Genomic DNA, 113,404 nt, shown 5'->3' on the forward strand with positions numbered 1-113,404 from the left:
AATCAGGACCCAGGATCTAAAAAAAAATTTTAAAAATTAAGTCTTGATTTTTTTCACAGTTGAAACTCAGTCACGGAGGTAAGGTCTTATGTGTTACATAAACTACATCAAAATTAAGAGAGGAATATAAGAAATTCTCGTATGATAATTACACAGGCAAAAATACAATTATTCATTTAATAATATCTTTCCCAAGCAACTATTTATTTAGACAGAAACAATCCGTAGATGTTGAATAGTGAAGGTCTCTCACAGTCACATTTCATGAAATGCAGGCCAGTTGCGAAAGCTGAGCATTCATCAAGCAAAACCAGCTGGTTTTGAATAAAGATCCAAATAGATAACAGTAGATTAAACCAAAACTAAGTTATGTGGAAATTTGCCAGTTTAGTGCACCTCTGCAGCTGACTTAGCGAAGCCATTTCACACTCGGCTGAAATGCCTGCATGGTCCCTACCAGCACAATGCAGTAGCTGAACACCTTCTAATCTTTACCGTGCAACACTGACATGACGAAGGCTGATGATACTCTCTGTTTTACAAGTGGGGAGGAGAGGTGCAGAGAAATGAAGGGCTTGATCCGCAAGAGCAGCTTGCATAGCTAATGCTGGGCTGTGCAACTCCCACCTACCAGGCACTGGGCGCTCAGTGCAACACCAGCACCGGTGGGAAGCTCCCAGCAGCTAGAGGTGAGACACAGGGGAAAGAGGCCAGGCCCGGTTGCCCAAGTGACTGATCCAGTCCACAGACAGTTACCTGCTAAAAACATAGAGCTACGCTCCATTTCTCCACCTGCAAAAGCCCACCACTGCTTTATATAAAAAAACCTACTCCTAAAACAAACAAACAAAAAATCTAAATACCTCACAACCTTGAATGAGCATTCAAACCATGAAGGTGAAGCACAAATCAAAACCCCACGCCACCAAAATATTGGTAAGTATAAAGTGTTTCTTTCCTGTTGAAACTCCTCTGCTTAATATAAGTAATATTCATAATGAGAAAAGACGCTTTATCTACAGCTCAGTATCTAGGATATTATCCTAAGATACCAGAGCCCCAAATTTAAATTCGTACTCCAAAGTAAAAAAACAAAACCAGAATTTTTCTCACTCTGGGTAAGCGTTCTGATCAGAACATCTCAGCACGCCATAGCTTCTCTGGTCTTGATTTCAGCTGCTGTGTGCATCAGCAGCGTTCAGCTGCTGTCAGCTCAGAAAGTGCCTCTGCGATTCAGCTTCACCGATCATCTTGCAGAGTTCTGGCTTCAAGTGAAGGCTTCAGACAAATGGTTGGCTACGAGGTATTCATAACTGGTGGAGGTAGCAGGGGCCGGATAATTTCAAAAACGTCATTGCCACTTAAAAGGCAAATCAAATACCTAAGGGCTTACGTGGTTGTTCAGGTACATTTGAGAATCTGAGCCCTAAGTTATCATCCAAAAGTCACGAAGAAAGTCTGAGCCTCCAAAAACCAAAGCACTTTAATCCCAACCTCTTCCTTTCCTTTAGCATATTGTATACATAAGCAGAAGGTGTATCTGTAATTTTAGAAAGACAGCAGAATTGAGTAGACCCCTCACCTTGTTATGTACTGCAGGGCTGAAGTCTACAGTGTTCCCTTAACTGGTTAACTTAACTGGTAGAATGTTCCCAGTAATGGAAAAAAAAAAAGTTTTAGGCTTGAGGGCACATCAAGTAAGTTAAACTGACCAAAATAGCTGCCGAAGAACATACAATAGAGGTTTTGTACCAGTTCTCCATGCAGGCACTCTACTCCCCAGTAACAGCTATTTTGTTTCAGAGGGATTAGGACAGTACCAAAAGGACAGGCGTACAGAATAAACCACTAATCCTGGAATGAAATGGTTCCATGAAAAGATAAACCCTTGCTTCTGAAAACCCTTATTATTCAACAGACAGTAAAATTAACATCAACCAACCAACCAAGGTTTCCCTTGCTTCAGCCAGCCTGAAAGGAAGAGAACAACCTTTTCTTCTTCTTCCACATTCTCCCTTCTTTTATAGCCCTGAACAGTCACATCAAGCAAGGTGCTCTCAGATTTGTCTGGACTGCAACATTTACACCGTATTGCTGATTTCCATTCCCAAACAGTGTCTGTGAATGTTGGGACGAGGGTCTGAAATCTGCTATCCAATCTCATCAGCATAGGAGGAATACACATGCTATAGGATACTGTAGTATTAAGCCCAAATGTTAAAATGTTAATTTAAGGCATCAAGCTGCCCTCAATATACACACAGTAATAAAATTAAAAAAAAATTAACATAAAAAAAAAGAGAGGTGGTAATTTGAAAATCATCAATTCTTCACAAGAAAAACAGAGGAAGTACAGAGGAAGCTTGACCCCATAAGAAGGGATGTGCAATGAATGGAGGCCATCCTTAAACAGCACTGTAATCTACATGAGGAATAGCTCTTGTCGATAATGCAACACGCACCACTTAAATAACAAAAACCTTCTTTTTTAACCTTGTATTTCACATTTGCTAGACTGGCAGAAGCACTTTAACCTAGAAGTCTTTGTATATAATCTTCATTTCTTGTCTGTCCTCTGTTGTTTTTATCTTACATTCTATGTGTATACAGCTGGTATATAAAGAACCTTAGCCTGAACAGAACTAAAAATCACCGAGAAATCCTCACTGAAAAAGAAATCACTGCATTATAGGATTAGTCTGTTGAAAAATGCCTTTTTTTTAAAGCTGCAAAAAATGTAGAAACTGACCATGTGTAAAGTCAAGGTTAGCTGCTGCATTCAGGAAAAAGACAAACCAGTTTGTGTCATCAAAGAAGAGATGATTAGTTTCTCAGTCCCAGAGTGTCAATTCACAAATCTTTGATAACGTCATCAGGTGAGATATCTCAAGTCAATTCATATTTCAAAGAAAAAGCCCTAAATAATTGCCTTACTAAAAGTAATAAGGATTATAAAAACTGGGAAGCTATGATTTTATCAAAACAAACATTAACATTTCTGAAAAAATTCTGGGTGCTCTCATGTATTTTAAAACTTTTCATCTACACATTTAACACCACATTGCACTTTTGCAAATGTCAAAAATCGCAAATAAGTCAGCTTTTCTTTCTAAACCTTTGCTTCCTTTAAGTTTGGGTACAAGTTCAGATCCAACTCCCACATAATTTTTTAAATTATGTAGAACACAAATTTATGTCAAACGACACAGTAGTCACATGCATTGTGATGTTGATTACCCGAACCTCAGTTATCCAAAATTCCTGCTAGCTGAAATAAGGTTGCATGCTGCTGTATCTAACTATCAGGGGAACTTATTTAACGTGATTAACTGAAACCCTGATCCTCTGAATTCATGTTCCCTCTGACATTTGGATTATTAAAGCTATAACTGTTCTGAAAAAGAAAAGGCTAAAATGAGCTAAGAGGCAAAGACTATTCTAATGACTTTGTTATTTTAAAAAGAACACCAGGTGCTTAGCCAGGGCAAGTAGAAGACAGAATCCCCCACTTTGAATGGCCTACGGTGTACTCAGACGCGATGCTTGAAGGCACAAAAAGGCCCGAGACGAAAGACTACAAGAGTTACAGTAATATGATTACACGGTTGCATAGTTAAGGAATGTGAAAATCTTGATGGTTCAGTTGCAAGTCTGCTGGTCATTTTGTGTGTGTAATTATTATTGATTTACTTCTTGATAGAATCTCAGAGAAAGCATGGAAAAAAATCTGAATGAGAAGATCCAGATGTAAATGCAGATTTTAAATGGTGTCTTCACTTGGCATTAACTATTTTAATAGTATTTTTAATTTTTTTTTCTAAGATATAATTTTTTTTTCTCTTGACTTCAAGTTATCACGTACTCTGCTTTAGCAAAGTGAAGCGATCGAGTGTGGAATGGGCACTGAAGGCAAAGACTCAATAAAAGAGCAGCTTGCTTTTCAATCTGGCCTTTTAAAACATCCGCTATCAGAGGGCTTTGGAGGTTTAAAGGATTAGATACCATGACACATCTGTCAGATTATTATGTAAGAAAACTCTCCTGCTGTTTTCTGTGGGTAGAATGTCTGCTGTGGAATATTTAAAAATAGTTTTAAAAACAAACACACACAAAACAGGCAATACTTCAGTTGCTTCAAAGTGTGTTTTCATGGGAAAAAAATGATAACTTATTTTTCCTGGCCTAAAAACAAGTTATATTTAGCGCTCTGACTGCAGGCTTGTATCTGAATACAGATTAGCAGAATACACATGCTTTTACTGTTCACAACAGAGATTATGCAAAAATATTAGGATTTGTAGGTTGGCCTAACTTAGCTATAATTCATAGAGCCAGGAATCACCAACAGCATGTAAAGAATAGCAATGAAATATGAAGTGATAATTCATGTTACATTTCAGTTATATGCTTAAAAGCATTTTAAATGACTGCTGATCTTAGGAGCTTTTCTGTATAAAACAAAAGCCAAAATAATTTCATTAAAAATACCTAATATCATCCTACTGCTCACATGCTTTGCTTCGGTAACACAGTTACATCTTGTCAGTGGTGTGGCAGCAGTGTCCACGTCCTGCTGCTGAGGGCACTGCAGAGCAACAACCAATCTCCAAATTCACATCATACGTGGCTGGAAAGCTGCAGCTTCATTAAAATTATTATGAGAAACAGAAGTCTGAAACCATCATCCTCCACCAGTTGGGTACTACAGAATTAAACAATTATTGTAAGTTCTGTATCAGTCAATTCTGATCTTCAGGTTCTGCAATTCTCAAGCCCCTGCTGTGCTCTTTCAGACATCTCACCCTTACAGCAGGGGACCAGGTGATGCAGGGCTGTTTAGGTGGTAAGAGCTACAGTACTGTGTTACACAAACAAATCACAGAAGCAAACACAGCAAGAGTTGAATTGGAAGTTTCTCCCATTCCGATAATTTCTCTCTCTCAGCAGCTGAAATCTACCTTTGCCAGAAATTCCATTACCAACTGCACAAAGCATTTTAGGCTCTGCTTTGCACAGACAGATGAGCAGAAAATAGTTGTCAATAGATGGCAACTAGAAAGAGGCAGACTAAAAGTCAGCAAAGATCTGGAACACCAGTATAGCTTTGGATCACTAATAAATAAGGCCAAAATATGGGTGAACAAATGGCAGAATTTTTTAAAATAAACTTGTGTGTGTGTATATATATATATATATAAAAAATTTCTCCCAAACCTGACCTTCACAGGAGCACAGTATGACCATGAAAAGTATTCCCTGCTCAGGGATCACCCCAACTGTTTTTTTATGCTGCCATTATCACAATCTGAAGCAACAGGGCTCCGGTCTTGAGCATTAGCCCATTACTCTCAAAGGGTGCAGGCTAAAGCAAGAAACTACTGTGCAGATGCAGTGTATATTACGGCACTTCCTGAGCACAAGAAGCTCTCAGCGTAGACACACTCATTTGCTTACCGCTTCAGAAACATCGTCCCACCTACACAGTAGCCCTCGTTTTTTAAAGTTTCCCCTACTTTCAGTGAGTGGGAACCTAAAGCCAGCTTGTTCTCAGCCACACAAACTCATTTCATCAAAACTTCCCAGAACTTTTGGTCTAGGACTGGTAGTTTCACTGTTTCACTGTTTGCATTCCTGCAAACCAGAGCATCACGAGTGGAAGGTTTCTACTGATAAAAGAACAGAGCAGCAACAGTCGTGAAAACTACAGACCTTGCTCTAAATAAGAATGGTTCAATAACAACATTGCAGATTATATAGACCAATACATAACTTGTTAGTAAAGGATAAGCACCTTTTATTCACAGGAATTGTACAAACTTTGTCTGGAAGCCTTGAGTCACATTTTGTCTCTATGTGTACCACTGGCATTCACACTGAAGTCAGTTTAATTCACATGGATAAGTTTACACAATTTGATAGTTAAATTACCATTCCTGGTTGACTGTGTACATACACAGACAACTAATATAGTGAGTCAAAAGAACTGTCAGTTCAACAAGTAAACATGTTTCAGAAAAAATAATTTCTAGGAAATATCCTTTTTCTTTTTCTAGAACTATGTACAAAAATGTAGATTCAGAAATCCATGAGGGTCTCTCGTTTAGATGCCCCTTGTGCAAATGTTCCTTCCTCAGCTGGGTTCCCTAGCCTGGGGATTCCCATGATGAATCTGATTAATCCAGAAAGAGGGAATACTCTTGTCGCATATTGGGAGTCAGCACTAGGAAAGCGAGTTCAGTCTATAAAACCAAGTGATCCATAAGGTCCAGCAGCCTTTCTGAATTGAGCTTTTTAAACAATGCTAAACACCTCTCATTTGGACAGAATTAGTGTACTCCCACTCTGCATAAAACTAGCCAAGATTATTTTGCAAGAACCCATACTTTTGAAACAGAAGTTTCAGAAATGCTCTATTTCAATCTCAGATGTGAAGCATCCAGAGTCCTAAGTCTTGAATGCTTTGGCAGCCTCAGAATTATTAGTCTATGCTTCTTTCAAATGCTTATTTAGTCTGAAAATATTTGGAAAAAGGATGATGTATTGGCTAGTAGTCAGTTAAACATGTTTTTATTGAACAATCTATTCTCCCAGAATTCTGGATTTAAGTATTTTGAGCAAAATTCATGTGTGTACATGCATGTAGATCTGTAAATATATACACATTTTGTCTTATTTACATGCAGTCCCTACATCTAGACTTTGGGCAGCTTATGCAGACATCTCTTCTAGTGGGAGTGAAAAACAGGTTCAATCCAACACTTATGCGCAGCTGGCAGAGAGATGCGAGTGGCTCTTCAGGGGCAGCGTCTGCCTGGCACACACAGGGTCACTCTCTGTGCACGGTGGTCTCAGATGAAGAGCTCCTTATTCCAACAGACCCACCACAACAAACACAGGCTCAAAGCCTCACGCACAGCCAGATCTTGCCATATCTTTGCTTAGCTCTCCAGAGCCCAAAATACTCTCACTCCCACACCGAGCATCTCTCAGAGCTACCCTTTTGTTCTTCACAGGGAACTTTCACAGAATACTGAACTCTGAAATTAACTATTTTTTATTTTTAAATAGAAGTAAATAGGGACACATACATTCAACATCCAGGCTACAGAAGAATTTCTTTCCAGTGACCCACACACGTAGCACTTCCTGGCTCCAGCAAGCCTTTCATGTGACGTTTCTAACTGTTAAAAAACATACTATCATTTGCATTGCCTCTGGCCCCATTTAGATTCAAACTCACTCCTTTTTTACATACATCTCACGTTTCGTTTCTGTTACTAAGCATCATCCACATTCCTAATAAACATGATGGGATGCTGGTTTTGCTACAGCAATTCTTCAGCATCTCCATTTTTCATGTTTTCCTGCTCTCTGACCTCCTCCATCCTTCCACGGGCCTGAAGATGTCCTTCAGCTGACATTTTTTTGGACCCCTTAAGCAAATCCTAGTAAAGCCCATTCAGACTACAGGATCTTTTCAAGAGTCTTTGCAGAGTTTGGGACTCGCCTGAGGGCATCCCTGCTGTTCAGCCACGCGTGGCCACTGGCACAAGCTGCGTATCAGACCTCGGGCACCACCACCGCCCAAGGACCCCAGTTCACAGTACGTCTTCCCAAACACAGGTCTCCTGTGTGCAGTCAGTGTACTGTACTGAAGAAATGTCTATTATTGGGACATCGGAAACAACTGGAAAGTTTACAGCACTTAGCTTCTACTGGCTAAGCAGAAAAATAGCTGCAACAAACTTGGATCTGTTTTATTGCAACCTCTGGACTACACAGGAAATAAAAAAAAAAGGAGAAAGGAGTTAAACCATTCGTTCTCTCCTGCATACAGGAGGGGGGAGAAAACTGCCCTTTTTAGCCTGGCACGGGACAGACTTTGTTGCTCATCTCCCCTTTCCCCTTTCCTGCTGCAGTAAGAGCTACCCTTGTTTCAGCCTATATAGATCCTAGGACAGGATCCAGCACTGCTCTAAGTGAGGTCACAAGACCATGCCCCCGATACATTTATGCCAGCTAAGGACCACAAGGTTTAGTAATACATAGACAATGTAAACAACCAACTTGCTAATAACCAATCCCAAATCTGAGTTACGAGAAGTGAGTCAGGTAGGTTTTGGACACTGCAGATAAGTACTTCTTGTCTGAAAACAACCTTGTGCATTACAAATCCCTTATTCTTTTATTCTGAGGATCGCTTATATCAAGTTTTGCTTTAAAAAAAATTCACAGTTACTAACTTAAGATGGACACAATATTTTAGGAAAGAGACTGCAAGGAACTTCCACATGCTTACCTAAATAAGTATCTTTACATATCTGAGTGCATTTATTAGCTTTGGGGCTAAAAGGATTATTCAGCAGAATGAAACTGAACGTAAAATAAAACAGTCTCTACACACTTAGGATGATGACAATCATTAATACTAAAAAAAATGCACATTTCTAGGCTTACAAGATTTTTTTTCCAAGTCAATCAAAAAATATAGCTGATATCATGCCAAAGCATTTAAGAAAACTAAAAACGTTAAGTACATTTTAATGACTTTAGCCAAAGAAAATTCATGAATGCAAAGTCTGCTGTTGAAAAAAGTTTCTAACAGGAAAAATGCAGCAATGTTTCAGCAAATGTATAAACATGTATCCTAAACACAATCATAATGAATGAGGAAACATATTATACACAAACATCTGAAAGACAAAAATATGATCCATAAAACATACATCATCAATAGCCATAAACCTAAGTAATAATTGCCCCATCCATCACATTCAGAGGCAGGTAAAATATAGACTCTAAAACAGAGGACAATATGTTCCTCCTTACAGTGTAAAATGGCCACTTGCCTTAAGCACGTACAGTGTGCCTATGTTGCTCTCTTTTGGTGAATATGCAGTACTGACACAAATTTCTCTGCACAACATTTCCAGCCCTTAAAAAATATTTATTCAACTTTAATTCCAAAACTGATCTTACAAATAAAGAACCTTACCTTCTGATTTTAAATACTTTTTAAAAGCTGATTATTTTTTCATCATTATTTCAGCTAAGAAATGGCTAATGATGCAAAAAGTTAGCTGCTTTTAGTCTAGCTCTTCATCAGGCTTAAGTCTTATATGCTACAGGCTACTTTACCAAAGTGATCGATATCATATCTACATGCATAAAAATATTAATCAAAAATATGTATGTTGAAAGGGAAGAATAATTTTGGAAAAAAGATTATGATAAGTTGTTTTGGTTCTTTCATATGGCAATGGCAGCCGTACTTTACTACTCTTGAGGTTAAGGCAGGAACAGCAAAGACCGGCAAACAGCAGAGCATTCACTGAAAGTTTCAGCGTAATAGAGTTATTTGTGCATAGTCGCAGAATAAACAGGATATGACAATTAAAACAAACTGATCCATTCACTTCATGCTCTAGCTCGTTGAGAGAACACCATCACTGTTCATACAGAAGAGACCTAGCACGGCATCCTGACACAGCCCTTCCCACTTTGTATACTCTCTTGAATCTCGCCCTCAGTGGGCCTTCCCACCCTCACAAACTACCCGGTTTAAATTCTTCCCTACCTGACACCCTCTCACCAGTGATATCTCTATATCCTTGTTTTCCTCAGCTGTTGTCCTATTTTGTCTCCTCTGTGTTAGACTGTTTGCATGTACATCTGTTGTGCTATAAAAATGTTTAATGATAATCCCTGTCCTTTCCACCTAGGCTGCATAGAACTGCAGTAATAATGTTTATAACCAATTCCATGTGGTAGTTATACAGGGCCAAGTAACCTTCAGGCTATTTCTCATTCAGGGCAAATAATCTAAATTAAAGAGATTAATCCTTAGGGTACACATGAGCTTACAAGTACTAAAGGAGGGCAAATACCTTTTCTCCATTTATTTTTGCGAGTAAGTCTAATCAACAAAGGACAATCTTCTCAAAATAAGCACCTAAAATAAAGCATTCAAACCTACATGTGTAAAAATAGATGAGAATTATTCCTTATTAGCATGGGAGAACACTTACAGTTTCTTGGATTTTAGTGGCGCAAAATGAAGTGCTTAACACCTTTAAATCCTTTCTCTTTTATTGAGATGTATTAATATGTCTTTGGCATACAATTTTAGCCACCACAGCTTGAAAGCTTTGTCCTTCTTTTTCTGTGAACAATAAATAAAGAAAAACAAAGATTTTGCATAATCGTACAAAAAAGTAGCTACTGACATTTAGAAGAATATAATCTTTCACTATCTTTCAAAAAGCTGTTTATTCTGCATGATCCAGATGTTATCACCTAATCTCTAAATCAATGGAAATCACACCAGGAGATGAGAGAGTTAAATCAGATGAGAGTTTCTGAGCATCTTTAAAACTTCCCTAAAAATCTGTGAGGGAAATTGTGTAGCCAAATTCTGCATCCGTACACAGAATAGAGTAATAGCAGGAGAATTGTTGTGACCACGCCATTTGATTTGTATTCCCGCTACAGTTGCTGCCCCAGGAGTAACTAGAAGATATTATACTTAATGCAGCTATCCCGATGAGTGAAATTTTAAACTAATTATTACATATAAATAGTGAAGAGAGATTAATGGAGCCATACTTCAGTCAAACAATTGTGCCAAAGTCATGAATGGTGAAAACATAAACTGAGTAATTCATAAACAGCACGACACCTCTGGAGCAGAAATTTAGCTGTTTTAACTAACTGCACTATGTGTATCTTAGCAACATACAACGAAATCAAAACAATAGTGTATTTCAGGGAAGGCATATCAGAGAAGCTGCAATAACAGAAACTGTTTGATATCAAGAGCACCACAATGAAAATCTGATGATATGAAAAACGGAGGTTATAACATTACAGAAGACAAAAGACGATCATTAGTGACACAGAGAAAGAGAAATTATCACAGTGCAAAGAACAATTTTAAAATAAGATCTAACTATTGTTTATTTAAAGTATTATCTGCATTAAATAAAAACAACAAAATCAATTACTGATAATTCCAGTTTGAATCAGATATCAAACAAGCACATCTAACACGAAACTTAAAACTGGCCCCAAATCAATAGATTTGAAGCGTTATGGGAGGACCCTGAGAAACGCTCTGCTGCAGCTCTTTTCGGCCCCCTCCTCCTGCAAGTGGTTTCAGAACTCTGTCCACGAGGATGCAGCTGTAGGACCACATCTTGGACAGCAAAACGTACAGAGGAAACATTCAGCTCAACCCTAGTATCGGATCGCTACTACTTCAGAGTACTCAGGGCAAAAACCAAGGAGGAGATACGTGGGCTCAGTGCAAGGAGATACTGTGGATCACAGCTGAAGCGGTTGGTCTCTACACTCACTGCTCTTATGCTTTCACTCTTGCAATTTGCTATACAGCCATAATTCTGTGTTCCTCACTTGAGTACTGTCTGCCAGCACCTCGACAGGGGTTGTGCAATCACTTTGAGTCAGGCAGAAGACAGCGCTGCTCTAAAGTATATGAATTTCCACAAACTAATTGCAGAACAAACATTTTTAGCTTTCTGCTACCCTCAGATACAGACTTGTCACTTGTGAGATCAACTACAACACAAGCAAAGACATTTTAAAACTGCACTGCAATGTGTAAGAGCTCGATCTTTCAAACACTTGGCACAAGTTTAGCTCTAATGCTTGCTAACATGGGAAGAGTCGCAGTGACGTCTACACATCCCGCCCCAAGTTTGGAAAATCACTTGTTCCACGGAACACCACCCACTGCTGCATCTCTCTGGAAACCAGCCCCGACAAACTGCAAGGCAGTTTTCAATTTTCTACTCAACACTATTAATTGTCTCTTCATCCCCCAGAAGGACCGCCCCGCACAGCTCAGCATCCCCCCCCTCTTCCATTTCTGCCACCCTGCAAGCCAGCTCTAGGGAGCGGGAGAGAAGCTGCCGCAGCCTGGAGACCAAGGGGAAGGGAAAATTAAGGCTCCGTTCACTCCTCCAGGTTGGAGCTCTCTGCAGCTGGCAGGATGCAGCCTGTTACATCCGTGACCCTTCACAGTTCAGGCCGGTTAATACACTGTTGCTGATCGGAACTACACCTTAACTGAAACAATTTCAGTTACGGTTGAGCCCAAACGTGAACAGAAGGCAGAAATTTGCTGGTTACAGTCCCTCAACAGAGCTGATAGATCCGAGAGCAACTTTCTACCACTGAGGTTTTATTAAGGGTCACACAGGTTATTTAGCTTTTTAATTTACAGTTTACAGAATAAATGCAAGGTTAAATACCAAATCCCAATAACCCATAGTAAGTGGGGAAAAAATATCCTGAAATACTGAGCTTTAAAAATTCAATTAAAAATATAAATAAATAAATAGCCAATCACTGTTTTTGTAATTATTTTAGCTTTGATCTTTAAAATCTGCAAGTTGACTTATATCCTATTGCTATGGAAATCAAATCATTTTTACAGTTGATAAACACTCAAGTTTACTAGTTAATTAAATCCTTTTTGGATTTTTTTTCTCTTTCAATTTTAACGGAGAAAAAGCTTAAGCTTTTAATAGCAAAATGGAGCAGCATTATATAATTCTTTTACTTGATGTTCTTAATTGCAATTACTGGTTTAAACTAGAGAACTCCTTTGGGGGGAGCTTGAGAAGAGTTTGGGTTTTTCTTCCTTAACTAGAGCAGTAATTAGAAAATACTTGGCTTTTCTATACGTCTGATAATCTGCCTTTTTCTCTTCCAAACAACTGCGAGTTTCCCATATCGCTAAGATTGCATGAATTAGGTTTACAAATTAATCCCCAAATTACCTATGACATACTTAGTTCACACAAGTTACACATTAGTGACATTTCAGACTCCTGGGCAACACTAATATTTTACGTTGCATTATAAAAAGATACTAAAAATCTAATTTTCATGGGATACCACACAACTCAAAATATGAAGGAAGAGCAAACTGCTTTTAAAAATGAATAAACTTAAGGATGCCACCTTTGATTTGTATTTTTGTGCATGACAATTATAGGCTTGATCCTGGAAGTATTTTTTACTAAGTGCCACTCGCCATGCTTTGAAAAGAAGCCCTCACATTAGCAACTACTCAGCCTGAGAAACATTACAACCCAGTGCAGTCTGACTGAACTCGATTCAAAGCATACGGTTTTCCAGAAACAATCATGACAGATTTCCTTGCAACCTCCCAGCCTAATATTGATAGCTTAAACCCGTTCACTCCTGCTGCCCGCGCCCGTCTCCTCAGCAGTTTGACGACCACGGCTCTCACGGCCTCCAGAGCCCCCGGGACGGGACAGCGGGGCAGCTGCAGAGCAGGGCTGGGTTTGCCTTTGGTTACCTACGGGGGCAGAGACACCGACCCTGAAGGGCTTGGTCTCGTAGTTCCTGTAAATGAATGCTTCTCAAACTACTGTCTGACAGTATCTGATTGCACAAATGCTGCTGGCCCTTATATTCCACCTGCTAAAATAACATAAGTTTAAAAAAAAAAAAAAAGATACTTACTTGATATTAATTTGTAGAAAACAACTGAGGAGCAATTCTTAAGATAACAGTAAAGTAGGGGTAGGGTCATTTGCACCATTTGATTGATAAGAAAGAGCGTCCGCACGACTTAAAGCTTCCGGAAGAAATTTTTCCCCATAACCAATAAATACCAGTACAAAAAGGCTGGGGTAATTATTTCTAGACTGCTCTCTCACTTGACCTTGGCAACAAGAAGTTAAGTTGGGAAAAATCTCCCTCCCTTCCCCAGCGCTTTTGCAGAAAACAGTAATAATAATAATAGTTAAGAAAAATCATCATCAGTAGTGCTGAAGTAATTCCTTTATTGCCATGGCACCACAAAACCTTAGTCCTTTGTGCTGAAGGGCTTGAGGTTGGAAATGGGTTATTTCACTGGTGTTTTGAACAAGCATATCCTGCAGGCTGAGACAGCTATCCCTTCTCAGAAAGGAGAACTATTTTTTATAAGCTTGCCCATGCAGACTTACAGAACCAAAATACAAACGAAGCCCAGCATTAGAGGGATGGGAGGAAGGGGACTTCCTGCAGATGACAAACTCTCCCTGACGCAGGCCCTGCTACAGTGTCTTTGCTATCGGAAACGCTGGCTACGGCATGCAGTGTAACTGGTGACATGACTGACATCTGCTGAGGACCGGAGGTGAGACAGAACACTGCGTGAGCAGTGTGACAGCACGCAATCTGCAGTACATTGGCGCTTTGTCGTATGGCTCAGTTGCTTTCAGACTTCCACATACGGTTCCCAGAACTAGAAATAATCTCAATGCTCAGTAGTCTAAGACCAACACAACCAACCTGTGAAACCACTTCTCCCCACAGAACAGCAAAACTTGGCATTAAATTTGATAGGGTACGGACAGAAGAAGGGAGCATTGCTAGACTCCAATTACTACACTATATTGAAGAGTGATGGTTCACCGGTAGATGTACAAGGAAAGCAAAGTTGCTTCTGAAAGATACGACGTTTTCTTTAAAAAGAGTAAAGCATAACTGCACAACACAGTAAAGTACAATTTATTGTTGACTAAATAATTACAGTTCTATAAGTGCTATACTTCCTGCTGAGACTCTGCAAGCTAAACTGCAACTCAGGTGAGATACAAATTCCTAAATAACAAAAATGCTGACATGACAATATGCATATTAGCGTTACTGGATGTTGTTATCATTGTTGATACAAAAAAGGATATACAATTGTCCTCCTAAAATTGTAGAACAGGTTATATGGCAGCCAACTAAAACAAAAGTGTATACCAATTTTATTTACTTGATTTGACTGTAAGAGCCAGTAAAGCTATCCCCACCGTGTTGTTGCAGTCTGTACAGAAGAAAAAAATTACTGTGAAATAGATCCCATCATTCCAAAAGCTCATCTGAGAGCCAAGCTTCTTCCAAGCGGGTGTTCCTTAAGTAAGAGTAGCCATCCAATTACTTCCGCTTTCTAATCCTAAGTAGGTTTTGTATACACTATATACGTGTATTTGTGTACTTGAACAAAGATACATAACAGGCAGAGATGTTACAAAGTATATTAATTGGATAGTGTTTGAGCAAATCAAATATTTTCTATAAAAATATTTGTATTCAAACACAGTTAAGAATGTATACTGGGATAGTTTGATTCACATTAGATGATCATTCATGTCGCCATTAAAGCTTTTTCCTCAAACCCAGATTTGTTAACATTTGGAAGTTACAAGACATACAATGCTTACTGCTTCCTCCACCTGAGCATGCTGGGGGTGGGGGAAAGGAAGGGAAGAAAAACTGCAAACTTCCACAGTTCAGGAAGAACGGTCTGCGTTAGCAGCGCCTTCCTCTACCACAGCAAACAGCCGCATTACTCTGACAGCTCTAACGATGTGCACAAGCAAGATACCAGCAGCTGGTAAGCTGGTAAGTATAAAACTACTGCACCGTACACTGCTTTTCCAAAAATTCTCTTGCTACCTATGTTCCCATTATTCACCAGTTGTGACCAGTACTGTCATACCCAGTGGCACACCTGTGGAGCAAAGCATTTAGCTTCTCGGTATGTCAAAAGGCATGTCACGGCTGAAGGAAGTTAGGGAGCTGTCTCTGGTTCACATCCCCTCTTTCAAAACAAAACCAGAGGATGTGGTGACAGGAGAGGAACGCACACTCTGAAACCACTGCAGACAAAAATAAAAGTACGCACAAACTCTATGCTTGGCACGCGACATAGTGAAGTTTAGTGCACCCTGAGTATAACCCAACCACACAGCTGTAGGCAATCATGCTGATGAATCTGGCAAATCATCCTGCAAATTAAGTAAATTAACGATTGGAAAGATGCTGTCAGGTCCAGCTTACCAATGCTGGTAGAAATTATTTTAAGTGCCAGAGGAACTTATTTTTCACTGTGCCAGTAAGCTTTCTCAATTGCTTCTGGTTGCTTAATGCATTAAACCAAAGCAACCAACAACCATGTGACTAAACTTAAACTGCCCTATAGCATATTTGTCTAGCACTATGTCATTTTGATGCAGGTACTTTATTCATTCTCTGAATCAGAATAAAAGAAAACAGGTGGCTTGAATCCTACACAATTGTGAAAAAAAGCTCACTCCCATGAACAGCACAAACCCTGCACGGGGAGGGAAGAGGCTGAGTGCCCGGTGACCTTACTCAGCAGAACGCCCGCAATCACCAAACAGGGCTGAACGGAAAAGAGTAGCTGGGCTGGGAGAAAGTCCAGCTCTTCCAAGCCTGACATATCTCCGAGATTGCTGACTAATTATCCACATGGTCAGTTACTAAAAATATGTTTACACTGCACAATGCCCCCTAATCCACTAGGTACCAGAGAAAGCACAGATCTCTTTGCACAGGACAAATTACCCTACTTCTCATTAGCAATCCTTAGTTGTTTGACTAATTTACTGCCTTTATAAGGGATGTTGCATATCAGTTATTTTACTAAACAAAAGCTTGTACTAATGAAACCTGCAATTGTATGTGGCACACAAGTCTCTGGCAGAGCAAGGAATGTCAGAGCTGCAAGGAAGCGACTTCAGTGAGAGCTGAGACCATTCGGCACTCAGCAGAGGTGCCTACGCACATGGGCTGCTTGGGGCGCGGGTGCACGCTCCTGAAATGCAAACACATACTGAGTGCTCACCTCTGTCTACTCTTGTGCCAGATGCACCGTTGCTGAGTATTGCTGAGTCCACTTGTGTGTCACTCAGAGCTGTATTTCTCTTCACAAAGTAAATTAATCCCATCTCTCTTGTGCAATGACAACTAGACTGCTTCCGATACCGGAGTCGGACCAAGAAAACTGCACTACGTAGAAGTTTGCAATAGAGGTATTGCATGACATTTTTTTTATCTTGAAATGGAAAGCTTCAATTTAGAAAACAGGGTCCTCTATGTCCTTCTGAGAAGCTTCTAAGGGAGACAGTGGATTGTGGGGAATTGCGGCAGGAACAACCAAGTGGGTATAATGCTATAGATGGTCAGAGAAACTATGCCACTCAGTTAAAAATCATACATAGCATTAAATGCAACAGTCTTTTGTTCTGCTGCAACAGAGCAAATCATTTCCACAAGAACAAGCACAAGCAAAACCTTTAACGCAAAACCTACTCCAGGATAATGCATTTTCTTACCAGATATCCTGACTTCTCATGGCCATTTTGGGCTCCGCTCTACTTCATGATTGCGACCCTCAGCCTTCAAAGCAAGTGAACTGCCTATGCCGCCAAACCCCGCTGCAGCAGCACGCTGTGTGACGACGCTCAGCAAAACTGCGTGACAGTAGCTGTGAGCAGCGGTTTGATCAGGACACAGCAGGAAAGGCAGGTATGGGTCACTTCCCTACGCTCTTCTACCCCTCGTGATGCTGCTGGTAACTCCTGACAGGGGCAGGCGCAGAGGGTGACCGACCACTGTGCGGCCACCGGAGCCAGCATGGCATACCGAGAAGATTCTGGGCGTCTGCGTCAGCCACCATTTCAGCCAGGTACAGGCTCCACTTGGCTTTGTGATGCTAAAGCAGGCAGGCCTGTTCTGAGGGTGCTTGGGGGCCACACACTGCAGTTTTTAACTGTATTATTTTATAGCATGAGTAATATCATGTGTGGTGAAAGGAGGGCAGTTCTAAGTTCAGTGTTAAGAGTTCTCGTTACTAAGTAAATGTTGCCTTTTGTTTTAAAAGAGAAAACGAGGATATATTTTAAAAAAAAAAAAAAACACAATCAAGAAAAACCCCAAGAATGTATCCGTCTTGCTCCCCCACAAGCGGAATCTTCTCCTGTTTCCATAAATGGAAAAATTACCCCTCGTTTTCTTAAGAGTCCCAACATGCTCCAGCTATTTACACACCAACGAAGACTCTCTACGTTAACAAGCGATTTCAACAATGTAGGGAACTGCACAGAGGTGGCTGGCAGAGAACAAAGAACACAGATGCAGAATAACAACTAATGCATGGGAATTTTACCACATACAGAAAAAATTACAAATGTTTTTAGCAAATGCTGGAGTGAAAGATTTTCCAACAAGTATATCATTTAACAGCAAATTATTTTCTCCTGAAAATGGGAATAAATGCAACAGCTTCGAGTTAACTGTTTTAACACTGCATGTAAAGCTAACTTGCAAATATTCACATTTGCTAACACCTAAATTATATGTTAGAACTGTCAATGCAATTCAGTCTTTTCACTTTAATATACAGGGAAAGTCAAAAACTGTAAACTTATGGTTTTACATTTAAAAGTGAATTTGTTCTAGAACTAGCCCAGCTAAGGAACCATTCAGATGCTGTTTTAAGAGCTGACAAATTTGTTTACTTTCCTGTACAGACAACCAATAATTAGAGACTAATTTTCCCATAACAAGGACAAGACATTCCTTTCTAGACAGGACATTAAAAGGCTGAGGTCTACCAAATGGGTATCCTTATGAGGTATTTTAAATAATGTTTCCTTTAACATCACTTCAGCAAAGCAATGCTTTTGAAGAAGTTTTTTCCTTGCTCTTCAGACTTTGTATTTGGACTGCCAAGCTTGTTACCAAGACCCAGAGAAGCACTTTCTTTCAGCAGAAAACTCCACGTCCTCAGGCACAGAACAGGTCCACACTGAGAAGACGGCAAGGTACAGATTTACACAGGTGAGGTGCAGATCTGCGCCTGCAGGATCCCGCTGTGGAGAGCGGCACCCTTTCTGGTCAGCCCTGGAAGCCCATTTCACAGCCCCAACGAGCACAACTCCTGCAGACTTCAGCAGGTATTTTTCTCCAGTAAAGACTAGAGGAGCAGATGCCATCAGGCCATGTTCTCACAGGATAAGAGCTTTTCACACCACAAAGAAAGCGTGAAGTCTTTGTAAGTTTTCATATTCGGCACCTCTGAGCCCATCCCTGCAGCTGCTCATCCTGCCCTGGCACTAGCGCAGTGTGAGAACTGGGGCACAAGGCAGTGAACCCGCACCCACATTGCGACGGTCACCCCAGAGCAGGCCCCTTCTGAACACCTACTCAACACGCGAGCGTGCCATAACTGCATTATCAACGTGAGTTTATTCCGAGACGGCAGACGCGGGGGACAGGCATCTTTTATGGCGATCGTGGTCACCCGCAGCCCCGCGCCTTGCCTTTTCGTGCTACCCAAGGCGCTGCGGTAGAAGTTGCCACCACACAGCGAAGCGCGGCGACCGAACCACCCGGAGCCTTACCGCCCCGCCCCGCCCCGCCCCGCCCCAGCCGCCCCTTACCTGCGGCCGCCTCCTCGCCGGCCTCCCTCGGCGGCGCCTGCAGGGAGGCCCAAGCTGCCTGCGCTTCCCGTCCGCGCTAAACGAAACAGCGCTAACATCAACGGAACGGCAAGCAAAAACCTCCGGTGGAGGGCAATGCTTTCGACCAAACGCCGGCGGGTTTCTGGAGGTCCAGTTGCACAAAACTCGGCCGGGACCCACCCGCGCCCCCGCTCCCCTCAGAGGCGCCGCCCGCAGACCGCCTCGCACCTCCGCGCCGGCCAGCCGCGCGTCCTGCCGCGCGCCGGGGGCGGGGCGGGGCTGCCGGCCCCAGGTGTGCGCGTGCTGCCGGCCCGTGCCGCCGGGGGGGCCCCACCGGCTTCTGGTAGCCTAAAACCACACAGCTCCTCCGTTAAAGCTGCGGAGCGCCTTATTTCTGTATTAGAGGGATTCTTTTTAAGTTACTAAGGCTACCATACACTCTTACGAAACGCATTACCTTATTTTATTCGTGTCTTAAACGGCTAAAGGTCAACCTATGGTAAACAGGTTGTCTATGTTCTTTTCCTTCTAATTACAACTCTCATACAACTTGGAAATACACTTGAGATGCTGTTGTACCATGAAAGGCATTTAGGAGGTTGGTCTCACCTCCACGTTTGATTAATTAGTTGCCTCCCGACTAAAGGTTTGATGGTGGGGCTAGGACGAGGGGTCAGCAGATCTGCTGGCCATCAGGCTGAAGATTCAGCCGCAGAGGTGCTTGCAAGAGCCCCAGGCCAGAACTAATTACTATTTAAAGGCTCATTTACTAGGACCACTTATCTGATCACGAAGGAAATGATGCTCTTTTGCAGAAGGGAGGGAGTAAATGCTTCCACCCAGGGCACTATCTGGAGTCGGACTGTAGGTGCAGCCCATAATTCACCCACAGGCCATACACACTTGTTCTGAGGGGCTGGCAGGGAAGTGTAGCATTACATTTATTGAAAGTATTGATTCACACATTATTAGGAACACAGTACCACTTTAAGAAAGGTTATCAGAAATATGAATATATTAAGTATCATCAGACATAAACCAACCATCTGGTCCACTTTGCCTGTACGTGCTAAATGTGTTGTTTTTTCTGGATCTGTGTCGTGGTTTAACCTGGCAGGCTCGCTCACTCCCCCCGCCCCCACACAGGTATGGTTAGTAGCCCTCGTTCTGCTGGCAGAGTATTCTACACAGATTGACCTGTCCCAGCACTGGTTTCCAAGAACAGAGATCATAACGTAGTTTAAAAGAAGAAAAAAAAGGAAGAAAAAAAGGCACGTGAACCTACCATCCTAAGACTCTGTTTGAGTCTGGCAAGCTAAGCTGGAAGCTGGTTTTATCCTTATGGCCAAAAGCAGAATACAATGGAAGCCTCCCCCAAGAAGAGAGAATTTACAACTTTTATTAGGTCTTACAGATAACCATAGTATGCTTTATCAGTAGTCACTGTATGGACCAAAAGAGATATACAATTAATGTGAACATACTATATTACTAAACTAGTATTACCACAAAAATGAAAAAGACTTCTCCAGACCAGAAGACTGCTTATACCTGGCTAATCTCAAGAGATGTTTTTAATTGTTTACAAATAGTCTCATTATCATGTATCCTGCAGTTTTAGAGCTGAGGCACTACAGCACAGGCATCAAAAATCTCACCCAAATTCCCAGTTTTATATATGCTATGACTAAAATTTTAAAAAATCATTTCCAGACAACTTCAGTCTCAAATCTCTTAAGTCTCTTAAATTTGTCTTAAATCTCTGGATATCAAAAACCTCTAACATACTTGCTCCTGAGGATAATTAGCCCCCAAATTATTTAAGTATACCTGAAATATATTGATAATTTACAAACATGTTTCAGGGTTATATGATTGGTGAGTAAACAAGTCTTTGGTAAATAACTACTACTCTGTTCTTTAGTCAGTTAAAAAACTTAGTTTATTTTAAAATCTAGATTAACTGATTTTTTTAATAATTATTTTTGTAATGAATAAGGCTCATACGGCACAATGCTGAATAGCGTGAATGGGTCTATGTAGCAAAACCTGAATGATGATTTCAGGTTACAAGTCCTGTTAACAGTAGGTTCCTGGCTCATTTTCTTTTTGTGCCCTTCAGCCAGGTCCAGGAAGCTGAATCTGAATAAGAGCTTTCTAATGAATTAGATTTCCAACTTTAAAGGTGTCAGCAATCTAGAAAATACTGTCCATTGCAAGGATACATTCTACAGTAGGTACTGGATTGTATGCTAAAAACTACAACAAACCAATTAGTTTAAGGTTGAAATAATACATTATAGGTGCAGTATTTCCTAAAAATGTCTGCTTTACCATTTGTGCAGTGAAACAGAAAAACTATGCACTATGCATGCTTGTGCAAGTTGGAGATGACTGCTTGCTCCCAAAGGAAACCTAAAGGCACAGGACATAGGTAATGTGAATGAAAATCTGGTAACAAACATTGGCTTCTGTTTTATTACAAGAATCCAATTAGAAACTGAATGCCTAAACTGATATTTTTACTATTTGTGTACTAGATGCCTTCACTTTCGCTAAAAGATACTATACCATGTCCTTTAAGAAAAATAGCAGCATTAAATAGATCTTGTAATTTCAGAGGAGAAATAAAAAGATGTCTGCTTTAGGTTTGGCTTACAGAGTTTTGGGGATTATTTTAAACATGTCCAAGAAATGATCAGATTATTTTCAATGACTGTTGCAATTTTACTGTTCTACTACAGTTTTTTAATCATCCTCCTTGTTAAAGGATCAATTACATTTGAGACAATAAATAGTATACTTTACAATAAATAATATTCAAGTCCAGGTATTGTAATTACAAAATAATATAACACTGTAATAGGATCTTCAAAATCAATTCCATTTTATATATTCTGCAGCAAAAATAACATTTCTAGTAGGAAGGAATTACTTATAAACCTAGCAAGATCTACACATTCACATGTATGTGTAAATAACTTTTATTATGTTTCCAGAAAAGCTATGCTTTTACAGTAGGTATTCAGCTAAATGTTATCATAATATGGTAGTAAATATATAACGGTGTTTATATTTAACTCCATCACAAATTTTAATTTGAAAAACAATGGAGTGCCGTTATTTACAAAGAAGAGCAACTTTCCTTTTGCTTCACAAGTGACTGTATCTGTGTGTGAACAAAATGTTAGGGCGAGGCATTCCAGATGAACTGCAGCTAAGGTTGGACGAGGATGATTTCATGATAAACAGTGAAGGTCCTGGCAATAAATACCTAGAAAGGATATGAAAAATATAGCAGAGTTTACAGGCAAAGTGACATTCAAGAGCAAAAGATTTAGCTGTTCATGCACCATACCTTAAAATCGTTGTATGCACGAAATTACGTACAATAAATACTATTTATTAAACATACAGGGCATTAGGCACTAGCTAACGCAGGAAAGAGACTAAACTCAGAGAAACTCTTAGCAAAATTTCAAGATGATGTAGGAGGATCAAACATCTTTCTAGTCCTTTGTATTTAAAGCAAGTGGATAAATAAAACAATGGCATCCTGTGTAATGCTACCACCAGAAATTAATACTTCTCCCATTGTTCTGTGTTATTATAGTACTATTTATTCAATTTAAACTGGGTAAAAACTGCAATTGATGTTAACCAGCTTATAAAAAATTAAGTTGTAAAAAAAAGTTGGTAAGGGAAAAACCAGGAATTTTCAGCTTTGGTTTCCAGCTCTAATTATCTAAAATTAGACATCACTACTCTAGTAAAGCAAGAAACAATAATGCTACAACCTAGAAAGTCACATCAGTGACTATTTACCTTTTAAATTCAGGCAACTATATAGCCTGTATTTTATGTAATACTACAAACAATAATTTATCATACGCCTAATATTAATTCTTAAATCTTTTCATGTTATCATTTCCTAATAGTTAATTGCAGAAGTCATTAGATGAGCACAGTAAGTGTGCAAAAATAACATCCACACTAAATCAGAACTTCATAATGAATTATGTCAGTGTTAGGATGGATTAACACAACACATTGTATAAATTATTGCTTAAAAACTGTTGCATCATTCTAGTGAATCATATTGATTAATGATGAATAAGTTAAAAGACTGATCCTACTAATCACATGGATAGAAGCAGCATCACACTGTCAATGGGAGACAATCTATATGAGAAAGTGTACACATTTGGTTTGTTTAAGCTTTGAGAAAAGCTGTTAATATAAAAATATTATCACCAATATATTTTTAAACAACTTACAAAAAAATAAAATCTGATTTGGTATGGGTTGGTGGTGAGCTTGACAGTTCACTACATCACTAGACTGAGTCCTACCTTTGCTTAACGATACAGTAAAAAACTCTACTGCTTCCCAGAGAACATGCCATGTAATAGATAAAATTATTTAGCAAGCTGTAAGGATCTAGCAGTAGATGGTATTTTTTTTTAATTTTGTAACACAGGTGAATTTATCAAAATATGAAAAGTCTGACTTTTTACACAGTTTGATTTTAGCTATTATTTTGAAGAGATTTTGGTATAGTTTTTGAGCTCTCCTATTGTTTTCTTTACACTTTTAATTTTGTGAGGAAAAAATGACGTTAATACACATTTACATTAATACTCCTATTCATTCTCTTCATGACATATTGTGGATTTACAGTTAGGAGATGGGACTGAGAACAAATTTGAAAAAGCAAAAAAGAACTCTGTGGCCGCTTTCCTTATCTTTTTCTCTCTCCCTGTACAAATAAATTTTCCCAGCTGAAGCGGTATCAATTTGTAATCTTTGAAAGCTTTAGTTTCACAAACATTTGTTTCATAAACACAAACAAACAAAAAAATTGGTTTGTGCTCAAAAACAACAAAGCCCTTCAAATCAGATTTTACGAAGTCTTGAAAAAATTGACTTCTTGTACATTTATTAAATTACACTCTGATCTCTTCTTGCACTTCACGCAATTTTACAGAGAGTCAAGAAAACTATTAGTAGTAGTGCAGATTCTTGTATCATTTAAAAACAGAAACCTAGATAAAAAGTGAAATAGTATTGTGGTTCTCCCACTTCTAGAATAATAGTTCATTACCTTACAATTGTGGGGCATAATGGGCAAGCGCATTTATTTCCATACGTATCTTTCATTTCACAAATTCAGAATATCATGGTTAGCTAGCATATTGCTGTCTCCACAGTATAGATGTAACATTTGTGGAGATTAATATAAAAACTGTAACTTTAATCAATCAGAGTTGGCATGACACTCCATTGCTGAAGACATACTGATATTTAGGATACAGGGGGCTTAGATTCCTCCAGCCTGTGAAATTCATGAATAAACTTCCATTCAGCATCCAAAGAAACACAGAAACTGAAGATGAGAAAGTTCTGTTGGACCATCCCTTTCACTGCTTTCTAAATGCAAGCCTGTTAGCTGCAGTACATTAGATATTAATCCGATCAGTTTGAATAGTTTGTGGTTGGTTATGATGAAAAATTTTCTGCAGTATTAACAGTAAAAGCAATAAAAACTTCAAGGTTGAAGATTTTCTAGTCCTAGCTGATCCAGATGACTTTACCATACTCCTGCTATAGCTCAGTAGATGTTAATATTGAATATGATTTTTTTTGTGGCTAACATACTTCTACTTTTGCTGTGACCAAACAAACTCAGTTTCTGGTTGGTTTTAAATTATGTTCGAGGCCTTAAGATCCATACGATGATAACCCATGGGTTCAGTGTATCAAATAACTAGTCTCAGATACAGCAAGTAAGCAATTAAGTGATAAAGTAAGTTTAACAGATAATATATCAAAGGTTTGTTTTTCACATAATATTTAACTCATAAAGCCCTTCTATGAAATAACGTCTGTAAGATGTTTTATATAAACAAAGCATTTGTAAGTTTATATACATAATAATTCAAATTGCCATTATGGATAGAATTTGGAACCTAAGTAATTTGAAACTTACACTTAACTCTCCACCTACGACTGTTAAATGGCAGATAGTTGACTCCCACAGTTGGAGCATTTTCAGTAATCCCTATGCTGACAATATTATAATCCCTCTTGTATCTGGTTGGAGAACTAAACCAGCCAATGGAGAATCAGGTAAGTGCCAAATAATTTTTTTACTATATGATGCTGTTTTGCAAGGTTTGAAAATATATTTATGCTCTGTAAGAAGAAATAATAAAACTTTCGATCGGTAGGTTTTGGAAATCAACGTTGCAAAACTGTGCAATACAGTAAATCAGATGGCACTTACCTGACCCTTGGCTGGAGCTGTGCCCCTACAGCATCCCACTGCGAATGTGAAGCCAGAAGTATCATACATGTTAGGATACCTCTAGGAATGCAAATCTGGAATCAGTGACTTTGAGGGATCTGAGAAGGGGAAGAAAGGAGATTTTCAGTTCACTTTATGGAAAGCCTTTGCTGCAGCTGCTTGGGCAGTAGGCAACCAAGACTTTAATAAGTGTAGTTTCACACAAAATGTGTATGTCCAGTCTTCTTTTAGTAGCACTTCATGAGTGGGCTAGAGAGATTAGAACAATAGAAACTCAGGATCAAGGGAAATGCTGGGAGTTTTGCCTTTGTTTTTTGTTTAAATACACAGCGAACTAGGCTTAAAGAGAAATGTAGTGGTAGGAACATAGACTGAAACCTGTTCCAATATTATCCTTTATACTTATAATTTAGGAAGAGAATATTGAAATGTATACCTTGTATCATCCCAGTGGGGGCTAATCCCAGTTGGGGATCCTCTTGAATCTGACGAATATTTGTAAACCACCAGCAGGCAGTGTTTACAAAGCTGTACTATTCGTTGGCAACACTGGAGTTGCTCAGGAGTCACCACCTCTGTGCTTTTACTGAATATGGTTTCCCAAGAGCTCCTGTTATGGAAAAAGACACGACTTCACATTTTCTGTCACAAGTTGCAATCTGAGAGCTTTACTGCTTTATATCAGATTTAACAATAGAGGAACAAGAGAAAAAGCATGACCTTGCCTGTTTACAGGAAAGGTCTATACTATTTAACACAAATGCTGGCAGATGCTGAGTCCAAAACTCAAATTAAGAAGTTAATCTTCATATGTGAAATGTCCACAGCCATTTTTCACTTGGTTTGTTCCCTAAAGCATTTATAGGGCCATTACTTAGGTTTAACACATAAAGATTTACTGTCACATAATTGTATATGTGTCTTACAACAGAATAACAGAAACACTTATTATTTTTAACAGGTGAATGTGATGTGATATTAAAGGAATTAATAAAAATAATAAATTATTTCTAAATGTCTACACAGCATAATAATACTCTTCTTGTAATTTAAGTACATGATACTAAGAAACAAATATGAAATTAATTTACAGGAGATTAGTACGTGCTCTGCTTCCTTATCCAAATAATCATATGAGGAGAGTTTTTCAGTTTAGTCATTCAAATACTACTTATTATTTCATCTGGTCATATGGGGTTGGTCTTCTACAATTAAGTGCAACTCGCAAAGTATATCTATAGAAGCATTCCTTTCTGAAATGCAGACCATTATACTTTTGTTTTCTTAAAAAGCCATTTCTCTTTCGAAAAAAAACCCAAACCCTACCATACCAAGGTAACCAGGTATGTTTTACCACAGAACATGACAATAGTTCTTTGCATACACCTCAACACTTCTGTTTGTGCAAAATTCTGACCAGATTTACAGATCATTACATCTGTTTTAAAGGCAACATGGTCCCTGTGAAGACCTTTTTTTAAGTCAAAATATTATCCGGTAGCACAGATGGTTTGTAAGCTTGAGGTTTTTTGTTTGTTTATGAAAGAAACACTTCATAGAGTGAGGAAAATTTGCTGTATCTGGCTTCAGCATAACATCCAGGATGATTTAGCCTTGTCCACCGAGAGCAGCCGTAGATTTCACATCCCTGGTGTAAGAACTTTGACCTTAAAACAACATCAAAGAATCTGCCTAGTGAGATTTTTAAAATTACGCTTTATTAGGATGGAATGATGAACATTAATGACTAAAAGATAAGCTGTATGTATAGCTAACTGACTTTTCAGCTTGGGTCCTCAGTCTAGATAATATGTTCCAGCTGAAAGTGTTCAGTCCTACAGAATTTCCACTGCACACATAATTTTCAAGTGATGTAAGCATTTCTCATTTATTATATATAATGAATTGTTTCAGAAATATTGTTTATAAGGCATTAAATTCTACTACTTGAAGAGCTACTATTTTCTTTAATATATTTTTCTCAATAGTTTCCTGTCTGGAAACTTTCCACACGTATATTTTTAGAGGGAAATTAATCTATTGTCTTCTTTCTTTCTTCATGAAGTCATGTGATGGTTGGTAGAAAGCAGCAAGATGAAGTTCTAAGTATTATATTCGTTCAACAGAGTCACAGTGCTACACATAATTATATTCTAATTCAACCCATAAATCTCAAAAATCTTGTGGAAGAAACTCTCCTGATGAATTCCTTAAGTTCTGGGCTTTGAGGTCTGTGATCACTTTCCTACAGTTATGAGGGATTTTATCAGTGAAAAATAATACGTGGCCTGCTATAACTCTGGCCGATTATGAACATAGTGGTATACAGTAATAACAAAGATTGAGATTTGGAAATATATATGTGAATTTTAATGAGCTTTCCTATAAATGTGCCTGTGCAACCTCCTCCATGTGCTACACAGATTCAGTTCATACTCCATGATACTGCAGTCAACAGGGATCACAGTACTGTTGCCTAAGGAAGCTTAATTTGTTATGCTGTAAACTTTAGTTTCCATACATTAACAAGAAATCATGGAGTCCTCACCAGATCCAGAAAAGAGTATTATGCTTGATTGTGCAATATTGTCAATTATGTGTTATTCTTTTTATAACCATCTGAAGTCAACTGGTTCTACCAGTTTTCTGTTATTAATTTTAATTTTTTATTATACAGTAAAACAAATGCAGCTTTATGAAACGATCTACATTGCAGTTATTTCACTGAGGTTTTCTTTGTTTCTTTATTCATTCTTTTTGCTAAAATAGCATATGCCTAGCAGAGATCTAAACATCAAGAGGAAACCTTAAGGCTATTAGCTCCGTTCTTCTCCCAAGACATATATCTTAGGAATAGTCAAAATACCATACTCGGTATATTTTCATATACTCGTGTTGTTTCTGAATTAGCACATTAATACCCCTTCTCAACATGTTTCCCCAAATTCTACACATGCCCTATGTTTATTCCAATCTGTTCTTTAAAATGGCACAATGAACTCTGAGGAAGAGTGATGAGAAGTTGGCCTCTCTGCTACAGAGGTGCTGTCATGACTTGTCTGTTGTGGCAAGAAGGATGCTTGTAACTGAATAAACAACATGCTGGGAAGGTACAAACAGCCTTTTTCTTTTCTTCTGTGGATTCTGTATTAAGTACATTACATGCAGAGTGATCTCTAGACATACTGGATATTTGTATATTACTTTTACAGTATTTTTAGAATCTTTTACATAGCAACTCCTCTTACAAGGAATTGGATCTTTGTCAAAGAATTTAGCTCCACTTTGGAGTCAGTGGAGTCTTGTTCTGCATGAATGAAACTATTGCTAGATGAGAAATCCTACTCTTCATTGAACTCTTCTGCTGGCTCAAAGACTCTTCTCCCGAGCCAAGTGAGCAGCAGAGTTGTTCAAAGGTTTTGAACAAAAACTATTCTTCGTAGAGAAAAAAAATCCAAAATGAAAATTTTCATGCATATTAGAAGATTTACACACTAAAAGTAAAATTCAAAATAATAACAGCATTATTAAAAGGGAAGGTAATTATTATATTTTATGACAACAAAAATTGAGCTTGGACTCAAAAGACTTCACACACCTCTGCTGGCATGAAGATGGGACCCTGCAGCTGCTGAGGATTGTACAAAAAAAATGTTTCAGATTGGAAACTCAGAAACCTTTTCTCACCCTGCTTTTAATTTTTGGAGTGTGCTGCATTCCCAATACCTACCTCTAGCAAGTCTTCAGGCTGCCATCTTCATGTTCCCACCGCCTGTCTCAGTGACAAAAAAGTGAAGACTCCTAACGGCTTGCACAACAACAACAAGCCTTCATCAGTGAGAAGATAATGGTAAAAAAGCCCAAAAAACTGATGACCTTTTGGATACTCTCAGATCCCTCTTCTTCTTGTTATCCATTTTGTTGGGAAACAATTAACAAGTGCATTACATGCATACCATGATATGACAAATGACTATATGTGAAGAACATACTGACCTGATTCCCTTGTACACACAATATCCATCAGCATACTATATGTGTTTTTTGTAGTTCCTTTTCAATAAATCTCTTGGAACACCTTACGCAAGCTAATCAAAACCCCTCCCATTCTTTATACATTGTACATACTTTCAGAGAAAATGTCTTTTTGTATGCAATATATTTCATATTTACACATTTGCATTCTTAGTTTATGAAGAAATTTGGTGGGTGGGAGCAGGGGAGAGGGAGATTATTTTATATCTATGATCTGATCCTCCAAACCTATCCTCACACGAATGCCTTTGATTTCAGGAATGTAGATTTTGAAGTGTAGGATATTGAACTTTTAATATGTTGCCTGATCTTTTTTTCCCCCCATAGAAAACTTGTATTTGCTACCCAAGGCAAAAAAATCTGCTTACCTCAGTGTGGACATTTCCTATTCTGCATATACTTAAGTTCCCAGCAGTGTGCGAAACAGTGAATGTAATCAAGCACAGAAATTTGAACTCATTATTTGTAAATCACAGAACTGACATTGCATTTGGCATGAGATGTCAGCTGCACTTGTGACTGAATTCTTCCCTTGTAAGTCTTGAGCTCAAATAGATATGACAATGATTTCTGTTGATGGCAAGTCCACATTTGAACTTACAGTGGTCTGGCCTCAAAATTGTGCACCATCCAATGAAAGAGTTGACCTAAAGCTCAGAAATTTTGAAAACTGGATTTTTTCCTTAGATTATTATCTTTGTAAATACATTACTAAATGTCTGATTCCATTACTGAAATGGTTGGCCTAGGTTATTAGATTTCTAATTATACTATATCTTTAGATAGTTTTAAAACAAGTTCAATGTATTACAGCATTCTCTTGAATGAAAATGAGAAACAAAGTATGCCAGCATTGATTGTAATTGTGAAGTCATGAAAAAGACTTAGATAAGAAAAATAGGCTTACCCTGAATTACAGAAACAGTTCCATAGACCTTGACCATGACTCCAAAGCAAGCGATTAAATACACGGTTAAAGAGACGGTACAGATGTAAATTTTCAATGTCTGGAGCCTTCCAGACTCGCTGTAGAACTGCACGAACATTTGTCTTGACTATATCCAAGACCTAGGAAAGAGTATTCCAAGCAAATCAAAGCAAAGGCATATTGCAAAACCTAAAACCAACTGTTTGCTGATTCACTGCACACACACAGACACGCACACACACAGAGATGACTGCATAGCTATAAATTCCCACAGATGTCTATGTTTCATTTCTGTGCATTCATCAGCAAACTTTTTTGATATGCTTTTTCTGTCAATAACATTTTGCAAAACCAAATCAAAATATTTTATTTTTATTACAGAAAAGTTCATTTTTACTTTTGTCAGTCTGTTCGATACTAGCTCATTTAAATGACAAAAAGAGTTTAAAAAGAAACAAAATGGACACAATTACAGACTAGAGGCAGCATAATTAACAACCCAAATATTATATACTTGAAGATTATCTCTTCCTTTCCCCCTCCCTTTTAAAATACCATCCATTTTATAAAGAACTAAAATGTCCTGAAAAGCTACAAGCTACTTTTGGTTTAATGTCTGTTGAATCTCAGTTTTACCCTAGATCAAGCCATTTTAGTTTACCTTTCATGCAGGAAACAGTGTAGTGAAATCAATAAGTAAGAAAATAACCAGCAAGATATTTAAAATAGCAATGTTTATAGAAATGCAATGGTTTTATTATATATGGACTACATTTAAATGCAAGTGTGTAAAGATGTGGGTGAACAAAATGCTAAGCTGCGTTCAGTATAGCACTGAGAATTTTACCCAGTAAGTCTTAGCTACTCATTGCACACACACACTTATAGGCAGTTGCACATCCAACTCATCAGAGTCCTCTTTGATGCGCCTTTCCACATCCCACTGAATTGGCAAATGGAAGGTGGGATTCATCTTGCCTGCTTTTAAACATCTGTACAATCTCGTAAGTCAGGCCTCTCGGTTCCCTCCATAATCACTGGAGAGAAGCAAGCGCCAGAATGCCCTGGCTTCTGTCTGTTTAGATACTTTCAGTACAACTGGGAATAGTTTTGTGACCGAAGTGGTATTTAGGCCTCACACTAGCGCTCTGAACAGTCTAAAATCTGTCCAAAAAAAAAAATTTATGGTGCATGTAACCTATTGACAAAAAAGTCAACATGATTTCCTGTAAAGAAGACACCCTTACTGTCTCTTTCGCAAAACAACATCTTCCAAAAAACCGATCAGACTCAAGTGGGTGGTGAACCGATGGAGGTATTCACTTATTTGGTATAAGGTGTTGCAAATTCTAAGATTTAGAGGGTACAATACTTGCCCAGGAAACTTTCAGATGCGCATGACAAACTGATTCACACGGTTAAACATCTGACTCTCAAAAGGTGAAGGGGATTTAGTAAAACAGTAAAGAGTGGAAGCATGGTGTCAAACTTCCGATTTTTTGGTCCTGCACAACAAACTGTTGTTTGTAATAGTCTGATTAGACATGATGAAGGAAACAAAGCATAAATAAACAAAATCCTTGCAATAGCACAATGGAGCTGTGTAGTCAAGAGAAATGCTTAATGGGCAGAAAATCTATAGATGCCTGATAATAACAACCTCGATTAAATATGTCATTTACATGTTATTTAAGCTCTTTTTTGAAGACCTACGATTAGTCTGCATGCATAGGTCTTGTGCTAATTCCATGCACATATGCACCCAGTGTGAATACAATGCTTTCCTCTCTGTTGGGAATCTTAATGAATGCTGGTGTCTAACACACTAAAACCACACCTGTGGTCTCTTTCTGCCAAAGAGTGAGATAAAAAGAGTAGTAAATTATAACCTAAGGATGGTGATCTTGTTTAGTGATTGCAGGAGCTAAACCCAGGTTTTGGACTGCCCCACGCTTGTGGAATGGGTCCAGATTTTCAGACATTCCTTTAGCAGTGTTAGCCTACTGTCTTAATGCTCCTCAAGCTTTTCCTTGTGTCTCGCCTGAGCAAGGCTTTCCCACACAAATGGCCAGTAGCTGCAATTGTATACATCCATTTGAACCAACTAAGTCCCTAAATTACATAAAGGACCAACCATACATTTCCTTCCAATGTTACACTGACTAATAGCAATTTATCTCCCTGTGTAAAACAGAACAATTCCACCCCATACAGATTCTCTCGCTAGTCCAAAAGACATGTACTAAGAACTATAATGCCCACGTGCAGCATTTTCTTTTACTTTAGCACCTGGAGTTGAAGAAAACTAAGGACTGAACCTTGCATCTTAGAGCAAGTTGCAGACTGCCAGGTACGCCGGAAAAAAGAAAACGTTCTTGCTGGTTTTACTGTGTTGATATTGCCAATATGCCAGAGGGGAAAACGTCCCAGTTAATTGTTCTTAATTTGCAAACATGGCCTCAATCATCCATTCAAGAAAAGAGACAAGGCATTGCTCAAGAGCTGGAACTTCATGAAACCTACATCCCCATTTTTCTAAGTTAATTTCCCTAGTTTGCCTTCATCTTTCTGTTTACATTAATCTACATTATTTACTTTAACATAACCAATTATCTAGGTGTAACAGAACAAGCTGTTATGAAAGAGCATATTCAAAACAAGATGTACAGACCCTCTGGTAACCACCAAAACACTTCTAAAGAAATTATGTCAAGTGATGCAACACAAAGCACTCACAACTCCTCCCACAGAAAAGTGTCTTTTTCCTAAAAGTCTTGGGAGACTGAATTTCATTTTAGCATGTATTGATTTCATCAGTTTACTCTCAACTTGCTTCTAAATGCCTCCTGTACCTCTGCTGTAATGCCAGAATATTAGACACTAAGAATATGAGCAGGAGTTTAATTTTTCTACATCATATTGAATAATTCTTAAGAAAATATACTTGTCAGAGATGAACATTGTGAAATCTAGTACATTGCCCAGGTATTTTTTTCTCGTGTTTTAGAACTTCCCAGTATGTATAGTGAAGGGGACTGAGTTTCTGGTTTGTATTTCAAAAGTTGCAGAAGGTACCTTTGAGACAGATTCCTTACTTGCATAAATATTCTCATCTTGAGCTTGCTTCTCCTTTACCCACCTCATTGGAATATAAAACATACTTCTTTCAAATCAACAAAACCTTACACATTTGGCAGTCCTCAGCTGCAATGTCATTGTCAAAGTTAATCCATTTTTATAAACTACCCTTCTAAGAATAACTATCTGATTGCTTGAAGGGATTGAGGTTAAAAGCAGTTTAAAAAAAAAAGGCAAATCATTTGCAGTGCAAGCAAAGATGAAGGGCCCACTAGTGCTTCAGGAATTATAAATCTCCTGAGTTGTAGAATATATCCTCACAAGAAAAGCAAAGAAATCCACATTTCTAATTGTGCAGTTTTCGCTAATAATGACCTGGAATATCAACCTGTATCATCCTGACTTTGTATGTGTGCCCTTGGTTTTATATGACTGTCAGTCAAAAAGGACAGAACCACCCTTCATTGTAGGCGTTCTGAAATAACGCTTAAAGGAGAAAATTCTGACTAGATTGAAAAGAAAGTAAAAAAAAAAAGCAGACAGACAGGTAAATTAAGCCAGATGGCCAAAAGAAGCTTAGGAAGGGCAACTGAAGAATGTAAACAGCCTCAGTCCCTCAAAGAGCAGATTTATCACTCTCCCTGTGGCAATTCCTTCCCATAGTTTTGGGGAATGACCTGTGGGGAAGGGTTGGAAGAGACACCTTCACCAGTCTTGTGTGAAAGCCCTCTATCTCAGTTGCAACGATGGGCCCAATCTGGTGACTTCTTTCCACACTTGTGGCATCATAGATTAAAGAAAGTAATTCCAGCAACACGTCCCCCACCAGTTCCAACTGTCCCAAAGATTCCTGCTGAGAAAATGAGATCTCCATTGCAGCAGCCTCATGAATTTTGGGCCCTTTTATCTATGTATGTATGTATGTATGTATCTATCTCTCCCTCCCTCCTAGCAGCTCTTCCTCCATATATCACCATTTTCTAGAAGCCCCCACTAAGACTCTCTCTGGTTTTGGGCAAAAGGCTACAACTTCCATATGCACACAACAGAAAAGACCTATGTGCATGTATATTGGGATTACAGGACTCTTTTCTGTAACTGAAAAGAAATATGAGATCATTTTAAGCAAAGGACTGTTCAGCAGAACAGCTGTAGATATTAAACAAAAAATGATGCTATTTCAGCCAATGAAGTTGGTTGCTCCACTGATTCCTGTCAATGGCACAAGAAATAATTCTGCTAAATTACAGATCTGTGCTGCCATTTGTCATGGTTTGAGAAGAATTTTGACTGAATTATAGCCTCCCACATTTCCAAGTTCTTCTTCAGTTTGTCATGTCTAATTTAGTTTTAGAAAGCTGTGTGGACACATATTCCATTTACTACCTGAACTTAACTTGAATAGTCAAATATATTTCTATCATATTACAACACATTAAATGGACATGTTCTCTCTGTGCAGTAGGAAAATACAAGCATTTAATGCAATATTCAATAAAACACAATTTGAAAGACTGAGGATCACACTGCTGATTTTATAAAAAGTAATTTGAGATGAGGATCTGAAATCGTTCTTCCATTCTTCTATAACAATCTACCAACCTGTACCAATTATAATATTTATCATGTATGCAGCATTTTGATTAAGTTGCTTTCTTTTATGGTCTATAAAAATAGATTGTGAAACTGAGACACACAGAGATTAAATGCCTGGAACTGATATGCTAATCCACATAATGTGTCAGTGACTGAGGCAGAGAAAGACCCAAAATACTGCTTTAGGGGTACCAAAGTATTAATAATAGATATAATTTCTGCTCCATTAAGGAAAATAAATATTACACTAGGAAGATGATTTTGACTGACATATGACATACAGATACGACTGACATACTATCGTATGTCAGGTCTTAAACAGATTAAAAACTCTTTAGATGCTATGCACAACAGTAGCTCCTAGATAGCAGATGAGTGAAAACAGAATGATAAACAAATATAATTAGTCCTTTGCAAGACTAAACCAGTTAGTTGAACATTATAACAATATCAATAAACTTTGCTTGGCAGGTCTATTTTTTATTCAACATGATCTGTTGTAATATTATGGGTCAAAGACTCAAATAACCAAGTGCAATATCACTAACTCTAATGGAGTTTTAATATGGCTGGTCTGAAACTGCTGACTGGTTTATCCCTTGTCAATCAAAACTGCTGAATCAATACACTTCTAAGAATGTTTGCTAAAAATTACGTAAGTAAGCACTAATCACTTCTTTGTTTGCTTTTCTTTCAGCAGACTAATTTTTTAAGAAATTGTTCTTGAAATTATATTCCAGGATAATTATGCTTGTCTAAATATGAAGCAACATAATTTCTTGCAATGGAATTAATTCATATATATGTTAGTATTAATAGCCAGTATTTTATCATCTCAAGTCACCCCCAGCTACTGCTAAACACCAGTGAAAACACTGCTATGTGTCTACTTCAGATGAACTTCAGAAAATGAAATGTCACTTACTTTCCGTTGCTTTACAGAATCCAGTTTTACCAACCAATAGGATGCCACTTTTGTTTTATGATACTTCCAATTATCCATAATCTGTAGTCATTGCAAAACACAAGATAAAAGACATACACATAAAAACAACTGAAATCTGGCATTTCATTCACAAGCATTCCTGATGCTAAAAAGTGTGAGCATCTAAAAGATCTCTGTGAAAAGAACTGTTCTCTAAAAGAAATAGAAGAATATTTGCATATTTTTTGGGGGAATGTTTGCAAAGACGTGCACAATCTTTCAGTTTAATTCTACCCTCTTTTCCACCTGATTCCGACAGTCGTACACTACAAAGCAGGTAGAAACTTGTCTTGACTGACTCAGCTCGGTTTCCTTGAACACAGCAATAAGTTCAATAAAGCATAACTGTTAATCTATATAAATAGTGAGGTTTTTTGCTGCATAAAGGACATTAGACATACCTTGAAAACATCCTTTCTATAAGTGATCATATATGAACTGCAATACTCTCCTTTTATGATGTCTAAGTGCTACCAAAATAGCCCAAGCTGTGAACATACACACAGTTATTTTATCTTTTTATTTTGTTCCAGACCTACAAGTTCTGCCTCACTGACAACTAATATACCATTACTTGTTTCCTTCCATGATGAAATATTGTTTCCCACCAGAAACTGCTTAAAGCCAGACAAATTTATAAAAGAATTCTGCAATGAAAAAGTGCATTTATAACCATGCTAACGTTGTATGAGAAAGCACCACTAGATGGAGTGCATACGCACACACGCTCCCATACGTACATAAATGCACACACACTCTCACATGTCCGAAGGAGAAAATTTGATGAATCATTTTATTTCTGATTCTAAGATGAGAAACTAAATATGCTAGTTATGAATTCTATCTTCCAGAATCAACCATCATTACAGGAGAATTCCTTTCCACTGTGATGTAGTTGCACAGATTACTAGAGACATAATCAACATTTTGAAAGCTCACAGAGCAAAGGACATTTCCAAGCAAAAAATGAATTAGATGAATTTTAACACACCGTGGGCTGTGCTTACCACATCAGAATACAGGTGTTAATTTAAATTACTAGATCCCTTGTGGTGGTGTATTCCTCCCCCCTCTTTTCCTCTGGGCTACGATACGATCTCAGAACCTTCTGTTAAGCTTTAGCCATTGTGTATGAGTTGGGCGGTTAAGCGTCCCTTGGCCGTACCAAGCGCTCTTGCATGGCTAAGGTGGGCAATGACTGATCGTACCAGGGACACTAGCTACATGAACAGAAACAAGAGATAATTCATCATCTCTGACGGCTCTGAAGCATTCCCTACCTGGATCATAGCTCAAGTGGAACAATTGTTACCACTGTTACTGTGAAACAATACCATAATTACTACCCTGGACCACTTCGGATAGTAGCCAAAATGGAAATTTACTGATGACTAAAGCCAATCATCTCACAAACCTATAAACAGCGGTACCAAGTGAGACCCTTTGAGCTCTCCTGGACCGCAGCGGGCTGCATCCAGAACCTCTCTCTGACTGGGACGCCTCTCAGAGTCCGCAAACTCGAATGTGCAATTCTCAGAGGAACACGGGGATTTGGGCTGAAACACTCCTCAGGGTCCAACCCTTCGCCCGTTGAGAAATGCCAAAGCATTTAATGTGAGTACTTCACAGGACTCAAGGGGAATTTTTAACAGGTATACCTTTATAAATTTAGCTAGCTTTAGGCCTTTCATTTAGCTTTGGTACCATATTCATATGCATATATATATGTATTGATTGATCTAGATCTTTTTGCGTGCTTATCTGTACAGTTACTAACAAGTATAATCTGTAGTTAAGTTGTTTTAGTATTTGTAGTAACTTGACTAATTCTTTGTAGAGCTGCCAAATTGATTAATGCTTAAGTATTGTTGAACTCTACGTTGCTGCTGAACACCCTTAACCCTTTAGTCATAAACCGTTGCCCAAGTCTGAGACTAAGGGTAGATCCAGCCACACCTAGGCTCCTCTCTGAGAAGGACTTTAGAAAGCAAGGGGGTCTACTCTGAACCTCATGACTCAACGGGAGGGTTTTCTTACCCCTTTTTGTATTAGACACAAACAGTTGTCCAAGTCTGAGACTAAGATTAGGTCCAGTCGGATCTTCTCTGAACCTCGTGACTCAATGGGAGGGTCCCCCTTACCCTTTTATCCTCAATCTCTATGCAAATCATTCCAACACAATTTTAACACGATTTTCCCCTATGTATACTTAATCCATGTAATAAGTAATAGAGTGAACCTTGCCATCAAATTCTGTTAAGTCACGTTTCTATAAATTTCTATTAAAATCACCCTTTGCCATTACTTTTGCTAGTGATTCTTTATGCGGCCTTAAAACCATTCATTCGTGACATCCTTCCATATCTCTGCTAGATGGAGAAAAAAACTTCTATCTTCATTTTTTTTTTCTTTTCCAAGCTGATGTTAGTTTCTTTGCGCTAGATATTTAAAGGTGATTTAGATACCATGTATTTTCTGCTTACATAACTGAATATTAGGTGTTGCTTTTTAATTACCCTTTAGATTGGGCATTGTTTCACAAGTCTTTGATACCAAACAATGAGGCTCAGGACAATGTTGGATGTAAGAAAGGGTAAGCTGGCAAACTAGAAGAGCCAAAAAAGAGTGTGACTGGTGTTCTTTATGACGAGCAGACTTCCAGTTTGCCTTGCAGCATACCATTCCGAGTTCTCTAGTATGCCTATTCAAAAGCAAGTTAAACATGTCAGGAGCTATACTAACAATACCAGATGAAATATAAACTGTTAATGAATTGTAACATTCTTTTTAGCTTACTTAAAAGTTTGAACTTTCTCCACAATGAAAAACTGAATTTTCCTAACCTTCCTGATTGTTTCTCATATATTTTATAAAGACATAGGAATGTTTTCAGTGCTGCTCTTTTAAGGTCAGAAAGCATGCAAAGCTCCAAGCTTTTGAATTCTTTTGAATTATTCTGAGTTATGGAAGTTTTAAGAGTACAGGAGCTCATGAATCATAAATTGAGCTTCCTGCTTTCCTTCATTTTAGTGGCCTAAACAGCGTCTAGCCTGTAATTCTTCTTTCTTATTTATAGATACTTACATCTTCTATAATTAATTCTGATTCTTCATCTGTTTTACCTGGGAACTTCATTCTCATGTCATTGATAACGAGAAGAGTCTCTTTTGTCAAAGCAACTTCTTGCTCTTTTGTTTTCTGTTGCAGCAAAGACTCACTCTAAAAACCAATATGAAGCAGAGGAAAAATTTCAGGCGTGTCATTAGATCACATTACAAAGATGTTTCCTTGACAAAAATAAATTCTAAATAGGGTGACATAAGATATATTATTAAAGTGGATAGACATAATATCTAATACATAACTAATTTACAAACATATGCCTCCTACACTAATGCATCAGCATTACTTACAGTTGTCAAGAAAAATTTATTTAAAATATTTAGATAATAGTCTTTGAGTTTAAATTCAACATAATGAAAAGAAATTATTAGTCATAAAAAACTTCCTTTCAGTTCTTCACTGCAACAATTTAACAGAAACTGCCAGTTATATGTCATTGTGCCAAGAATTCAGGAAGCATTAAAAAGTAAGGACACTTTGCTCCTACTCTGGTCAGTGGGGGTTCTGACAGCATCTTCGATTGTCCAGGATTTTGTTTAAAATATCAGTGCTTTTTATACCAACACCAGCTTGAACTCCTACAGTGCTAAGACTATCGCTGGCGGAGTTAGTTTAGGGTTTTCTTTAAATCTTAGACTCTAGTTAGAAGTATTTCTGGTCCTCTTTCTTTACTTTTGCATACTTTTGCATTTGCAAGATTAAATGGGCTTAATTTTATGTTTTTTTCAAGAGTGAAATGCAAAATTTTTCGACATTTCTAAATCTTTGTATTTTGTAAGAACTACACTACTTAAGGATATTTTTGCCTAAGTGAGTGATAAATATTTTCAAGCATAACAAAATATTTTGCTATACAATATATAATAATGTGGCTGAAATAAGATAGCAAATATTTCCAAATCCACTTTTGTGTATAACTGCTATAATAATGTGTCTGCAATTCCCAACTGTAAATGGCTTATTCTACAGTTAGTTTCTATACCTTTAGTACCTTTGGATCTCAGCAGCCTCCAAAAATGGCAATATACTGCCCAAAGGATAGATAAACTAATACTTTATCACGCATAAATGGTTTCTTCTTAGTAAGTTACAGTTTATCAATTTTAATTTTATTCTAGCAGTAATATATAGTATATTATTCTTAGTTGCAAAAATAATTATGAACAGAGTTCCATTCACAATACAGTGCTAAATTATGAGTAGTTCTTATCCATTCTGTAAGTAATTTTATTCACATTATTTAAGAAGCATGACCTAAGCTCTATCACCCAACATAATTGTTCTGCATATCAAGATCATTTCTGTGGTGGAGCTTTCTCAACGAAAAAGAGAGTATGGTTTCTTACTAATGTTAATTTAAGTGAGTAGCCCATTTTTAATGTCAGATGGTAAGAGACTGTTTTTAATCTTTCAGTAATTTGTATTTGATATAGAGTTAATGTGAATAGAAAAATCTATATTAGCCCTGTCTCATTAAACTCTCAGAGTACATCTTGATGATAAAAGGGTACTTTTTAAACTTGAGATAGCTAATGTGATAGAAAATACCTTTAACACGTTGTGGTGAAGACACAATCTTAATGTCTTTCCAAATCTATTAGCTGACTTTAAAGATGGAAAACCATGTTAAGGAGTATTTCACAAGATGTCAGCACACAATTTTAAAAGGATCCTTTTTCATCATTTAGACAAAGCCTCACAGGCAAAACAGACAATGAGCGTTCTACCGGATAAAAATGATGATTAGAGATAGTAAATACTATGAAGCAAGTTAATTAGCATTACAAAAGGATTTCGCACAATCAAAGCTCACCACAATAGAGAAAGGCTGCAAATATGGGTTAAAAGTGCCCATTTGTTTGCCTCATCTCCAGATGAATCATTTGGGTGATGAAAGATACAGGTCAGGCACCAAAGCATGAATGGAAATGCACTGGCACCAACACCCAGTACAATACTGAATGGGGTTGGAGACCGATCCCAGCAAACAGTGCCTTGGGATAAGTAGATATGTGGTCCACCATGCAAACACAAAAGAAGAAATGCCTGGATTGTGAAGGCGATACCAAAGAGGATGACAATCTGGTCACAAAAAGAAAAAGTGTATGGTTCAGAAGTACATTGTGAAATTACAACTAACCACACAAATTCTAAACAGCTAAAAGTGTTTAATCTGATCTATTTATTCTATTAATTATTTAGTTAGATCACCTGAGTCTAAATGCTTGTCTGTGTCAGAGACAGGCTTCAAAATAAAAGAAGTTTTATCTTCACTTTAAAAAAAAAAGATGGCTTCTGAGACATTTACTGCAGTGGCAAATCCTGAAGACGACAAGAACTATCTATAAATTTTAAATTGTTCCCTTTGGAAGCAGAGCTCTACTGCAGTGGTATAGTATATGTGAATTAAGTACAGTAGGTTGAAAATTAATTACACCTTCTTCTACAATGGACACCCATACAAAGTCTTACTAATGTTTTATCCTGGTACAATGTATTTACCCTTGGAGTATACTCTGGTTTTGAAATATTGATGTATTTTTGTTACTGTAAAGATTCTGAAGACAGGTACACCCTTATTTCAGAATCAGCAGTCCCCAAACAAATCACAGAAACTTTTCAGGGGAGGAAAAATTCTTTCTATCTTCAAAAAACTATTTAGGAGAGCAGGTTTCCCAGTCACAAAATCTCTAGAATTTCCATTCTCACAAAATGTCACATCTGTATTGCTGCACCAGAAACACTGAAACATCACAGCTAGCACTCACTGTAAGTCACATGCAGGTCTAGAGATCTTATATTCCTGAGTTTCTGTCAAAATAGCATTGACTATAGTACCTCAGGTTTTCTGACATTGTAAAAATTAGTAATGTATTGACTGAGTTTTAGAGAAAAGGAACATATTTTGAATGCAACTACTGTGTTAACTCACCCCCGAAGAGTTCATAGTTCCCAAGCTGGGTGTCTGAGAGACTCTGGCCGAAGATGGGCTGCGATTTAAAGAATGAGACCTATTCACTGAGGATGCATGCTGGATTTGCAGAGATGCTTTGGCTGAAAAGGGACGTTGCTCAGCTGCTTGTGACTGCATAGTCAATATTGATATTGAACGAGGGCAGCTTACTGAACGCCTTATTGGACCTGTGGATGATGTGGGGGATGAATATGATGGAGATTTTGTATTTTTAATCGAAGGTTTCCAGTTCATTCTACCTGCAGACAAATTAAATGAATGATGCAATTACTTATTCTTTTAACACCCATTTTTCAGTCTTTGTAACTAACAACATATATGACCAACGAGTGCACATATGCTGTACTATAATGTAAGTTGACTAACAACTATATATGCAGCAGCCAGTCATGTCAGATCCTCTATTAATACATACTTTACATACTCTATAAGAACATTTATTTCTTTCTCATAGTCAGCTTTATTCAGGTGAACTCCAGTCCTCTATAACATGCATCAGATTTATGACAGAGTGCATATGCCCTATAGGTCAAAAAGTATGTGGCCACTATGTGCGGCTTCCTGCCTGTAAGAATATGGAAGCAGGAGAGAAAATTTGGTTGATGGATCCCATATTTGCAGATCCGGTCTCCCTCATCTGCTCCTGCATAGCTGTTTTTTAATTCAGTCTTCTGCTAAATAAAGGATGCTGCTATGAAAAATAAAATTTTAGAAGCAGCGTTATGTGTGTGCAATCACATGATGAAATCCTCTGAGACTATAAACCGCTAAAACAAAAAATAACATGCTATATCTACCATGTTCAACAGAACACGCTTACACTAATGCTCTGCAGCAAGCAAGAAAACAACCACAAAAAAAAAAACCTGTGCAGGGATCTCATCTGGAATATATTACCTGCTATATGTCTCCAGATAAATTTCTTTATCCTTTCTATATTCCAGCAAATTCAAGCTTAATAAGACTACCCTTTACAGGGAAAAAAATGACAATCTGCTCAAAAAAAAAATCTCAGAGCAAAAAGGAACATTCACACCATTTCCAAGTGTAGCCCAGCTGTATTTTTCTCTTTAGCATTCTCAGCAAAAGAATATTCATTTTTTCCTTTTTTTAAAATTCATTTTCATTAATTTAGAAAATATTTTAAAGAAGACAAAACAAGCAAACCAGTGTTTAACCCTGAGTTACAAATGTTGATACGTTCTAAAATACTGAAGCATTTTATGTAATTCATCGTGAATGCCAGACTTAGTTGGAAAAGTGATCATTTAACTTACCTGATTGTTCTAAAGATTTATATTTATTTTCTTCAATATCATACGAAACTTTTTTCTCTTTTTTTTCATTGTGATCTTCCTTTTCAGTTTCTTCTCCTGATTCTGTCATGCTGCTACCGCTATCACAGCTACTATCACTATTGTAGTTCTTAAGTCTTCTTAAGGGCTGTGCACTTTCTGGCATTGAACACAAGGGCTAAAGCAAAAAAAAAACCAACAAAAAAACAGAAACAAACAAACAAACAAAAAAAAAACACCCAAGAAATTAAATTCTTCCATAATCCCAAAAGACACTTTACTATCACACTAGGTCCCTGATTCAGGCAAGTTCATTTGTACATATTTAAACCCTCCCAAATTAGATTGGAAGTTTGTCCTTAATTTTAAAATAAATGCTTAAATATTTCATTAAATTCACTACACAGTAATCCTAATCTTTCTCACATGAAGAGCAGTATAACATAGTAAGGGGGAAAAAAAATCATTTTATTTCAAGTATGACTTACACTACCAGACATGTTGAATTACAGTTTGAAATCATAAATCAAGTGATACAGAATACCATTTACAATCAGTTTCAATCCCTCACTGATATTTGCAATAACTGAAGCTATAGTTTAACAAAGGTCAATGTGAAGTAAAGAAATACATCAGGGAACTTTGGCTGGTACAGTTCTGAAAGGGAAAGTGATTAATCCACGTCCTGCAGAAAGCAGAAACTGGACGAATATAGCAAGCTATGCTAGGTGTATTTGGTGTCCCATATGCACATGGGATTCAGTGTCATTAGGTAATTAATCTTGTGCTATTACCAAGGATACTGCAAGACAAAAAGCAAAAAGTAGGAGACAGAGAAACTGATGCAAGAACATAAACTACAAATGAAAATTTTTCTTCTTCCATCTTCCATCAGGCAGACAAGAAAAATGCAATATCCTCCATTATATCTATTATCCTAAAAAAGCTCATGTGGTCACTTTTTTCCCCTACACATTTTCTTTCTTTCCAGTAACTCTCAGCTATAACAAGCTATGGTGATGGCCTCATCTTCCTAGTCATCTAATGGACTGCAATTAAAACTCGATCTGAAAAAAATTAATATCATAATTTCTGAACACATTTTGGGCCAGAGTGAAATAGAAGAACTCTCAGGATTAATTTAAATTGCCCTATTAGCATAATATAATGCACCAAGATTTATTGTGAAGGGCAATAGAACAAAACCCCAAAGATACTGTTCCTGCAAGATACACTTTATAACTAAACATATTCTACCTAAACTTCTGTTCCAGCCAAGGAAGGAAGGAGATTTCTGCCACTAACTTAAAAGCAACAGTAGGTTTATGCAAGCTCAAGCTATTAGACCAGATCAGGAAGAGCTGAAGAAGTATATTCCATTGAGGAGAGTCCTGGCAATTGTTCAGATCACATGAAGAATATTTTGATATCTATCTACCTGCAGAAGGACAAATTAAGGTGCCTCAACACTTACTGCTTTCTCAAAAATAGCTGTCCTAATCATGACATGCTGTGTATCATGGAGATATATTGATCAGACATTCCTGATGAGTTACACAAGGTATAATAAACATTTTCAATCAAAACTCACAGGGGCTTTAAGGTAAATCTCATTCCCACTTATCATATGCATGTTCCTCACACATTCTACCCTAAACAATTGTCATGGTTTAACCTGGCAGGCAGCCAAATACCACGCAGCCACTCACTCACTCCCTCCCCGCCCCCCAAGCGGGACCGGGAGAGAATCGAAGAACATCCTGACCAATTAACAAAGAAGAATAAAAAGAAAGGTCAAAGAAATTACAAAAAGCAATAATGACAAATAATAGCTAGATCTGGGTTTAAACTGACCTCTTAAAATAAGATATATTTGATTGCTTAGCAATTCTAATCACCTTGATTTTCCCCTTATGCTAACTGCATTTTTCTTTGATTAAACTCATCTGATTTTATATCAGAAGAATAAAAATAAAAGTAATTGCTCATTTCCTCTACAATATCTGTTATTTTATTTCCTTAGTTCTTTTTCCTGCACAAACAGGTGCAATGTAATAAACACGAGTAAACCTTACAGTGTGTAAGGATAAGGTGCCCTCTAGAGGCTACAAATAAACCAGACATTTCCAGAATGTATTTCTCAATCTAAGTAGAATCAGTAATATTTTAATGGCAGGCAAAAATGCCTTCATGCTGGGAAATTCTTGACTTGTTTTCTACTCTGAGGTCCTAATCACATTCAAATAAAAATAAGGCTGAAATTCCTAGCAAATATGGAATAGTTGTTACATGCAAAGCTTATTTATAGACACACACCCCTCTACCCCTCAGATATATACATGTATATATATGTTCCTACATACGGAGGAAGATGAGGAGGAAAACACCGCTCTCTCCTAACTATTCCAGCTGTTCTGGAATTTTCTGAGTCCTGATTATTCCTCTTCCCAAGGAAGAGAGTGTGCCCAAGGCAGAGCATCTGACTTCCTAACAGTAGCTTCTGTCAGCAGGCCAGCCACTGGCTTTTAAGGGAGGACAGGACTTTAAGACCTTCTGAAAGAACCTTTCACATTGAGTAACGTAACGTGAAAAGTACTGTTCCTTCGGGTTTGTTCTGTCTATCAGATCTTGCATAAGTTACTTTTTTGATACGCTAATGGATCTTTATTTGTAGGATTTTATGATTACAAGAAGATGAGTTTTACAGCCTTCCCTTTTGATTTCATCAATTTTATGGCAAAAAAGAAGAAGTGGGAATTTTGGTCATATGCAATTTTTAAATTCTCCTGTAAGTGCAAACAATATTGTACAGGTAGAGCAGCTTGTGAGCTATGGTATCCATTTGCCTGTTATAAAAGAAGACCACGTCATATAGTCTCACTCACAAATTGATCAAACTTCATCTTAAAACTAATTCTCAGTTTGGGCTCAGTACCCTATTAAATGCTTATGACCCCCAGCTTGGGAATGGCTTGTGTGCAACCAGTGTAGAGATAATATAGATCAAGTCTCTGTGCATACAGTCAACCAGAGAGATGCTCTCTGAGGGCTGCTGGGAAAAGACAGGCTTCTGGAAAAAGGAAAAACGTGACTGAGATGTTGAACTTGAATTCAAGTGACCCTCTGTTAAAGAACTGAAAACAAAACCTCAAGGAGAAGAATCCCTGAAGAATGTGGGCTGAGTGTGTTGCCAGGGTGGACTGGATTTTTTTTTTCTTCTTTAAACGAATCCACCACTGTTAAAGCACTAGCTCACAAAATCCGCATATTTGTAATGAGGTTCCTGCAAATCTATCTTAATATCAGATGAGGTATGCAGATCCTCTTTCCAGTATGCACGCTTGTAACAAGGTGTAGCTCTTTGGATTCTTGAACATATATAAAGTACTCCTGCAAGCTCAGGACAATTGTCAGCATTCATTTTGTACAGAAATTGCCAGATTTATACACCATGTTCTCAGAAACGTAAAATGCTTTAAAAAAATTTACATGCATCCATAAACAAATCCATCAGAGCTCAGGAACATAAATGTAGGCTCTTCTAAGCAGACTTCACCTAAAATGTTTGCAGGATATAAGACACGTGCTTATTTTAGCCAAGCCCAAACTATTTATCTTTACTGGCTTACAGAGATATGCAGTGTATTTAAGGCAAAGACTTGCATGAACTATGCACACAACCAGAAAGCATTAAGCTAAAAATAATATACATCCACTTTAAAAGCAGATTTTTGGATACGAAACAGGCTCCAAGGTATACTGTACAACCCTTTCAGCAAGTAAGCAAGCTACAGATACATCATAATCATAATTAATCCTTTGAGCTTCCATAGTGCCTCTTATCCCCTGATCTCAAAATTCCTTAGTGGCACTAATTGATTAAAGATGAAAGCATTCTTTTGAGATAGGCTATGGATATAAAAATCATTTCACACACTGAAATCAAACAATCTCTTGTACAACAGCTGTTGCCATGCACAATAATTCCTCAAAATAGCTTAGAGAAGAAAACAAGGATCTCATATCCAGTTAAAATTTTAATGGGATTTAGTTGGACAAATGGTAGTTATGCTTCTCTTCATACTTCAAAAAAAAAAAAACAGGCTAATGGCAGTCTGAGGAAGAAAACTTCTACCAGGATCAGCTAACTAAATTCCCCACTTAAAATTCTAAGATTACTTCTCTACAGAGTGAAATTAAAAATTGGTATCTAGAAGTCAAATACCTTAGGTCCTCGCTGCCTGGTGCATTTTCCCATCAGTTTTTCATCATCTATTTCACACTGCTCCAGAAGATCCAAAATGTCCTCCTCCTAGAAATGGGAATTTTGCTACAATTAATTCAAAGCAGGACATATCCTATCCTTCCAAAGCTCAAGCACCAACTGGTAGGAATTTGAAATTACTTTGATTACTAATTCCTGAAATAAAACTCTGAATCCCTCCACAGAGGATATAAAAGTATTTCTTCTGATGCATGCAACTCTGCTTGCAATCAACATGAAATTGACAGTTAAAATCAAGTCTCAACATTTATTAAAGATAAGTCTGAAGAAAGGGTTGAACAAAGATTCCTGTAGAACTGCTGGATGATGCCAACTACAAGATGGGAAATTATTTCTCAGATTTCAAATTAAATCACGTTAGTTGGTTATTTTAAATGTAGCCGTTTTCCTGCTGTTTATCTCTGACTACATAAGTAGGCAATCAGGCAGAGTTTTTGGATGCCTTAAACTAGTGGAGCTGGTTTTATGATATCTCTCATTCCAGTCCGTACAAGTGGATAAATAGGCTGGGGACATTACTGGAGGAAGAAGGAGGCAATTACCAGCTCAAAAGCAGTTTCTGCCAACCTCTGGTTTGGCCAGGGGTAAGGCTGAGGATCAGGGAAATGGTAAAGTAGCTTAAAGCCAGCTAGCCTGTCTCCACCCTGGGTCCACTGCAGTTCATCCAGATTCAAGGATCTGGCCCACAAGCTGCACAAAGAATAATAATAAAATGATGGAAATGTTATCAAATGCTATTTATTAGCCATCACACATGATTATCGTGAAACTAATCCACAAGGTCATGAATTCCAAGATAAATAACTCCTAAAGCCAATACTTCTTGTGCTTCAGTACCTTCATTCTTTTTAAAGGGTTATTCATTTCCCGCTGAAGTGAAGCTGCTCTCCCAGCAAGAAACGTCTGGAAAGCAGTGGCTAACAAACTCTCATACTTTTCAAGTAATGTCTTATCATCAGGAGGGTAAATTCGTCTAAAATAGGGGGGAAAAAAAAAAGAGTTTAAGATAGAAGCTGAGCTACTTATCACACTAGGAACAAAAGTAATGCAGCTAATTCACAGTGTCTTCTATAATGCATATGCAACCCATCTATAATAATTATATAATATCATATCATAAAACATATACTCTGAACATTGCTCTCTAAATCTGATTTTAACTCAGAGAATACATTCATGTTTAAACCAGCAATTAGCCAGTCAAAAGAAATACCATGCAGGTCATTCCAGAGATATACCAAAACTCAGTTTTGCAGTACTCTGAAATTTCAGTGGGTGCGAATGATGCATGCAGGTGTGAATGATTCATGAAATATTAACAATATATTGCATATAAAATTCAGAGCCACAAAATAATTTGTATTAGCAATAAAAGGACACAAAACAGTGAAAATTTGAATAATTGCTTTGAGTTAATGGGCATGATGTACTGCACTTGAATGCTAAACCCTCCAAAATAATGAACAGGAAGAAATAGATACTATTAAAAAAAAAAAATTTCTGGTACACGGATGTACAGGGTGACTTTGATTTTCCACTAGAGCAGCTATGTCATTATTCTCTAAAATTACAGGTAAGGAGATTATGACAATATGAGAAGCAGGACTTGGTGATTTATGCACGCTCATCAAGCTACAATGGGCTTTGAAGAAAACCACTCCAATCAATTTGTCATGAATGCCTGAAACACAGCCAGAAATTGTGAAAGTGGAAGACTAATTTCTAATGTATTGTAAGGAGTTAATTCTGCCTGCACTGTGCAAAGCATAGGCACCATTTATATATTGACTGGCATTATGTGACTCTTAATGTTTTTGTGGATCTTTTGTGAACTTTTTACAAGGTTCTTTCTCCTTCTTCCTTTTCAGTCTCTTCCTCCTTGAAAGGGTATCTTTCATGATGATTTTGTTGCAATGAAAAAAGGATGGTTATGATCCCATTAGACTCAGGGCAGTACTACAGCAAACTGAAGATGGTTCCAGTTTGCATAAAATACCTGTAGTTGCAGTCAACACCTTTTAATGGTGTTGATTCTACTGCTGAAAAAGTGCCATAGAACAATACTTCAAAGAAAGGATATTCATTTTAATATATGTAGAAATACACTGAAGCTAAAGGCCTTTTCAAAGTCATACACATTCTTTTCAGTTCTTCATGAATTCACAAATGCTTGAAAGCATGGCTTCTACTTCGACCACCCCTACTGGAATCAGTGGGCTAGTTGTGCTTGCAGACAGACACTTGACTAAGCCAACTGCTGAACTTGACATACATAGATTAAATTAAATCCTGCTGAGATTGATTAGGTTTCTCTGGATTTTTATTCAGAAAGCAATATTAATCCATGCAGCTATGCTAGCACCCAAAACTTCCATGATTCTATGGCAATGCCTGACAGAAGCTAGTCCTGCTCTGCAGGAGAACATCACAAGGAGAAAACACTGCATAATGCTCAGATAAAATTTCTCTGCATCTCTAGCCAAGATTCCTTTACTTCTCAGGCTCTGCTGATTCTTCAGCTTTTTTGCAAACACATGGTAATACAAAAACACAAAGCTGTTCTGCCCTTCCACATCTGCACATTCCTCATGAAATGGTACTTCACTTTTTCCTGAGGAAAAAAATACTTTTGTATTTTTATTGATTTACATTAACCAAAAAGCTAAATAAAGAGAACATTTGGCTCATTTTCAGTCAAGAACTGAATAAGTAACCTAAAATGCGATCAGTTAAAAAGTTAAGACTTTAAAGTTATCGAAAAAGCAAAATCTATTAAAGCATCATGATGCTTCTCTTTCTTATAGTCTACGTAGCATGAAAATAACTGCTTCATTGTGGGGTTTTTTTGATGTGCTAGTTCAGCTCCACATATGTCAAGAAAGGATGTAATTAAAACTGGGAATGTTACAAAGAAAGACTTTTTGTAAGCAAAATGTTAATTCATCAAAAATGAAAATTTCACAGAAACATCTATCTATTTACATGAGAACCTTACTGGGAAGTATAGAACATCTGCTCAAAAAAGCAGAGATGAAGAACAGCAGAAAAGGCATTCTGACTAATTCAGAATAAAAGATGTGAACCGAGACCTCCCATGTCCTGGATGAATGTTATAAAGAGTGGGCAAATGTTCCCATCATCTCTTCCTAGTCGTACTCCACTCCATTTTGCCAAATATTCATAGGCCTTGCTTTCACTTCTCATTGAAGCAAATATCAAGAAATAATAATAATAATAAAAACATCATAAAACAAAATTACTGTTTTCTGGCCAATGCCTGTTATAACCAACAAGTTAAAACTTCCTTTTGAACGTATTTTTCTAAGGAATCTGAAGATACTTACGTTTAAGCCTACTAAGAACCAAAATCAAAGTGCAGAAATATGAATATACTATTTATTTCAAATGCCATTCTATCAAAAATTATGGAAGGACCAATAAAGTTTCTGAATTTTTGGCAAGCTTCATAGATAACATTCAGATTTGATTTCTTATAAGGGAATATTCAGATTTGATATTTTTATAGGGGAATACTCACACCCCTATATTGCCTGCCCCCTCCCCGAGATAAGAATCATCATATGTGATTATAGAACAGGTCCATAATGACAGTCATGGCTCTTGGTATGCTGAATGTGAACAATCATGTCTTTCAAGCAAATGTCTTACACAAACACTAGAGTGATTGATGTCATATGAATTCCTAAGTGCATGCAAAAATTTGGAATCAAAAAAAGAACTATCTGAAAAAAAAACTTTACTACCTGGTGTACACATATGTATTTTCTATAAACGCCTACACATTTTTGGCAGAAAATTATCACCTACTATAAATACTTGTTTCTATTATTCCTAAAGAATGCATTGAATACTTCCTACTAATACAGTCAAAAATAGTTACCTGTAGTTCCCCATGTGTCTATTTTCATGCTCCTCTTTGGAAATCTGTTTACGTACTTGCGCAAGTCTTTCCTTCTACAAATCAAGAAAATAAGACAATTAAAACAAAGAGAGCATAAGCCATGGGCAACAAACAGCATATTTTTTCCTTCCTACCAGTTCTTCTTTTCTCCTTTCCAGTGTGTGGCGCTGCTTCTCCCAGTCTGAGGATCCTGGCAACAGTTTTTTCATTGAACCTTGACCATACAGTCTTTTTTGAGCCTCAGCCTTCTGTTGAGCTAAATTTCTCCTTTTATCACTTGTCCTGAAACACAGATGATATTAAGATATGTCAATCCAGTGCAGCTGAGATGAGATACACTTTCATCTCAAGTATATCATCTGTGTTTTTCAGTCAGTCATGTGCAGTTTATGATATAAAATTAGAATTTAAACACTCATTAAGAATTTTTTAAAAATATTAACTTTTATGGCTACAATATTTTCACATTTTAAGGTGTACTGTAATGACTCTGTACTATAACTTAATGTACAAACATGGTTGTATCTATTTTCCTGAAGTGTAGATTTTCTCCAACATATCCCAACTACAAGGTTTTCCTGTAGAGGGGTATGGCTTTTGACTGTGTGAGAAACTATCGCCAAAGCAAATTTCCTGTGTGGCCACATGCCCATGACTGCATTCATATCCCCACTTTGAGACCTGTTTGAAAAAATAATTTAAAAAAAAAAGTACAGAAGTTACTATTACCACTCATTTTTTGCAAGCACATGAGCCAGAAGAAAAATTAAATTTGGGTTAACGTCAATAGCAAAACTGACAGCAAGGGAAACATTTACATTTTGAAAATATGAAGGTGGAAAAAAAGATCTTCATTTTCTCCTAGTCCAGTTCAAATTAACAAAGAAAAAATTTTTAAAAAATAAATCAAAGCAACAGAAAGAGAGCCAGACTGAAGAAAAGAGGACAAGTTTACCGTATGTTGAGAAGCTTTAGTGCATTTAGCAGAACACCTTTTTTTACATCGTAGTCTATTTTTTGATCAGTTCCAAAGCTTGGGGCACGATTAATCTGAAAAAACGAGATACAGAAGACTCAGGAATATTCACCTTCACTAGGAACACATCTATTGTAACAGGCTTTGGAGAAACCATTCTTTCAAATATAGCAGAGATTAAGAGAATACATGTTGAAAAGCTCATTTCCATTTGTATTTTTTAAAAAAATAGAGCACTGAGTTATCACAGATACTGGGAGCCAGGTGATGTACCTTTCAGCCACCAAGTTATCCAGACACTTACAATGAACACCATTCAAGTACTGGCACTATATATCCAGTCTAATCTATTCTTGGTTGCTGCAACCAGAAAATTTACCATGCAAAGTGCTATTAAACACATTATAACAGACTATGTGCCATGCTACTGTAGTCCAACACAGGAAGAACTAAACTCTTTCCTAGTTCCCAGTCTGAAAGCAACTTTGAATACTTCTCTAAAAAGTAACGACTATATAAGGACAGAAAGGGGCTCTAATTCAAGGTCTTCTCGAGTATATTTAAATAACTATTCAGATACACTTTACAGCAACACCTAGAGATCCAAGTATTTAAATCAGTACATAGTGTGAAAACATAAAATAATTAACAGTCTCAGTAACAAAAAGCTTATAGGCTAAGTACAAGATAAGAGATTAAAAATGTTACTGTAAATATAGAGGAACAAGGGAAATGCAACTGGGAATCAGCGAGACTAAATCACACACTTAACAGCCAGGAGTCTCAACCAACCACCACTGCCAAGCTTTGGAGCCCTTGCAGAAGAACATTAACTTTTGGAAAGCTTTGATGAGGGATAATGAAGTAGCTGCATCAACATTTCTAGGAAGACCTTCCAGGCCGGTATAAAAATTTGTACATGAGCAATGGGTGTTAATGACAGGCAGGAATCTCACCTTGATAGTGAATGAGCAGTGCTGGTTACAGAAGGGACAGACACTAAAGAGCTTCAGAAGTGAAAACTAATACCTTGTGCCTCATGCAAATAAGAAGTGGGATACAGAGACAGTTAGTATGTTCAAAGCAGAGGGCAAAAGCAGTTCATTAAAATTGTGTTTTAACACTTCTATACATTAGAGCATCGTAGAGCCTCTACAGTTGTGGGACAAAGAACTATTCTGGCTGGTGAGCCACCACCTGTCCTGTTGCCGAGTCCCAGCTGCCCCATCACTTATGCTTATAGCTGTACCTTTTTGGTACCTTTTAGCTTTGAGAATCAGCTTGTTTGCTGGTTTTGCAGACAGACTGGCAAAGGAGCAGTGAGATCTGATGTTGAAAGACAGATCACGAAAATTCAGCAGAAGTAGTGAAAAACTGTATACATACTCTTTTTTGGAAGACTTTCATCCAAGTATTTAATTGACCAACCTCCTTAGACTGACCTGTTTGTCCGCTATCACATCACAAAGGCTAATTTTTTTTTCCTGTACTGTGATAATAAAAACATTTATTGACATTCTTTTTTTTAAAAATGTGAATGTTCCACTTTCAGCTAAGCAAACATATAAACATTCAGAGAAACGAACACAAGGATTAAAACCCAGTTCTCCAACATTTCATTAGAAAATACTGGCAGTTGACAAGACCACAGACACATTGCATCTCATTTTCAACATGAAGTTTAAACAAAACACTTTAACTAGAGCTGCATTGATTAAATACAGCTGATAATTGAAGTAAGTTGGAAATATTCTGATTTTGAAATATCATATTGTCTAATCCAGGAAGGATTTATGTATGTTTAAAAACATATGCATGAAGATCCAATATGGAGCCTTATGCTTCAGTCCAGCAAATAGCTAAGTACACAAAAAGCTCACTGGCCTGAAAACAGAGACATAAAATCAAGCCCCAACTCCTTATTCAGGAGAAATGTTAGGTATTGAACAAAATTATATTCCGTACCATGTATTGAATTTTTTTACTCCATATGAACATGTAGCAACTAACAATATTCTACTTTGAAATAATGTTTTCGCATGCATTAAAAACAGGTGAACAGACAGAAATATATTTATTAAAACTTCCAACAAATTAATTTCTAATTTTTTATGTACACCAAATCCTTAAATCCAGTGAGACTGCAGTTAGATACAAGGACTTATTTGGAACATGTAAAACGCTATGTTGGTCCAATACTGAATTCCTAGAGATGCAGAGACACATGCTTACACAGCACTGAAGCATCCCACTTGAGAGCATACAAAAGTGCACACTGTTGTATTTATATTCGGTTTAGGTACTCCCTAAATTTACAACAATTTGAAGTATAACATTGGGCATAAATTCTGCATTAATAAAGATGTTATAAATATGTGTTACTTATATGAGCACCAATAAGAATTAACACTATGAAAAGTGTAAAATAATTTCAGTAACAGTTTCTCTCCTACAGGGTGAATTTTGCCAAAAATCTACCTCTGGTACTTCTGAACAAACAAAACCATACTGACTGTGTTTATTAAGCAGAAAATTAAAGTGGGGGTAGGAAAGATGTAAGAAGGCATTTGAAATGCTATTATGAAGCAAAATGCTATTATGAGGCATTATACAATCACCCCACGCTAAGATTTCTGTCACTTTAATGCAGTCATTTAAGGGGCTGAAAAGCTATGGCATTCATAGTTAAAACTGGAGCACTGCTGTATCATCTGCATCCTCAACTTTTTGGATATACCATTCATGACTAACATTTGAGATCCCAATCCTACGGTGACCTCAATCCTGAAGAGTAACCAAAGGGGTAGTAAAAAGAGTGATCCAGTTCTGGATAGCTATTGCAAAAACAATATGTTTCAGGCAGCAGTAGATGTAAGCTCAGTACAAAGAAAATCTGAGCAACTGGGTACATCAGAAAGTTAATACATAGAAAGCAGGTGTGAATTTAAAGTTCATTAGCTGTTCCATACTAACTGTCTATGCCTATACTTCAACTGCCTCTTGATTTAGTATGCCTATGTGCAAGGATGCTTCACTAACAAACTTTTCTCTTTAACCCTCTTCATCTGTTCCATGCATCTCCCTTCTCACAACAGAAAGTTCAAGAGGCAGGCTTGACAGCTGACCTTAAATGTCAGCTAAAAAGTCTACTTATCACTAAGTGTAGGTGGAGTTATGGAAGGTATAAAAATGGGGAATATCTTCATCCAGCATTGCTACCCAGAGCTTCATAAGCCGAACCCACTGCGTAAGTCTGATGTGCAAAACCACCCATACTCTTGACATAAATATGCAAGAAATCATAATTAAGTCACAAAACAAAGGGTTTAATGCACAAATAACATTTTAGAGCAGAAAAACCCTCTTCAATGCCAGAAAAAAAACAAGCAGTAGATAATCTAATCTCCAGAACATACAGATAATATGCTCCGGGTAAAGAGCACAACTAACTAAACTGGCTACCACAACATTTTACAGTCTCACCACATAATACCTTTTCAAGGCTCTACTCATTTGTTCTCAGAGGTAACAAATACCTTTTTCCTTAAGTGTGTCTTCATATTATAGACCACCTGGGACCTCACTCGAAGGAATAAAATACCTACATGCTTGATCTAGCTGAATACTTTCCATGATCAGCACTATGCTTAAACTAGCAGCTATCTGGTTGAATCTACTCATGACGGATTTTATAACACTAATTCTGGAGCTATGGCAGTGTCCAGCATTAGGTTTCTTTGGATAAACTATCTTCAAAACTTCCAATTTTGTAATCTGTTGTATATAGCAATGCACAGAAAAGAAAAACTGCTTAATAAACAAATACAGTATTCCTCTATATAGACTCCTGGACATAATGTTTCTCACATCTATTATTTTTACAATATCACAGTTTTATCTCCCAACTATCTGCTTTACTGGTGATGATACTTTAGCTTCTTTACTTCCTATGACTTTTCAATAGCTATAGAACTGAATTGTGCACAGAAGTTTTTAATTCCTCCAACTGAAATCCTCAACGTTGGTTTAATAATTAAAATTTCACTGAATATAGCACATACAATTAATCAAACTGCTTGTAAGCATGGCAGTTATGTAGCTCAGTGTATTTCATAATTGCATACTTGTTAGTAGAGGACCTCATATCTGTAATGCTTAAATTAAGCAGCATAAGTTGAAGTACCTCCTGTGAAGGCTCCCATCCACAGTTACATTTGCAAAGGATTCTGATTTTACAAAAATTAAACTCTGTAAATGTGTACGATACACCATTTTCTTCTTCACCAAGACATGGGATAAATTTCAGCCTAGCATTTTTCCTCTTTACCAAGCCAAAGAGCATATTCTCATCACCCACTGCTGCAGCCTATTAATATGGAGTAGAAAAAGAAGTGTTCCACTATCTGTCATACATACCTATTGAAAAGACCTTTCAAATATAAAGAGAGATTACATGAATGACTTTATAACCTAAAATCAATTTAATAAAATATTACATCCTTTCAATAACACGGATTTAATCTCTGTTCAATCTGTAGGACAGCATGAATGTTTTGGAAGATATCTCATTCTTTGATAAAGTGATTGAAATTGCTAACAATAGAATTCAAAAAGCAAAAGAAATTTATAAGCCATAAAAATCCTATTACGCAGAATGCTGTTAGTGGCTATCATTGAACAGATCTTTGATTAGAGACAATCATTAAGTTCATTCTAATCACTCATTTCTAGACTTCACAAATAGCGAGAGTACTAACCTGTTTTCTTAGCTGAAGCAGAAGGCTGTTTTTCCGTGACATTTTAAACTAATACAAATCCAAGCTGTCATACTCTGCCTACTTCGTTGTCTTGGCACTGGGGTTCACAGAGAGTGAGGAAGCTGATCCCAATGATCCACATGAAGATTAACCTCACCAAAAATTATTTTTCGTTGGTCCTTGATCATCTCAGGAAGGAATCCTACAGGCACCAGTGCCATCACAGGGCAGGGGGCAGGGAGTATGCCTTCAACAAAGGACAGGAGGAAGGCAGAGATCTTGCAGCTGGCACATTGATCAGTTTAAGCACCACAGAACTGCCTCATACAGGTGCGGTTTCACATTTAACCTAGTCCGGTGCGACTGCAGGCTGCCAGAAAGGACTGGTGCTGCCCCTCTCTTAGTCCTGCCTTCATGTCACTTCCCTCTTCCCTGCACAGACCAAGTGTTGTGAAGTCCCTGCGTGAGGAAGTTCTGCAGGCTGATTTAGTGTAAAATTATGGTTTGCTTGGAATGGTAAAGGAGACATTCATCCAAACAGCAACCAGAAACACCTCATCCAATAGACGTGACCACTAGATAGAGGCAAGTTGCTAGACCAGCTCTCTGGGCAACTGCCCACAGTAACACCATATTATATGTTAAATCAGACTGCAGTCTTTTTCATTCTTTATTCACTGGAAAAATGGGAAGAGTAGGAGTTACTACTGAAGGCAAATATTGAGCCAGTTAAAGCCATGTGTGCTTAGTGGATTCACTGCTACTGTTTGAGAGCAAAGAGAACCCATGTAAAAGCGTCAGAGAGAGGAAAAAGCCAACAGACAGCGGGAGAAAGAGCCCCAAAAATGGCTCTCCAAGGCAACAGAGGGAGAGGCTGCCTGGGCACAAAAATCACTGAAAGGAAGTCTTCTTTGTTATAAATAAATAAAATTAAAAAGAAGGAAAGGATTGAACCAAAGAGCTAGATGAGTAGTCTCATCAGCTCTTCCTAACAGTAACTGGAAAGGTTCTAAATATTGCTAAACTCTTGGGTCAAGGGGCAACTGAGCTTTTACAGCTTTCCTTTCATACTTATATATATATACACTCAGCACATAATTGAAATGCTGACCTTGCTGAAGACCATGGGAGGGCAGAGTTAATGGTGCTCTGCGCTCACCTAACTGATGGTTAATGCCTATGTGCCGCTCCTTTGTTAACACTGCCTCATTGACTGATATAGAAGTGCTTTGTGAAACACATAGTTTTTACTGAAGAATATGAGTAACACAGGTGCTCTCTGTTGCAAACCTACAAAGAAAATAAACTGTTCCTTTTCAAACTTACAATAAGCTGCAATAGAGGTTTTAAGAAAATGTTAGTTAAATCAATGAATATTTGAAAAATCCGATTCTTTTAGAGAGATGTATTTTCGGGTTTCGTTATGTTTTTACAGACTCTTGGGAATAGAAGAATGGGAATTTCCCATGCTTAAAATTTATATTTATAAAGCTCAGAATTCCTTTGTCAAAGTTATTAACTACTCATTTCTGGACATAATGTTAACAACTCTACACAATCATGTAACTATTGTAATACTACTTTTCATACTGTTCTTATTTGGACTTCATATAACTTAAGCGAGACACTGAAGCGAGAAGTGAGCCCTTCTTCTCAACAGAATAACAGTGCAGGCTGCTCACCTTGACATCAGAGATTGCTGGACAGTGATTGAGTGAGAAACAACGTGAACTCTCAGGTTCTCTTCATATTTTAAATAAGCTGAAATTTGATTTACAACATTTTTATGTATTTTGAAATGTGCCAGAAAATAGAATACTTTGAGTTTCTGTTCTGCTCAGAGCAAAGAAAACATCATAGTCTCCCCAGTATATATTCGTATAATAAATACACATACTCTTGAAATGGCAGTCCAAGAGCTGTGCCTGACCATGTAAGATGAATACTTCCTTCAAACAGAATGCTTTTAAATCCTCTCAACTTTTGTGACTGTTAAGAGCAATCTGAATACGGCAGGGGATTGTCTGTACCTGACAAAATTACTCAAAATGTTCTACATCCACCATTTGAATATAATTCATGTGCTCTGTGGAAAGCCGACACAATATGCAGCTGGCAGAAAATTTTTTTTTACAGTTCTAAATTATAAAGGAACAATGGCCAGCCTCACAGTAAAACCCAAATGGGTTATATCTGTGTGGAAACCACAGGGGCATAACAAATGTGGGTGCCTACAATGCCAGTTCAGTTACTTTTCTGAGAATCTCACTTTAAGTTCTTTGTATGAAGAACAGTTTAAGCTTTTTCCCCTTGACAAATCATTTGCAGCATATTTGCTTTGCATAGTCATCTATGTGCGTTTATCAGAGCATCAACAAGAAACATATTTCCCTATTTCAAAACAATAACAGAAATCCCAAAAGATCACGCAGAAAGTTTTTCTAGGTATGTGTTCCTCTTATTCTCTTTTTCTTCATTCGAGCAACCTTTCCACATCATACCCTATGCACTATTCCTGAATTTTTCCAGCCATTTCACTGCGCATCTCTGAGGAAAGCCTGACTCTGTCTTCTGTCAAAGCCCACTTCGGGTCTGCAATTAGATCCCACAAAGCCCTCCCTTTCCAGGTGAAGCAATCTCAGTTCACCCAGCTCCTCCTCATACAGCATGTGCTCCAGCCCCCTAAGCACCTTAGCACCTTTCTGCTGAACTCACTCCAGTTTGTCAATGTCTCTCCCTTACTCTGGGGGATAAAACTGGACAGAATATTCCAGATGTGGCCTCACAGGTGCCAAATAGATCATTGCCATCGACCTGTGGGTCCAGTTAGCCAACATCACTGTGAGTACACATTGTTGACTCATGCTCAACGCTTTGAGAGAGATAAGGTGTGACTGAACCTGGTTTATTTTGCTGAAGGCTGGTCATTTTCCACAAGCCGTGTTGCTGAATGAGATGCAGAACTTAATCTCAAACAAAAAAGATTACATTTATGCAGCAACTTTATGAAAAATGGTATCACAGGAACAATTCAAGTGCCAATGAAATGCAATGAGAAAGATTTGAAATGTATTTCCTCATGGCTGTAGTCTAAGTAGTACAAGAAATGCAAATACCATTAACCTATATATTCATTTGTTTGATATCTGCACATAATTTTACTCATGTAAGGGGCTAAATACTGGCTATATGGAACAAAGTGTCACAACACTGTCAAATGTGATCATGGGTGAGAAATCTTGAGAAGTCTTGGGCAAAAACACTGTGTTAAGAAAATTGCTTTTCCCTTAAAATATCCCTTAAAAGAAAGTATCGTCCCTTAATTTTCATGTGGCTGTCCCTTGTTTCCAGACAAGAAATATGGTTGCTGACTAATCTGTAAGACAGCAGCGTTATAAAGTAATCTTGATAATGTACCAGTGGTACTGTCACAAAAGGTATTCATAATAAGTGGTTACCAAAGCATTGTATATGTATCTGTCTGCTGAGAGGCAATTATTTAGAGTTCAATGACCCAAGAACCGGGACATACACATGACTAGGTTGTGTTAATATAACATCAGTAATTTTATCAGGAAGGCACATCTTGAAGATTGTTGGCAAAAACAGGATTGTGTGAAGGGCCCCAAAAGTACAAGCGATAGCAAAGGCCTTGAAAATCCAGAGACTCTGAGATATACACCCATCACAGTGGCCAAGTAGTGTTCACTACAGGAATGCAACCTTGTGAACTAGATAACAATGGGTTTAGGGATAACAAAGAGAACACAGAGCAGAATCCAGGAAATGTAAAACAAACCACTTATGGCAAAACTTGGAGACAATGCAAAATTGCTGGCCAGTGAATGAACAGCCAGTAAGCGGACGGTGGCAGCAAATGAATAAAAACAACCCTAAGTGAAGCTAAGAGCAAAGAGGAAGAAACCTTCACCATCAACAGTGTGTTTTTCCTCGTGAAGAACACAAGACACTGACAACTTGCTATAACCATCTACCCACCTTTTTTTGGAGAAGTAGACCTCTCCTGCCCCTTGTCTGCCTTTGGACCTCCAGGGACACAGGCAGGGTAAGCGTAACACAGGATAAAGGAGTAGATACCAGAAAGCTTGTGTATGTGAACTTTATTAATAGGAATTAGCAATAATTGGATACTTTGGCCTAAATTGTCCAAAGTCCTTTTAACTGGACGGATAACAAAGTTTTGAATAGATTTTGCTAGTTCAGTTACACTAAATAATAAATTTGTGGATCTGTGTATAAGGTGAGTTTCTCTCACCCACATAAATCACAAGGGAAGCTGGGTAGCCTGCACTTGAGGCAGTTATTAAAATGTGATCCTTCTCTCCAAGGATCACAACTTTGTGATCCCAATTGGATATAATGAGGTTGAATAAGGCTGGAATCCATCCAAGAACTTCAACTGTATGATTTTCCAATGTACATAAAGTAACCTCGCTTGGAAATTTTGGTCAAAAAGAGTAAAACCGGATTTTCTGGGAACAGGAGGGAGATCTAGATAGGTGTTGCTACTCAGAAAGGATGGAGGCTGCTGGGACTGCGCAGATGCTTTCCAGAAACATTTGGTGCCACAAGATGGCAATCACGCATTTCCCACAGCCCTCATTTCGGTAGAAGGTTCCGGAAGTTCAGTAGCATCAAGGAGCAGGAGAGCTACATCGCATCAGGGTAATATCAACAAAAGTTATCTCAGGAAAGCAGAGTCATTATAATGTTGCACAATTTATTTCTTATAATAGTTTATTAAGCTATCTTTATAACAGAAAAGTTACATGAGCTATGGAAACATGAAACTAGATTTACCATCCTAATCCTATTTTGGCAATTTTCCCATAACACTGGGAACATTCGGAGCCTTGTGATTAGTACTTGTTACCACTGTTAGAAAGGATGATTCACTCCCCTAAGGGGGGGTTGCCAAGAGGGAAATGATGGAAAAAAGAGAAGAGTGGAAAGCTGGGGAAGAAGCCAGAACTGGTTTAGGGGGAAAAAAAAAAATTACATATAGATATACATACACACACACACACTCTGTATATATATTATGGATAGTGTATATATATATATACTGCATATTTGATTTTTACTACACTACATATAGTATACATACAGTGTGCATACATATACATACTGTGTGCTTGTTCTGAGAGTGCTGCAAAAAACATGAACAAGCACAGTAAAATTTAGTGGATGAGTACAGAAACTGAAGTTTCAAAGTTTGAAATTTCTGTTAGTTTAGTTCAATGTCTGGCAAAATAAGTTGAAGGATACCTGTATGACCAAAAGCGGAGAAGGAAATAATTAGACTTCTGTATTTAAAACAAATAATAACCAGCTACACTACTCCAAGTCCTGAAGTATTCTCCGGGAACCCAAAATACCAGAGCAGCATTTACTACTTTATGAGATCCCTCCCTCACAAACAAGGCGTCTGGGATAGTATGATTCTCCTCTGAGACCCATTATCATAAATGGTGAATCAAACACCCTAAAATCTCCACACTGCATGTGAGCAGCCATGGAGATAGATGGATGTCCTTCAGAACGGATTCACTACACAGGCTGATTCACCATCTCTCATAGAAAAGGTCTGTCACCATTTGTTACAAGGCTGGATGAAATGCATACGCAGGCAAATTTCAGTCTGTACTTAAACAACTACACACACTTTTATGCAAGCTACAGGCAACCTATAGATGATAATCCGTAAGTGTAGAGCTAAATCAAGGGGATAGTAGGCTTCGCTCAACAAAAAGAGAAGATGTCAGTGCAGCACAGACTAAGTTCATGTCATGTGCTGCTTTTGGCTAGCACATCAAAGTCAGCAAATATGCCTATGTCTGCATGGCAACAGTGAAGGAATTTATATTTTTCTAATTAAAATTATACTGAACCACTGAGAGAAATAAGCACGACAAAACAACTGTTGACAGTATTAATGGCCTGAGAACAAGGTTATAATTCAGTAAATTGTGTACATTTTGCTCATCAGTAGCCAAATCATATTCATGATTTATTGTCAATAGACAGATTTTTAATATTTTGCTTTTTTCCTCCAGCTGTACAGCCTCCCAACCAGTTAACATAATGATATAAGACAACCCGAAAAAAGACAAGCGAACTCCATGTATATATTATTAATAGTGTAATTAAAGAGACACAATAGACAAACCTCAAACATTCCTGGTTGAAAATGTGTTCAAGCACCACTTAAGCTTAACTGTACCAGTAACATGTCAGAGGAGAAACGTTTCTTCCAATCCATTCACGTCAATTGTTTGACAGCATTTCATGTATACTGAATTAGTTTCCTCTGTTTATGTGAGTGCTTTTAAAAGCCACAGGAGAGGAAAAGAACACACATCCCAAAAAAAAAAAAAGAAAATTAAGACCATACATTCACAAAAGTTGCCAGAGCCATATACAGAGCTATACTCATAAAGGAAATCTATGTAGCACCCAACTGCTATAAACAATGTCCTTCTGCTACAATAACAACTGGATTAACATCACATTTCTCATTAAAACTTTCAAAAACATCTGAAATGCAACATTCCTCCAGAAGACCTTTATCTGAGTCTCCAAAAACCACTGCAAGGCAGTGTTTCCATATGCTGCAGAAAAAGCACCATCTATGTACTCAACAACAGTACCTCCTGCAATGCACAGATTTTCTTTGGAAGTTTTCTTACATAGATATGGATTCAGCTGGGGCTTAGTTAACTTTACTCTTAAAAACTTACTTTACATTTGTTTAAAGAGGTTTACCTCTAGGAGCCATGGTTTTAGTTTTCTGTCCAGCAGAATATCAAATCCCAGGACTTCAAAGCAGACACTGTCACTTCCTGGTGCTTGCCCTGGCCTGCACATGCGATAAGCATGAAGAACATGTGGCTCTGCAACTATGAGAGTCTTCACTACTAACTCCTGTAGGGATTTTTTTCAGAAAAATTCATCAGGAGAGAAGACACCAGTATATTGAACTAATGTGTTTCATACGTTAATCTTTTAAATGTCATTAAAGTTTCTACTAAAAAAAGATTTAAAATACCAAATAAATGGTCTATAATAAATAAACTATTCCTATGGGATAACAGACATTTTTTTATATAGCTTTAGAGTATACCGTTATAAGTTCCATAGTACATACGTACTTTTAGATATATAACAACTTAAATGCTAAAGGTATATGGGGAACAAAGTATAGTATAGCCAATCTTCACCCATTTCATTTTGCAATACAATTTTCAATAAATATTCTCAGAATCATATGTAGAGATGACGCCTACGCTCCAATAATCTTGGGCCTGTTCCTCACATAAAGACACCTGTAACATAACCACCGACTTCAATGGCGCAGGTTCCAGTCCACAGATATATGCAACGCTGACTACAATTTTGTAAATATTCACACATAAAATTCACTTTATACTGTAGAAAAGTATCCGAGAATTTAAATGGGATGGTTCCTTTGTATCATATTACTTATGTGAATAACTGTTTGAAAGGGCTTTTGTCCCTCAGAAAAAGTTTAACATTAAATTTATAATCAAACTCTGAATTTAGCCTTTTAAAAACTATAATTATCATTTATAGTATGTCCTTTGTGGCATGCATTGCTGAGAATTTGGATTAATAAAGTTTCAAAAATCATTCTGGATTCCAGTAAAGCAGACAGCAGAAGCAATTAATTTTCTAAGAATATACATACACAAAATAAAGAAAAGCATATTAGTTTTATCTTACTGAAATATCACTCCAGAATTTGGAGACATCAAGATTATTTGTTTCCAGAAACTCAGTAAACCATTTTATGGAGCGTTTGCTTCCTTTGTCTTCTGTTTCATCCCGTTCAAAGTGTTCATTATGTTTATTGACAGAGTAGTTAGTCAGATGCATATACAATTGACTCTAAAAAAAGGGAGAAAAGACATAAAAACACTCTAATACAACTCTAGAATGGTCAATTCAAAATAATTAAAAGAAAAAAATGTTAAATCAATAATGACAGTCAAACAGTTCATATTTGCAAATAATACTATGTGCAGATTTAGTGTTTCTGATTCTTGGAGATTTCCCTATTGAATGTTCTTCTTATAACAGCCTTCCTGTAACAAAACCTGCTCATTTTTAAGCCAGTTGCAGTCAACTGATCTACCACTCAACATCTGGTTAGGCAATATATCTCCCATTTTTACAGGTCTGTACATAAAAAACTACCTAAAAAAGTGAAGAGCAATTATCATAACTTACAGAATGATTACATTCCACAAGAAGCAAACAATAAAGAAGGTATTTTGAAATGCTACTTTAAAAATGCTAAAAACACTCTGGCATCTGTTTCATAGACAATCCCACACTTCAGTTTTCACTGTAGTTTATTTATGAGAAATGTGCTCATGATAGCGATACTTTAAAATATCTTGTACATATAAACTCATCTTCCATGTTGATATCTGCCAAAATTGCTCATTTTTGACTGGCTGGTAGCCATACATCAGACGGAGGTAAATTTCAAGATATGCATTACACAAATGAGTGAGTGCTATAGTCCCTTTATGGAGCAAAATGTCACCAGCAATAGATTCATGTTATCAGTTGCATTTTTAAAAAAAAAAAACATTACCTTTCCAAGGCCTATATATAAATCATGATTTATATGTTTACATTATTTCCCAGTACAGATATTAATTCAGCTTTCCACCTACACTATGATGACTGTCCTCATCTCAGTGACAGTCCTCTGTCATGTCTGATTCCTTACTTGAGTGTAGTTGATCTTCTAAGCTGACCATAAGCCTTCTGTTCCAATTCCTTTTTGGTAAGATAGCCAATAGATAACACAAGCCTTCTGCTGTCATTTATCTCACTGTACTTACTTATGTTTAAAAAAACTTAATGAAATTAACAAAACCAATCAACTTAATTGCAGGCTAGTTAACAACATATTGTATTAGCACTACAAGTCATGAATTTCTCCCATGGCTTCCAACTACTGCTTTGAGAATCATTCTGAAACTATTGCTTTTGAGTCCTTATAAATGTCATGTTTCAAATTATTTCAGACAAAAGCAATTATTTTTCAGACTACAAAAAAATGGAAGTGTTTTTAGAACATTTGTTAAATATTTGAACTACTCTTTAGTCTGAAGTTATCTGGAACAATGTCACTGTGGAACTATGTCATCCAAAGAACAATATCATTAGTGATAAGCCAGGTTATTTCATACAATAGACAAACTACAACATGAACAGTTGTGAGAACACAGAAACAACTGCCTGTTCTGTTTATCCGCTCAGAGCATATTTCAGTGCTACTAATGCTGAGATTAGTAACAATAAAAAATACTAAAAGCAAACTATTCCAAATATAATATTGGAACACTTCCAAACATACCATTTGTACTGGGCTTCAAGTTATACCTGCATTCTTCAAAGGAGCACAAAGAGGCAGTCACAATTTTAAGTGACAAGTAGGGAAAAAGGCTCTCCATGTGTTGTCTATTGCATAATTACACTGAAGCAGCTCTAAAAGTATATGGTATGGAAAAGGAAAGATACGGTGGCAACAGAGTACAGAGTGAGGTATAAGAAACTCAAATCTACTGATGCCTCCCAATGCTTCAAATCTACTTCTTTCTTAACAGACATCTGCGTTGTAGTCTGTGCCAGAAGAGGCGTTACACCTCTCAACAGGGGAAGATGCTACACAGTGACCTAGAGGATTAAAGTGTCCAAAAACTTCAGCACGTCCCTTACCACTTCTTGGTTCTCTCCAAGTTTATAGGCAGCCCTGCTGTATCATCTAAAGTTGTCGAGTACATATTCCTTTCCCTGCTGAAGCAGTCACTGACAAACAACGCCAGCAGCAGATTCCCTCACGTTCAGGGATTGCAGTGACCACTCTCGTGCACCGGTGGTTTTCTGTTTTCTGCACAGGTTCCCAACGCAATGGCTGAGAACATTGCAGGATCCTCAGCAGAAGCTCTAGACTTCAGGGATGTTAAACAATGATCTAACAGGAGATAAACCTTATCCTCCCCCCTACCCCACCCCAAACTGAGTCTCAGATAAATATAAAAGCAATGTAACTGTTCTTGAAGTGATTTTCTTTACTTCATTTTTTCTGCGTTGAATGTCAATAATTGACATATTTTGCTTTCTTTTAGGAAATATTTAAACTCTTTGGCATACACACATGCAAAGTCATATAAAATTTTTATACGTAAGCAATAATATAGCTATACTTGTGATTTTGATAGAAAAGCATGAGTTAAATATCTTTCATTTTATTTTTTTCTCTTCAGTGATAATACAGAAATTCAGCCAGATGAATACCAAATTAAATCTCATGTCACAATTTATTTTATTTTCCCTCCTCCAAACACTACACAGGTAAAATTCTACGTGCATAAGCAATAAATTGGAATGAACTCCAACTTACCAAATTTGAGTCACTGGGGGGATGATACTTTTCCGTGCCCATTCTCACCAGTCCATCATGATATAAAAATACTTTTAATGGATCACAGGAGGTTACAAGAATATACACACGTAAATCAAACTTGTAGCCTTCCATAAGAAATGGTTTGTCAAGATATTCCTGAACAATCAAGTGATCCTGAACTTGTAACTTTTCTCCATTTCTTATTAAAGAGATCCTGGTAAAAACAAAAGTTGTTTTAAAAACATGGAACTTTGACATTACTCTTCGAAATAGATTTTCATGGTCACCCAGCCAGGCAGTTATGCTAAAGTCTACCTGGAGAAAGAGATTTACATATCTGATTTGTCGGGTAGAGAAAAAGTGCCATTCGCTTACGTGGCTTTTGGTTTCCTGTCCTTTATGGTGCTTCACTGGATGAAAAAGGGCAATGAGCCATTTCAAAATAACTTTCTGCTTCCTTTGATTCAACAATTTGTAATAATGGGTTCCCTCTACACTTAGAAATTGTTTGGCAGAATGACCAGTCTCCAGCTTTTGTGATTATTCCTCCCCAAGCAGCTCTAAGAATAGGCTTCAGTCTGTCTTTGTCACAATTCTGCCGGAGGTACAGGTTGCAAAGAATTTTCAGTGCTAACCTGACTCAGTGATGATGTTTGCAAAGCAAGACACATCGGTAAAACTAAGGATCACATAGATTAAGCTCAGTATTTCTGTATTCCAGTTTCCCCACATCAGAATGAAAAATGGTTTATATACAGACTATAAACTGGCAGTCCCTAACTACACAGACCTTTAAATAACTGTAATAGCTAATATTTTTCAGTGTATCATTTTTAACCCTAAATTCCCATAGCTTTTTGCCTTAATCTTACCCTCTATTATTTATGATACATTTCAGTGTTCTGGTGCTGAATACACTAATATACCGAAGTACTTTCCAGCCATTTCTCTGAAATATGCTGCTACCTTTCCCTTCAGCTTACCTTTGCCCTTAGAGGCACTGGAAGAGGACTGAAAAATAAGGAAATGGAAAAGTTTGGGGGCTTTACTTTTACAGTTATTCTGATATATTTTTAATAGCTAAGAGCTTTACTATACTGTATAATCCAAATTAGTATTAAAAGCAATAAAAGCTAAATTTTAAATATCTAAAAAGAAGAACAGAGTAAAAAATGAAATTGCAATATTTATCTGATTAATTGTTTTTTACTGTGCAGCCCCGCCACAGGCAAAGCTGCTTCAACTCAACTGCAGGTTGCAGTCTCTGCAAGGGTGTCCCTCCTCCAGCATGGGTGTCACCTCCTTCCAAGAATGCACCTCCAGCCGCATCCCCATCAGTGTCTCTTCTGTTTCTCCTACACTTCATGGCTGCCACTCCTAAATATGTTTGTGCTTCTCTGACTGGCTGCGGTTTTGGCATGCAACGGGGTGGTTGGGCAGGTTTCAGAGCTGTGGAAGATCCTGACCTTCTCCCACACATGACACCCCTGCAGCCCCCAGCCACAAAACCCCTGCCATTTATGCCCAATACAATCTTGCCCCATAAGTCTAAGCACAACAGATAAATAAATACATTCTTTAGATAAATTCACAATAAAAATAATTCTGATCTTAAGAATTACTTGAGCGTCATCAGAAAATGCATTCTCTAATTATGCCACATTCAGAACAACATTAAAATACCACTTCCATTTAGCTTTATATTTTAGCTGTTTCTGTTTGTTAAGCCTTTGTCCAATACATGAACTTTCTTATACTGATCATACAACTTTAACTACAAACTTCTTACTAATACATAGCTTCTGTTAATGTTGTAAATAACATTGGATTTCGCCTTTAATGGGTAAGAAGACTGAAGTTAACATGCAACTTACCCATGTCCCATTGCACCGTTAGCTGGTTTGACTATGAAAGTTTTCTGTCTACGTTTCTTCTTCAGTTCTTTTACATAGTTCTGAAACTGTGTGTATTCTGCAGGGAAGATCCACGTTCGAGGAACAAAACTATACTCCTGAGGCTGACTCTTGATCATTCTGCAAAAAAGTGTAATTGAGTTAAAGTCTTTTAACTACTTTGATGTATCAATCCTCAGGATTAAAAAACATTTACAGTAATTTGACAAGGAAACTTTTTTAGCAAAATGCTGTAATATGAAAGTGAACTTCCGCAGTTCTTTAAAAATAGTTAAAGCTCTATAACATATTCATATGCATACTTTAAGAACAACAAAAGCAGACTATCTTGTGTGTTTTTGTTTATCATTGTGTCATATTTGCTTGTTATATTACTGGCATCCATCTCAACTTCTTGGCATCCATCTCACTCCTGTTATAGTTTTTGTTCAGTTACTCAGATGATTTAATGTGATTTAATGCTACTCCTATTCTTAGAAATATTAAACTTACAATAGACCATGTGATTATAGATCTTTTCCTGCCTAATAGACTACTAGATTCCTGTTCCTTCACCCCCCACCCCCCTTCCTTGGGAGGAGTGGGGATATTTGGCAAGTTTCATATTGGTATGTATTTGGGGATGTATGAGGATCAACGCACACAAAACAAGAGGATCTGGAATATTTGGAGTTTCTTCACAGGTGCAAAAAATATTAACAACAAGGACTGAATTTAAAATTAAAATGGAAGCAATTTAAGAAGAGTTTTTTGTTTCTTTCTAGTCTTTTGAAGAAATTTCAAAAGTAAGGAATTGTAGTAAATATACTTTGACACAGGCCAAGCAACTGCTCATGCACCTCCAGTACAGGGCAAAACACAGAAGCTTGGATTTATGTTTGGTACCAGCATATTGTGATCGAGATTCCCTGAACACCTTATTTACTCAAAAGTAAGCAAAGAAATGCAAAGCAAGACAAGTAGGGGAAAAACAGAACAACTGAAACAAAAATAAGGTTAAGGTATCATAGGGAACAATCTCTCAAACTAAATCTGGCTAAAGGATGCAGCAAGACCCTGATCTCCTTGCTTTAATAACTGCGGCAGCTGAGGTAGTGAGCATATCTCATTTTATATCTCTGTTGTCTGAATGCAGGAAAGAGAAATAGAAGGGGAAAAATGGTAGAGAATTCAGTTAGTAGAAGTTTCCATCACCCAAAGCTGTGTATCTGGCAGATAGGAAGCATATACCCACACCAGACTGACAGTATGGGCTAGATATATATGGGTTAGCTTTAAACAAAGTAGCTTTAATACTGGTTAACAGCCAAGTTATAGGAGCAACGTGGACTTGGTGGTACTATGCAGACTAGTCTACCACAGTTCCCAGCAGAATAAATTCAGCCTTTGCTGAGTTAAATACTAGTGCAGCTAGCTTGTTTCAGGTACTCAGAATACCTGAAACTTCATACATAACCTCATATGAAATTAGTTCAGGTAACTCAAAACTACCCTGTATATGTATATATACACATATATACATATATGGTGGACACACCTAAAATACAAATATTCATCAACCAACAGAAAGTGACTGGTTGTTTAAAAAAAAAAAAAATTAACCAACATAGGAAGTTCCCCAACTTTGGTTTTAAAAAAAATGGCATTATGATGAATTTTAATACTTTTTAATTAATTACAGATTTAGGTCTACTTCTACTTTTGTAATGGAAACTAAGTATCAGCATAACTTAAATGTAAAAGAGACTTACAATATCATTTCAATTTTTCATTTCTACTATGAGCCTACATAATACTCCTGATGCAGCATAAGACACTTTTTCTTTAAGTGGCTCAAACACTAATAGAAAAAACAGAGCTGCCAACCACATCTGTAAGGCTAGGACTGTAGCCAAGCCCTACTGGTATAATAGATACACTGTCATCAAATTGTTTGGCCAACTACCCAACAAACACTGCAGAAACCACAATAGCTATAGTGGTCTTGAAGTACTGCATGAGGTTTAATGCTTCTGCAGCTTCATTGTAACTATTATTTTTACAAATCTGGTTTGATGAAAGCCACCAAATATTCACCAAAAAGTTTTAAAAAACATAAATAGATATTATAATTCATGATTCATGCATATTTTTAAACTACTCTCTATCTGCTATGTATTTACAAATGTTATTACCTTGCTAACTGGATAGCTTATCTAGGCAGAAATTATCCTATTTTTAGGCAAAAAGCAACTTCTGTGTTAGTTTCCATCTCTCTCCAAGTTATTTATCATATGCATCCTGAAGTGTTACATGACAGAGACTTGCCATTTAACTTACTCACAGGTTTCAATATACATACTCCCTACTCAATGAATATAGCTTCATGGTATTCTAGATATATTAATATTATTTTGTGACTGCAAGTACATCAGTTCTATATGCCTTTTCCTATCTTATGCATAACTGAGTAGACTACAAACACTTAATAATATGAAGCAGAATACTTAACCATTGTTTACAAGTTCTGGTGCTCACTAAAACTTTCAACAAAAGAATTCAGATCTGTTCTTTCCCTGCTTGGCCCTATTCAGAAATGGCTTAGGAAGATCATCAAGTAGCTTGCAGAATCAAGACTTATTCCATTACAATAGCCCTATTTTCCAGCACATCTGCTATCCACCACTGTGGGTAATCACTTCTTCACTATGCTGCTCTACCCTTTAGCTTTTGCAGTCCTTACCAGGAGGTCTGAGAATTAAACAGCAAGTTATTGTTCTTCTGAGTGCTATTTTAGCTCACAAATGTGGTCAGATTGTGCTCTTGTTTCTCAGAGTGCTCTCTGTGCAAAAGAATCAAAGGTATTGAACAAAACGTAGGTTACTAAAGACATGACTTGTCAGTCTGATAACGCAGATTCCACTGCCTAGGTTTCAAGATCCTCTGACTTTTCAAGTATGAAAGGTTAGTGGGTAGGTATAGATGAGAACAACTCTTGGTCCATGATCAGTTCACAAACCTTTTAAATGTAAATAACAAAGATGTTGCAAAAAAGACCGTCTCATACGTGGGTCTGTTCCCCTTCCCATTCATCCTGTACCCCTTCTCCCCCACTTGCTGTATTCATTCGGTAACATGAGGAGATCTCATCTAAGAGACCATTTACAGAAATTAAGATCTAGTTGGCCCTACAACGGCACCTCTATTTTTTTTTTCCTTTTCTGAGTTCTTATTATTCCCCTTGAAAACGATGCTTGTGCCTCCTTTTATTCTCAATCACATTCCTGCTTCTATCTGTTCCATTACTCTGTGCCCCTACACTTTCTGTGCTGGGTTGCCTTCTTTCATATTACACATGCTTCGTATCACACCGCTCCTTTCCACCATTCTGCACGTAAAACCCACATTGTCCTGTGATCCAGAGTGCCTGGATATTGGTTGTAAGAGGAATTCCTGAAGTGCAATTCCTCCTGAATAGCATTTGCCTCTCAGAGTCTGGTAGATTTGTTCTTTTGCTCCATTCCCAACAGCTTGCATGAAATGGAAGGGTGAGATCAGTATAAAAACAAAGGTAGAAGTAAAAGAAAAAGAAGAGTCTACTCTCCACTAGTTCTCAGCAGTTGTTTCATGAGCTCTCAATGGTACAAAACCCGCAGCTATTCTGTACGAGTCAGTATCAGGAATAGAAAAGACTGCATGCAGCAGAAAAGCAAGAGAACAGAATCAGTGTTTCTGCACTACCCTGTTCAAATAAATTTTAAGACAGAACAGCAGCTGTATGGAACAAAATCCTCCACTCTACAGACAAGAGCCTGCACAACTATGTATCACAACTGACTTGTGATTTCACATACATATGTCAGGTTCACAAGCAGTCTCAAGGCATATCATTTTGATTTTTATAAATCATAAATACTAAGTATTGAACTGTGAGGCTAGTACTGCGAAAAACAGACCGATTAAAACCCTGCTGGATCTACTGATATTAAATGAAGTCACAACATAGATATGTTTGACCCAGAGTTATCATATCAGAGAAATTATTCCCATCTTATCTACAATATGTGCAATCTCCACATTGAGTACCTTTAAACTGTGTTTCAAACTCAGAATTCAGTGGGTTGAGAGGTATAATCAGACTGTATTTGAAAACAATGTGTGCATGATAACAAGAGCCTTTTGTCCATTTTGTACATTTTTTTAAATCACAGAACTGTAGCAATACACAGGGGTACCACTGCCTACCAGGCTGACCAATGTCGTTCCACTGTTTCCAGGACCTCTCCAAATAGCTGTTTGCCTCCATGTGTTATCTCTATGTTTTTACTTAGAGTTTAAGTCTGGAAGGGGCAGTGTTTGTGTAGCTTGTATTGACACAAGGGAGTTCTGGCCCACACGTAGGACATGTAGACACCATAGCAATGCACGTAATATTTGCCATATTTTGTAAGCTGCATACGTTCTACATGCTATGTGTTGTAGTTACAAAACAGAAAAGGAAATAGAGAAAGAGAGAGAGAGAGGGGGGAGATATCACATTAATTACATTAATATATGAAAACAAATTCTTTTCTGGTAACAGGAAATGCAGTGTAGGTAACGTTGGGAAGCAAAAGATTAACTCTATTAATAATTGCTCTTTAATTTAGATTAGAAGAATCAAAATATCCACCACATTTATCCCTAAACTTTTCCTTATTACCAGGCTGTTTAATTACTATTTAGTATTGTTTTCTTACAGGTCTTATCACAGATTCTCAGCTAGGATAATTCCCCAGAACCCAGTTATTCCACTAGAGTGAGGAGAATTTATAATTACACAAATGAGCCACTCTGACTTCTTTCTTATATGAACAGTAAGATGCTTCACATTTTTTAAATTTTATATACACAAAAATATAGTCATTAATTATTTCAAACAAATAATTTCCATCCACATACTAGTTATTTTTTCTGTTCTACTACAGGATATATGCCTGGGTGTATTATGCACCAAGTGTATTATACAATAATTTAAGGCTCTCCTACATTCTACCACATATAGACAGAGAACTGAACGCACAATATTTTCCACTGAAGTCAACTGGAGAGATACAGTAGCCCACACCGATGATACAGATCCAGGACCAAAGCCAAAGTTAAGGAACTTTGGAAATTATTCTTGGTCCTCTCACAGCCTCTTAGTAAAAATAATCAAACCTTACAAGCAATAATTCAGGATTGTACTGCATTAAATAATATGGCTGAAAAACTTCTTAATATTAAAAGAAAGATTACTTAGTCATGTTTCTTGCCAGAAAATCCTTTCTGCAGATCTCTCCCATTCCTGGAAAATGGTTGATTCTCTGAGGAAGTACAAAAAAAAGAACGTTAGTTGGTACTTTTCGATTTCCTGGCATACCCAATACAATCATTTAAAACATTCAACTGCATGCTCAGGCAAACATAATTAGTGTTACATATAAATTATTTAAGATAATATCTTAGATTATACTATGTATTCTTGGCAATACTAAAGATACTGTAAGTTGTATTCTCCTCCACCAACATGAGTATACCCATTGATTTAATTTCAGACATGAAAGGAGACTATTATACTCTTACTCACAAAGCTATCTAGGAAGAAAGAATGCTATCGCAAAGTAATGGTAAAAAAGGGAATTATTTATTCACAGAAACTGTGGAGAGAGTTCTGCTTGTTAACTTACTGCTTAAAAGCTTATGAGCAACTTAAAAATGATGTTTTGCATCTTCTTTCAAACTCTGATCATTCACAACACCCAACTGGCAGACAAAAACATGAAAGAACAGCCCCAAATATTTAAACACCAGACTCCAAGTGGTATGAACAAATAAGTCTGGAGAAGAGAATAGGATTTTAAAATATGTAGTGGTATAGCCTTATTGCAGTCTGGTTGGTGGTGTTTTGTAGGGTTTTTTTTCCTATCCATATAAATGTAACCGACCAAAAGTGACACGTTCCTGAACACTTCAGAGTGAAGCAGTTTACTAAAACATGTCAGAAATCCTAACTACCACCCTACCTGATAGTTCCGAAGTTCAGCAATCTTTTCTTGTTGCACAGCAGAATCACTCCATATAAGATTAGCTGTTTCATCTTCATCGCGTGTTTTCACAAATCCCATTTCTCGTATTACTACACGTACTATGGAGAAATCACATACTTAAGGAATATTTTTAATCTCTAAAATAGATTCATTTTCAAAATTTAAAAAAATCAACTAAGATTTAAACACTTTTAATATTCAACCCTTTGTCTGAGAACGGTGGTAGCATGCAAGCTATTATCTTGCAATATTTCCATCAGTCTATTGCAAACCTGTCATTACAATGTTACAGCACCTTGTACTGAGGCTGGAATCAGAGCAAAACCACTGATGGGAACTGTAAAGAGCTTCAGGACATGCCACAATCATCGAGTAAAAGTCCACTTGCATGGCTTTTAGACTTAATCTTGGCTATCATATATGTTAATTTTAAAACACTGATGACAATAAGTGTCACTGCAGACAGGAGACAAGAATGCCTCCTTAGTTACAAAACCAAATGCATACATTATTTTAATATAAAAAATCAGAAAAGACTGATTATGTGCCAGGCATAACTCGGGTTCTAGGAGAAAAGATTTTTCTGAAGTTGTCCCAAGCATCAAAATACAAAACATTAGTAGATTTTATTGAGAAACCTCTGTATAATAATTATTTAACATTAAATTTACACTGTTCATCTTTCAAGGCTTTAAGTAAACTTCCAAACACATACATAATTCATAATTAGATGGTTTCTTCCACAGCCTTCTTGATTACTTAAGTTTTTGCATTTCAAGGCCCTTCCCTGAGTAACAAATGGGGAGTGATAGCTTTGAACACTGTGCATCTATTAACTCAATGTTACAAAAAAAGAACAAAGGTTTCTTACAAAAGAAAATCCTTTGGAAATGTCTCACCACCAACTTGATGCAAAGTCCATTAATTCACCCCATTAGTTAGTAATTCACTCACATAAATGGGTATTAGGATGACAACAAAATATGTAGTTTCCTACCAATTTCATATTTTGTGCCAGCGACATTTGCAGTGATGACTCCATGCTTCTTCTTTCTGACTTTTCTTTTAATTGTGCTTTGATACGGTAGTTCCGAACTCAAAGTCAGAGGAGCAGTTCCATGGTTATCTTTGAAAAATAATGTTGTAACTATCAACATCTTTATATCCCAAATAACACTAATGAACTAAAATGAACTAAAATGAACTAAAAATACAAATGAACTAAAAATACAAACATTTACTTTGTTGCAACTTAGAGGTACAAGCATACTGAATAATTAATAGACATATTAAAAATCCAAGACTAGCATACCTCCCTCATTAGGCAAGGATGGCATTATAAACTAGGATAGTGCAGAAGCAGAGCCCAAATTCCGTTCCAAGTTCTCAGAAAATGATGGAGCTGTCAAAGCCAAATTTTTTAAAGCTCCAGTCATACCATTTCAGTCTCTGGTTGTAACAAATACTAGTTCTGGAATGGATAGATACCTGTGTTAAAAAAAATATAAGAGAAACTTTGTTATAGAGAAAACCTGAAAAAATATAAACGGCAGAAAACTAAATATGGAAATGCTTTTAATAACAAGTCAAAAGTAATGCTTATTTTAAAAGATTGATCAAGTCATTGTAAATACAAAACTTTATTCATTACAATTCAATTGTTTTGTTTCTGGGAAAAATCATTTTGCAGTATTTATTTTCAAACTGAGATTATATTACCTCATTTTCTTATTTTCATTTGTGTATGGGAGATTTTGGGCATGAAAATAGATAACACTGAATTCAATCAATACTGCAAACTTCTATCTCCACAAGCTCACTGAACTTATAGCAATTTTAAACCATATTTTAATTAAAAATTTAAAATCAGACACACTGTATTATTTGTTTTCATGTACCAAATGGGAAATAACTGAAATCACTTTAATAATCTTTTTTCACTTTTTCGTTTTTCAACATTTTTTAAAGCAATTGTCCAATAATCACCTGGTAACACATGGCTGCAGTTTCATGACCACTTTGTGACACAACAGACATAATTTCAAAGACACTTTGGGATGGCAAGTATCAAAATCGTCAGTTTCTAAAATGAATAATTATTTGCATAAAATGCTATTTTTCATGTCTACACTGATGCAAAATTTCAATTTTTTTCCTCTATGAATACACTACCACATGTGAAAATTCCACATATTAAAAAGTTTTTTAGGTCCAGCTTAAGCACATAAGAACAATGGGCTAAAATATTAGGAAAAAAACTCAGGAATAAAACACTTCTAAACACACTGCTACATGACTTCAGACATGCATCACTGTTATAACAAAGTCTGTCTTTGGCAGGCTGCCTCAAACAAATCTACAAGTTTTCAAAACATATACAATATAAGTTACTGATTTTTAAATGCTTTCATTTCTTTTCTGCAATTATATGTGTAACTAAAGTTCCTTACACTAGCTGTAGATTAGTTTACATTGCCACTTGTGGTGACGGCAAAACTTATTTTAATTAGTTTTATATAGAGCACGAGGAATTTCTTCTGCTATAAATAGCAGAAAATCAAAGTCAAATTCAGCCATGACTTACGATGTGAAACACATTTGGTCATAAGATTGGACAAGATGCGCATTAGCAAAATTACCAAAACATTACTTATAAATCCTCTTTTTGTGTGTGTGTGTGTGTGTGTGTGTACACACATGTCAGAGAGAGAAAGAGAGAGATACAATTATATTCCGGACAAGTCACCCTCTTGATAAGAAAATATAAAAGCAGATACCTCAAGTTGCAAGATCTTATTTCCTTTTAAGACAGAAATTTACCCTTAACAGTCCATTAACACAAAAGGATAAAAAGAACAGTTTATGGTTCTTTTATGACTGTCGCCAATGTATTAGAGGCCAAATTCTACTTTGTAATAAGACAACCAAATTTCCCTCATGTCCATTTAGTGGAGTGCCACAAATTAACATTAAACATGACCCTGTGTATTTATCCAGAAAGTAAGAATAGGGGATGTTTTACACACAGATACAATGTTCGACAGCATAGTAGTAATTCCCAGCCATACCTACTTGCAACATACTTTGCTGAACCAGAACTCACTAAGAAAATCCCCCCATATTGAACTAAAACTGGCAGGTCATTTTGAAATGTTAATATTTTGGATACCATCATCTGAGAAGGTGGCCTGAAAGTCCTCCTGCCTGCTAGCCTGCTAGAATTAGACACAGAGATGGGAAAGCAAAGCATTCATCCTCATTAAAACCACTGTGAAGGAAAAGCAGTGCCGGGCACAATGACTCACTGAATATTGCATGTTATCTGTTTCTCAAGCTAAGAATACCACCAGAGTACAAGACATGCTTAGTTCCTGGGAATAATACTGAAGTACGTCTGTTAGTCAGTTAAGGACTTCTATGTACATACACAAATGCCTAGCAGTTGTTCCTCCTCTGTACTGGCTAAAAACTTTTAACAAATTTGGAAGAATGTCAAGACGACTAATATTTCCTTGTGAGAAACACGAGCCCTTACTAATACAGCATGATTTACAAGCTATGATATGATACTAAAAAACAAGCAGCTCGCAGAGCTTTCATTCAGCTTATAATCACAGAAAAATACCTGCCCAAAGTTACTATAACACATTGTATTCTGAAGGTGGACCATAAAGCTCTAAACTGCACTACGTTGTTGAATTACTGTTTTTCTTTATATAGAAACCATTCTAATCTTTTGAGAAGAATACTCTTTCAGATTTAAATAGAAAGCACCAACACTCAAGGTCCATGACTTTCAACCAGTCAACTTTTTAGCATGCATACGTGAGTTGATGGTAAAGATTTATGGTCACCTTTAGAGTATTCTATGGACAATTAGTAGTTTGGCCATACGGAAAACAAAGTAATTGGACTGTCTAACTCTCACAAAAATCTCTGCAAACTGATAATTGAAGTAACTCTTTTCTTGACAAGATTACGGATGACATAATTTTTATCATCACAGCTGAAGCATGCACTCCTCTAATGGTGTCAAATCTTGTTACAACGACACATGCAATTTATTTGTCAAATCCTGATTTAAACTGAATTCTTCAAAGACAAAATGTACGCTGTATTCAAACTTACTCTAAGATTTTGACTTTTCACAACCACTGTCCTATGCCAATAAAGTTAAACTGTAGTCTGCCTTAGGCTTGTATATAATAATTCAAAATTGTTTTACAATTGCTTCACTTCTCTTAAGTCACCCATCTCCAGACAACCATTTCACTGAATACCAAAACACCAGCAGTTCTAAATTAGAAGTAGTTTTCCAAAACATTTTACATAGAATGCAGTCCTTTCCTTTGTTCCTACTGGAACGATCTCATTTCCAAAGGGCAAATACAGGTCCAATGAAATTGGACAGTTTCGTGTTTACTTCACTAAGGACTGGATTACTAGCCCACTAGAACTAGCCTGCCTAGTAAGGAAAGCTTTCAGCTCACAAAAGAGGACATTGAATCACAGAATCATAGAATCATAGAATTAAGGTTGGAAAAGAGCTCTAAGATCATAAAGTCCAATCAGCAACTCAACACCACCATGCCCACTAAACCATGTCCCTAAGCGCCTCATCTACACGTCTTTTAAATACTTCCAGGGATGGTGACTCAACCTGCAGCCTGTTCCAAGGCTTGACCACTCTTTCAGTAAATAAATTTTTCGTAATGTCCAATCTAAACCTCCCTTGGTGCAACTTGAGGCCATTTCCTCCTCCTATCGCTAGTTACTTGGGAGAAGAGACCAACACCCACCTCACTACAATCTCCTTTCAGGTAGTTGTGGAGCACGATGAGGTCTCCCCTCAGCCTCCTCTTCTCCAGGCTAAACAGCCTCAGTTCCCTCAGCCGCTCCTCATAAGACTTGTGTTCCAGACCCTTCAAAGACAGTCTCAGCTTTTCTTCCCACCATGTCAAGTGACAGGTGAGAGGTACAGCATCTCATCTGGGGGAACACATTACCCAGAGCACTCGCTGTGAGTTGCAGGCTAAGCCATGGGAGCAGTAGACTTGCTCCTGCTTAGAGCTCCATGCTTTGTATGTCCCCAGTGCAGTACGACGAGAAGTTCCAATTCTGCAGCAAGAAAACCTAAGCCCAGGCTACTGAGGAAGCTGCAATCCTCCCAAGTAAGCTGCAACTGTTCCTCAGACCTCACTTTAGATGAGCAGTTCTCTAACAGGGGGAATGGGTCACTTGGGAGAGCCAGAAATACATCTATGAGAGCAATAAATGAAGGGCTGTTGCTGAGGGGAGGGAGCTGGAAGGAGAGGGGCGCACGCTGACAGAGCACTGAGATGCAACACTGCAATGCCACAGGCCCTGGCAGACACGAGCTCCCACACGTCTTTCCTCTTTTTGACTTCTATATAGCAGAAATCACTCCAGTTACTTCATTCTCTGACCCAGGTCCTCCCCAGGCACCTTTTTCTAGCTCACCTCTCTTGATTTGTTATTATTGCCCAGCCCTACTCCCAGTCAGAGCACAGTTGTCTCAGGCATGCTGAAGGAAAATGACTTGCAGCACAGACCACTTTGCCGCCCCGGCGGAATCGCCAGTTACAGGGCAAAGCTTATTGCAGGGATCACGCAACAGTAACGGCAGCAGCATTGTCGGGTTATGAACACATCAAATGCCGAGTCAGTTCTTATAACTGTGACGAGTTTTTACTTATAAAATAAGCATAACCTATAACCTGCATTCAGCTACAACAACGTAGAGGCATATCTCTCTGGTAACCTACCTGAAAGACCTGTTTCTAAGAGATTGCTTTTAATAACATGGAAGAAAGTACTCTATTTCCAAACTGGGACTGATGGAGCTCGCTTAACCTTGGCAAGTCAGCTGTTGAGAATCTCTGAATTCACACTCAGACAGAAAAGGATCGCAGTTCCTGCTGCATATACCATTTCCCTCCTGAAATCATAATACACACAAATTGGTGAAGGTTTGTTGCTCACCCATACTGATTCAAGGGTAGCTGAACAAAAATGGTTAACCTATAAATGGAGAAAGACTTGTGAAAAAGAAATGAATGCATCTTTATCAGGTTAGCACATTCTTATACAAACAAGCACTTTGAATAAAAGTGTTCTACAGGGAGAAAAAAGTTGAGATGTTATCTTTACTGTTGCCTGGCAAAGGTGTGAAAGAGCCAGCAAGAGAGATACACTGCACACAATCCTGTCCTAGAAAGAGACAGAAGAAGCAAAGAGAGCTTTTTTCCTCCAAGGACAGCAGAGGTAGGGTACTCCTGCTGGAGAGGGAAGCGTTGCACACAGACAGGGACCAAAGCAGATGCTTGAGTCCACCTGAGGGAACAGAGCAAGGTACGAGGGTGCCTGGGTGAAAAGCAGGGGACAGTGGGAAGAAGTGGTTTCATAGTTAATGGAATGATCCATGTTTCCTTGATAACAAGTTGTAGTATGTTGTAGAAAAGAAAAAATTAAGAGTATTTTCTGCTGTTAGACAAATTAAGTGTATCGTAAGAAGTTAGTAAATTGCCTGAAAAATATTCTTCTGGCCTAGATTATATAGAAGTATTTTTGAACAAATCACTCTCTTATTTCCTAAGTTATTTGCTCCATACTGCTTACGAGTGACCTCTGCCTTTCATGATCTTCACTTTACATTCTGATGCAGTGTGGAGCTGAAAAGGTTATTTTTAATCTCTAAATAGGAGTTGCATGCATCAGACCCTTTTTTTGCCCCCAAAGAGTAAGCATCCCAGAAAAAGGTTGAATCAATCAGATCAAAACAGAGAAGGGGGAGTCAAATTCAAACTTAAAATAAAGTGGTGCAACTTGAGAATCTATTCCAAAGAACACTCAAGTCAATCAGATTCTTCAGGCTGACTTGGATCATACCAGTAACTATGAAACCACTACTGTGTACCCTAATAAAAAGAGACTAGACTGCATATGAACATTTAAAATAGATTTAATCTAATAGATTTAAGCATTAAGAACGGTAGGATCAGTTACTATCAAAATACTCCATGTTCCAAAGCAGAGGCAACACTGTATCACTCAATGCGCTGTTTTTAGTGTCAACCTCTTCCTTCATTCTAGTTATTGTGACACTACTGGTGATCAGTTTGAAAAACTCCATGGGCTATGGATATGCTTAACTTTACACATATGAAAATGTGACCTCAGAGCTTAAGCCATGGCACATATGACAAGACCTCTGAAAGACAACTAACATTTCTTAAGTGTCTTCCTATTTACGTAGGTGAAATGCTACAAAAACTAGACTGTCAGTTTTATTTTAATTTCATGCATTCTTTGCATACAGACAAGTAATCACTCACCAACAGTGGAATATTTTAGAATAGATTTTAAAACTAGCTGACTGCTTTCCTCTGAGCCCATTAGTGCTATTTACTCAGTCAAAAGTGTCTGGATACGTACAGTAGCTGGGAAGAAATCCACAAAGCTCCTGACAAGGAGCTTTCGCTCTGAAATGGAGACACACTGAAAATATAGTTCCAGAACTTGACAGATGACCATAGGGATGGAAGGACAATATCACACCACTGCAATCCCCACTCCCCATTAGCTAGAAAATTAAAATAACAAAAATTTCACAGAAATATGAAAAAGAAAGAAGTGAAAATAGTCTTCAGAGCATTGACATAGCAAACATCTGAGTTCTGTTTTTTTCAGTCAGACCTAAATAATGAAGTTTTTTGCTCTCTTAGATCTTAGAGAGTGAAAGTCTGGATACACCATAGTGAGGATTCTTCTATTTATTACAGTTATACAAACTATAATCTACTGTTGATCCAGAATTAAGCTATAAAATGCAGATTCAAAATGAGATTAAGACATTAACAGAAATTATAATAGAGAAAAATGCCTTCTTCACTACCACCCTCAAATAGCAAGATAACCATTTGCAGTAATTAAACTGCAAAATTAAAAGCACCATACCCTTTCATGATTTTTTTTAATATGTGTCTTGACAAAACATGTGTTGAAGTGTTGCTGCTACAACCAAGCATAGCCAGGCGGTTTTATTGTAACATGCTAAAAAAACAATTTGGTGGCAAGTTCTCACTCCTACAGAGAAATTCTAGATGCAAAAAGCAATCCTCATTTTGAGGCTCCATGTGTCAAAGTGATAAGCTTGTTTTTAAAAGGCTATCTGTCAGCTGGCTTAAAAATGCATACACATTAGGGTTTGGTTCAAAATATTCTAAAGTCAAAGGAAATCTATTAATTTCAGCAGCCTTCGCTCTCACCATCAAATGAGATGAGACGTTTATTCAGCAGTTCTTTCACATAAAGTGAATGTACAGAGTTCTCAGGTGTTTGATTTGCTAAACAGACAGCTACAAGCTACACAAGAATACAAACAGCATGATTAACACTTCAAAAACTTAAAACTTTTTTGAATCATGCAGTTCTGTAAAACAATTCTCTGAAGTAGTTTATCCAAATGGACAGCATTTCTAAAACTTCCAAAATTTCTCTGAACTACCAATCAAACTACAAAACGACCAAACCAAGCTATGGTAACAGCACTCTACCTCTGAATCCGAAAGTTACAGTTACTCTAGTATGAATTTAACCTTACAACTGCCATTTCCCATACAAGACCCCAATCAGTAAAGGCCCTAGAATCAGTCTTAGCCTTCTGCAATACAGATTATGTAATAGACATAATTTTCAACACCTATTTAGTAATACTGAAAACATAAACTACCCTGACCCTTCCAGTCTACCTTCAAAACGCAATGCAAAACAGAGTCTGCATCACAGCTGTGAACCTGTACCTTTTGCTGGAGAACATAAAAGGTGTGTTATCTTCAATGGTCGGAGTCTGGTCAGAAGACAACCCTTCAGTGACAGCTCCAAGGCCTTGGGAACTTTGCAGTCTCAGCTCATGGGAGATTTTCTTTCGGTCTTTCCTGACTTTGCACTTCACAGCTTTGGGTTGGGTTTTTTCATTGTTTATTACCACCAAAGGTCTATGAAATGGTAAGTATATATCCCTGATTCAGAAACAGGAAATGTATCAGCAGCTGTTAATAAGATGGTGGAAGTGTCACAACGTAAGTGTTTCACAGGAATTAATCACTTCCTACCCACAATATACAGAGATCAGAATTGGGCACAGAAGTAATTTTTTTCTTTTCAGTGTTGTCTTGAAGCAATATTGCTTCTTTTTGTGTTCATCCATTTTCAAAAGGAAACTTCAAACCCTTGGCCAATTTAAATCCATGTCAAAGCTTTCAAAGCTGAAGATTGATTTTTTCTTTAAAAAATGACCTCCAAAGTGTCTTTCATAGCAGAGCACACAATGTGACTATCTGTTGGCTCATTCTCACCCTTCAAAAGCCCTTTCTAATGTGATAACATATTTCAGACTGTTAGCAAATTGAGCAGTATAGTGTTTCATAGTTATGTTCTGAATACTGAGAGGGCCAGCAAAGAAAGCGAGACAGAATTAGAAGACAACAATAAAAAAGGACAATGCTTGAACCTTTTTCTTGTTCAGTAAAACATAGGAAATACATTAATTGACAAGGCAAGTGAAAAGAACCTGTATGACTTACAAATCAGTAATTCATAAATAAAATGCAGGGAATTTTTAGTAAACATCATTTAGCATTCATAATGGCAAGGAAAAATAGTGACAAAATAGCCCAAACAACCCGAAGTGCAACGACGTTCTTATCCAGTAAAATCTTAAGTTCAGAAAATATATATCTGCATCACTCGCTGCTAAAAAAATATCAGCTTTAATGTTCTACTCTCTGTCAGCAAAAAGCATAGACAATGCATAGGTCTTGTACTACTGTTCACCACTTCATTACGTGTTGATAACACCATGCAGGACTGCATTTCTAACTCTAGAACAGAAAGTATTCCTAGTTCTTGAATGCTATAAGTTCCGTTGAACATTGCTGAATGGGAACCCATCTCTATTTATTGTAACTACCTACCTCAGCAACACCAACAACCATTCCACTTTCATTTAAAATAGTGTTGGAGTGATCTAGACATTTTCAGCCTAGAAACATACATTACATTAGAGTGCATTGGCCACATCAGCTCTGCAAGTGACAGCTGAGTGGCTGGACCACCCACAGGAGGGCTGGACCCCTGTCACATCAAATAAAGCATTCCCTTTAAAACAAACAGCTGAAGGACCCTTGCTTGATTTGTCTTGGGGACCATGAGTGCAGGAAGCCGTGCTGACTGCCAGACGGCCGCACACTAAGGGCCAATGCTCTTTATGGTGAGACAGCCATGGCCGCTAATGAGAAAAACAGAGATGATAATGTGCAATAATGATTTTGTGTAACGGTAACATTGAAGTCTGACATTAACAGTGTGGTTTTGGTAGGGGAAAGGGTAAACGAGAGAGTTCAGAGAGGAACCTGTGTGAACACCTCTGCTCTGCTTCTCACTTTGCAGTGCGCCATCCCTGCTCTTCATTACAGCATGTCAACATACAACAACATGCATTACAAGGGGTTTTAAATTGTGTACACCACACACTAATCACTGCTGGAATTAAACTATTCCTTTCTTTTTCTATCATTCACTTCTCAAAAGATTTATTTCTCTAGCAAGAGCTAGAGATCTTAGGGATCTACAAGATAGGACAATTTAACATTTTACATATATCAGCATAGTTGTCTTAGTAGAATAGAAAAAGCACTAATCCTTTAATGAAACTGATATATCTGCAACGATTCCTTATACTATAAATAGCCCTTGGGGGGAGATTTACTAAGAATCTTGGGGAAGGGGGAAAAAAAAAAAAAAAAGGGATTTCTTTAGAAGGTTCCCCCTCACACATCAAGTCCTCCCTCCCTTGCTTCAAGTTGGTGGCATTGGCTTGGTGTGAAAACAGCCTCAAGTTCAGGGATACAAGAACACAAATATGGTTAAAATCATTTCTACAGACCTCTGTGTATTGCAACAGTCACACCTTAGCCCCACATGAAGTATGCCCCATTACATCTCATATTTACAGGTTTTTACAGATTCATAGATCTATTTCAGCAGCTCTAGATGTGAACAGCAGTCATCACACATGGCCCACGATGATCTGATTGAGGATTACATCATCCTAATTCACATGCTGCCACATAACAATGTTTTCTAGTTTAGCAACAAGGGTGACGCTCCCACAGCAGCCTGAAATATAAATTGTCAGACGTTAGCCTGCAGTTCCAGTACCTGATGTGAAAATGTTAAACAAAAATCAGGCCCCGAATAAGCTACCAAGTGCACTCACAAGAAACATCTATTCAAAGTCTTCTTGATCATGAAAGTACAAGAAAGTTGCTCATACATGATCACCAAATTGTTTATCATATTATACTGACACTTCCAATCAATTTGCTCAGCTCCACTAGGAATACTCATATGCTTGTATGAGAGTTGGTAGACCTCTAATATTTTAATGACTGTGCCATATACTTCTACTCTGTAAAGAATAAATGACAGTCAGAAATACTCGCAGTTGGCCTAGAGTATTACTAAGACTACTGCAACCAACACTAAGTGCTAGTAATATTTTACAAAGAGCTGATAAAGCCAGCCAGAAACTCCAGCAGCTACAAAACATTTCAGCAAAAACATGCTCTCCTCCCCACAGCTTAGTATTTGGGGCTCAGTGGGGCACCACTGATTTGAAAATATTTTTGCAAATGAAAACAGGAGAAAATCAGCAGTTTCAAAAGGAATCGAGTCCTTAGAAGCTTCTCTAACTGGAATTGACCTGATTTATAAAAATTCCTTTAAAAAGCTGGATTGGCTCCAAATCCTCCACGTCATGCTATTTTTATCCATTGTAGGGGATCTAAATAGAGTCACTATCCTCATCAGTAATGAGATGAGACTCCAGTATCCTAGTATAGGAATATTTTGAGTATATACTGCTCACCTGTAGAGAAATACAGCATGTAGTCAGAAAGCCTAGAAAAAAACCCACGCCTTAAATATTGACCCTAAATTGAGTACTTTGAATGCCCAAAACAAGAAAGAAAAATGAAGTGCATCAGACTTTATACACACTACCTTTAATTTTTGCTTAAAAGAACAAAGCATGAGAATAGCCTACAAAAAAGTAATTTTCCGGGATACGCCTGAACTCAGAGGATCAGAATAATGTACCCTCTGAATGATAAGTACAGCATTACTGATGCAACCCTGTAGTATTGAATAGTTTGTTTATTGAGTAATCATATATTGCCTCTGAGGTACAGAGACTATACTGACAATGGCATCATAGCTTTTAATGCAGTTTAAAATAACTCCAAAATCTGAGGAGATAACTGCCCTAAGCATGCCTATTTGCCTTCATGACTTTAATTACAGCAGCAGCACAGTTCCAAGTTTGGAACAATATCAGAGTTAGCCCTGTCCTTATCCATTTTGGTCAGCTCCGAAAAAGCAACACTTAAAAGCAATTGGCTCTGGAGTGTGTGTTTCTTTGTTTTTTTTTTTTTTTTTTTAAAAAAAAGTCATTGTGTGTTGGTTAAGAGCTACACTTGAGAAATATACTTAAATAAAAGTCCTCAGGCAGAGGGTATAGCAGTGGGATATTCAATTCATTTAGCAGGGCTCAATTTGATTTTTCATTACTTTAATCTTATATTTTTTAAAGGTTCATTCTTAATGAAGCAGAAAAGCATAAACTTATATAGTCAAATACATGCTGGCTGCAAAGTTAACTGGTTTTCAAATATTCAAAAGAAACAAATAATACATTAATTTCTTACAGCAAAACACGCCACCACCGCCCAAAATAAAACATGATTGAGAACTGATCCACATGCTCTTTTTTTAATCATCATATTTCTTAGGCTGAAAATTACAATGTTTCTTGCTTTGTGCTTCTGGCCCTCTCAGACACATCACACCCTTCATATTATAGAAGAATTTTTTGTAGCCAGTGAGTATTATATTTACCTGATGACCACAGATAAGGAAAAAAGAAATGGACCAAACTGAGCCAAATGCATTTATAAATTCAAAGGTATGGAAAAGTTACAACACACTATTAACCAGAAGAATAAATCTTTTAGTAAATGTTTAATGCAAAGTATTAGTACAAATGAGAATGAAGGAGAAGACCATTGATAATCCAAACAGAAACAAATGGAGAATAAAATGGGATTCATAATTGGTTATTGATCCAGGACTCCGAACACTATTTTACAAATATGAAACTTCTTCGCAATTTTTATGCTCCTTTGATTGCTCAAAGGAAGAAAGAGCTTTTCTCCGGGAAATTTCCCAGTTCCATAATTCGGAAGAAATGTACACAAAGTACAAAATTTGTCTCAAGTCTATAGTGTAAATGAGATCAAGCCGTATGTAACAGGATCTTCTCCGTAGCGCAATGAAGTAAATATAGACATTTCTATTGACTTTTGTGGACTTTATATCACAGTGTTTTAGTTCCAGAAAAGCCCTGCTGGTGGCACAATTCAGGAGTATAATTAAAACACAGACCCATTTGGTAACAAGATCAACCCATATCCATCCACGCCAAAACTACAGTCCATTTAAATCAAACCTTCAGCACAGTAGAGATTACAGCTAAAAATAACTGAGTTGCCTCTGAATTTTTCTCTTTCTCAAAAAAGACTATAAGCTTCAAGTATCACTTTCAGAACTGCTTGGCTGTCTAGAGGCAGTGCTTCATATTTCATAGTTCATGTAGGATGCACAGGGTCAGAAACAGGGATTACTGTGCAGGCAATATATAGATATATCATCACAGAAAAAGCTTCATGCTGTTCTCCAAAAGCATATTTTGTCTAGCTAATGGATTAAGATTTCAGAAGATGCTCCTGAATCTAGTTCTCTTTCTTATAAGGAAAGATAAACTGCGAGCTCAAGGATGGAGGAGAAAGAACATAAAAATGGAGAAAAGGCGCAAGAATCCTGGAAAAAAGAACTCATTCCAAAATATATGTGGTGGACAGAAAGCGTAAGCATTCAAACTGAAGGTAATGTATTTCAATTAACACAGTCTGCAATAGAGAGCTGAAGGTAATGTATTTCAATTAACAGTCTGCAATAGAGAGCTGAAGGTAATGTATTTCAATTAACATAGTTTGCAATAAAGAGCAAGGCGGGGGGGGGGAACCACACAACTTAGCAGCAGCATGTGGCAGGATGATATACCAAATTCTTCTGCATACAAATTACTGATAAGAGTGCAAAATGTTTATTTATCACGGATTTAACTGACAAGATTACATACTGCAGAATAAACAGTCATACCAGGACCTCCCACTGATATAGCAACCGATTTAAAATAATTCTGCAGTAGAAATAGCAAAATGAAATCACTTACCATTGGTGTTGCATTGCTGAAACTATCTGAAGAGTCAGCCCTCTGGAAACAGATTTTTCTATCAATAATTGACAGCTGATACAGTTTCAGGCAGCGCTGGTACACTAGGGAAAGATGCTGCAGCAGCAGCTCCTTCCCATTTAGCCTATCCCTAGCACTTTTTAGATCTTTTTCTTAACCCTTTCTAGGTTTTTTCTCTCTATGTTTTGCGTGAAAACAGAAAGGCATGATACATGTTATAAGAAAAGAATGCATTATTTCCCACTTTACTTAGAGCATGACAAGAGCCACGGGAAGAAAGTCAGTGGGATTTAGTCATAACAATAAGCTAAAGAGAAGTAAAATCTAAAAACAGAAAATGACTCAGTGACTGGGAAGGAATTATACCAGAGACACGAGGTACTGTAACCAGAACAATAATTTCTCCAAATGTAGAATTAAGAGGTCAAGACCACAATAACATAAAATAGTAGCAGAGAAGTAAGCTAAAGATGATGAATAGTTCATAAGTTGCTATAAGAAAAATGGTTATGACTCTCCTCCAGCCTTGGACGAATGAAATTCAGGTTTTGGAACCAAACCTATTTGGTTGCAGTGAGGCCAGGTTTACAACCTTATAGATCAATTTTTAAACCAAATGAAATCTTAAGTGAAGTGATGGAAAGAGAAATGCTACTTCCTTTCCTGGGATAACTCTTTCTGTAGTATTCTGAAACCATTCACATTTCTTAAATTTGGTTGTTTTCTTTTACAATGTCAATTTATATCAATGAGAAATTGTTTTCTGACATCATTTCACAAGATTACTTTTCTTTGTCATATTTTTCTTTTTCATTAAGAAAAGATTGGTCTGATCTGACAGCTCAGTACATTTTAGTAAGGGTGGACTGTGGACCATGGAGGCCACCTGACAATAAAAGGCTTGGAAAAGTCTTTTGTTCAAATGGGTTATTTCTCCTCACAGAAAAAAAATGGAGAAAACTTTGGAGAAATCAACTGCACTCCATTCTTTTGTGTCAGTTTTACAGCAGTTAGGCCTACTGCGTGTGCCAGACAAGACCGACTGCACACCTGTCCTAGATGAAGTCTTGTGGAGAGCCAGATTCTAGTGAGATGGAAAAGGATACATTCACATAAAGTGGTTGTAGTCCAACTAGCTGTAATGCCATCCTTCAGGAATCATATACAGGTAGAATGAAGCTAGGAGCAGAATGTGCAAAGGCTATAGTATTCGTAAAAGACATTTCCTCTTACTTCCTCTCCCCTTAGTTTACAAATTGCAAGAGTAGATGTTCTCTCTGAACCACAGAGAATGTCTCTCTTGCTTGCCCATTTAAGTGAAATAGAAAATCAAACAAATGTGCATATTTGCATACAAAGAAATACGGGTCTGAAAATTCAATAGCTCTACCACAGTTTGTTTCTATTTTCCCCAGTTCGTAAGTATGGTTTTCCCTTTCACGCAAATCAGGAGGGAAAAACACTACAATGACATCCCACAGATGGCATTGCAAGCACATTTATTCCTTAAATATAAAGACAGAACAGTGAATTCATCTGTATAAATGTAGACCCCTACAATGCAGATTTTTGGCTGCTTTCTCTGGGGTGCCTTCACAGACAGCCTACATATAGTCAGTGTAGGCAGCTGCAGGTATCTGGATTGTAGATGTATAAACGTTGGTGAGATGAAACCCATCCAAGTTGCTCAGCATGAAAATCTCACATACATAATCTACATGACTAATAAATCTACATAAAATAAACAAAAAATGACCAAACCAACAAAAAAAACCAACCCATCAAGGATTAAGGCCTGTGCTTGGGCTATGATTGGACAGGTACATCTTCCAAAACTGAAGAAGAGATTAATTCAAGGACTTCAAAACTGCGGGAAATTATAGGAAGAAACTCAGTGCAACCAACTGAGACACAATTTCCTGTGGAAGCACCGAATTGGTAGTGAAATCTGGCCATCTCTCCTGAAGTCCCTTCCCACAGATGGCTTTTCCCTGTGGCTCCTCATACTGTCTTGGTTCCAATTTTCTTACATCCAGCTGTTGCAGAGAATCAGCCTCAACTGGACCATTAATCTGTTATCCTCAAACAGCTGGAACAACATTATGCATGCATGTCCCACGACTGACTGAGAGGTATTTCTTCTTTATCCATGAAACTAAATGGTGTGCTGACTATCTGCATCAGACATTCCTATAGACCTACTCACAAGAATATATTTTCTTTTTTATTTTCATTTCTCATAAATTTTATTTCATTTTCTCAGAAAATATCAAAGACTTGCTTCCTATATCTGTTTGTATTCCTGAATGTTGCTTTCGGCAGAGGCCACAATGTCCTTTCGTCTTCTCTGCATACCTAGAGGCAACAAAGGAAAGTAATAGAGGCTTTTTTAAGTGACTGCTTGGGGTCATTAACTGCACCATTTCTCAACAGATGTCCAGAATTTCAAATCTAACTCTGTACTGTTCCCTCACTTTTTTTCTATTTCTTCACTTGTGGATGCTGCTCTGGGTCAATATCCTACAAGATCCCCAACTCTACTAAAGATCTTGCAACAGTCCAAAACAGCACTGATTCCTGTCTCATCATGCAGTAACGTCTTACTTTACTTACTGAATATATCCTCTCCATCCTCAGAAGCATTCTTTTCAGAAAATGCTTCCATTTTTAAAATGGTACAAAATGTACCAAAGTCATGTTTTCACATCACTCTTGTTCATTTTTAAGCAAAAAATCTTTTATTCAAAGTAATGCCTAATTGTTAATGCTCACTAGTAATTTACAGTCTTTCAAAGACTTCAGGTTGACATAAAGATAAAAAGTTAGGATAACATTATATCCCTCTAAAAAGCCACATGAAATAAAATGTAATAAAAAAGGGTGTTTTTTCCTGGGTGAATAAATTGCAGCTCTTTCAGATCTCTTCCATCAATAATTCATCTAAGGTACTTTAGCACACTTCTCTCCACCCCCACCCCACCAAGATAAGCTTGGAAGGATAAAACAATATAACAAATTCACAGAAATTTAATGTTCAATGAACACTAAACACATGACAACCACCCAGAAAAACAAAGAAAATGCAGACTTCCATCACATTGCTCTATTCTATACTTTTCAAAAAAAGTCCATTCTGAGCAAGCAAATAAGAGCAATTTCCCCATCAAATCTCACAATCTTCTGCCCTGTCAGTCCACTCTTTTTTGTGTTCATAAACAGTATCTAGATCTTTGCCCCTTAACCTGCAGGAATTCAGTATTAAGCATCTGATTTCCTTTTCTCATGCTATACTCCAATGCTTCCACTGCACCCTATAGGGATATTACTGTGCTGGTTTTCAAGTGCTAAAAATAAAACAAACACATGTCAACCCAAGGACAAAGTTGGAAGGAAACATACTTCAATGTAACCAAAGAAGAATATATTTAGCATTTTGCTACTAAGCAAGGATGAAAATAAACTTGTCAACACATCGCTGTGTCTAACTGTGAAGCCCACGCCCCACTCAATTCTTTCTGTAGCATTTATTATATATGAAAAGTGGATTTAGTCTGTCTTTCTTCGTAAAAGTGACTGTTAGTACTCTGTTACTGCTGCTGGCCAGAAGGGGCTTCTGAACTGCAGCGTAAAGCACTTCCATCCTTTTAGGCAGTAAGTTTTTCTATCAATTAACAGTAATGCAGCCATTTAAGGTGCATTTGAGTAGTCGTGCATATTAGACTTCAATCTGATATCCTTCCAAAACCAAATACAAGAGTAAGTGGGAATTGGCATGCCACTTACTCCACAGAAAGGAAAGTGATGCTTAAATCAGAGTGTTGTTTTCTTTTGTATTTCTTTCATTATTATTGTTAATTTGGGCTCTCTATAAAGCAGTACTGTTTCTGTCTCCCCAGAGATGAATGCTTATCAAAAAACATGTGATTATATTCTTAAATATTGCCTTTGAAGCAAAGGTATTTTTAAATGAATACCTGTATCTTTAACATTTTAAACTATTTGAAGTTATATTTTTAACATTGGGAAAAGAAATATTACAACTATATACCTTGGTCTTCATTTTGAAGACCCTGTATTTGGATTAAAACTGATAGTGAAGGCAAGAACCATTATGCCTGCTTTATTTACTCCTTTAAAACACAAAACCAAAAATTTGTTCTATTATGTTAGAGCTTGTTCCCTGGTGTATAAAATTCAAGGCAAGAGCAAAAATGTTGATAAATGAGTACAAATTAATGTGGTAGTATTTTAAAACTATTTTGTACAGCTGTATGAACCTTTAAGAGAGAAGGCAAGGAAGAACATTGGGAACAAACAAAAAGCTAAGACTCAAATCCCTACAGAACCTGTAGGTTCCTACATCCACCACCACGAAGAAGAGTATCCAGCAGAGGCACTACGGAACCTCCTAGTCTGAAAAAGCTTCTGGCTCCAAGAGGGGTGCTACTGTGGAACAGGAAGATTTGCTCTAATATCCAACAGATTCAAAGGTTGACCGCTTCAGTATGTTTTTTCTCCCATATCTGTTCTCAATTACAGATGATTCTCTTACCCATCAGTGTAGTAGACATCAGCGAATTCCATTCTAAATTTAAAATACATTAGTATTTTAAATATTAATGTTAAAAAGGCTCATTGGTTCCAGTAAACTTTAAAGGAAGCTCGTAATGTCTGCAAAAGGAGTAGTTGCAAAGTACCACTCTGGCAGGGTTTTAGGTAAGCATTAATGGAGCTCTAAAGAGTTTCCTCATGCTTAATAAGGGCCATTTGAATCCTACTGCCAGAAGTCAAATGGCCCCAATTAACTTCCTAGGTGTGTAGAAAATAAAAGTGAATCTGAGGCTAAATATTCTAAAGTTCACAAAGGAAAACCAAAATCCAGCTAATATCCCCCAATATGTATGCTGTGGTACTTGCAATGAATTTTCTTAACTTTGACAGTTTATATGCATCTTTCCAAATAAAATGACTCTAGCCTTCTTTTAGGAAAACACGACTATTCCCTCCCCTCTCAGATCATTAGAGGGTCACTGTGTCAACTCTGGATAATGGAAATACCTCATCAAAAAGGTAGAAGACTAACAAGCATTCATCTTTTTCTTCAGGGACTGATACAAAGCCTATCGATACAATTTGGTGTCTTTCTGATTTAGGATTGGCCCAAAAGTCACAACACTTCAAGGCAGTAATAACACTCAAAATGTTCTGAAGGTTTGCAGAAACTTACAGATATGAGAAATAAGCATTGCTGATTTCAATAAGCTGTCTTTACACTGATAAAATGATAGCACAAAACCAAAAAACATTAGTGACTCACATATCAAAAAATCATCTTGCAACATGTTGTCATGCTCATTTTTTAAGACAAGACAGAAGCTTTATAAAAGTAGATGCAAGGTAGCTTGGGAAATGTTATCAATTTCTCTATTTCAGATGTTAAGATTTCATTTCAATTTTCTTGGTTTTCTAAGAATTTCCGTCCTTAAATTAACAACGTATTCTCAATTTGTATGAGAATCTGCAAGCATCTATTAAATGCAAAAATTCTCCTTAATAGAACATTAAAACATAGGGAAGAAAAAAAGAAAAAAAAACCAAAACATCAGAAAATGCCGAAGTTCAAGAAATGACTCATTTGCCATATGTATCCTACAGAGATTTTTAAAATTTATAATAAATATCCACAGATGGAGATTCAAATCAAGAAATCATATTTCAGTCTTTCTTGATGCTGACAATTCAGAGCAACCACATTCCACAGTCAGCATTAGTCTGTCACATTTCACCTTCAAAAATATATTTATGACTTTCATTATCAACATACAGTATTATAAACATCTTAGAAAAAATCCTAACTATACAAAAGATTCAAGATGGTTTAGTGTCTAACTGCTTGTTGACCAGTTCCTTTCCTAGTTCTTCAGACTTGTCCACAGCTTAATCTACGCTGTCAACTTTGGAAGAGCGTGGGAACAAACGCTTATTTGATTGCAAACTGGAGCCTCAGATTACTAAAATGATTGCTAGATTACTGGAATAATTACCTAATAACTGCTGACAGGCTTGATCTCCTGGTCTCTTCTAACACTCCCAAATTGGTGGGCAGACCCCTTTGGAAGTATGCGGAATGTATCCAAACCATCAGAAATATAGAAAGGGGGTGTTTTTCTAAAAAAAAAACAGAACAAAAAAAAAACCAAAAAAACCAAACAAAAACAAACAAAAAAAAAACCCTGACAACCATTGTTCTACACTTTCTTGCATAATACTGCCAATACCTACAGGTAAAAACACATTCTTTCCTTACGAAAGGAATTCCATATTCTGTATGAAATAGCTTATGTGATTTTTCAGAAACTTTGTAACATCTGTCTTCAGAGAATCTGACTTCAAAACTAATACTTCCATATCTCAATGTAGACATTATACTTACTCATCGTGTAGGAAAACCCCTGGCATAACAACTGCTTCTGTCATTTTTTGGTTCCAAGTAGCATTGTCACATGCTATTTCTATTAAAAACTACATCCTAGTATTTAAAACAGGGGCAAAATCTTCTACTGATGCTAAGTCACTGTATTTTGTGATACTCGGTAGAATTTGGGGGACAACCAATTCCCACTCAGAAAAGTGCTTCTAGCCTTTCAATCGTGAAAACAACCAGCAGGATTTCTCTGAGTATTATCTAGATAGGTACTAACACCCTGGTACATAAAAATAATGAAGGATTTAAGCATAAAAGTATACTGGAACGGGGCGGGGGGGGGGGAGTGTTGCTTGGTTGGTTTAGGGTTTTTTTGAGAAGGAACAATATGTAATTTTGGTACTCGAACTGCAAATTCATAAAGGCACAAAAGCAATCAATACTGAGACCTTAAATCAGTTTCACAGAGTTCAGCAGTATGCTCAAATTCCAGCATCAATTGCTTTTCCCTTTTGCTTACAATTATGTGTTGTTTCAATAGCAGAAATACAAAAAGATCCCACAGATTATGGGCTTTCAACTAAGCACAGAAAGCACAGGAAGCTATTTGACTTGGCATCTCTGGAGATTTAACTTGTTCTACATTTTAGCCTCCACTGGGTACCACTACCAACAGATGATCCCATTTTAACCTTAACTGGCTCCGAAGAGACCTGGCCGTACATGCGATACGACCTGCACTGATGATGGATTTCGCATGCAAAATTTGGGAGGGCGGCGGGGGGAGGGAAAGAAAATTAGTATCTTTAATCCTGAAACGCCTCCTTGTTCCTTATTCCTCACACTGCGACACGCACGCAGTTACGCTCCCCTCCCAAGACGAGGGCTGCCCGCCGCATTCAGGAAACTTCCCGCGGGGCCGCTGCCCGCCGGCACCGCCCGGTCCCGCCCGCACCTGCGCCGCAGCCCCGCACTGCCCGCGCCCCGGGCCCCGTCGCCGCCCCGGGTGAGGGCTGCGGGACGGGGGGCTGGCTCCGCGGACAGCACTTCTCCGCAGTCCGCACGCCCTTGGGCCGGGCACCCGAGAAGCAGCGGGAGCTGGAGGCCCTTCCCTGCGCTCCCGCCCCGGAGCATGGCCCCGAGCCGGCGACAGACCCCGCTCCGGCACGGCGCGAGGCGGGACCCGCACCCCCCGGCCGCCCAGCACCCCTGCCCGCTCCCCGGCACTCGCAGCCCCCAGCCCGGGCACGGCTGCCCTTCTCCGCCGCCCCTCCCTCGCGGGCGGCGATGCTGAATCACCACGGGCAGCCGCTCCGCCGCGTCTCCCCGCGGACGGCAGCCTGTCCCCCGCAGGCGCGGGAGGCGGCGGGCCGAGGGGCGGCGGGTGAGGCGAAGCGCGGGCGGAGAGGGCGAGCGCGCCCCGCCGCTCCCTCGTCGTTACCTGTCGGGGCGGGGGGTGGGAGGCCCCCGAGCACTCCGGTCCTCCCGGGCGGCGCGGGGGTGCCGCGGGGCCAGGCCGGGCCGGGCGGAGCGCGCTGCGCCTCCCGGGCGGCAGCATCCGAGCCGGCGCCTGCCGAGCCGGGCACTAGCGGGAGGAGGAGCGGGAGGTTACGGCGGGGAGCTGGGAGAAACCATTCCCCGCGAGGGGGCACCGCCGGAGGCCGGCCAGGCGGGGCGAGGAGGACGGGCCCTCCCACACAGGTACGTGCGAGGAGAGCGCCTGAGGAGAGCCGGGCGGTGTCCGCGGACCGGGGCAGGCGGCGCCGGAGGCGGGGGCCAGCCCCGCCGAGCCGCCGGTCTCCCCCTCCCCGCTCGCGGTGGGAGCGGCCCGCGCTGTCTCCCTGCCCGGGGACGCGAGCAGAGGACCTAGCAACCGCGCGGGCAGCGCCTCACCCGCCCGGGCTCGCGAGCGGCCGCCGTGAGGCGCGGGCACGCTCCCCTTCATGGCCGGGCGCGGCCGCCTCCCTTCGGCCTCTCAGAGCCGCGCCTCCCGGCCGCCGCGGGGCGAGGGGACCCCCGGCCTGGCTGCGGCTGTCGGGGAGGCGCCTCAGCACCCCTGCGGAGGACTGCCGGGGGCGGGAGGGGGCGCTGGCCGGGCGCTGCCCCCTGGCCTGGGATGCCCCGGGCATCGCCGTAAGGTGCGGGGAGCCTCCCCGGGCGACCGCAGGGCTCGGTGGCGGCCGCGGGGACCTCCTGCCTGCGCGGGCAGCAGCGGCGGGTTGCGCCCGGGCAGGTGGAAGGGCCCGCGGCGCTGCGGGAGTGCGGCCCCCGGAGCCGGCAGCCGTTACGTGCGGCCAGGCTGCCGCCTGGGTGGGCCCTGCCGTCACCTCCTGAAATCCGTGGGTCTGTGCTGATTTATACGCGTTTTCAAACCATTTTTTCCCCTTCCGTTAGGTCTTACAACAAATGTTTTTTCTCCTGTTTGCGTGACTGCTGTTTGCCACTCTGAAAAAACTATTTCGGTCTTTTGCTGAAATACTTTGCATCCCAGCATAAGGTACATGACCTAATCAGGTAAATGCGCTAAAGATTAAAAAAATGGAGCAACATTTGTCAGATAAAGATTTTAAAGAATGTTATCAAAAGAATGAAAAACTTTTGAAAAACAAAAACCATCTTTTTGAAAAGAATAAATAAAAGCCCAACTGAAATTTAAACCGTTATCTCAATAGATTAGGTAGTATCCTCTTTGTCTGTTTATCAAGGTTAGGAGCCAGATTCACAAGCGGTGGAAATCACCATGGCATTGGATTTAGGCTGATTTATGTTTGCCGTGGAACTAGCCGTAATCTTTTATTGACTTATTCTGGTTGCTAATGTTTGGGTTTTCTTCTGTTTTATCAATTAATTAACGTATTTTATACATACTACTACATTCGTACATCACACATTCCTCACTACCACATACCTTTAAAATCAATTTCAGTCTAACCTTTTCTGCACAATCTCTTGGCTAAAATAGGCCTTCCATGAGAATCTCTACAACTATCTTTCTAAGGTAGTTAGAAATAAATCTTTTCAATAGGCTTAGTTTAAAGTTTTTTTCTTGGTCAGAAAGAACTGGCATGGAGAAAGTTGACAATGTTAAATGATGTGAAGCAAGTTGGTTGAAAATTTAATTGCCATTTGATCAGCATTATGTTTTTTGTTCTACTTTAACATCTTGCAAGGTAAGTTGATATTTTAATGGGAACAGATCGTGGGCTTCTTGCAAATATTAGAATGATTGTTAAGGGCAGAAAGCCACGTGAAAAATCCTTTAGAGAATCTTAGAGAGATGTCAGACTGTTTTCTCATGTGTCGTATGGATTTGTAGCTTGTAAAATTGAAGAATTTCTTACTTTTTACAGATATGGTATTTTTCATTGGGTTTGATTACAGTTTACATTGTGGTTTTTACTGATATGCAGAAATTATCATTTATTTACCACTCAAACCTTTGTTAGGCTTGTCAAAAAAAGAAGCATAGGTATAATTTCTGCCCATAAACATGTAATCTCATGGAAATTCACACACATTGTTTGTGTAGGTAAATGTTTGTAGGAACAGATCTAAATTTTAATGAAAGAAATCCCTTGCTAAAGCAGAGGCAAGATCTAAGATTGTCCCCATGTAAGCATTCTTTATTTTTCTCACAGCTGTGAGAAAGCCGTGTTACACGATGCTCGTAGGGAAAGGTTTGATTTTCTTTCTGTTAGTCATTTGGAATGCTGCCACTGACTGCAGATGAAACATGCATTGCATGTTATCTCCGGGTCAAAGCTTGCCTCGGGCCTACAGCAGATCCTGCATGCTTTGTTTGAGCTGTATGTCCGCATTCTGTACCCTAAATGAGGTCTCTACACCCCAAAGTCTGAGGTTCACCTCTCTGCTGAGCAAATATAGGGGAAGAGCAGCAAATCACAAATGATGTTTATGATGAGAGATTGTACCCAGCTGTTGCTTTATACTTCTCAGACAAACCTTGGCTGTGCCCTGCTCTGCTCCTGGGAGGCTTTTTCTAACAGCCTCACTTCCAAGGTGCAGCTAATGCTTCCCCTTTCCAGAGGAGGGCTGGTACAAAGAGATGCCGGTCTCAGCTGGGAAATCACAACCTATGACACAGCCTCCCAGCAAAGACTAGAGCCTGACAGCACAAATGCTTTTTCTCATCCCCATTCCTGGGAGGCAGCAGGCATTAATCTCTTCCAGAATGTGCTAAACTAAAAAGTTGTTGTTTCCCAGAAGCAGATCAGATGTACTTTTTAAAATGTGATCTGCATTCTGAATCACTTTGAAAGTAGATGGTACTCACTACCTCCATGTTGAAACATTAGAGCTAACAAAATTTAGTAAGAAACCAAAACAGGATATTAAATACACAGATGCTTGATTAGGAGCATTAAATAGAGTTTTATTTTTACTATTGAGCTAGTTTAAATATTGAACATTGATGCACTTGAGACAACAGATGTACCTAGATAATTACTGTAATAGAACTAGCAATAAAAATACCTTTTATGGCATAAAGATCATCTTATGAATTTCACAAATAAACAAACATAGGCAAAACAGAAAACTAGAGATCAGGAAGAATGTGCTTTCTCAGAAATCTACATATTTCTATGAATTTTCTTAGTTTTTTCCTGTTTTTCCATCCAGGGATCCTGGGTACCTTTATGACTTTTAATTGTTATAGTAAAACAACAATGGGGGCAATCAGATCAATCCTATCTTTCAGAGAAAGGTTGATTATTTATTTGAGCACAGTTCCTGTTTCACCTTTCCTGTTATTAGGAACATACTCCCTGAAAAATTATGAGCACTGTAATGCTGCATATATGTTATCCATCTCAAAGTCAGTAAATATAATTTCTTCAAGTCACAAAGAGGATAATTAAATTCTCTAAAGAATATTGGTCTTTGAGCAAAGTCACAAAATAGGTTTACATTTCAAAGCCTATTTCTCCTGTCCACTCAACCATCAGCTTACAGAGGTGCAGTAGGATGCACAGTCTGATATGGTCCGGAAAATTTGAAGTTGCATTTTGCCTCTGCTTTTGAAACAGGTTGTATTTTCATGCAACTGTTAGGGCTGGGAAATGCCAAAAAGACAGAGTTTCAAAACATTAAAAGTAACAATCATGAAGTTCGAAAGCTTTGAAACAGGACCAGCATGTAGCTGTATAATATGAAACTCAGCTATTCCAAGTGTTTTCTTCAGTTTGCATGACATCCGTATTGGAATATATTTATGAAGTAGTTAATTATGCTTTTCTGAACAGGTGTATTTTCCCCGCTTGCTATAAAACTATGTCCCAACATATTCTGTAGAGTCAAAAATCACCCATTTCCCAGCAACTGACTAGAAACATTACCAATGAAGAAACAAGGTTCAGCTCAAGTTCCCTCCCTATACTTTATATTCCCTCAGGATTCTCACTACAAGACTTCTCAGCCCAACCATATTTTTTGCTTCAAAGAGCAACACCCATTTCTTTTATAATAAGCCATCTGCTCAGTGCATTAGCAAAATCCATGCAACAACTTCCCAGCAGCACCAACACCTGCTAACAGGGGATGGTGTTTCAGGCAGATACTGCCAGCCTGTAACAGCTTCTTATCTGCTCTCTCTCTAATCTTCAGAGTACTGTCTGGGATTATCTCCTGGAAATCAAATGCCCAGCAAGATGGCTCGGGTTTTTTTTATATATCAGCAAAACATGTGCTTGAGTGAGTTCATTGCCGCTGTAAACATCTTTTATTGTACAGATCAATGTGAATTTACAAGCTGTAGCAGCATGACATTGACACAACGTAGCATTTCACATACAATAACTTTCTATAGTCCTCATCACTCCAAACACAGTCTGGGTGAAACTCAGTACTGATGTAAGCAGATACCATAACACCAAGGGTATCCATAGACTACAGTCAATTACACTCAAGCTTAATGGGGCCCCTTTGATTCAGGCATGTTTTTGAACAGCTTTGAGACATGAGCACTTCTATTTTTAGCTACACAAAAATACCATTTCAGAGTGTCTTTATCTGTTTAGTAATCAAAGCGTTGGAGGTTCTTTTTCAAATAATCTCTTCAAGTTCCCATCTGTTGTCTGCCCCTGTTTAAGAAAAAGGGAGTCCCAGAACTTCAGCAGTTTGGAGAGGCATTTCTATTTGTTGAGCAGCCATCAAGACAGTAAAAACCAAAATTATTTCCACTGTATGAAGGCTGTAAGATCAAGTGAGGCATAAGTTGAAGGAAAGTGGAAATTTATATCTGCTGGTCAACTAAGTTAACATGGTCATCCAGGAAATAAAAACAGTTTTCATAAATATTCACAAATTGGGGCAGGATCATACAGTGTTACTAAAGGCTACCTATGCTATTGCTGGCCTGCAAGCCCACATAGCAAGGTGTGAGCAGCTCCTCTGCAGTTAGACATAGGAATTAAACCATTATTTAAGCAATACGGTCAGGAATCACTGAGAAGAAAAATGGGAATGAGAGAGATTTCTACCCCAGCAAAGTGGTGCTGTTTCTCATGGAGTTAATGTGTTCTTTCATAGTATAGAAGTTCTCGGCATCTATTCAATCCACACCTTACTGGGGTAACTGAAAATTGTTTCATACAGGTTTATTGAAATAAGTCTGAAGTGATCAGTTCATTAGTTTGATGTACTGCAATCTGACAATTGTGTGTTGTATTACTATCACCATAACTATTTTTAAGGAAGATAATTGGTATCTAAACTTTATGACCTAAAGAAGCTCCAAGTCTTTTGAAGATGTTGATTCATTTGACAGAGAAAAATCTGCACTTATTTTCATTATCAGGGTCTCTTGATGCTTTGTTAATTTAAATTTGGTATAGGATAAAAAAGAATTAAATCCTTTTGCATATAGTATTAGAATTTGTTTGGATAGGTTAGTATACCTTTGTCATAAGCAAAACTTTTATTCACTTGACAATACTGTACAAGAACTACTGTCGCAACATTCCTATCAGGTAAATATTATGCATCTCCATTAAGGAAATGGATACAGATTCAAATTTATTCCGATGCTATTAGTTTAATGTCAGCAATGACTTTGTGCCTATCAGATAAGTGCATTGTTGAAAGACACACAGGAAATAATGATCTGAAATATGTACAAGGTTGAGAAAGTCTATTTTCAGCATTCATCTAATTTACTTCACACTTTGAACACTGCTTGGAACATGACCTCTGGAGTCCCTGGCAGAACAAAGGGCACAAGTCCTCCCAGATCCCATTCGTGTGCTCAATAGATTAGATGTCATAGGCTGTCTTACAAAATTTAATGTATTTAAGATGTATTAACTTATAGTCTTGTGATGTTTCTTAATAAATATAGTTTAAAATCAAATTACTTTTTTCATACAGTATCTTCAGAATTTGTGTTCTGCAGAGTATTCCTACAGTAAACTAGCAAATCTGTTTCTGAAATCTTAGTTTTAGATACAAGTCCTTACATTAGCTTAACTATAGAGAACTTCATACTACAGAAATACAGTATTTTTCATATGAAAAGGACTACTGAAGAGTTGATCTTTACTTAAATAAAATAAAACTGTATACAGAATATTAATCTGAAGTTTAGATTTCATTAATATGCACCATTAAAACATTGAAATATGTTAGTTCCTCCCTGTTTCTACATAGAAGTTTCTCAAAAAATCGTAGGTGATATGAGAACCTCTTTATTTGGGCCTATCATCATACCTCAAAGCAGTTTCCAGCTGCATGGATGACAGTTTTTGAGTTGTTGGGGAAAGCATTTTTCTTTTATACAACTGTAAATTAATTTTGCAGTGGTGACAAAGACTTTTTAACGACAATGACAGGACTATAGAATCCTTTTAGTTTTTTTTTCTAGTATACGTGCTTCATTTTTTTCACCTATAAAATAGAAGTAATACTTATAGCCTTCTTTACAAAGGCACGTTAGATGTATCTGTACCATGTGGAACTCTGATAAAATATTTCTATATTCATAGTCATTCATTACTAGGTAGGTGTTTGAGAGAAACCAACATAGTGAAATGACAATAGAATCAATACTGCCTTCTCCAGGGCAGCAAGGTAGAGAAATTTCATTAGCAATAGAAAAATCTTCCTAATACCAGAACTGCAACATGTACTGGGCTGCAAAATGCAAAAACATCTAACTACACGTACTGAATTCTGATCCATCAGGGCTGACTTGCTTATACAGGGAGTCAGGTGCTCAGGTGCCTCTACGCTGCAGTTCGGTTTCCTGGAGGACCTGTTAGCCTGGCAAGGTGGGCAGCACCAAGTCAGCGCACATCACTTCTCACCCACTCAAACTGGGATGTCGCAGCAGAGGACGTAAGAGCGATAGAAGTGGCAAGGTATTTCTGCAGAGAGAAAGTGGAAGTTATTGTAGTGGGGACAAGAACTAGCCATTTGCATTTACAGGAATACTTACGTCTAGCATTACAGTAGCCTCTTTTGCAACATGTAGTAAATCCTACCACATCTGAGTTTGTGCCATACAGCAGTAATGCAAGATCAGTATCTATCTAGATGGGACAGCTCTGCATGCAGGAAATACAGAACATAGAAAGGCAATGAATGGAAGTACTCACTGGATCTGGGTTATGGGCAGCAGTCTGACTCTTCCTCAAATTAAATGAACTTTTAAGAGTTCAGATTTATATTACAAAGGTGCGACGTGTCAGGAGGCAGCAAGAGCAGGGCTGCTTGCTAAGAGAACATGAGCCTAGAGAGATCCCACAGCCACAGGGACCAGCCCCACAGTACCCAAGCAAAGTATGCAAGACAGACCTGGAGATGGTGGACAGACCCAGCCGAGAGCCCATATCATAAGGCAGTATCGTGCTGATGAGGCAGGTCCAAGGTCAAGACAGGAAGTCAGTCCATAGGCAAGAAGAAGGTCCAGCAATTGCCAGGCAGATCCATAGCAATGAGGCAGGGCTGACACCAAGCTAGGAAGCCATCCTACGGGCCAGGCTGTGGCTGTGGCTGTGGCTGTGGCTGTGGCTGTGGCTGTGGCTGTGGCTGTGGCAGAGATCAGCACTCCTCCAGTGTAGCTCCAACAAGAACTGAGGGCTTGGGGCTGAATTTAAATAGAGCTCCTGAGCCCATGGGTGTGGGGGAGGCTCCTGGTGAGGCTGGTCAGGGCCATTAAGGCTTATTAGTGCCCTCAGTGCCCTGATACAACAGGATTCAGAGGAACCTGGAATTTAAGCATCTTTCCTTTGAAATTCTGTAGTACAGATTGTAGGATTTTTCGTTTTGTGTTATCTTTCACAAGGAACTTTTTTACTGCATATCTCATATGAACTTAATATTTATCTGGATAGGTATGTGAGATTTAATTCAGACTGTAGAAGGAATTTCCCTGTTCAGCAATAGAGTTTTGTTTACCTGACCCTTTCAATCAAACCTTGCTTGCTATTTACAACAGGAATTTCTGGTTCTAGAAAAGATACACAATATAGGGGTTAACTCACAGGAGAACTAAGAATACCCCAACATAGGTAATATTTTCTACAGGCTGAATAATGTCTATTTGCTCTTGTCGTATTATTCTTAGAGATTGAAAATTTGTCTTTATTGTGTTGCATTCACTCACAGGAATTATTAACAGAGATTATAAAATAAACTGAAATGTGTGGAGTGAGGACTTGTGGAATAACACACTATGAAATGATCTCACTGAGTTCATGGGGATTTCCAAGGCGAAAAATAGCCCATGTCTTGAAAGCTTTTTTATCCCTCTTTAAGGTAATGAGTAGGATGCAAATGTAGAAAGCATAACCTGATAATAACCCCCATTTCTTTAAAGCACCGTGCTTCTGTTTAAAAATAAAAGTTTTTCAGCTGATGATCCAGAGCAGACAGTGGCAGATTATGGGTTTGCTACTCTCAAGTCCCATCCCACCCCTATATTGGACTAAAAGTCTATTGCAATGAAATTGGTAGAAGAGAAATGACTCAGTACAACTTCATGTTTATAAAAAGTGCACCGGAATCAGCAGGTCCCCGAAGACTTGACAAGATTTTACCATTCAAAGTTCCACAGTTACACAAGATTTAAATTCACATTCAATTTAATTGTTCTGCATTTTTCCCTATTTTGACTCAGTTATATATTCTGGTTACTTTGCTCTCATTTGAAAGACCATATAAGACTTAAGATGATATTAATTTGGATTACATAAACAAGAATTGCTTTAAATTCCTTCGTCTCTCTCAGAAAAAAGAACAGAAGAGTGACATTCACAGGATTCAGACAAAAGTTCCAAATAACTTAATATTCATTTGTGAGATTCAGTTAGTCTAATAAAGTTACTCCTTCAGACTTTTTTCATCATTTAATGACAAAATCACAGGTTTTATACATGAAATAATATGACGCATTGTGCCATGAGTTTTTCATAGCTAAAGTTTAAGAGGTATATTTTTGTATTGAGTACAAGTTATAGAGCTACAATTATAACAAGAACTAAATGGAGATTTTAATCTTAAATATTACAGACATAAAATGGACATCAAAGTTAACTTGTTGTTCATGTATGACCAAGTTCACCTGTCTATATATCTCCCACAGATAGTAATTATTTTACAGACAGCAATGAAAGGGAGGAATATATAGGAAGAATATCACATTTTAAATCAGAAAAGTAGTAGTGTAATAATATATATAGCAGTAAGAGTAATAATTTTCTGAAGCAACTCATTGTAATGAAACACTGCCAGGAGAGGAGACAAACTAGATAAACTTTTAATCTCATTTCTAAAACATTATCTGAAAAAAAATTTGAGTTCTGAAGTTCAGGGACACAGAACTGCCAGATGTAGGTTTTTTAATTCTTCAGAATTGTGTATAAGAAAGAACCTGCTGTTTCATATCAGTAAGAACAAGCTTTGAGACATTTATCAGCTAGCTAAGATTTAACCCCTCTATTTATCATGTCTAATTGGCAACTCATATTGCAAAGGGTAACATTTTCACTCTTATTTGAATTTCCCCAGTATTTTTTAATTAGCTTTCTAATCGGCTTTTCACCTTTCTAAAGCTATTGCCTCAAAAGGCACAATAAAAACACACTATCAAAATAAAATGATAAGCAGGGTTGTCACTTTTGTATAGTCAAAGTCGTCTTTCTCATATTCTTCTTTCATTACGTATAAATATTTAATCAGTAAATATTTATGTCACAACAGAAAGCAATATAGAAAACAAGAAAAAAAGCTGCTGCCAGAAAACATGTTTATTTTTGCCATATATCACAAATTAAAACAGACCGTAAAAGCATGAAGCATTCCAAAAGGAATGTGCAAAATAAGTCTCTGCAAAAGCATATGTCTCCTCATACAGGTACGGATACACATGATCTGTCCCTTCCAAAACGACCTAGTTGTTCCTCAAGGTCCCCAGCTTTTTGAAGACCACACGTTTTTCCACTGATGTTTACAGGGGTTGTCCTAAGCAACCAGATAAACCAGAGAGATTTAAAGAGGCCTGTCCTTTCTGTGCTATAGTCTCCAAAAATCACAAAAAGGAAAGGAACTTTGCAGAGCGCCCTGCCTATGGAGAAACGCACAGCCTGAGGGAGGAGGATCCTTCCAATTCTTCACAACTACTTGTTGTAGCAACAAATCAAAAGACTGCTACAATTATACTTTACAGAGACATGATGATTTTTGGTTTTGGTTCAGACTATGGATTGTAATTTTTGTGAATATAATAGATAATATTAACATAACTTACATTTCGTTATGATCTCATGGGATTTTTATGTCCAAGAGGCGATAGTGACGATGTTATTGAGTTATTATGATTTATTATTTCAATTATGGTAGAAAACAGAGACCCCATTCAAAATTAGGACCCCATTGTGATGCAGCTGTCCAAACATATATTAAAAGACTGTGTCCAGACCAGAGGTCTGCAAATTATTCAACCCAGAGCCATCAAGGAGTGAGTGGAGAGAGCCCCACACACGGAGCAGACACACAGGCAGGGGTGAACCTGGACAGCGCGTGCATTGCCAAGATTCTAACAAAATCACAGGTTCTCCTACGCATAAGCAGCACTTTTTCTCTCCAAATGAAATAGGTTACCTCCCCTACTATTTTCCTTCTTAAAAGACCGTATTGCATATTTTCCTGTTGAATGTTCTCTTCCATAATAACTTACCTATTCTCCTTTCTCTGCACATGTACGTGCTCCAATTTTCCTGGCTTTGTTTTCCACTCCCTTTACCGTTTTCAAACTCTTCTCTTCTGTCCTGCACTATTTCATTCCTTTACCAGTCACCATGCTCTCCTCTCCACAGCAGGGTGAAGCTGCCCTCCCCGAGGGGTTCTGCTGCTCACCCCATACCTCCTCCAGCCTTTCTCCTCTCCCCTCCCTTGAAATCCCAGCTGCCATGGGACTGCCACCCTCCAACACCACTGAAGCCTTCAGAAGCCTCTGACTTCATCTGTCTGTCTCACCCTGAGACAGACAGATGAAAAAGCACTGCATAAATGGTAAGTATTGGCATTGATTGTATTATTAATATCTGCATGTTAAAGGCTCATTATACAAAACGCTTAGCTGCCCCTTCAAACAGGTAGTGGATAGAAAAGAAATATCCCTCCCCTGTCCTCCATAGGGAAAGTGCTTTTAACTGAAGGAGAACAACGTAACCGGCATTTATCATTCCTAAGAAATTATAGGAATAATTATTTACCCAGGAGAACTATTTCTAACATGTCTTTTGTGCCCATTCAGTATACCGTCCTATGCTAACCTTGAGGGAATGGATGTGGCTAATTATACTCGTGTCTCTGCAGTAAATTGATGGAATGTTATGGCAGAAATGAAAGAGAGCATGTAAGCAAAGTATTTTCTTTAAGATAGTTTATGAGAAGTAACAGCTGCAAAAATAGAAAACCAGCCCAGGCCCAGAGTTGCAAATAACATCCTGATGTCACCGATGGCAAAACTTCGATGGAGTATGAAGAAAGCAGGATTTCATTCAAAACTTCACAGCAATACTTTTCTCCTCAGCAGTGGCTTTTATGGCGTTTGCCTCTGCGTGTGTGTGCTCAGGGAATTAGAAATCTCAACTGTGGTTTGTCTTTTCAGTAACGACCAGGTAGGGCCCCAGCTGATTTAGACATGCCTGCATCTTTATGTTCAACCCTATTAATGAAAATAAGATCTAATGTCCCAATTATTTGGATGAAGCAAGGGATGCGAAACACCATCAAAGTGTGCTGCTGAATTTCATTAGGTTTGTGAACTCTTTTTTTTTTAATTTTAGCAATATAAAGAAGTAAAACTAGGGGGAACAGAAGAAAATTATGTTTAAATCAGAGGATAATTTTTATTGTGATAAAAATAAAGTAGACAGAAGGGAATATTTCTGAGGAGAGATATCAAAGGACAAAAAAGCAGCTGTCTCAAGCCATCTACACATAAAATCCCATCACCTCTGAGTTAAAATGTTGCACCTGGACATAACATAAATAAGTGCAGACATTACCCCTAACACGGTCAGACTTCTATACATCCTCTATTCGAGACCTTTATTGATGGTCTTTACTAGAAATTATTTGAAAGGAATTATAGCATCGGAAACGAGAAATGCTTGAGGGTAATTTCTAATATGTAGACATTTATTAGTTAATATATTACTTGGGAATGGATCTGCCCTTTGCATAAAATTGAATGAATGGAGTTCTTTCATGTAAATGGGATGATTAAAATGGTAATACCTAATACCTATTAAAAAGCCATGTTTCACATTCCTGTGAAAAAAATGTATTTCACATGGTTACCATCTTTTAACATGGATTAAAAAAAAAAGGTTTCACTGGAAGCACTATATTTATTTCAACTACTATTAGAAAATGAGCTCAACATTTCAGATGTGAAACTGAGTTTAAAGAAAATCTGGCTTGGACTAAATGCAAGTAGAAGTCAAAGATCTCTGTTTCATGAGATTAAAAAAATGCTTGAAAACATTCAACTTCTTTCTCTTGGTGGATCAGTCATGCATCTATCAAATATACAGAACATCTACTAATATCAAAGCACATTCTGCCAATGGCTTCTCAGATACTGGAGTTGAGAGCAAAAAGCTTTTACATAGACATTTGCATTACAATCACTTGAAATAGCCACTTCTTCGTGTTGCTGAGGATTAATATGTTGTTCTTGGATAGCACCATAGATATTTCTCCTTCTAGCTTTGTCAGTCAAACACAAACCAAAAATAGCTCTACAAATATTAAATAAACTTTCTAAGTTGGTTTCTTGGCTGCTTTTTTTCAGATGCAAAGTGGCTTTTACTGTTTGTTTCTTTCGTGGATTTTTTTTCCCAGCAGATTCACATCTATGAATACAATACTATAATTTTCTTTGCTTATTATTTCTTGTAATGAAAGGCTACTCGTGTAGATGTTCCTTTAGAGGTTTAGCTTTCCAGCTTGTAAGTGTGAGGAAAAGGCACTGCAGACACACATGATTAAAGAACGACTACTGTAATCCTCTGAGCCTGGAACGACTCCTCATTCATGGCACTAGCAATAAAAAGAAATCAAAGAAAGACACCGAGAAGAAATTGGAGCATTTAAAGGCTCAAACTCTGGAAATACCAGAAACTACTGGAAAAGAAGGCAAGAACACTTCAATGTACATCTGGAAGCAGTAAGTGTTATTTAAAAGCAAGTCAACCAGAAGGAGGTTTTCCTTCTGAAAATAGCAAGTGCTGATGCACTTGGCGTATTTAACAGTTTTCAGCAATCCAAGCAGAAGAGGATATTCACGAAGCTGTTACAAAAAAATCGAGGAGTATTGCGTTCTAAATAAAAAATAAGCATATGAAAGTTATATGCTTCGAACCTGAAGGTTTTAAAGTATTTTGTAGTTTGTAAGATTTGGGAGACAATTTTATCTGTTACAGGTGTTACAATAAAGCATGGAATTAGCCTGCCTTAGGGTAAGATCTAATGAAGATTTGTAGATTAAAAAAAAAGCCTTCCTATTTTAAAAAGTCACTGGTTTTCAACAGAAAGGGGAGCAAATAATACAGAAACAGACTCCTGGGAGAAGCAGACTCCAGATGAGGCAATTCAGAATCTGCCAAGAAACTGGTACTTGAATAAGTGTTGGACTGGACAGTGCTTTGACACCTTAGATATGACCAAGAGCTCAGACTAGCATAAGACAAAGGTATTAGAGGCAAAAAAGCACGCAGAGCTTAAAATCATAAGCAAGGAATAACAACACAAATAAAGCAGATGGAAGAAGCTGAACGCTAAGCGAGAGCTTCTATTAATTTGACTGCAAGCGCCAGGGATCTGAACCATAAACAAACTGCATGTTGCTGACACCTCTGCCTTGGATGACTGTTTTCTTAAGAACAAAGGATATTTGCAGAAGAAGATGGTATGCGCAGAAGAAATAATAACCATGAGAGCAAATGGGACATGTATTACCTTCAATTAGTCATACGTGCACAAGTCCTAGTATTTCTAGGCACTGTGCTGTAACCCAAAGAGAAAATCAACAAGTTGTAGAAAGATAAATAGGTAAAATTCCAGGTGTAGGAAAGTGATTTTGGTTCTGTTTAAAAATATGCTTTTAGATATAAACAATAAACCAGGAAAAATATCTTAGACTCTTCTTCTATTTTTAGATGGCACTGCTAAAGATATTACAGCTGAAGAGCTGATTATGCATTAAAAAGCTTTTTAGCTAGACTTCTTTACCCGGTACAGTGATATGTGACAGTGGGGCAGAATTTACAGGACATGCATTTGAGCAGAGTACAGTGAAGCTTAGATTTAGATATGTGATTACTAGTCCTCATAACTCCTGATTTATTGGGTGCAGAGTATGTGCAAGAGCCTGGTGAACTCTCCGTGTGAACTCTCTTAGTTAGAATTAAAGCGACCTTCATTTAACATAGCCTGTTTCACTTCCAAAGTGAGTTAGGCTAAATTGAATTAAGGTCATTTTTAATTCTGAAGAAAAATACATACTAAGGCATTTAATATAGCTTAGTCTACTTTAAATTAACAGTTGTAATTAACTTGGAGATCTCTGTAGAAAAGACCTAAAAAGAGAACTTAAAAACACCACACATTTTGGTTTTAATCTTCTTTATTCTGTAAAAGGTAAGTGATTCAGAGCCTCAATATACAGTAAGAACAAATAAACATCAGTATAATATTGATCACCTCTCAATTATGGTAAGCATGCAGATAATGAAGTCAACTACCCTGAAAGTGTTTTACTATATAGCTTTTTAAACAGCTATGCATTTGAATAATTTTGACTACACAAGTAGTATTTCTATTCAAATCTGTGTGACTAGAATAGAATCTAATGTCAGACAACTATGCCATCAATTTTGATTTAAGTTTCATTCCTTCTATAGGAAGCAGTGCAGCAATCGAAATACGTTGCTGAACGACTAAAAATACAGGAACAAAATGTGCAATTAATTTTTTTTTGTTTTTTTCTCTACTCGATTTTTGTATACAATCAAAGTTCAGAAGTGCAGCAAATCAAGAGAACACAAAATATTTTGCTTTTCTTAGGCTGAGCA

At 37.8% G+C, this 113,404-nt stretch overlaps 1 protein-coding gene across 1 annotated transcript; it reads right to left on the reverse strand.

The window, feature by feature from the left end:
- Positions 1–22,266: 22,266 nt before the first annotated feature.
- Positions 22,267–81,943, reverse strand: TTLL7 (tubulin tyrosine ligase like 7). Its single transcript, XM_075156129.1, has 21 exons — positions 81,771–81,943; positions 77,297–77,472; positions 76,982–77,110; positions 75,961–76,082; positions 75,194–75,261; positions 69,899–70,057; positions 68,022–68,238; positions 65,324–65,488; positions 64,346–64,504; positions 52,782–52,876; positions 51,961–52,108; positions 51,806–51,879; positions 48,742–48,877; positions 47,845–47,931; positions 43,602–43,797; positions 42,283–42,563; positions 39,312–39,446; positions 36,168–36,248; positions 30,548–30,708; positions 26,042–26,215; positions 22,267–22,572 (listed from the first exon to the last, which is right to left on the reverse strand). The coding sequence occupies exons 2-21, from the start codon at positions 77,319–77,321 to the stop codon at positions 22,452–22,454; spliced, it is 2,733 nt and encodes a 910-aa protein (XP_075012230.1). The 5' UTR covers positions 77,322–77,472; positions 81,771–81,943; the 3' UTR covers positions 22,267–22,451.
- Positions 81,944–113,404: the final 31,461 nt, after the last annotated feature.

The sequence above is a fragment of the Calonectris borealis genome, chromosome 8 (genome assembly GCF_964195595.1).
Source record: "Calonectris borealis chromosome 8, bCalBor7.hap1.2, whole genome shotgun sequence".
NCBI classification, from domain to species: domain Eukaryota; kingdom Metazoa; phylum Chordata; class Aves; order Procellariiformes; family Procellariidae; genus Calonectris; species Calonectris borealis.

What these genes read in the sequence shown, in the direction of transcription:
- TTLL7 (XM_075156129.1), bottom strand. Translation starts at nt 77,321, where the DNA reads ATGCCATCCTTGCCTAATGAGGGAG. An exon ending in TAAAACCATGGCTCCTAGAG is followed by an intron (nt 52,877 to 64,345) that starts GTAAACCTCTTT and finishes TCGTTTTTTCAG; the next exon opens with ATTAATCGTGCCCCAAGCTT. An exon ending in CCAGGCAGCGAGGACCTAAG is followed by an intron (nt 43,798 to 47,844) that starts GTATTTGACTTC and finishes TTTTTGCTTTAG; the next exon opens with CCCTTGTGTTCAATGCCAGA.